Consider the following 117600-nt stretch of genomic DNA (forward strand, 5'->3'; position numbering starts at 1 on the left):
ACCAAAAATAAAATTGAAACCTGAAAATGCCGAAGTTTCATATTAGTTTTTCACTTTTTTGATGAGAAACCTTACTTGTGTGGCACAACGACACAAGGATAAACCATTGCTAAAGTTTCTTATTTGCGAAACCAGATAAGTTCACAAATAAGAAACTTCAGCAATGGTTCTTATCAATATTAGTTTTTTGATGAGAAACCTGAAAGTCCCTGTCGCACTCGTGGCAGAGGACCAAGTTATCAGCGGAGCAGCTGAAGGCGACGGCCTCGAAGGCGCAGTTGACAAGGGTTCATACGCACTTGAGAGAGAGGGAGGGATGGATGCAGTAGCAGTTTTTGTAATTAAATGTAACTCTAGTGATAGGTTGTGAAGAGGTGACCTTAATTATCATGGGCACATTTGTGTATCCTGAATTATAATAAGGCACTTCAAAATGACTTCTTTTATCATTGGCCCATTTTTAAATATTATGATAAAAATACAAATCCAAGTTTTTACCTTATTTAATTAGATTAACATTTTTTTTAAATTTAATATTGATAAACATTGTACTCATATACTATTTTAATCAAGAATAGTGAAAATAGCACCCCCACATAGCACCTCATTGTTGGAGATGAACTTTGAGTCCTATATGAATAATGCAACAAGGGGGTGCCAAAATGAGAATAGCACTTCCAAATAGAACTTATTGTTGGAGTTGCCCTAATATAAAGTCTCTCATTGCAAACTTTGATTTTGTTTCCTTCAAACATGTATTTAGAGAAGCCAATAGTGTGGATGATAACTTAGCTAACTTAAGTCATGAGTTCTTGGACATTAGGACATGGTTTGGTATGATCCCCTCGAGGGCTTCCTCTGCCCACAACCTTGATCGGCTTCAAATCGGTTGTAGCAGAGGCTCTTCTTTGTAATTCATTTTCTCAAGAAAAAAAAAAAATGTAGGCCTGGGGACGGGCTGACCCCAGCATGTGTTTTACAGTGCTCGGGATTGAGCCCGAAATTCTCGAATCGGGCTCAAAATACCTTTTTCATATTCAAGGACCAAGAAGGCCCGAACTGTTAATAAACAGGCAGGTCCTTCGGGCTTTTCGGTAGCTAGAGAGAGAAACCAAAGACGAGAAGCTCTGGCGGAAAATCCAAGAAGAGGCCGATCAAGGTGGTTTAGATATCAAACCCGATGAATGTTACAACGCCTTTGAATTCGGGGCTTTGGTTTAGAAACTCACCGGCCAAGATGCCGATGACCTGCTAGATTGGAACGACTTCATCACATCAAGTCACCAACTATCGGCTGCTTTTGAAATCATCCAAAACCCATACAAAAACTTTAATCTTTCGCTAATCCAACCCAGAAGCCATTGAATCTATGAGAAGTGGTTTCAATTAATCATATAATTATGGCGGCCATGAGTTGTAGAATAGGGAAAGGAAGAAGCAGAAGAAAGAGCAGAAGAAGAAAAAGAAAAAGAAAAAGAAGAAGAAGATGACAAAGATAAGTTGTTTCAATTAGCTATATAATTATGGGGAAGAAGAAGCAATATCAATTAACCATATAGTTATGGCGGCCGTGAGTTGCAGAAGAGATAAAGGAAGAAGAAGAAGAAGAAGAAGAAGAAGAAGAAGAAAGAGAAAACGAAGAAAGAGGAAGGAAAAGAGAAGAAAGAGAAATAAAAAAGAGAGTGAGAAAGAGGTTTCTTTTAGGTCTAGGGTTGAATGTTGACTATACTAAACCGGAAAAATAAAAAAATGAAAAAGAAAATATTGAATAGGCCTTTTTGGGCTTTCAGGCTTTTAGATATCAAGGCCCGCACCTGCTCGTTAAAACTAAGACGGTCAGGGCCTTATTTGTTTGTTTTTTTTTTTCCTCAAAGCCCGACTCGGACCTAACGGTCCAGATCGGTCCAATCCGGGTTTTCGGGCTAAATTGCCCAGGCCTAAAAAAATGTATCTGTGACTAGGGCTGCACACAGGTTGGGTTGGATCGATTTTGACTCCAAACTGTCTTTTTGCCCAAGTGAGTGGTTTAAGCATTTTTGACAACTGGTCTTAAAACAAATATAAGTTTAATCCGATCCAATTCAATCCAATTAAAGATTCAATTTTATTTTTTTTTAATCGGGAAGTTAGGTTAGTAACTCTCACACCCATGCAGTGGTATCCCAGCACCTGCACCGTCATTGCGGTGAAAGCCAGACTAATCTACAGCATCGCAGACGCACGAACCTAAAGGGTACCTCAAATCTGTTGGCCACTGGATGGAACTGGGATTCGAACGCTAGACCTGGGGGTTCCAGACTAGGCCGTTCAACCAGCACACCACACCACGTCGTTAGTAAAGGTTAGTAAGATCAGTACTAGCTTAATATGGTAGTATTAAAGGTTAGAAAATGAGAGATTGAGAGATTTGATGTGAGAGGATCAAAAGAATTGTAGCGATTATATACGAGGAATTTAATTTATATGGTAGTATATCATTTGAGAATAAAGTTATAACTGAAAATTTAGAACTTACTTAGAATAGACTGGACAAATGAATATATATTTATTATGTATCTAAACCTAAAATTTTTTCCTATTATATTTCCAACATACCGATCGATTCGGGTTCTACGGTTTAAGCACAAGAGAAACCTAGCTAACTAAGTTCATAAATGATTTGATTCGGTATTGAACCGACTTTTAATTTTTAAAGTTCAAAAATCTTAACCAAACTATTTTTGTCAGTTGATTTGTACAGTGTTTTGCACCTCTATCAGTGACAAAGGGTAGCTTTCATGAGTTAGGGTGGACAACAAATTTGTATCCGCGAAAAAGGCTACTTTTCATTTGGAATTTGCTTAGTGGGTAATTGGGCATGATTGGGGAAAGATCAGTCTTGTCTATCAATATTGCCAGTTTTTCACATTTCTAGCACAACATGAAAATGACAAATTTATCGGTCACCAGAGTAACAAATAAAATCCCAGATATGTGACTTTGAACTTCTTAACACATTTAAATTGATTCGAATTGATACAACTTTAATACACTACGTTTCTGAGCTCACGCTCTCTCTATACTTGAAGCACTGACTACAACCTTGAGCAGATGCTACTAATTGCAAATTTGCAAACGAGTTCTGCAGAAAGGTAACAGGCACATCTCTTCACTAAAAACTGAGGATGATTACAGTCAACGGTACATTTCACATAATACATGTCAGCTATATATATCAGCCCTTCTTCCTTTTGTTTTTACTTTTACCCCCTAACCCATGATGCTCTTATAAGTATAGTCCCCGAAAGTACAGTTCTCATCCCACACAAATAAAAAGAATTGACTTACATATTAGGAAGGTGATCTTCCACCTCCCTTGTGAAAGCATAGCCGCCTCTTTTGATACTAAAAAAGAACAAAAGAAACCAACCAAACAAGAAAGAAGAGCAAAATGAACACTCAGCAGTCATCGGCATTCACTGCAGACAGTGGCTGTGGCTGCTGGGTCTCAGATTGTGCCAGTGGCCGAGGTTCAATCACAGCCTCAACCTCGACCTCAGTCTCAGTCTCAACTTCGGCCTCGGCTTGAGCTTGCTGCTCGATAAACCGATTCATTCTCTCAAGCAACTGTGCAGCCTTTCTCTTGCCTCTGTCTGTGCCATTTTGTGCCAAATCCAATAATGAACCCATCACTCCTAGTTCCTGAGCATCCACTAAATGTTGTGGGTCCCCAGAACAAAGGTGCACCAAAACTGCAGCTGCATTTTCTCGGTTTCGGGGAGATCCAGTCCCAATGACTTCAACCAAAACCGGCACTGCCTCGGCAGCTCCAATCGCTGCTTTCCCTTCAGGATGGCTAGCTAATATTGCTAGAATGGCCAGTGCTTCATCCACCATTCCCCCTCCAGTTTCGGTTAGCAGCTCCATTAGTGTTGAAACAACACCAGCCCTTACTGCTTTCCCCTTGTTCCCCTGATAAATGCACAAGTTAAATAGTGCTGTTGCAGCATCCTTTTTCCCCCTTTGAGTACCTTCACTCAGCAGTGTAACAAGTGGCGGAATGGCTCCTGAAGCACCAATTCTAACCTTGTTTTCATCCACAACAGAAAGGCTGAACAGGGTTGCCGCTGCATTTTCCCGTGCTTCCATGCCACCGTGCTTGAGCACATGAACAATACCAGGAACTGCTCCACAGGAAATGATGCTTCCTTTGTTATCCTCACATATTGAAAGGTTGAGAAGCGCTGTCACAGCATGCTCTTGGGTGCGGGAATCAGGGGTTGAAAGCAGCCCTACAAGTCGGGGGATTGCACCAGCTTCAGCAATAGCCACACGATTATCTGCATTACGCTTGGCAAGAAGGCGGATTTCACCAGCAGCAGACCTTTGGTCTTCAGGGTTTGCTGATGTTAGTTTGTGAAGAAGATTTTCAATCTTAGTACGTTCCGCGGGCGAGCAAGCAGATGCAGTTTTATTGGGTCGATTAAGCCTTTTTGGCACTTCAATACCATTTGCCTCACACCACTGGGCTATAAGGCTACGTAAAACATAGTTCGGTGTGAGACTGGTGCTAGAGAGGGTTTGTTGTGTTTTCGGACATGTACCATGCCCTTGTTCCAGCCACTTCTCAATACAGGAACGTTCATATGTCTGCATCGGTGGAAAACAAGATCATTTAGAATTGATAGTAATGTTTGTGGGCATGAAGTCTAAATGAAGTTCAAAAAAATAACCCTATACAAGTACGAATAACAAATCTGTGTAACATGTTTTCAGACTTCCAACCAAAAGTTTGGGTATTCATCTCCAAACATAGCTAAAGTATATACAATCACCAAGCTGATCCCAGATGAATGTTGGAAATTGTGGGATAATTGATTGGTTCTAAGAATGAAAAATGCAGTATAGTCAAACAATTGAATTTCAATGTGTCAACAATTTTCTACAAGAAAAATGAATGAATATGCCCAAAACATCTAATCTCATTCAATAATGGTGTAATTGAGTTCTTGTTATAAGAGAGCAATAAATACCTGCCCCGTTGAAACAATGACTGGATCCTTCATCAATTCCAATGATATTGGACATCGAAAATCATCAGGTATAACTGGGGCCTTGCGATTCCTGTCAGTGGATGCTTGTCCGCTGGAAGTTGCAACGACACTCTTTTCTGTAGCAGGAGCATCCATGTTGGGATTTTCTGTTTGTACAAAATCCTTAATCTTTTTCAATAGCATTGACATTTTCTCAATGCTTGCTCCAGGATCACCACCACTAGAGGCAACCATCTCATGCAATGCTAGTGACTCTTGTGTAAGTTCACCTATCCCTGCCAATTGTAACTTTTCAACCAGTCGTCTAAAGACTGCTGGATCTGTTGCTGCATCATTTCTATTGTAAAGGTATGAGAGATCCTCATATAGCTCAACATCGGGTAAATCAACTCTTCCTTTGGCCCTTCTAAACTGAGCAAGCACAAGCTCAACCTGCAATACAGAGAGTTCAAGAATGTATTAATAACTCAAACAATGTAGCAAATCAAGTTGAGTTCTACTCTGGGGCCTGCTCCAATTTGGAAAATTCTACAATGTGTTAACGTATGACATGCATACAATTGCCTTAAAAGTGGTAAAATGAGTCCTCAAAATAGTAATATTAGTCCTCAAAGTGGTAACATGAGTCCTTAAAGTGGTGAATTTTCTTAGTTACTACATGAGTTCTCAAGTGGTAAACTGAGTCCTTAAAGTAGTAATGAGTCCTCAAAGTGGTAAAAATAGTTTATGTATGAGAGATGTTAACATACTATAGCCTTACCCCTCAAATTTTTATCGAACCACAAAGTTGACTGACAGAGATTAGTAAGAAATCTATATTAAAAATAAATATTTCAACCTTTTCAAAATCAAATTTTTGTCAGGTAACTACAAAGGTGACTAACAGAGATTAGAAAGAAATCATGTCGAGGTCAGATTGAGAAAATTAGACAACTATTCCATTTGGGTGCTTGATTATCACTTACTGCCTCCCAACACATGACAGGATTGTTCAATAATGAATATATACCTGTTCCTTCACTTCATCTGATATATCAAGCTCTTCATAGGAAATTCCACTTAAAGTTTGTTCCAATCGAGCTGTCACCTCAAGGAACTTATTCATAGTTTGCTCTCTTTCCAGGACCTGCAAGTAGGGAGAAATAGGATGGTGAGAGAGATACAATCAAGGCAAGATTAAAAGTTTGATCCATCCTTATTGCTAAAAAAATCTGAAAAAGGAAACTTGGCCATAAAGGAAAAACTATCACCAATCAAATGCAGGGAACATCCTATAAGGCCCAGGCAAAGGAAAAAGAAAAAAAAAAAAGTACGGCAAGGAATAAGACCGTAGGACATACAACATCCTTATAGAAATTGAGAAGATTGAAAGATCCTACATATAAATGCATAAATGTATCCATCAGCAATTGTAATGCAAACAAATTTCCTATGGAAATAATATTCACTATGAGCATCTAAAAAGTTCTTATAAAATTTAAATTTGAATCTCAACCACAAACAACTTAACAAATGTGTGAGAAAGAGATTGAACATGACATTCAAAACCCTCTGGATGAGATGGCATCTCGAATGTTATCATAAACTATCTCTAGAGTCAACTATTATCCATGCAGTATATGGCAGTATTCATGTCAATAACTCGATTAGATACTCAGAGCTCCGGAAAAACTATGCAGCTATTTTCGACAAGTTAGAGAGCATTTCCCTTGGGTACTATGTTGAATTCATCATTATCGAAGAACATGAAAAGAAGAAGTAGCAATATTTTTTCCCTTTATTTTCAGTGCAGCTTTTCCATGAAACTTTGCAGCAGAATCACCATTTATACAGAAACCTTAATACAATAACAGCCAAATCAAGATCTAAAGAGTGCACAATAAATCATACATTTGCTAGACATATGATCAGGAAATACATCTAGATGTTGCTAAAAGTTTATGGTTATGAGGAACAACAAAATATAATTTGTTCATCTCTCCTCTCTCTCGAACATAACTTGTGTTCTCCAAAAGTGTTGAAAGTTGCAACATCAAACTTTCAAAGTGCCACCAATACTAAAAGCCAAGGACAACCAAGATAAGAAGTGTTGCAAGTTGTAACATCACACTACGAAAGTGCCACCAAAACTAAAAGCAAAGAACAACCAAAATAAAGCGTTGTGAGTTGTAACATCTGCCTTCCACCATGTAATTTAAGTGATACCCAGCAACCAAGGATATTCCACTATTATATCAATTCTCACTCTGCACTCTCATTTCTAGAAATTCCATTTGGAGCTAACAATTTCACTGGCAACCTCTTAATACCAAAGCAACTTACCCATCACAATAGGTGAAGGTGTGAAGACAAACAAAAAGCATAGACCTTAACCGGAAACAGAGCTAACCTCTAGTATCACATCATCATTCAATCAATAATTTGAATGAACTGAAAATTTCATAGATGAAAAAGGGGCATTCTGAAAACCAAATAAAATGATTTAAATTTTAAATCATGACGTTCTCCTTCTTTGCTACTAATCAGAAGATTTAACTGCACCCCCAAAATAAAAGACTAAGAACTTTCTGTTAAATTCAAAAAGGTGAAGCATGCACTAAAATTAGTCTTTACTGTATTTATCCAACAATTTCACTGAAGGATTCCTCATCAGAATCCAAAAGTTCATCGAGAAATTCCCAAATATTTTTTTTTATGTCAATCTTCAAAGACTATAGATACACTAATCATCTAAAACAAGCAAAGAAAGCTCTCAATTTCCGTTCAAATTTTCCATTTTCTCAGCAATCAAACAGATTTTAGAAATTAAAGAAAAAGAAAAAAAATTAAAAGCTATAAACAGCAAAAACACTCCCAAAAATGTGAGGACGAAAAACGGAGAATCGAATGATACGCACACACCAGGTAAATCTTGCTGCTTTCGCTGCCGAATCTGAGCAACTCCTTAGCCGATTCCAGCGCTTCCCTGAACGAAACCAAAGCCTTCACAGTGTCCTCAGGCAGCACCGCCTCTTTCAAATCCCTAATCTCCTCGAACATTGGAGTCAATAGCTTCAACCTCCTCGCCAAATTGCAGTACTGCTTCTTCACCGCGCATCTGTAGTCGGAGATCAAAGCTATTTCGTTGACTATCTCAATCAGGTTCTGCACCAGAGCACCTTTGTCTTCTTCCATGGCTGTGTTTCCGGTCCGATCTCGAGAAACGACACCGTATTGAAGGTCTGATTTGAGTGATTGGGGGAGGACTTGGGTTTTGAAAGAGGGCGGAAATGAGAGCAGGTATTATTGGTCGTCTCAGACAAGAGGAGAGTTTTGTTTTAGAGAGAGGAGTGTGGGACGCGCGGAGCGGTCCCTTGTTTTTATATGGGGCGGCTCTGAGTGGCTGGGTCTGTCGACTAAGGGGTGGAATTTAACCATGGTTAGGAATTTTAACTCTGGGTGGACTTGTGGTTGACTTGAGTGGCTTCGACTCGGCTCGGCGTGTTTGGTTTGGTAGGCGATCGGGTTTTTCGGTTTAACTACCGCCGGTAAATTGCGCCAATTCTGGCTCTGGGCAGGTAAATTTCACCCGGAATTTTGGAGTTTTGTCAGAAAGTGAATAAAATAAGTCTTTGGGGAAAGGTAAAAGGAAGGGGATTTTTACAGCCGAAAAAGGAAATGATGAAAGTGAAATTACGGGTGAGGTTGAGAAAAAAGGACGTCAAATAGAGAATCAAATGAGGCAAAATTAGGAAAGATATCTGGCATTAATGTGATCACACTGAGATTTCTGTATAAAGAGCTGCTTTGAAGGATAAAGACAGTAAATTCACAGCACACACCCACTAACTAAGATAACGTATATAGTTAGACTTGTGGTGTAATTTTCCTCTTTAGTAATTACCGCTAAAATTAATTACACAATTGTCAATATTATTACTTGACAATTTTTTCATTTTTTTTTATATTTTAATTTATGTCAATGCTTCCTCCACTTTCATCTTTAATTTCATTCGACACTTAACATATGAATGTATCGTAATATCGTATACTCTTTTGCATTCACCTAAACCTAACATGTGAATAAGAAGATGAAAATTTACATATGAGGCTTTTTCTAAGTTTTACCATTGAAAGTGCTAGTAAAGTATATCTATTAGACTATTATGTAGATTAAAATTTAATTTGGCAAAAAAGCAACATGTTTATTTATTCATACTTGCAGGTCATGTGTATGTCACTGAAGTTATTCACCACGCATCAGCTTCCTTCTCTTCTCTCACTCTTCCTTTATTTATAAAGAGCTTGAAATTGGGGATTGATGATGACATTTTAGACGTCATCTCTACTTACCGATTTGTGTCCTCTATTTATTTCTTTTCTTTTTAGGCAGAAACCTTTTTCTTACTTGACCGGTTGTACTTCAGATGAACTATCCGAATTTAACATGATGATCTTCTGGAAGCCATTAAGCAAGCTTGCACCAATATTTGTAGGCAACATGATGCCGGCAAGTCAAGCTAAAGATAAGAGGGGGCAACATGAAATGATGAGAAAGGGAATATAATGCTTAAACGATGCATGAGAAGCTATGCATTCCAATTGTGTCACACAAAACATTGTGTTTCAATAAAAGGTGGGACTACCGGATATCGAAATCAGTCGTTTTGTTTCTTTTTCATGATTAGATAATCTAATCTCTTACCATACGCGTAGACAACACAACCACTTCTCAAATCCCAATTGTTCTATTATGTGGGCATCACTATGAACTGTCCAATGCAATACAATATTCGAATTGTGATGGATACACTTGCTTTGAATTTTACTTTCTTTTATTTAGGTCAAGATTTTTGTCCTCCGACTATAAATAGAAGAGATGGAATTAGAATTGCAATTCTCACAACGCTTACATTTGCTTGCCAACATCCTCTCTTTCTTTCTTTTTCAAAAAAGAACGACAGATGCTTTATGCAAAATGCTAAAAAGAAAAGAAAAAACATACACACATAGAGTTTTAAGATTTGTTTGGAGTGATTTTAAAAGTGATAAGACTAAAAACTTGATGAGCAAGTAATTTCCACTTGATGAGGGTGAGTGTTTTTGGAGAAGATGAGATTTGTTTGTTTTAACTAGTTAGTTTTCATTGTTGGTTAGTTATATCTCTTCGATACTTTCTCAATGTGTTTAGTGTGTTTAGTACGTGCGAAAACCCTAGGAGAGAAAAAACTCTCTCATATTCTACATCCTTCAAGTTAAACAAACACAAAAAATCACTAATACTCATAGAGTTATGACTCGTTCGACATTTAACTCATTGACTTTTCAAAAATATCACTTAACTCACTCACATTTACCATTATCATACACTTACTTATTACCGTTAAATCATTCGTGAGAAGCCGTTAAAGTTGATAGTATATTTGTCTAAACACTAAAGTATACATTTCTCACATGAAAAACAATTTTTTCTAAATAAAAAAATGACAATTACTTTTTTTGTTTTCAAATTCAATTTTTTAATTCTTGGTTTTGTTAGAAATTATCAGATCAACTATTAAAAAATTGAAAAAAAAACAAATAACTTTATTCAAAAAAATTATTTTTGAATTTTAATATTTTTTTTTCAAATATTTATATGTAATTTGACGAAAATAACCCTCTCCGTATAAATTTTTAATATCACAATAGACGAGAGTAAGTTATGTGAAAGACAGATATTAAAGTGACTGAGTTAAGTGATATTTTTGAAAAGTCAGTAAGTTAAATGTCGAACGGGTCATAACTTAGTGACCATTGGTGATTTTTTTTCTAAACCAAAACTCTAACCCAAGCTCCATCTTTTTGAGTTTCTTCCCATGATGACCATCGATTCCATCATTGCTAGCGTCACCACTTCCTTCGCTTTCGCTAAGGATGGTGGTGCAGTGGATTTGACTAGGATTGGAGGTAGGCTGGCTCAAAAATCTCAATCCTATTTGTTGGGCAAGTCTTTAACCTATAAGAAGTTTGTTGCGACTGATCTACGCTTTGACTTTCAATGAATCATTGAATCTAGGTGGTTGACAAACCATGTCAAATCCAAAAGAAGTTAAGTAATCTATTTCTCATCTCTTTCAACATGGCCCTTTTTTGTTTGGAGGACTACAACAAGATTGATCTCATGACTTACCCGGCTAATGATGGCTTTGCTTGCCCTAAGTACAAGGGCAAGTCTAAGATTTAATTTTGTTTAGTTTTTCTTTGCCTTCAGACAATGATGTATGTCATTAAATTACTTAATTCTACAGTTTACAATTGCACCACAGGAGCGCCTAGGCGTTTGTAAACCATCTAGTTCTAAAAAAAAAAAAATTGTGTTTAGCACTTACTATTGTCGGTATACAACTATTGTCGGTATACATGCTTTAGTTAGTTTGGTCTACTATTATTTTTAGGGTTAAATATTGTTTGCTCCCTGAACTTTGGCTAGAAAAAAAAAAAAAAAAAAAAAAAAAACTTTAGTCCCTCGCCTTTTAATTTGACACGTTTACTCCTTGTTCTTTCAATTTTACACCCAATAGATTTATTTCGTTACTTTCCAACCCAATGCTCCGTTAACTCCACATTTTTAAGGATAAAATTACTATAATAGCCCTAACTTTCTCTTCTTTAAATTTTTTTAATTATTTTTATTCTTCTCTTTTTTTCTTCTATTCGGCACCATCTACCATATCGAACCCCAGACTCAACATTACTAATCCTTCTTCTAGACATGGGATTCACATCACTGAATCACTCTCAGTCGCCGACTCCTTAAGGTAATCCCGACAACAATCAAACTCATTCCCAACATCCCCATTCATATTTTCATTCTCAACTACCAAATCCTCCCACCACAGCTCCTCCTCTTAACCAGTTTTGGCTCCCTAACTTCTAGGAATCTTGACAGCCATCTCGGAACATGTAACCCAACACCCCTCCTGGAATCCAATTCCCGATATTCCTCAAAACCAATTCCTCCTTAGCTCCCATTTTCTCGTGCCACATAATCGACCACATAAATAGAGTCTCATCAATATACTCCACAAACTTGGCAAAATCCTTTAACACAATCGAGCCCAAAATGCAGCTCTTGTGAAGCTCCGCTGCGCTGTTGAATCCGGCCACCGACGACAAGTCGTGGATTGCATTGTGAAGTCAAAGAGGTTTGAGTCGGTGCGGTTAGCCTTGGCGGTGTATGAGGCAGAGGACTTGCCTATAGCCATAAGGTAGTTGACCGCAATGTGGGTTAGGGTTTTGAGGGTGAAGATCTAGGCGACGACTGTTTTGGCTATGTTGGTGGAGAACTCCGATGGGGTTGAGTTTTCTAGTGTGGGAATAATTACTAGTTTTGGGGTTTTGCACTTTTTGGGTTTTGATTTTGGGGGCACGGTGGTGGTGGAAGAGAGTGTTTGGAGAAGATGGTTGAGGTTTTGGTTTAAGGTTCTTGTGATGAAGAGCGAGGCAATCTGGTCTGATGTCGAAGAGAAGGCCGCATATGAGGAGATAAACAGGACGAGGATAGAGAGGTGGAAGAAGAAAAGCTAAACAGAAAAAATAAAAAATAAAAAGAGAACTGTTTAAGGAAAACTGAATTTAGAGAGAATTGAGCAGTACTTTCATTGATAATAGGGGCCTCTTTATAAAGAGGATTACAAGACATAGAATCAGAGTTGTACAAGGAAAGATAATCGTACAATTAATCGGATATCTATGAATATCTCTAATTCAAAATCCTATTACAACTAGGTCAAGTAACCTAGAGTTTAGGTCATACACATATTCTGGATTTACTTGAACACTCCCCCTTATGTTGCCCAAACTTGGTGCTCATCTCGTTGCCTCATTAAAAACCTTGCCGAGTAATAAAAACCCAATGAGACAAAAATAACCTTGGTCGAAGGGGAAAAAGAGCACAACACACCCTTCATATTTCGAGACCATACATGTAGACACCTTCCCCTGTTGTCTGCATCTCCCCTGATGACAACGGTCATGAGAGTTCTGATAACTTCCGTAAACGATGCTACCAACATGTTTCTCGAAAGTGGAATTTAGGCAATGACTTAGTGAGCAAGTCTGCCACAATGTCCTTAAATCGAACCTAGTTCACTATGATCTTGAGGAGAGCTTGTTGTTGTTGATTATGCTTGGTGTTGTCACTTTTGATGTGGCCTTGTTTCATTTGTTCAAAACAAGCAGCATTATCCTAAATGCTCGTAGGCTCATCTGTGGTAGACTTCAAACCACAATTGTTCGAACATGCGGAATTATGGATCCAATCCATATACATTCACAAATTGCTTCGTGAAGAGCAATAGTCTCTGCATTGTTCGAAGAAGTAGCGACTAGGGTCTGTTCTAGAGACCTCCTAGATATCACGGTCTTTACCCATGGTGAACACATAACTAGTTTGAGAATAACCTTTGTGTGGTCAGAGAGATACCCCAATATCAGCAAAATCTTCCAAAAGACATGTCTTTTTGGGATGGGGATAGAGAACGCAAGCCAGCGTTGGCGACGTTTCTGGTGTGTGATGGGTCCGAATCCATCGTCTCTCTGTAGAGATAGAACAAGCCCATATCAATCGTACATCTCAAGTACCGAAAGATACATTTTACACCAATTCAATGGCGTCGCATTGGAGCAAACATATATCTAGCTAACAAGTTCACAGCAAATGAGATGTCCGGTCTTGCGCATTGAGCTAAGTACAATAATGCGCCTATTGTACTTAAGCATGACACTTTTTCCTTTAAGACGTCTTCGTCATCATCCTTTGGACGAAGAATATCCTTTTCAGGATCAAGACTACAGACGATCATGGGGGTGCTTGAAGGCTTGACCTTGTCAAAATGCCTAAGTATCTATCAACATGATGCTCAAGTTCCAAACCAAGACATAATTGTATTCTCACAAGATCTTTCACTTCAAACTCGGATTTCAAGTGTTCAATGGTTTCCCTTAACTCTTTAAGGGCTTCCAATAAAGATCATGTCCAACATGAACCGCGATAGAATCCAAAACTTGTTATGGAAACGCGCGGGCATATCCCTTCCCAATCAAGTAGTCACTTTAGTGAGCGTTTCAACCTCATTGCAAATGCGCTCCGTGGTCTAGAGCCACTTAACTTAGGTAAATGAAGTTCACCATAAACCTTCATGTATATTTCTTATCTAGATCCTCATAGAGATACGTAGTGACCACATTTGTAAGCTGCATGTTCAGTTATTCGGAAACTACCAAACTGACAAGGTAGTTGAGTGCAATGACATCCATTACGAGAGAATATGTCTCATTGTAGTCGATTCCAGGCGTTTTGTGAGAAGCATTTTCTCATCACGCTTTCTAACGAAGTCCTATTAGTCAATAGGTTTTATGTTAGGAGGTGTTGGCATCATTGTCTCAAAAACCTTCCTCTTCGTTAGAGAATCTAACTTAACCTGGATTGCATCTTTCTATCTAGGCCAAATTTCTTTGCATATTCATTCATCAACGGAGCGTGGTTCGATATCATCAAACTCAACAAACTCATGCGCAATGAAATGCTTGATTACATCATCAATTATGATGGAGTTTCTATCTCACGTCTTATGCACACTAATGTAATTTTCATAGAGCTCTATATTATCAGGAATAAGTTCTGATGTTGAGGCGTCCCCCAACGATAACCATAATCCGAAAGATACTCATGAGACAGATTTTGAATGTCGATGATCCAAGGATTGAGTTATGCCAAAATATCCTTCGAACTCATGGGCTTCCCACTCATCCTAACTGGGGCCATGGCCTGTAACGCCAGAGTGCCACTCTCTTTGGTGTTGGCGCCATCCCTACCTCCGTTGGCGTTACATCCTCTTGTAGGGACGTTCATCTTTATAGGCATATTTGTGTGATCTCGTCACTTTAACGGGAATCGAGATGAGACATAGTGGGGACAAGCAACGACAATTCTTGTCGTTCCTGCTGAACATCTGTGTTCTTATCTCCCCCTAACAATGGAAAGACTATCTCATCAAAGTGACAACCCTCAAATCTAGCGGTAAGGAGATTGCCTTGCAAGAGCATTAAGTGGCGGACGATTGTTGGAATCTCAAATCCAACGTAGTTGCCCATTCGTCTGTAAGGACCCATCATAGAGCTCTGTGGCGGCGCAATTGGCACATAAATGACACACTTAAATATGTATAAGTACGATACTTGTACCTAGTCACTAGCTATAACGCAAAGGTAGATTGAGTGGCGGTGGGTCGAAGACGAATTAGCATAGCTGCATGCGATATTACATTACCCCAAGCGGATATAAGGAGATTGGTGCGCATTACAAATGTCCGAGCTACCATCGTAGTCGTTTCTGCGAGACAATTGGGTGTGTTCATGGGAATATGATGTCCAACATCAGTCCCAATGCAATAACCATCGAAAGTCTTCGATGTATACTTTCTAGTATTGTCAAATCCAATTGACTGAATAGGATGATCCGAGGAGTGAGCCCGTTGTCATATGATATGTGCTAGGAGTATAGTATAAGCAGCATTGCAAGTGGACAATGGCATAACACGTGACCAGCGGGTTTGCTTGTCAACCAACATCATGAGATATTTAAACGTCCGCAAGTTAGTTGAACTAGTCCACATAATCCCCACGGACTTTATGTAAGAACAGAATGAGTATTTTCATATCTTTTTCATAGAACGGTCTCAATCCTAACTTCCTTAAGGAACAGGCTTTGTAAAACAAGCGAGAGGCTTTAGAAGTAATCAATGAGGATTTTGGTTGGGTTTGAGCCTTTGAAACGCTATTCGAAATGACTGCAGCATCATCTAGGGCACCATCACCATGATGGACACCATCCATGGTGTCATGGATAGGGACTGTTCCAGCCCTAGGTTGGTGGTAGACGGCGGCGACGCCAGAGGCAGCGACGGCGGTCACACTTAGTCCAGAAATCAACTTTTGATTCATGCTTCGTTGCGCTCGAGAGAAAGGATGTCCATGTGAATTATTTAGTAGATGGATCATCATATCATGACTATGATGACCTATCCTGTCGTGACAAAGCCAATATGTGTCTAAATCCAAGAGATTTTCTCTCATAACTTTATTGGATTTAATAGCTCGAATGGTGACATAGAGTCCACTAGAGAGACACATAAACTTCTCTAAGATGCGCATTTGTTCGCAATCGTTAGAAGTATTGCAAAGGAACTCATTTATGTCCTCTACATGCGATTTCGCATGGACTCCATTGGTTATTCATAGGGTACGATTTGCCCTAGGAGTGTAGAGAGTTTTTGTAACAGTAATCAAGGTGCCATTTGGCAGGGGGAACTTGGGCTATTCCATGTCCTTGAATTAATACTGATGACCCAGCCATCGTAGTCACAAAGTAATATGCTCAGAATCAAAATGGAGTCATAATGAAAAGAACTCGAAATTTTATTCATAAGGCAATGGAGTACATCATTGTCTCTTAACCATTAGGAGAATCTAATTCAAATGCTAGCTAATGCAAAATAGCAAAACAAAGGTAGTCGTTTGACTTCTTTTGGTAATTCCAAAATAAATATGACCAGGTGAGTAGAGAGATGTTGGTGGAGCAAAGCTCGCTTAAGTACCACTTATCTCAAAACTTTCCTAAACATCATACTCATTTTGGATGAGCCTATGTGAAGAAAAACTAAACCAATGACATTCACTACAAAGTATATTGCAATTGCCTATTACAACATCTCTTGGAAAAATAAAGACTTAAATAGAATTGGCGATCTATTAGTCCCAGTCAGATATGTAGTCTTCAACCCTTCACTCTAGATCATCTTCTTGATCTTCTTGTTCCACATAGTGAGCTTCTCTTCCTTCACAATATGCTTTGTAGGCGGTGACAATTTCTTCACGAGCTCTACAAATGTGTGCCCAATGACCGGATACTCCACATCCAGAACATACATCTCTTTTCTTAGACTCCATTGATTGAGGCATTTTGAAAGTGTCATTTAGATGGCTTGTAGTGTTGGTGGCACCACCAACACGGCCAAAGGCGTTGCCTCCCTCTCTCTTTCCACGTTGACATTTTCGGTTCCGTGTTCGCCTATGTTGGCTATTACCTTCCCAAGTAGAGCGATTATATGGACCAGAACATCTAGAACTATCCCTAAGATTAGGGTTTCGCTCTTGGCACCATTTCTTAGGGGCACGACTATAAGTGGATTCCGGAATATGCTCTGTTTCCACGGATCTCTAATTATAGTTCTTCACAATGATGTTGTCATGCTTTTCAGCGACATTCATAGCTCCAATGAGCTCATGAAACCTTGTGATCCGTTTTACCGTAACATCGATTTGATAGTTCTTAGCAATCATCAATGCAGAGACGGGGAAGGTAGAGAGAGTCTTCTCAATCAACATCGCATCTATGATCTCTTTACCACAGAATTCCATTAAGGATTTAATGCTAAGTGCTTCCGAGTTGGAGTCAAGAACTGACTTGAAATCATAGAAGTGGAGGCCATGCCATCTCACTTCTAGGTCAGGAAGCAAGGAGTCATGGACGTTGTTAAATCTTTCTTCGAGTGATACCTACAGCCTTCTGGGGTCTTCTTCATTCATACACTCGTACTGGAGCAAATCATCCATATGATGAGTCACTAGGATGAAAGCTTTCGCCTTATTTGCCTCTAAGGCTGCTCTATTTGCTTCCAAAGTTTGAGCTTGCTCGACAGTTAGTACGTTCTGGCTAGGCTCGAGAATCGTATCCAAGATTCTATCGGCCTTGAGATGCTGGCGGACCTCACGAACCCACTTGTGATATCCAGAGCCAGTTGGTCCCAATGGGGCAAAGTCCAATTTGTTCAGGTTACTCATCCTAAAAGAGAACAAGAAAAAAAGTTACCACGAAAACAAATAAAATTTCTGAGCTTAATCGCTTCTAAGAAATTCAATTCCAAGAGGTATTGGATTAGATCGAAACAATGACGTAAGTGGTCGATCATAAATTCTTTACAAACTCTAAGTTTGAAGATCTCAACAAACTCCAAGCTTGGAGTGAGCATGAACCCCCACAGTTCGACTTAATTAGGTCTCCCCTATGATGAAGAAAGGGGGTAGAAGAAGCGAGTTTGCAAGTCCCCGAGAAAAATGAGAGAAATTGAATAAAAACTCATAAAATGGGAACTTTTAGTAAAAAATACCTTAAAATAGTTCGCCGGAAAATTTGGCCAGAAAAAGTCGCCGACGATGACCTGTCGCCGGTGATGACGTGGCACCAAAGCTGACGTGGCGTACTGACTGGTTGTTGATGTGTCGCCTAGGTTGTGAGCCCCTGAAAATTTTAGTTAATTTCCAAAAGTAATTTCTTGCCAATAAGAATTTTTCCGCAAGGTGATTTAAGTGAAGGAATTGATTTTGGAAATTGTTTTAGTGTCGAGACCACCTATTGGGCCTTGTGGTTTAAGTTTGGGTCAAGATTCTTTCATTTGGGCCTAGAAGGTTACTACAGTTCATTGAAGCAAAAGATCGTTGAAGAAAATTTGAAAGGAAGGCGAATTGAGTTGTAGTGAAGTTTTGGATTTTTAGTTTTTACGAAATCGAGTTTCAGGTTTAAGACGAGGTCGAGAAATCAATAAAGAAGTTGTTGTCTAAAAACGAGTAAGGAAACGCGCCGAAGACCCAAAAGAAATTAACCAGGAGTATTGCGTAATTTGCCGCAAGGGCAAAACGGTCCTTGCGCACCCAAACTATAAATAGAAGGTTAACACTTGGAAAACCCTAGAACCCTCCTTAGACTCTGTCTTCCTCTCTCGGCCACGCCTCTCTCTTTCTCCCCCCGACCTATCTCTCTCTTCTCCTTCCCTCTGCCACCACCGGAGGCCCCAGCTCCGGCCACCATCTCACCACACCGCCTTCATCAATCGACGCAGCACCAAAACCCGACCAAAGCCCAAGCCTTACCTTCGACATGCACTGCCTGCAGCCACCATACGCGGCCACTACAGTTGCGACACCACTGCCCTTCCTCCTCCGTCTATTTCTGACCATCACCTCACCACAATGACGCCACTGCCTGACTCAGCAAGCAACGAGGAGCAAAACCCAGAGAGTCCTCTTCACTGATCTACGCCGCACGACGCCACACGAGCATCGTGGGAGCTCGAGGCACTGCATGCCTCCGTTCTTCAATCTCCAGTCTGAAACAAGCCAAACCACCACCATAAATGGTATCAGCACCTATCCTTAACCCAAATCCCAACCTCCAACTTCGGCCAGAACCATTGCACGCGCCGCTGTCGGCGCGTGAGCCCACCTAGCGTCACCGTGAGCTCCACCAGCTTATTCTCTTCGTTTGGTAAGCTAGATTCTATCCCTTCTTCTTAGTGAGGCTTCTACTTTGATAAGGATTGAGCCTAACTCAATTGCTTAATTTGAAATCTGTGAGGATTATGGAATATGTGTTACGGAGATTTTGGAGGAAATGAGGTCTACAAAATTGTAAGCTTTTGGAGAAGAAGGAGTTGCTGGGTCAATTTCGATTTGAATCGGATAAGGTAAGGATTATGTGCAGATTCTTTGAAGTAAGAAATTGGCTGAAGGTTGATTCTTATCCTATTTTTCGTAATAGGGAATCTGAAGGATTAATGGTGGTAGAATGCAACTTCGATGATTCGGCTACTAATTTGGAAAAGAAGAATGGTACGTAAGGGTCTGGGCATTTTAATTCTCTACTGCAATGGCTTGTTTGTACCGATTGAAGTGTGGTCTTGTGGGAATTACTTGAAGAGAAGTTTGGTATTTGTTGCTCGAGTTATAGGTGGTGTTGTTGAGACAAGTCTGGTTTGGTCAAAGGTGTAGAGAATTGGTCTTGTGAATTTTATTGATAAGTTTGTTTCCAATATTGAAATATGACATAGGAATGAAAGCGGTGAGTTGGTCAAATGCAAGAGAAAAGTGGTAAATAAGAATGTATCAGTTTTGACAAGTAAAACTATAAAATAGAGTGGTGATTGACAATGTTGTGAATGAGTTGGTGCGAATGAGATTATGTATGTGTGAATGGTTACGTTGACGTAGAAGGAAATTGATAAATGAGTTAATGTCATTAATAAGGCTAAAGGATAATGAAAGTGATGGATCTTATTTACTCAATTAAGGTTCATCATGAAACAAGGTTCTAAGGCTAGAAAATCAAAGTATTCTAATGTTACCATATCTCGGATTACTATGGGTATGTTACCATTCGGGAATGGTAATTGTTATTTATCTATTTGCTTAAGGTTCAAAAATTAAGTGAAAACGGGGTTAAATCGGTTAACCCGAATTACATTATAGAAAGAAGCATAATCACCATATCCTAAATGGTTCAAAAGCCATATCATTTAAAACCTTTAAAGGTTTTATTTATTAAAGGATAATTGGTTGGACTTCAAGGAAACTAAATCAAAGCTCTGGTTGTTTGGTTAATACGCTATGATGATGTGGAGTTACTTATTAGTTTGAATTTATTTCTAAGGACTCGAGCGTGTGAACATGGAATTGGACGAAGTATCCAAAGTCGGAAACGAAGTTAAGTTTGGTCGAGCACTCCAATTCCAGGTAGGGTGAGCTGTCCCTTCCTTATTAGAGGCTTTTCTATATGTGGAATGCTCTAGTATAATAATATGTTGCCTGTAAGTACGTTTTTGGCTGTTCATTAGTCGATGTCTCGTGATATCTGTGTTTCCATAACTGATAATTGCTCATTATGAAAACCAAGGCTAGACTTGCATGTTGAGATACTGTACCCTTTGTATGTGTGTACTTGTGACCTGAAAGTGAATAGGACCTAGACGCGTAGATTCCTAGGGATCCCACGATGTCGATAATTGTGAACCTCCGGAAGGGGCCGTGCTCCTATGTTTGTCGAGGAAGAGTGAGTACAAATAGTGAACCAGTCATAGGAGACTCAAGCCCAGGAAATTGACACTTTCGCTACTTGTAGTCACAAGAACTACAGAGTAGTTAGTTGGTTCTCGAAGGATGAAGAACCAGGTCGGTCACCGATTTATTTTAGTTTAGCCGGCAGGTAAGTATCTCGGAAGAAAACAAATGTTTGTGGTTGCCTCTTTTAAAAGTATTTTCTATAAATGTGCACAATATTATGTAGTAAATATTTTCAAGTATATTATTTTTCAAACCTAGCATGGTTGGGTCAGCCCCTACTGGGCATGCAAGGATGAAAGCTCACCCCTACAATAGTGTGCAGGTTCCGAGCATGTGGTCGGGAAGCGTACGTGGGAGGCACATGGTTCGGCTTGGCGCACTTTTCTTTGACTGTGTTTAAAAGAAGGTTTTGGTCCCTTGTTGGGTTTTGAAATCACTTGTTTGGTTACTTTTTTTTATTTTTTATTTCCTACTCTTTTACAAAAATTCTGGGAGACCCGTAACCCTGGGGCGCGTCTCCCATACTTGTAGTTACTTAGTGATTTGTTTTATTTTTTTTTCCAAATTGGGCTCCGATTGCAAGCCCAAAACTCTTAGCCCATTTCAAATTCCGTTTTTGAAAATATGTTGTTAGGTTGCTAGAATGATTTGTCCATGAAAGTGTTTTGGAACCAACAGTCCAAACCCAAAAGGCCTAGCGATTTCGGGTTGATGAGTTATCGGGATGTCATTGGTGACATGTCGGTTTCTCATTGGCTCGGGGTCGCGGCGCTGTGGGACGCCTCTCTCGGGTCACCACATAGGTGGGCCTGGCGGTCAGTGGGCCGTGGCTGGAGCTGCAGCTGGGCTGCCTCCTCCTTTCTTTTTTTTCCCTCTTCTGCCAGTTTTTCTGTCGGATGTTCAATCGGCCGGTTTTCTTGGTTTTTCTTCCGGTTCTTTAATTCTGGGATTGAAGCGCTGCTGTTGGCAAGTTTTGGTAGCAATCGAAGGTCCTAAACGTGGTGAACCGGTAGAGTATTTGCTGCGGGTGGTTTGGAAATTCTGGTGGCCAGTTCGGTTGGTTTCCGGCCAGTTCTGGTGGTTCTGCCGCTGGTTCTGGATTCCTGGGGTCGAGGGCTTCAAGTTGTGTGGCGAAGGCAGAAAAGGTTTCAAGGTGTTGTATTCGGATTTAGAGTTTGACTATTTGTTTCAGGGTTAGGGTTTCGTGCTGATAACGTGTTTAAGGAAAACTGGATTAGGAGAGAATTGAGTCGTACTTTCATTGATAATTGTGGTCTTTTTATATAGAGGATTACAAGACATAAAATCAGAGTTGTACAAGTAAAGATAATCGTACAATTAATCGGATATCTATGAATATCTGTGAGAATATCTCTAATTTAATACCCTATTACAACTAAGTCAAGTAACCTAGAGTTTGGGCCAGACACATATTCTGGATTTACTTGAACAAGAACAAAATAAATAATAAATAAAAAGAGTAAATGAGGGTATAATAAACATTTAAGCATGGGAGAGATTGTCACGACAGTGACTTAACAGAGCATTTGGATGGAAAGTAACGGAATGTACCTGTTGGGTGTAAAACTAAAAGAATAAGGAGTAAACGTGTGAAATTAAAAAATGAGAGACTGAACTATTTTTTGTGTGAAAATTTAGGGAATAAACAGTATTTAATCATATTTTTTATTACATTGAAATGATTGAATCTATGATTTACTCTAGTTCTAACTTGATCGTTAGTCGACTTTGATTATCTTGATGTTCATGGCCTTGTTTTATAACATTCTTTATTGAAATAAAAGAAAATAAAAGAAAAAAAAACTTTGACGAGATAAATATAAAATATATACGATGAACAAAAGAATGCACCAAGTTATAAGCGGAAGACATCGTATAAATCCCATTAGTGATTCGTACAAGCAATCAAAACAATGTCAACTAGCACGAACTAAGAAATGTTGATCAAGATTAAAATATAAATATAATTATTCTACTTGGTTGTCGCAGAGATATTTTTGGAACATGCTTGTAGGTGAAAGAACAGCAAAGAATTAAGATAAGCTTTTAGAACAACATGTTGCACCTATTAAAATGAGCAAATTATAAATTACTCCATGCATGTGACAATTGATAGAAACTCCTCCCCATTTTTTTCTTCTTTATTGTTTGAATGTTTGTTCGTTTCTGTTTGATTCTCCCTTTCTCAGCCCTCCGCTGCGGACCTTCAAGCCTCTTTAGCAAGGAGTCCTTTATATTGGGTACAAAAATACATCAAAATCATGACCATTTCTTAGTGAAGTTGGTTCTTCGTGACAAAAAGATAGTAACTAAGCAACTTTAATAACTAAACCACTTCATATTTTAAGACCTGTTGTCCTGTATGAAGTCGCCAAATGGTGGTCCTTGATTCAATACATTCAATAATCTTTAATAATACATTAGCAGTGGTAGCATTCAGAGAATTTAAAAAAAATTGACTTGACGAAGTCTTTCTTTTCTTGCATGAAGCAAGATAACTGGACGAAATCTACACTTTCTTATTTTCTTTGGTCTCTCACGCTTTAACAATATTTAAAATTTAACAATAAAAATCTAAAAGATGTTACTTACTCTCTTAAATTTTCATTCTACTAAGTACACTTTATATTCTAAATATTCATTTAGGCCTCATATTCCATACTTTTGAGCGATTTGATATACAAAACTCATCGTCCTCATATTCCATACTTTCCAGAAATTTGAGTATACAACCGAAAAACATTTTTAAAAAATGAAAACTATTAGAAAAAAGCACCTTCATTTTTATTTTAGAGTCAATTATCTCAAATGATGAAAAAAGATAGCGAATTGAGTTAAAATTACAGTAGATCCAGTTATAAGTTATAACAAAAACAAATTTGTTTTATTTGATAAAAAAGATCAAAAGAGCTTTAAATCCAAATTTCATGCAAAAACAAACTGTTATGTATATGGAACGACACTGCAAATAAAGAAAGTCCACATGGTGCGCTGGGGTTGAGCACAAGACACAAAGACATAATCCCACAGCAAACCAACCTAACTGAGATTGCTGTCACACGACAAATCAAGCCCATACACGTACAACCCTCACGGGATTTCCCAAGCCGTCCGATCCCTATCCCTCACCAGTCTGGCATCACATACAGGTGTCACGATGGGACTGGTTGAATTCCTGGCTGGCGCGCCAAATAAAGAACATTTCCTCTCGGCTCTAAGAGCCGCCGCCATGAACCGCTGCCACAGGCGTTTCGATCAAGTCGGGCGAGCAAACGAAAAAAGTCGTGAAAGACCCTAATTGGGGCCCCACCGATGGCGAAAACCGCGGCACATGGTCGAAGTGTAGGCAATGATGGCGCGTACTGTCCACCGTGGTGATCCGTCCTCGGAGCGGAGAGCGAATCATGACCGCCGGGTTTGGGAATCTCACGATTCGGGTGTATCTACGAGAATATCGTAAAATATCCACCGTCCCCTAGCTGTGGGACCCGCGGGGTGATGCAGGGTGCATGTGACCAGCCGGAACGACAGCTCAGACGGGTTTGGTGTTTAGCGCAACGGTGAACGGTCCTGGAGTCTCTCTTTTTTTTTCCTTAAACTGTGAGAAACGTATTGCGTCACACGTGGGTGAGGATAGGAACTGATCTCTCACCTTTTGTAATTTTTTTAGTGCACGAAGCTGTGATGCACGAGGTCACCAACAACGGAAATTAAAAGGAAAAAAAAACAGAGGGAAAGAAACAAATTGTGATACACGTGAATACTATTTGATCGTTTTATTGCCTTTCCTAAAGGTTTTTTGGTTGAAATGTTGGGATCATGTTCGAATTTAGGTTTGAAAGTTGCTCTCAGTTAACCTTTAGTTGCATGATCTATTATAGAAGGTGGAAGTTTCTCAAGTGCCTCAAAGGAAATTTGGCAACACGATAATAGTTGGGTTGGCCCAAGAACATAATCGCATAAGTCCAATCCAGCAAGTCAAAACCCTAATTATGAACATGAAAACTACCACCATCAATTTCTTTCTGAAATGATTTTCCCATTGCAACTTTGAGCTTCCGGTTTGAAATATGAATCTTTGAAGCTGATGGGAGGAAGTAGTTGCAAAGGTGTATCGGCGCGTGGCGATTGGGAACTAAAATGGTGAAATGAAGAAGGGGTGGAATTTTTACAAAATTTAATATCTTTATATAAGATGGCATGCATGTCACAGTGTGTTTAATCCTTTGACTGAGGTTCGGGTTATAAAAAGGATAATATGTTCCTCTCAATGTGCTCCTAGTTAATTGGCACCCCCATATCTTGATTGGGTGAAGATTAACATGAACGGTGTGTGGCAAAAGTATTTATTGGAGAGCTGGTTTCAAGGCTCTGACACTTGTGCTTTTACTCTGAACCTTGACATTCCGACTTCAATTGATGTGGAGTTCATGGTGGTTATTGAAGCCATTGAGCTAGCATGAGTTAGGCAGTGGAAGCATATATGGCTTGAGGTGGATTTAATTCTTGTACTTCATATTGTCTGATTTTCATATTGTTCCATGAAGATTACGTGTGGCGTGAAGTACTTGTTTGTATTGCGTCTCTTAGACGTAGTTTTAGTTTTCTCATATCTTTAGTGAGGTTATCAAATTGCTGATACTCTTGCTAATGCGGAATTGTCATTGTCTAGTTTTGAAGTGGTGGAATGGTCCTCCTTATTTTAATTCTTGATTGATCATTGTCGGCGTGATAAGCTTGGTCTTCCTACCTTTTGTTTTCTTCTTGTTTCATTATTGTCGTATTAGTTAAAATGATCGATTATCCATTTATCCTTATGTTTTGTTTCTGAGAAATTTGGTTATTGTACGTTTCCCTTTTTGGGCTGTAAATTTTATTTATTTCAATAAACCTAGGTAAGAGAGCTTTGCTTTCTTACCCTCAGTTTTAACCAAAAAAAGAAAAAAAGAAAAAAGAAAAAAAAGAAAAAAAAAGAAAAAAAAGAAAAAGAAAAAAGAAGAAAAGAAAATGACTTTGAGTTTGATGTTCTACCAAAATTCTATAAGCAAAGCAAACTAAGAAGTTTTATATGTGTTTAGCTCTAGTTTATGACAATAGATAGTAAAGTGTAGGGTAGGCCTAGCCTCGGGTCAGTCCCATCCTGGCAACAGTGGGAATTGAGAATGAAATCAATAAGTTTAGTTTAGTTCAGTTCAGGTTGAGCTATTTTAGGATATGAAAGCGACACAAAATTGACTGTTATGTTTTAGTTCGAGTCTCGGTGCTTTCACTGGAACTGATATTTGATTCTGGAATGGATTTGTCATAGATCAATCGAATCATCAATACAAACACCCAAGTCGAAAATATAAATCCTAGATCTACATAAATCAATGACTAAGATTCTAAGATGATTGAGAGAGATGAATTGCACAAGATGATTCAAAGAGATGATTGAGAGAGATGAATTGCGCAAGATGAGATGATTCAGAGAGATGGATTGCAGAAGAAGAATTTGAAGAAGAGATATAGTATTTGGTTTCGGCTTCTAAACAAGAAATGAAGAACAAAAGAAGAATAGAAGAAGTAAAAGAAGAGAAGAAGAAAGAGAGAAGAGTTACAGAAGCATTGCGCCTGAAATAGAGAAATGATTGTGTGAAATGCCAGCCTTTTGTTTTTGTTATGGGAAATCATAGTGTGGGCAAGCCTATTCTAATAGGATAGACTTATCTAGTTAGAAGTTGAAACCAACTTAGATAAAAATACGATTATATGTTACCACCAACACTTGGTTCTGCTAATCCTAAATTTTCTAAATGTAACTGGCAAATATCTATGTACTTCCAATAAACTTTTTACACCTAGCAAATTTATAAAATTTCTAACTATACTCATCAAGTTTTCCTGCAGTAGTCTTTCTTTAATTAAACCTTCATACACCTAACGAAAACCATTCACCCTGACGAAGAATACCAAACTTTGTCAATATCCACCTTCTTGATCTGATTTCCATGTTGATTGCTTCTCTTCAACTATCAAATTTGTGCTTTCTTCTATTTGAGTTGAAGCATGATTGTCTATTTGATGGTCGTCCAGTATGGTTTGGTTTGTTGCCGTGAGTAGAAAAGAATACTTCAATTCAGAGTTAATTCGATGATTAATATTTATCGCACAGTGGGGGTAAATATACAAGTACAAAGGAGTAGTCTAACCCTAATAGAAAACATTATTTCCATAATTACAGGATTTTCTATAATCACAAGATATCCTAATTAAATAAGAATCCTAATTACATACTGATTTACAGCGATTATACACTCCTCCTAAAGTTGGTGGATAGATGTCTATCATACCCAACTTGTCAATCGAGTTGTCGAATATTTTCCTGGACACTCCTTTAGTGAGAACATCAGCTAATTGCTCCTCTGAGTTTACAAATGGAAAGCGAATAACCTTTCTGTCAAGATTTTCTTTAATAAAATGACGGTCAACCTCCACATGCTTTGTTCTATCATGCTGAATTGGATTATGTGCAATCTCAATGGCAACTGTATTATCACAATGCAGATCCATAGGCCTTTTAAGCTTGTAACCCAGGTCTTTCATGACATTACGGATCCATAACATTTCACAAACTTCATGTGCCATACCTCAAAACTCAACTTCTACACTTGATCTGGCAACGACTTTTTGCTTTTTGCTACGCCAAGTGACAAGGTTCCCTCCAACAAAAGTAAAGTACCCAGATGTAGAACGTCTGTCAGTTTTATCACCAGCTTAATCTGCATCCGTATATCCAACAAGTTCCAATTCATCTTTTTTTCTCAAACAGTAACCCTTTACCTGGCGCCATCGTCAAGTACCTCAAAATACGAAAGACTGCATCCATATGCTCTTCACTAGGACAATGCATAAACTGGCTAACAACACTCACAGCATAAACAATATCTGGTCTAGTATGTGAAAGATAAATAAACCTTCCTACAAGATGTTGATACCTCCTTTTATCAGTTGGAACTTGATCAGGATAAATAGCAAGTCTGTGATTCATCTCAATGGGTGTCTCCATTGGTCTGCAGTCCAGCATCCCTGTTTCAGCAAGTAAATCAAGGACATACTTCCTTTGTGAAAGCAAAATCCCCTTCTTAGACCTTGCAACTTCAATACCCATAAAATACTTCAGTTGTCCCAAATCCTTCATTTCAAACTCCTTTGACATATACTTTTGCAATTCATTCATCTCTTTCAGATCATCCCCTGTAACAATCATGTCATCAACATACACAATAAGAGCTGTAATCTTACCATTCTTGCGTTTGATAAACAAGGTATGGTCATAATTGCTCTGTCTGTACCCAAAGGATTTTATGGACTTTGAAAATCTTCCAAACCAAGCTTTTGGAGATTGCTTCAGGTCATACAAAGATTTCTTCAATTCACACACTTTGCTAACATCACTCGGGTGATTCTTAACACCTGGAGGCATATCCATGTATACTTCTCCCTCCAAATTCCCATTAAGAAATGCATTCTTCACATCAAACTGGTGCAACGGCCAATCTTTGTTTGTTGCAAGTGAGATTAGAATCCGGACAGTATTGATCTTTGCTACAGGTGCAAAAGTCTCCTCATAATCAATCCCATAGCGTTGTGTATATCCCTTGGCAACCAACCTCGCCTTGTATCTATCAATAGTTCCATCGGCATTAAGCTTCACAGTAAACACCCAACGACATCCTACAGTTTTCTTCCCAGCCGACAGAGGTACTAACTCCCATGTTGCATTCTTTTGAAGAGCTTCTAATTCTTCATTCATCGCCTTTGTCCATTTTAAATCCGTCAATGCATCCTGCACGTTACTAGGAATAGGTACAGTAGATAATTGATCAATAACAAGTGCATATGACCCAGACAACCTATGGGTAGACATGTAATTAGCTACATGATATTTAGCTTTGGCTTTGATGTCTGGCTCATATTGTTTCTTAGGAATACCCTTGGTAACCCTTTGTGATTTCCTAGAATCAATATTATCTACCCCAGATAATTCATTCAAAATTAAAGGTACTTGAGGAGGAACATTCGCAGCGGATTCTTCAGTTGATGATGTAGAGAGGGGGAAAAACTCTGACAGATGAGAACTTTGAATTATATTCTCTTCATTTGGTGTATCACAATTGGGCTGTTCAATGGGTAATTCGTCAACTTGTGACGTTTCATATATTCCAGGACGCATTGAAGCGTCGTTGTCACTTTGGGGATGCATGCTGACGTCGTTGTCACTTTGGGGATGCAAGCTGACGTCTTGGTGTGATGCGTCTGTCTTGTTCGACAGATCATGACGTCGGCTCGGTTCAAGGGATGGTCCTACACCGCATCTGTCCTGGTAAGTTGGGGATCCCACTAGTCCACCTCCAATAGATTCAATGTCCTCAGATTCTTTTTCTTTTTCATTTTCTACTGTCCCAATTTCAGTTTCGTTGTCAACTGGTACTGGAGAATTCCCAACTCCAAATTTCGATTCCAATGCTTCAAATTCTTCAAATTCAAATAAATCTCGAGGATTTCCTTCACAACCTCTCTCCCCCTTAAGGGAAGACTACGTAACTCCCCCTGAATAATAAGGCTCGGATTCACGAAAATCAACATCAAGAGAGACATGTATAGTGCTAGTAATAGGATCATAACATCGATAACCCTTCTGGAATTCAACATAACCAACAAATATACACTTATGGGCACGGAGATCAAGCTTGCTGCGTTGAGGCTTGGGAATATGAACATAAGTTGTGCACCCAAACACCCGAGGCTCCAAATTAGGCACAAAAGGGATGGTCAAAAGTGTATGAAGCTTCTAATGATGATTATGAAACTCAATCACCGGTGAAGGAGTACGGTTGATAAGATAGGCTGCTGATTTCACTGCTTCTCCCCAATAGGACCGAAGTACATTCATGCCAAACAAGGAAGCACGAACAACTTCCATCAACTGCCTGTTCTTCCGTTCTGCTAAACCATTTTGTTGAGGAGTATAAGAATTGGAGGTTTGATGACGAATTCCATGTGACTGGCAAAACTCAATCATAGGGCCATTCACAAACTCTCCACCATTGTCAGACTGAAACACTCTGATGGATTGTTGAAACTGAGTTGCCACCATTTTGTGAAATTCGGTAAACATTCCAAATACTCACTCTTATTCTTCAGTAATGACACCCACGTCATGTGAGTGCAATCATCAGTAAACGTTACAAAATACCGAGCTCCAGAAAGAGAAGAAATTTTCGCAGGACCCCAGACATCAGAGTGAATCTTCATAAAAGGAAAATGACTTTTATTAAGACTTGGTGAATATGAAATACGGTGACTCTTGGTTAGTTCACAAATGTCACAATGGAAATCCAAATCAATGACAACTAAAAACAAATGAGGTTGCAGCTTCTTAAGATAACTAGAAGATAGATGACCTAAACGACAATACCATAACCATACAGCTTCCTTCGCATTCTCTACCCCGTTGATCTGATTAGCTTGTCCCAAAAGATGTTTCTGTTTCTTTCCAGTCTCTATCAGATCCAGGTAGTATAATTTCCCCCTTCTAACACCATAACTAAGAATCTGCCGAGTCAGAATGTCCTCAAACACACAGAAAGACGGATAGAAGGTCACAAAACATGCAAAAGCTAAAATAATTTGACCAACAGACAGGAGATTATAAGCTAGTGATGGAACAACTAAGACAGATTCAAGGGTTAAGGTATCAGATAAAGCAATAGAACTTTCTCCGATGACTGGAGTTGGAGTACCATCAACAGTAGAGACAACATTTTGAGGGGAACGTCTAAGGTTTTTCACAAGACTATGGTCATTGGTCATATGGTCAGATGCATCTATATCAATTATCCATGTACTATTAAAAGCAGTGTTCTAAAAAACGGCCGCCCAGGCGCTGGGAGGCAAGAGACCGAGGCGAGTAAGGGGTAATCGGCGGCCTTAGGCGGAGAGAATTTAGGTTGCCTGGGCACCCATCTGGGCGGTCTGGGCGGTTCAGGCATCTAGGCGGTTTTCCCTAAACACCGAAAGCATTCGATCCCAAATTAGACCGCAGCTTTCGCTCTGCTTCACTCCTCCACCGCAGCTTTTCTCCAAGCTTCCACCGCAGCTCCCCCGAGCCACCGAAGCTCCATTGCGCCCTTCCTCAGACTTCCTTTAATCTGGCCACCGTGCCTCTGCTCCACGTCTCCACTGCAGCTTCCCCACAAGCCACCCCCAGCTTCCCCCAAAATGAAGATCTTGAAATCTAAGAAATATGAGAGAGACTGTGGAGGGTGGTGGCTATTGGTTTTGCACAAGAGAGGAAGAAAAGATCATAATGAACACTGCTATTTGTTGAGAGAGAGAGAGAGAGAGAGAGAGAGAGAGAGAGAGAGAGAGAGAGAGAGAGAGAGAAGAGAGAGACATGGCTGCTGTTTGTCGAGAGAGAGACGATGGAAGGGCAAGTGGTTGCATACTTCTAACTCTCTAAGCATAATTGAATATGTTAGGCGTGTAGTTCCAAATATATATATATATATATATAATTATATATATATATATATATATATATATGTTAGGCGTGTCATACACTCATACCCAAGGCTTCCATGTTTCCTATATTAATTATATAAATATTCAATGAGCTGTTGGAGAATGGAGATTGAGAGGGAGAGGGGAGGAGAGCGGGAGGAAGTGAGGAACATAGATAACTTTATTGTTTTTGTCTTTCACATTTCCTCTTCTTTTTTTTTGTCTTCCACTCTTCCCAATGTTTCCCTTTTAATTCATTGGTTATAAAAAAAAAAAATCCTATATAACTATATTTTATTTTTTATAAGTTATAAGAAGTCTTCATATATTCATTTAAAGGGCTATATATACTCTTATATACATTTTATATAATATAAAAATAAATAAAAATTAAAAATACAAAACCGCCTAGGCGCCGCCTAGGCACCCGCCTAGCCGCCTGGGCGCTCCTCCCCAACCCACCGCCCGACTAGCGCCTAGCGATTTTTCAAACCTTGATTAAAAGTAACCTTACCCTTCATATTTGACTGTGCTACATTAGCATAGGCATTGTCTAGGTAAACTTCCTCTGTAGAAGCAACAGCAGCCTTGCCCAGATTCTTTCGCGGTTTCTTGGCGAAGTCCCACCAATCTGGGTAACCAATCACTTCATAGCACCGCTCCTTGCTATGACCTAATTCCCCACATATAATGCACTTTTTGTTTGCATATGGATCTAGTTTACCTAGAGGATGGTGTGGAGAAGGTCCTGAGAAGTCTAGAGGAGGACCCTGTTTGCGTTGAGCCATAATAGAAAATTCGGTAGTTACCGAATGCCCCATAGCCTGTTTCTCTGATTGCACCATTGAGGAATTCAGGATTTTCGCAGGATTGGATTTTCTAGGGTTTCAAGATGGATATGAATGTTTTGGAAAACAAAGGAGTAGTCTAACTCTAATAGGAAACAATCTTTCCATAATTACAAGATTTTATATAATCACAAGATATCCTAATTAAATAAGAATCCTAATTACATACAGATTTACAGTGATTCTACACCGTGGACATCCAGGTGAGAAGTATAACAAAATCTTCTTGCGAAATCTGCTTGCGATTGTTGTATGATTGTGTTTGAGTTCAATTGAGATGTATTAATTCCATTCTTATGGCAGTCACGTTCTTTCTTATTAGTAGAGAGAATAATAATGATGTTGACTTCATATATTTCCTTCAAGTTTGTTGGTTAATATTAATCGAATCAAAACTCTCATCCAATTGTACAACCATACCATCAATGCAGTGTTCTCGCATAAATATACCAGATCAGCGTTAAAAATGTCAATACAGAATACCAAATCATCTCAAAAGAATGAAGGATTTGCTGGTGTGTTATTCTTCATATCCTAATTGGGATTTGTTGGGTTTAATTAAAAATAAGGGCATTATTGAAAATTGCTGGGTGTAGTTAAAGATTCTTAGATTTCTCCGGATCTAAAATATCCGTTGGGTGTATTTAGACATTTACAGGTTACATTTAGAGAAACCTATTCGAATATTTTATATTTAAAATCCGAGACTTGAATCAAAAAACAAAAAAGAGAACATGAATTCTATCTGAACTGTGAAATTTAAAGAAAAAACAGAACCAAACCGCCAATTTCAGTCCAATTCAGGTTGGTTCTTCGGGTTTTTGGGTCTAAACGCACACGTGTGACTGTGTGAGGTGAGGTTCTTTCCTTTGTTGAGTGAAACGAAAACAGTTAAAAAGTGAAATAAAATTTACCTCATAGGCTCAGTTTACAGTATACACAAGGTTTAAATGTTTATCGTTCTTTCTTTTCGATTTTCCTGTAGAAGCTTAGAAACTTTGAAGGAAAATCCCAAAAGCAATGCTTGAAACACAGAAGTAGAGCAATCCCTTAAGTCGGTCCAAGCTAATTGGCCGTTGCATAGTGTCGTGTATCTTCGTCTTCCTCACTCACTTGGCTCTCTCTGTGATCCCTCGCTTCTTCTCTGCCTTCTCCTTTCTAACCCAACTAGCTCTCTCGGTTCTGCTGCTTCTGGTGCTCGTCGGTCTTGGCGGAAGGTGTAGAAGAACGCTTCTTAGAACAAAAGCTTCGGTTCCGGCTTTCGTCTTCTTCAACATTCTCTTCATCTGGGGATATTTGTTGGAGAGGAAAGATCCCACATTGGAAAAGTGACAAATAAAATAAAACTTATAAGTGGGTGGATCTCACCCAATTGTACCGAGGCATTTTATGATTAAAACCCAACACCTATCGGGTGGTAAGTTGGGATAATATCGGTACAATGGTGGGCTACGGGCCACGCTTGTCGCTGTTTAACATGGTATCAGAGCGGGTCTCTCTCCAATTGCTTCGTCATCATGGACCTGGATATGGGTTCATTCATTAATTGATTCACCAATCTCCTCTCCAATCATGGACCTAGTTTGGGTTCATTAAATTGGCCATCAGAAGTTTCCGATTGGATTATTGCCAAGTGTCCGATGTGGGTCTTGGATTGTTATGTGATTGGTCAAGTCTCTAATGTGGGACTTGTGACCCGATTTCCAATGTGGAATCGGGTTTGTCAATTAATTCCACGTGCATACCTAGAGCTAGGTTGCACGTGAGGGGACATGTTGGAGAGGAAAGATCCCACATTGGAAAAGTGATAAATAAAATAAAACTTATAAGTGGGTGGATCTCACCCAATTGTACCGAGGCCTTTTGTGATTAAAACCCAACACCTATCGGGTGGTTAAGTTGGGATAATATCAGTACAATGGTGGACTACGGGCCACGCTTGTCGCTGTTTAACAATATTACTTCTCTGTTATTCGACCATGTAAGCTCAATTGACATCAACAATTTATTGCGTATTTGGGTATGTGGAATTGATTTGACAATTGTTTATGTGGTTGTTGTAGCCGTGCCGGTACCAAATGATGCCGTTTTCAACTGGGGAGTTGTGTTCCTCTTTATTGGTCTCCATAGGTTGGTGATTTTAAGCTCCACTGTGCTAATTTGATGCATGAATACATAAATTGACAGCTAGTAATACTGTAATAGTAATAAGTGTTTTGTTAGTGGCAGTATCATAACAAGTGACCCTGCAGGCATTGTTAGAAATAGGTCTTCAGAGTTCAGACCAACCTTTGGAGAGCCCAGTTTCTCTTTCTCAAGTTGATAATCATCGTGAGGTTGATTATATATTAATTTTCAACATTGGTACCATGTCTTCTGACTATATACTAATTTTGGGGTAATTTTTTCTCTGCACTTAGCTAATCCATTGTTTGCAGTGAAATGTATTTAGTTGATGACTTTCTTATTTGTGCAGGATTTGGAGCTTTTAGCAAGTGGTTTAGGCCATGAATCAACTCAAGTAATACTTTTCACTCTCTTCATTCTTTCTATCATTTATTAAATGAGAAATGTTTACTCACTGGATTGTGTAACAGGTTATGTTGTCATATCAAACTGAGCTTTTGATAATTTGAGATTGAAAAAGAAAAGAGAACGTCTGATAAATTGATGATTGTTTGAATGTGAAATTCAGATTGACAGTTGATGATAGATTATGCCGGTTACATGTTCCTTCAGAGAATGCAACTTATCTGTAATCATACCTATTGTGATCCGGATGGTGGTCATTCTCAGGATTAATCTGGTTTGTTAATGAGGTATAAGATATTGCAAAACCTGCAAGGCATACATAAAGGGTCTTGATCATCATTGTCCTGCTTCTGGGAATTGTATAAGTAATGAGAATTGTTGTGCTTTAGTATTCTTCATATTAGTTAGATGGAATATGAGAAATTTGAAAGTTCACGCTACTTGGTGAAAATATATCACTTATAATTTCCTTAATGTGGTGGTTAATGACGTTGTTACCATTGCTCTGCAGGCCAAAATAATCATTCCCTCTTCTTATTTCTCCTGTTTGGATTTATCAGTACCGAGGCTTTTTATCTAGTGTGCTCATCACTAGGGGTGGGCGCGGTGCGGTTCGGTTCGGTTCGGTTTGAGGCTCAAACCGCAACTAAACCGCTTTTTTCGGTTGGCCTATATATCAAACCGCAACCGCATTACAAAAGGGTTGAACCGATTATTTCGGTTACACCATTTTTCGGTGCGGTGCGGGTCGGTTTTGGTTTGGAGCGATTTATTAATTTCAACTTGAAAGAGAGGGCCAAAATCAGGCTTATTTTTACCTAACAATTTCAATAAGGCATAAATAAATTTTGAATGCATTTAGAATCCACACAAATCGGCAAATATCACCCAAATATCAAGCAACTTGCAGAAAGACCATAGCAACTTATTACACACACACAGATATATATATATATATATATATGTATATCAATTATCAAGCAAACATAACAACTTATTACAAACTGAAAACCTAATCAAAACCGGATTTCTTATATATTGAAAACCAACATTTCCATCATTAGAGAAATAATAAATAAATAAAATGTAATTAAAATAAATTCGGTGTGGGTCAGTTTAAATCGGGCGGTTTATGACCTGAAACCGCAACCTAACCGCTTTTATACGGTTCGGTGCGGTGTGATCATAAAACGACACCGTTTTAGTTCGGTGCGGTTACCGAACTGTTTTTTCGGTGCTGTTCGGGTCGGTAACCGCATTTTCGGTACAAAATGCCCACCCCTACTCATCACTCTGTAAGTTGTCACTCTTCGTGACTTGTTTTTATTGCAAGTCACAGAAAATCTTTTGATTTCCTGTTCAATGTCTATTGAAAACTATTGTTGGTTACATGTATTATTATTAAGGGAGTGAAATCCATACTCTCTATTTTACAATCCACACTTCATGTTTCTTTTTTTGGTAACTTAAATTTTGTCTTTTTATGAGAATTTTGACCAAAGAATGAAAGAGGGAGTATGGATTTCACTCCTCTATTATTATTATTTTTTAAATTCGTGTACAATTTTCTCCGTTGCGGCCAAATCTAGGATCTTAGATAGACCTAGCTCAGAGGTTGGTTATTGCACTTTGCAACTTAGCCAACTAATTTATATCAACACTGTGTCAAGTTACTCAAAGAAGTTATCTATGCCTCAGCAACTTACACAATACTTTTTTTTTGTTCCCAACCGATTGTGTAGCTTGCTCTTTCTGAAAGTTTAGCTGTTAGCACAATTTTGTTCACCATTCTCCAACTGCTATGGCAGGTTTGTATCACTAATGCTCTGTATGTGATCTGCTCATTTCTGAATGATCTATTGGTAATTAGGTTGCTTCATATGGGTTCTAATAATGTCTATTGGTTTGTGAGTGGTTGGTGTTTGTGATATGACACATATACTGTGTATGCACCAACATCAGAGCTGATGAGTGGGTAAGTTCTCCATGAATCAATCATAAACAGATAATAATAGAAAAGAGATTGGGTTGATATAGTTGCGTTGTGTGTTAGAGAAAATTGGTCAACTATGTCCCCTTTTATTTAATAACGGACTTTGTGATCTTATGATTCAAGGGCCTAGAAGTATAGAAGAAAAAATATGTGTTAATGATGAGTCATCCCTTATTTTGGATTGAAGTAATGTTAATATCTTCTATTGTTTCGTTTCAAGGTAAACTGGAAAAGCATCCAGAGTTCCAACTTGTTATTCCACCTCAACCAGGTAAATTTATTGCAGCCGGCCACCAAATTCTGTTACAAATTAGTTATCGCTATCTGTACGCTCGGTACAATTTCTGAATATTTTTTTTTAACCCATCCAGGACAAAGCCTCACAAATATTAGGTTCAGGAATCCATATGATAAAGGCATTGTAGATAACATGAAGGAGTTTCTAGCATTAAGAGCATAAAAGTTGTCAATATATGCCTGTTACTGCAGAGTCCTTGAATTGTTGTCATTATTCCATCCATAAAGAAAACACTCTCCTTATTTCTTCTTCTATATTCCAGCATTTGGAGCAACATGACAAGCCTTTGGGAGGTATGGATTGATATAAAAGCATTTTATCTCTGATTTGATTTAGAAGTTAGACAGATTAAAATGTTTGATAAATATTGACGTTTCTACCAAAAAAAAAGAAAAAAAAGTTTGATAGAACATTGACATGCCTGCTGTGTAATATACATCTCTTATCTTAATGTACAGTATGGAGGCTATCTTAACATACATTATTAGGATGTGTTTTTGTGTACAAGCTATATACATATATAAGTTTGTCGACACATTCTCTTGTAGATTTCTGTGTGCATAAATCTCTCAGGTGTACTTCACTTGGATACATATCCATGACAAAATGAAAAGGTTTTCCAAAAGTTTAGTTATCTCAGAGACTTATGGCAAGTGTTTCCTTCTTTCTCCACTTTTACATCCTGCTGGTTAGTATTAAACAGTTCAAAAGTAGTGTGATTTATAAAAATGGGAGTGCAAATTTCAGTCCTTTCTTGTTTTTGGTTTTTTGGTAATAGTTTATGGTAAGTGTTGAAACCCAGCCTGTACAGGTTATCCAAAATTAAGGTCAAGATGGCAGAATTTTATAAACAGCAATCATTGCTTCAAACCCAATATTTTTTGGCCATGGGACCTGCGAGTGAATATATTAGTAGTTTGATGCTTCATTTTCTTTTTGGTAGACAATATGCACGTAGTTCTGGAATTGAGCAATGCAGGTGTAATCAATCTATAGTCTGAAATGTGTAAATTACAAGGGGGAAGTAAGCGATACAGTCAGTCTTGCCATTAGAGATCTAAAGGCAATTACCAGAACTCCTAGTAATTACGACGTAGCAATGTAACAGCCTGAAATTTTAAGAATTCTTATGGAAAGGTCATAAAGTCTCAAATAGCTAGCAAATTAAACCCAGCAAGGCAAATTCAAGCGAAGCTCTTAGAGCAAGTCCACCGGTGTAGTTTTGACCGGGCACCAGCAAGGATTGATGATGTGTTGACTGGGCAAGGGGAAAATCATCCCTCCATCGGTGTAGTTTTGCCCAGCCAAGGTTTGGCTTTCCTTGACCGAGGCCAACAAAAAAGGCAAAAGCCCTGACTAAGATTATGACCAGTCGAAGGAGACGCTAGCTTGACACAAAGCCGGACGTGGCCGACGTCAGCGATAGACAAGCAGAGAGAGATGCGGAGGAGAGGACGCGTGGAGGTGACGCACGAATGAACCTGGCCGGAGGACGATTTGCTCCGCCTGGGGTTGCTTCGATCTCGGCCTGGGGGCAGCGTCTAGGCGGGCTGACGCCACAGAGCGGCCGGACGAGGTGAGGCGACCTCGGGGGAGCAGGGTTTGTGCACGGAGGACGCCGGAGGAGGGAGAAAAAGGCGGATCGGGTCGGACGAAACCCGCTAGGTCTGGGGGCGCGAGAGATAGAGAGAACCGGGGGGGGGGGGGGGGGGGGGGGGAGGAATGGAAAAAAAAAAAAAAAAAAAATTTCGTCCTTTGAAACAAAACAGATTTTTTTTTCTATTTATAGAAAATTTTCAGATTTTAAAAATTCATAATAAATTCAAATGAACTCCGAATATTGCGTTCCATATATGCACGAGATTGTATCGACGAGCTCTACAACTTTCATGAAGGAAGTTTTCCCAAATTCCAAACATATAAAAAGTCAATTTTCACGACCCCCTAAATAACGTTTGTTTCGAAAATAGAAATCGATTAGAAACCGAATTTCTCGTACAACAACTAAATAATGTTGTATTGTACTTATTCCTAGCTTTTCATTTATGTAAGAAAAAATCGATGAACAGTGAAAAAAGAACAGTCTTGACTGGTCAAGAAAAAAAACGGGTGGAAATCCCATGTCCAATAGTAGTGAACAGTAACTTGACTGGTCGAATTCTTGACTTTTCGACCTTGACATTTCTTGAAAATGGGTGAACTTGCTCTTAGTCAAAAAGATTGAATAATGATGGAAATAGACATCAGGTAATGTTTAGAATTAGTGGTCAATGTTTGGAAATAGTCCAAGCTTTACCTAACATGTGCCAGTATTTTGATCATGAAGAGTAACCATTCATTAATTAAAGGAAAGGTTACAACCATCGGAATCGGTTTTCACCAATTCCATAAGCCATTGCGGCCCATGTTCAATACAAAACATATTCTCATTTTCATACAAGATGAATTTTGCTAAACCATGAGCAACATTGTTGCATTCCCGGGTTTTGAAGGTGACATTACTTGAACTGCAGATTTTCAACAAAGACTTTACTTCCTCAACTAAGAAGCCTTCTTAAGCTAAACAAGGATCAGAGGCATTGACAAGACGCACAGCCTCTGAGCTATCCATTTCAATCACCACTGGGAGGGTTCTCAGATCAATAGCAAAACATAGACCTACTTTAAGTGCCAAAAGTTCAGTTATCAGTGGGGAGAATGTGCCAATAGTTTGTTGAGTAGAAGCTCCCATAAGTTCACCATTCTCATTTTGAATCACAGCTCCAAGGCCTCTTCTTCCACTCCGTGGTTCTGCAGCACCATCAGTATTTAATTTGTACACACCTGCAGGGGGAGGTTGCCATTTACAATCTCTATTGACTTTTTGCAGACCCTTGAGGGTGTTTGCCTCCTTAAATTCACCCAAAAGAGAAGTAGCTTTAGAAATAATGCAGCTTGGGCTCTGAAAGTTATACTTCCCATGAAGGTGGTCATTTCTTAACGTCCAGAGATACCAAGTTACATAGGCAAACAGTTCCAAATCATCCTTAGTAGCTTTACCAACCATTGCTTCACACCAACTAGCAAAGACATAGTATATCAAACAGCATATCAAACAGCTAGTATATTATTGCTTGGCTGACACAGCATATCAAACAGCTAGCTATTTGGCTTCATGTCTTACGTAAGATGCTCTTAATTTACGAGCTCTTAATTTAGAGCAATTCTAACAGATTCTCTATAATTTTTATATTACAGTAGGGAAGCAAAAGTCAAAATTTTAAGCAATTTTTCATCTTTAACTCCAATTAATTTCCTATTTTACAACAATCTCTAAAATTTTCATAATTATTCCTTAAAATTGTAGAGATTGCTGGACATTTAGGAAATTTTTTTATCTTTCCTCACTATCCCTAAAATGGGGATAGTTATAGAAAATCTGTTGGAGCAAAAAAAGATCATTTTTCCCCGAAATAGAGAAAAATCAAAATATGAGAAAACTATTGGAGTTGCTCGAAGCTAAAGTGCTTATAATTTCTCTACAATTAAAGTTCATCACTCCAAACTTTGCCTGCATATGTTGCCATAAAATAAAAAAGGTAGTTCTAGTTGGATCTCCGAATTTGATATTTGGACCTCCATCTTTTTTTAATTATCATTAGATTTTGTTAACTTATATGAAAAGACAAATTAGGATAAAGAGAAAAAAAAAAAATCTTCTTACATCCCCTATTAATATAACATTCAATTTTTTCCCGAAATTCCTTATATTACCTACATAACTTTATAATTTACCTAAAACAATTAAGTAAAGATAATTAATTTCTATACAGGGCTCTATCATTTAATACAAAAGTAAATTAAAAACAATATGAATTTGAAATTTCCTTAAACTAAATTTATTGAATATCTTGGTGTAGTTATTACTAATTAAGATCCAAGCTTTTAATTAGATTTAATCGAATATACATTTTCTGAGAACCAAAGTCTTTTCTAGAACCATCCATATTGCAAAACAAATAGTTTTTTTTTTCTATGATCTGGATTAATAGAAAAATCTTTGTAATTGTCTATTTGTTCAGATCCTCCAATAATCACTTTCTTGTTTCATTACTGAAAGTACACCAAAAATATAGGCGGCTTACTCACACAATTCTTCATGATTGAATTGATAGAGATAAGGAAAAAAAAAACAACAAATTGTTGAAGATACATATCTACTTAGTTATTTAAGTATTAAAAAAAGTGAATTAGAGGTTTAATAAGTAGGAGATGTCCAAATATCAAATTTAAAAGTCCAACTAGAACCTCAAAAAAAAAAAAAAAAAAAACCTGCATATGTGAACTCCAAAAGTCTCCTCTCCAAATATTATACCAAACGTCCATCAAATTAACTTTCATGTTGGTCTCCAACTCTCACTCTCTCTCCACAACCTCATTTTTCTTTTTGGTGAATCAGTTCCCATCAACTCCCTTCTTGTGGTCGGTGTTTTCAGTGTTGTTCCTCTGATTTCTTCCTAATCTCCTTCTTCTTGTTGGTTTCTGGCCAGTTATTGAGACGTACTGTTTCGTTGTGGTACTGTTCAATGGCTTTGAGCATCCCTAGTGCTTCCGCTCGTCAGTGGAAGTATGATGTGTTTTTAAGTTTCAGGGGTGAAACTCGCCATGGTTTTGTATCCCATTTATATGATGAATTGGAAAGCACAGGAAGGATTAAGACATTCATGAATGAGGAAAAGCTGGAAGTAGGGAAGGCTATTTCTCCAAATCTGCTAATGGCAATCGAAGAATCAAGGTTGGCTATAGTTGTTCTGTCGCCAAACTATGCTTCTTCTCCTTGGTGTTTGGATGAACTTGCAAAGGTTCTTCAATCCATGGAAGGGAGGGACAGAATCCTGCCAATTTTCTATCATGTGGATCCTTCTCATGTACGACATCAACTGGGGAGTTTTGCAGAAGCCTTTACTAAGCATGAAGAAAATTCTAGGCACAGCAAAGAGAAGTTGGACCAGTGGAGACTTGCTTTAAAAAATGTGGCCGATCTCTCTGGATGGGATACGAAAAATTGTCGGTAAGGATCTTATCCTTGTACTTTTGGATTTACCATTTTCCTGATATTAGTTTGACCCTGCGGTTTTATGTAGGTCTGAAAGAGAACTTGCTAAACGCATTGTGAAATTTGTCCACAATAAGGTACTTCAAGTTCCACCACGGCCTATTCCAATTGAGTTCAAAGCGCAGCCCACTGATGATTTTGAATCAACTAGACGGGCCTGGAATGACCTCATTAAGGCACGTACGGAAAGATGATGAAATCACTGCCATCGGGGTATATGGCATGGGAGGAGTTGGCAAGACAACTCTGGTGAAACATGTCAGCGCACAAGCTCGAGAACTTGGGCTTGTTAATTATGTGATTAGGGCTGTTGTAGGCCAGATCCCTGAATTGAGAAATATTCAAGGCACATTGGCTGATCAGCTGGGATTAAAATTCAAGAAGGAGGAGACAGAAATTCGAAGAGCCGCTAGATTGCTGGAGGGGATAATGAGAGGAAATAAGATCCTCATAGTCTTGGACAACGTTTGGCAGAGAATAAATTTGTCAAGAATAGGAATCCCCTCCTACAACGAGCTTCATGGATGCAATTCCAAACTCATACTAACCTCAACGAGAATGAATATTTGCTATTCCATGGAGTGCCAAGCAAGAATTCATCTCGATACCTTATCAGAAGAAGATTCTTGGAACCTTTTTGTGGAGAAATAGGGAAAGTCTTTTCATACATCTATCCGGCTGTATGGTACAGCAAGGATGTTAGCTAGAGAATGTGGTGGTCTCCCACTTGTACTGATAACAGTTGCTCAGGCACTTGGAGATAAACACATAGACGACTGGAAAGAAGCAGCTCGACGAGTACGCACATCCCAACTAACCAGTCCTGAGGATGGGGGAGATCCATTCTGATGCATAAAGTTGAGCTATGATTACTTGAGGTCTGATGATGAACATTCTCTTGGTTTGCTGCCTATTCCCAGAAGACTAAGACATCCCAATCGAAGACTTGCTCAAGTATGCAATCGGGAAAGGATTGCTTCAAGATGTCAAAACAATCCAAGAAGCCGGAGCTACAGCAAATTCGGTGATCAAGTCCCTCAGAACTTCCGGCTTACTTTTGGACGGTACAAAGGAAGGATGTGTAAGGATGTATGATGTAGTGCGGGATGTAGCCGTGTTGATTTTGTTGTCTGAAGATGGTCATAGATCTTTGGTAAAATCGGGTTGTGCATTACGGCATTGGCCAAGGATTGGTCTGCAGAGAAGCTACTCTGCAATCTCACTAATGATGAATGATATTGACAGGCTTCTTGAAGATTTGGTATGCTCAGAACTCCAGATTTTGTTACTACAAAAAAATGCTGGTATATATGAGATCCCAGAAACCTTTTTTCAAAGTTCGAATGCGCTAAGGGTCTTAGATATTAGCTTTACTAATATTTCGTCACCACCCAGGTCAATTAATATCCTAACCAATCTCCAAGCTTTGTTTTTAGATTATTGCAATAAGTTAATTGACATATCCATATTTAGAAACTTGAAGAAACTCAAGATTCTTAGTATGAGGGGGTTTCCTCTTCAGGAGTTACCAAAAGAGATAGGATACATGACCAATCTAAGGATGCTGGACTTAAGTGGGAGTTACACTCTTGGTATATTTCCATATAATGTCATGTCAAGATTGTGTAACTTAGAAGAACTGTACATGCAATGTAATTCTGGGGGCTAGGGAAGCAAAATTCATGGAGGAGGATGTAGAAACAATACACAGTTCACTCAAGCAAATCTATCACACACACACACAAAGTCGAGAATACTGGAGCAACAAGGGAACATATCATTAATCACACTCTTACACCCATTTCAGCCAAAAGTACAAGAGGCACACCCATATATAATAGCTGTGCAGCAACAATTAATAGTTTAAGGCAAAAGCTGCTCAAAAACCAAAGAGCCAGCAAGTTAGAGTAATTTACGCCAAAAAAAAAGGACAGCAGCCTAGAATAGTTCACCTAGAGCCACTCCAAACAACAGTACCACACTAAAGCACATTACTAGGTAACTATTACAATAGAATAGGCAATTATTTAAATGAGGCTTGGTTTACTTTTCCAACAGCCTCCCTTAAACCAAGCCGAGATCTTCATACTTCATCATCCCCATTAGCTCCTTCAGCTTCAAGAAAGCAACTGTTTTTAGAGGCTTTGTAAATATATCAGCTACCTGATCTCCAGATGGACAATAGTGAACTGCAACCTCTTTCATGTTCACCAAATCTCGAATGTAATGATGCTTGGCATGAATATGCTTTGTCCTCTCATGAAAAACTGGATTCTTTGACAATGAGATTGCTGAGTTATTATCACAGAAGATTGTTGTAGGATTTTTCTGTTCTTGGTGCAAGTTTCCAAGAATTCGACGCAGCCAAATTGCATGAGTAGCACACCTATTTGCTGCAACATACTCTGCTTCAGCAGATGAAAGTGCTACCACTTGCTGCTTCTTTGAAGACCAACATATAACACCAGAACCAATATCAAAAACATAGCCTGAAGTGCTCTTTGCCTTTTCATCTCCTGCCCAATCACTATCTGTGTATCCAACAAGTTCATTCAGACAGTGAGCTGCATACAAAATACCATCACTTTGAGTTCCTTTGACATATCTCAATATTCTTTTTGCTACCTGCATATGTGACTGACGAGGAGACTCCATAAATCTGCTTATCAGTCCAACTCCAAATGTGATGTCAGGTCTGGTAGCCGTCAAGTAGCGCAAACTCCCAACAAGTTGCTTGTATCGTGTGGGATTAACAAACTCTCCACTTCCATCTTTCTTCAATTTCAATCTCTGTTCAACTGGAGTTAAGATTGGGTTGCAAAACTCCATCTTAAAACGTTTAAGAATGTCCCTAGCATACTTCCTTTGTGAGATAAAAATCCCCTTCTCACTTTGCACCACTTCAATACTAAGAAAATAAGTCATCAACCCCATATCAGTCATCTCAAAGTGAGATGCCAAAGCCTCCCTGATTTCTTCAACTATCTTTGGATTATTACCTGTGATAATAAGGTCGTCCACATACAAGCACACAATAACAACATCTCCCTGCAAATTAGCTTTAACATATAAAGTATGCTCATATGGACACCTTTCAAAATCATTCTCCACAAAGTAGGAATCAATTCAGGTGTACCATGCCCTCGGAGCTTGTTTAAGGCCATATAAAGCCTTTTTCAACTTATACACTTTCTCCGATTGGCCTTCCTTCACATAACCAAGTGGCTGCTCAAGATAGACTTCCTCCTCAAGAGTTCCATTCAAGAACTCAGATTTAACATCCATTTGAAATATCTTCCAACAATTATGAGTAGCAAGGGAAATTACCATTCTAACAGTATCAAGCCTAACAACAGGAGCAAAAACTTCAAGATAATCAATACCTGGTCTTTGCTTGTAGCTTTTGGCTACTAACCTCTCTTTGAAGCGATCCACATCTCCATTCTGCTTGTACTTGGTCTTATACACCCATTTGACCCCAATGGCTGTCTTTCCTTCCGGAAGTGAAGTGAGCTCCCATGTGTCATTCTTTTCAATAGCATGAATTTCATCATCCATTGCCTTGACCCATTGTTGTTGATGACAAGCCTCATTGAAAGTAAGAGGATCACAATCAGCATACAACGCAAAGTTGACAATGTCTTCATCTGATATACTTCTCCTTGTAGTGTTCAACTTATAGTCTTTCAAGTATGGTGGCAAAGGATGCTCACGTTGAGGCCTTGTTGATGCAACTTCTAGTGGAGACTCTGCTTCTGGAACTTGGTTAGATGGAGATTGAGTTTCTGGATTGTTAACCTGCTGATCATCATCACTTAAATCATCTTCCAATGGAATGAGTGTGGCTGGTCTCTTTTCTTTTGAACACCAATCCCAAGCACTTTGCTCATCAAAAGTGACATCTCGACTCATTATTACTTTCTTTGTCTTCGGATTATAAAGCTTGTACCCCTTTGTCACCGTGCTATAGCCAATAAAAATGCACTTATCAGCTTTGTCATCAAGCTTCTTCCTTATGTGATCTGGAACATGAGCAAAAGCGATACATCCGAACACCCTCATATGTTGAATGTTGGGCTTGTCACCACTCCACACTTCATACGAAGTATTTCCATCAATGCTTCTACTAGGAGACCTGTTCAAAATGTATACTGCACAAGAAACAGCTTCTGCCCAAAAATACTTGGGCAAATTTTTAAATTTCAGCATGCATCTCACCATATCCATAATGGTTATGTTTTTCCTCTCTGCTACGCCGTTTTTTTGAGGCGTGTACCCGACTGTCAGCTGGTGTTTAATACCATTTTTCTTCAAGAAGTCATCACAAACAATATATTCTTGGCCTCGATCAGTTCTCAACACCTTTATTTTTCCTCAGCTTTGCTTTTCAATATAAGCCTTGAAGACTTTGAATGCATCACATGCTTCAGACTTATTCTTCAAAATATACACCCATGTCTTCCTACTAAAATCGTCAATAAAAGTGATGAAATATTTCCCACCACCATATGAAGGAACTTCAACAGAGCACAAGTCAGAATGTATAATCTCAAGGAGCATTTGAGCTCTCAGAGTCTTCCCTTTCGGAAAAGTATCTCTGTGATTTTTTCCAAGAACACAAGTCTCACAAACTTGGTCTGGAACGTGAATAGGAGGCAATCCACAGACTAACTTCTTCCTTGCAAGAGCATTTAAGCTATTGAAATTTAAATGCCCAAAACGCATATGCCACAACCAATTATCACCATTTGCCATAGAACTAAAGCAAGGTAACTTATCATACTGCATATATAATGGAAACAAGCGATTAGGAGCCATGGTTACCTCTGCTATTAATTTTCGTCGAGGATCTCTGATGGTGAAAACTCCTTTGAAAATTCTCATGTCATACCCCTTCTCTGATAATTGCCCCACACTAAGCAAGTTGTGACTAAGGCCAGGCACATAGTATACATCTCATGATATGGTGTTGTACATCCCATTCTTCAGCTGGATAGAAATCTTGCCCTTTCCTTTAACTGGCATCCTTGCAGCATTCCCAAATGTAATCTCTGACTGTATTGACTCATTTAGCTCAACGAACAACTCCTTGTGACCGGACATATGATTGCTACAGCCTGTGTCCAGGTACCATGTGATCTGTTCACCATTACTCATAGCACTGAAAGCCATCAACAAAGTCTCTTCACTGTCATTGTTGTCCTCTGCAAACTTGGCATGAAACTGCTTGTTCTCCGACCTTCTCAAGCTACATTCATTTTTGTAATGACCATATCCATAACAATTAAAGCACTGGACATTTGCTCTATCTCTTCCTTGACTCCAATGAAAGCCCCTTCCTCTTCCTCTTCTTGTTCCAAATCTGCCTTGTGAACCTCTCTTGTAACTTGAGTTTTGGTTCTTCTGAGTTGAGCTTGACTCACCACGAGACGACCAATTTTTCTCCTTTTTGAAGCTTAACTGAGTCTGCAATGCTTCTTCAATCACCATTTCCGACTTCTCATTCAGCCTTTGTTCATAGGCCTGCAAGGAACTCATTAAGTTATCCACCATCATAGCATTAAGGTCTTGAGACTCCTCAATGGCTGTGACCTTTCCGTCAAACCGCTCCGTCAAGGTTCGAAGGATTTTCTCCACAATCTGGAGTTCTTTGATAACCTCCCCATTGGCCTTCATTTGATTGACAATGGCCAATGTCCTTGCAAAGTAATCGGAGATACTTTCTTTTTTCTCCATCTGAAGAAGCTCGAACTGTCGTCGTAGAGTCTGCAATCTCACCTTCTTCACTTTATCTCTTCCCACAAAGGTATTGATCAGACAATCCCAGGCCTCCTTCGATGTGGTAACATGTGCAATCTTCTCATAGATTTCAGAATCAATTGCTCCATAAATATACATCAGGGCTCTGTTATCTTTCTTCCTGTTTCGAATCAGTTCCTCCCTCTGATTTTGTGTGAGATTTGCTTGGTCTCCTGGATCTGTAAATCCATTGATCACCACCTCTGTATACTCCATTATTTTGAAGAAGAGCTCCATCTGCGATCTCCAGTGCTAGAAGTTCCCTTTCCCATCAAATTTACCAACTGGACATTGAGGAAAATCATTCCCTCGGTTCGCCATCGATCACAACACCTGCTCTGCTATACTAGCTCTCTCTGTACCTGTTCTACTGTTCCAGCTTTGATACCAGATGTAGAAACAATACACAGTTCACTCAAGCAAATCTATCACACACACACACACAAAGTCGAGAATACTGGAGCAACAAGGGAACATATCATTAATCACACTCTTACACCCATTTCAGCCAAAAGTACAAGAGGCACACCCATATATAATAGCTGTGCAGCAACAATTAATAGTTTAAGGCAAAAGCTGCTCAAAAACCAAAGAACCAGCAAGCTAGAGTAATTTACGCCAAAAAAAAAGGACAGCAGCCTAGAATAGTTCACCTAGAGCCACTCCAAACAACAGTACCACACTAAAGCACATTACTAGGTAACTATTACAATAGAATAGGCAATTATTTAAATGAGGCTTGGTTTACTTTTCCAACAGAGGAGAAGAAACTAATGTTGATCCTGATGAGTTGATTGGCTTTATACATTTAAACATTGTGAAGCTTCACATATCTGATGCAGAATGCTTGCCTAAAACTGTTATACACAGTTTGAGTCGGGTAAACTTCGACATATGTATCAGCACTGAATCACCATCTAGAGACTACTCTTCAACACCATATTTTTCAGATGATCATTCAAGAACCCTGACTCTTGGCACAACAATCAAGAGCTTACCAGATTGGTTTATCAACACGGTGACAGAGAAGGCAGGCAAACTACAGTACCTAAAGTGCGAGGGCCTAAAGAACATTCTTGTGGAATATGACAGAGGAAGGTTACATGGATTGAAGTATCTAGCTATAATTGGGCCCCATGAGAACTTGGAGGTGTTGATGGAAACAATAACATGGGATCGGAATAAACCTGTGTTCGAGAACTTGGAAGAGTTGCATCTCCTTGGCGTGAGTTGCCTGAAGGAATTATGTCGTGGTGAATTACCCCTCGGGTCTCTATTCAATCTCAAGTCATTAAAGGTGGAATATTGTCACGACTTGGTGAGTGCACTGTTGCCATCAAATTTGTTGAAGAGTATACAAAATCTGGAAAAACTTCACTTTGAAGATGTGAATGGAATGGAGTATGTGTTTGGATCTGAAGGGTTGGAGCCAGAAGATATTATCTTGACAAAATTGAGAGAGATGATATTGTGGGATCTAGAGAAACTGATAAGTGATAACCATATGGAATGGTCCAGCTCCAAATGCAGTTTTCTGTAACCTTAAAAGTATGGCAGTGTCCGGGTGCAAGAAATTGAAAAGTCTTTTCACATACGATGTAGCTGAATGTCTTTTTCATTTGGAAGACCTTTCAGTGACTCAATGTCCTAGCTTGGACAGGGTTATTGAACCAAACAAGGAAGCAGTGAACAAGAAGATAGTGTTTCCAGAACTGAAGATCTTGGCTTTGTCATATCTTCCACATCTCACAAGGTTCTGCAGTACTGAAAGTGCTACTATTGAGTGCCCTTTATTGGAGCACTTGCATGTGCAGGACTGCCCGCATTTTGCAACCTCTATTTCTGACTTCCACAGCTGGAAGCAATTACAAGTCATTGATCTACGACATTTGAGGTATAGTAAATTTCATTAGTCCTACATAAACTGTCTTGCCTATTTTATTTGTTCATTTTCTTTTGTTCCATTATTAAACCTGAAAAGCTCCAATGTTGCTATACGTATGCTTTCAAGGACACACACGGTAATCTGTATGCAAACTTTTGATGGATCCATAAAATTTGAATTATGTGCATGATCATTCATTTCTTTTTTGGTTTTGGGAATCTACTTTATATAAAAAGATAAGAGAAATCCGGAAGTGGAATCTGATTGAATTTGTCTTTCGTTACTTTAGTTCAGTTACATGTATGAAAAGGTCTACTTAAATCAGAAAGGGATGCTTGGTGAATTCTGGCACACTATATATTTATTGTTTCTAATATTAGTTGATTAATGTATTTTATGTAACACTTTACTTAGCTTTGGAGTTGCCTTGTATTTCTAACTGTCTCCTTCCCTTCCCTCTCTCTATTTGGTAACTTACAAATCAGAATGAGCAAAGACATGGTCAACATCAATTCAGCTGGCCAGCACACCGTGGACATCCTTGAGAGCCTAACCCAGAATATCAAAACGCGGGCTGAGGTTATTAGAGAAATTCAGCGTCCATATGATGAGTTACAGACCAAGTTCTTCAAGGAGAGAGCAGCACTTGAAGCCAAGTATCAGAAATTGTATCAACCTCTTTCTGACCTCTATTCAGAAAGAGATACATGATTTTAAATGGTGTTGTTGAAGCTGATGGAGTTACTACTGAAGCAGCAGCAAATCAAGAGGACAAAGCTGCAAAAAAGAGAGGAGTGTGTGATTTCTCCCTCAATGCACTAAAGAATGATGACATGCTGGCCAATGAGATCACTAAGCATGATGAAGGTGCTTTTAAATATCTCAGACATAAAGTGGTGTAGGATACATAATCCCAAGGGGTTCAGACTTGAGTTCTACTTCGACAGCAAATCCATTTTTGAAGAACTCTATCTTGGTGAAAATATATCACATGATTGATGAAGATGAACCACAGAAAGCGGTAGGTACGGAGATTAAATGGTATCTGAAAGAATGTCTGACACAGAGGATCCTTAAGGAGAAGTCTAAGAAGCGATCGAAGATATCTAAGCCACTCACTAGAACTGAAACTTGTGAAAGTTTTTCAACTTCTTTTTTTCCACCTCAAGTCCCCAAGGATGATGCAGATATTGATGAAGGTGTTGCTGAGGAACTCAAGAACCTGAAGAAACAAGAATATGATATTGGGTCAACCATTCGATATAGGATTACCCCACATGCTGTTTCATGGTTTATGGGTGAGGCTTCTTAGGAAGGTGATTGGGGGATAAAGATGAAGTCATTCATTGAAGATGAGAATGGGAAAGATGAAGATCGATGACGATGACGAAAAAACCAAAAAAAAAAAGATGCCTGTGGGCAGAAGAAGAGTGGAAGAGTATTAAAACAGGACAAGCGGCCTCCAGAATGCAAATAGCAGTAGAACAATACAATTGATGCAGGAAGATGTATCGAGCAGCTGATAGTTCTTAATGGAACTTTCAGTCTGTTATGATACAAAAGCGTCTTTGAGCAGTTTTTCTTGGTATGTTTCATTGCTTCAATATACTTGTTTAGCTTGTGTTGCATGTAGTCATAGTTTGAGTCTTCCTCTTTATTTGTTTTTCTGCTGGTTTAGAAGGGCATTTGATCAAGATGTTTGACAGGTGTTTGTTATTTTTTGAGGCATACTAGATTGTTGAGTTATATACAACGTGCTTATTTGTTTGTATATTAACGATATGTGTAATTTGTGGTAAGAAAGGAAATATTTGATTGAACACTACAGAATTTCTTTATTTCAAATCAACTATTAGATGGGGAACCATATTTTACTATTGGCAGAGTTGAAATAGAAAGAGATGTTCAATAATGGTCCAAAAGAATACTCTATTGGATTTGAATGTTTACTCAAATTTGTATTTCTATATAACTAATTTTGTGTTTGCATGTGTCTGGTTTTTGGTTTGTTTATGTTAGCTTGTAACAAATTTTGCCTCCACTGTAGGAAACTGCATATACGAACTTCCAAAATGTAAAATGTTTCTCTTCTATTACTATGGAAAAAAATTTGTGAGCTTTTGATTTTTCCTAGGCCTCTTTCACTGTATGGTCTTCCATCATTCTAATGACATTAATCCTCATACCGCTATGTAAAATATCTGTAATTTGATGAGTACTGAAGTATGTTCTTTCCAGCTGTCGACATAATTGTTTAAGCTTTTGTGTTTGCCCAAGTTTCTTCTTTAATTTCTCTGGTCAAAGGTGTTAGACATGCTTTTGTATACAAATGATTTTTCCAATGGATGTACTTCACTGATATTTGTTGGGATTGATAGCAGATTATGCAGCAATATAGAAATATAAGAACAACAAAGAGACACCAGAATTTAACGTGGAAACCCTTCAATGTGAAGGGAAAAAACCACGGGACAATCTCCGAAGAACTTCCACTATGAAAATGGGATCACAATCACCAATCTCTCTGGAACCCTAGAGGAAGAATCTCTCAACAGAAACACTCTTGGATACACACACTATGCAGATCGTGAAAGAAGGGGGTAAGGATCACGGGAATCTCTCTTGGTCTTCAATTTTTTATTTTGAGACTTTGAGAGAGACTTAAGAAGATTCTCATCTGCCAGAGTTGCTTCACCCTCATCAAACCAAGAAGACACCGGAATTATCTCAGCCTGAGCATATGTATGATGACCAAGGGGTTCTTCATTTTCCAAAAACCATATGTACACCTTAGGAAAAAAAACAGCAAACTCAAAAGGCAACAAAACATAAGCAAGATTAAGCCGATTGAATCAAAGATCAAGACGCACAACGGGCGTTCGATTGCGGGTAGGGTAAGGATCACGGGAATCTCTCTTGGTCTTCAATTTTTTATTTTGAGACTTTGAGAGAGACTTAATTAAGAAGATTCTCATCTGCCAGAGTTGCTTCACCCTCATCAAACCAAGAAGACACCGGACTTATCTCAGCCTGAGCATATGTATGATGACCAAGGGGTTCTTCATTTTCCAAATCACCCCAACAGAACTTAGCTTGATGAGCAATAGATTCTACCAAAGTAGAATTTGTATTATTATTGCCAACCAAATTGTCATTGCGCTCTCCTACTTCCTCTTGCTCATCTGCAACAATGCTCTTTCCTTGCTGCATTTGAGAAAGAATCTCAAAGCTATTACCAGTGGAAATATTGACATTAACATTACCTGGAGTCCTGGAGAGGTTGTTGGAACTGAACTTGCAACTGGGCTGGAGATAATTTGTCCTATCTCCTGTACTATTGGAACAATGGCTTGCTCAACAATAGATGGAATAGTAGTTGGAGCAGTAACCTTCTCAACAATTGGAGTTTGTTCAACAATATCCATAACCCTATTCAATTCCAAATCAACAACCACTGCTGTAGCAAGGGGAGGAGATGCTCGTGCCAATGAAGGACCCTCTCTAGCATCTACATTCACACTTGGCATAGGAGCAACAGCCATCTTCTTTCCCTTATCCACTTGGTCAGTATTCTTTGCAACAAATACTTGTTTTGTCTTCCGTCGACGACGCTTACACGATTGACCTTGACCCATCTCAATCACAGTTTGACCAGAAGCTGCATGATTTCGTAGAAGCTTACAAGTTGTAACGTTGTAGCGTACAAGATGCATGTTTGGTAGTCACCTCTTCGTATGTTATCAATCACCTTTCACAACAAAATTTCAGTTCGCAGGTGTACATATGGTTTTTGGCTTCTATGTGTTTGGGCGCATACTCTTCATAGTCAGTTTTGACATGATCTATCAAAAGAAAGATATCGAAACTTTATGCAAGTATGAACTTAAAAATAATTCCAATGACATTATTGTGGGAGATACTTGGTTTCGACTTGGAATCATTGTCATTTCATAACTGTTTATGGACCATGAACTGCGTCATCAATAGATTTCTTAGGGCGATATCATTTCCTCCGAGAAGCAATAGTGAACTTAAATTCTTCTCAAGAAAAAAAAAGAAAAGTGAAGTTAAATTGAGGGTGAGAGGTTGTTTCTGTTGTTGAAGCTGAGTTCCAGACAGAAACTTGCGTAACAAGTGAAGCGAAAAACAGTTAAAAGTGAAATAAAATTTACCTCACCAGGCCCAGTTTACAGTTACACAAGGTTTAAATGTTCATCGTTCTTTCTTTTCTACAGGAATAGAAGCTTAGAAACTATGAATGAAAATCCCAAAAGCGATGCTTGAAACACAGAACCGGAGCAATCCCCTAAGTCGGTCCAAGCTAATTGGCCGTTGCATAGTCTCCTGTATCTTCGTCTTTCTCACTCACTTGGCTCTCTCTGTGATCCCTCGCTTCTTCTCCGCTTTCTCCTTTCTAACCCAACTCGCTCTCTCGGCTCTGCTGCTTCTGCTGCTCCTGGGTTTTGGCGGATGGTGTAGAAGAACGCTTCTTAGAGCAAAAGCTTCGGCTCCGGCTTTCGTCTTCTTCAATATTCTCTTCATCTGGGGGTTTTATTTCTCTGTTATCCGACCAGGTACACTGAATTGACTTCAACTATTTTGGGTTTGTGGAATTGATTTGAAGTTTTGAACAATTTATCTGCAGCTGTGCCGCAACTACACGATGTCGTTTTCAACTGTGGAGTTGTGTTCCTGTTTATTGGTCTCTATAGGTTGGTAATTTTAGGCTCCTATTTTCTTATTTACTCAAAACCATATTGAATTGACAGATACTAATAGTAATAATGCTGTTGTCAATGACAGTATTATAACAAGTGATCCTGGCATTGTTACAAATGGGTCTGCCTCTCCAGACCAGCCTATGGAGAGCTCACTTTCTCAAGTTGATAAGGTTGGAAATTTTCATCTTGGGTATATCTCTTTTGACTGAAGATGTAATTCTCTTTCTGCAAAACTATTTTCTTTGAACGGAGAGAGGAGTCTTCGTTATCAATTGTATTCATATTGGAAATGCAATTAGCTGATGACCTTCTTACTTGTGCAGGAGATGGAGCTCTTAGCAAGTGGTTTAGGCCATGAATCAACTCATGTAATACTACTCTCTTTATTCTTTGAATATTACATATTTTTCCATTGGACTATGTAACATGCCTGCTATGTTGTCATACTATCAATTTTTGAACCTTCGATGAGTTGAGACTGAAAAAAAGAACCTTTGATAAGTGATTATTGTTTGAAAAAAGAGAACCTTTGATGAGTTGCATTTTGCTTTAGAGAATGTAACTAATCAGTAATCATACATGTTGTAATCTGGGTGCTGGTCATTCTTAGGATTCAGGTTTGTTGATGAGGGTTAGATATTGCAAAACCTGCAAGGCATACATAAAGGGTCTTGACCATCATTGTCCTGCTTTTGGAAATTGTATAGGTAATGACAAGTTTTTTGTTTATTAGTATTCTCCATAGTAGTTATATTGGATTATTAGGAATTTGAAAGTTCACGCTACTTACTGAAAAGATCATATCATATGTAATTTCCTTAAGCTGGTGGTTACTGATGTTGTTACGATTGCTGTGCAGGCCAAAATAATCATCCCCTTTTCTTAATTCTTCTGTTTGGATTTATCAGTACTGAAGCTTCTTATCTAGTGTGCTCATCAGTCTGTAAGCTACTCTCGTGACTGGTTTTGATCCCACGTCACAGAAAAACTTTTGAATTCCTGTTTAATGTCTTTTAAAAACTATTGTTGGTTACATTTTAAACTCATTTTTGAATTCCTATAATATTTTCTCAGTTGCGGCCAAATCCAGGATCTTGGATAGACCCTCCGAGGTAGGTTATTGCACTGTGCAACTCAGCCAACTAATGTATATCAGCACTATGTCAAGTTACTCAAAGAATGAGTTATCTATGCCTCAGCAACTTACACATACGTTTTTTTTTTGTTACCAATTGTGTAGCTTACTCTTTCTGAAAGTTTAGCTGTTAGCACAATTCTGTTCACCATTCTCCAACTGCTATGGCAGGTTTGTATCACTGATGCTTTATCATGGTCTGCTCCCTTCTGAAATATCTATTGGTAATTTAGGTTGCTTCATATGAATTCTAATAATCTACGTTGGTTTGTGAGTAGGTGGTCTTTTTGATATGGCACATATATTGTTTATGCGTGAACATCAGAACTGATGAGTGGGTAAGTCCTTAATGAATCAATGATAAACAGATAATAAGAGAAGAGATTTGGTTGATATGGTTTTGGTTGTGGTTATATGTGATAGTTGTCGACTATGCCCCTTTACTATAACAGCTGACTTTGTGATCAATTTACGATTCAATGGCGTAGAAGTATAAAAGAAAAATATGTTATATTGATGACTACTCTCTCGTTTCAGTGTGAAATATTCTTAATATCTTCTATTGTTTCCTTTTCAAGATAAAATGGAAGAAGTATCCAGAGTTCCAACTTGTTATTCCACCTGAACCAGGTAAATATATTTTGCAGCATCAATTCTGGATCTACATGTTTCTCGCAATCTGTATGCTCAGTACAGTATCTGATTTCTTTTCACTATCCAGGACAAAGCTTCAGAAATATTAGGTTCTGGAATCCATATGACAAAGGCATGGTACAGAATGTGAAGGAGTTTCTAGCCATCCAGCATTAAAGAACATAAAAGTTGTCAATGCTTGTTACTGCAGAATCCTTGAATAGTCGTCATTGTTCCATCCATGAAGAAAGCAGTCTCCCTTTATCATATATATTCCATCTTCTATATATATTCCAGCATTTGGAGCAACATGACAAGCCTTTGGGAGGTATGGATTAGTACAAAAGCATTGAGACAAATTAAAATGTTCGACAAATTTAAAAGCATTCTACCCGGCCCGTACAGATTCACAACAGGTCCTCCAAAATTAAGGTCAAGATGCCAGAATTACAGCAATGATTGCTTCAAGTTCAAGCTTTACCTTAATTAATGGATTTATTGGGGGGCTGGAGTCTATGTGACCTGCAACTAAAAAAATCAATAAATTGTTATTATACTGTATTTTGTTGTCGTCGTCGTCGTCGTTGTTAAAGACAATAGTTCTGGAATTGGATATGTGAACAATGATTAAGTGTAATAAAAGTAATCAATCTATACCAGATCCCTCTGAAATGAGTAGATTATAAGGGGAAAGTAAGCGACACAGTTTAAGGTCTTGCCATTAGAGATCTAAATGCAATTACCAGAACTATAGTTTACGTCGCAGCAATGCAACAGCCTGTAATTATAAATTATTCTTATGGTAAGTCATAAAGTCTCAAATAGCTAGCAAATTAACCAAAGCTCCTAGTTAAACAGACTGAATACAGATGGAAATTGACACCAGGTAATGTTTCGTATAGGTAATGTTGAGATAACCAAAGCCAATGCGTAGTTCTGGTCACCAGAGCATTATAATTTTCCATGAATGGTCAATGTTTAGAATTAGTCCACGCTTTAACTTGTACCAGCAAATCAAACAGCTAAGCTATAGTTGACTTCATGTTCCGTGTTGCCGATTAAAGTTCATCGCTGCTCCAAAGTCCAAACTTTGCCTGCATGTGTTACAGAAAAGAAAAAAACTTTGCCTGCATATGTGAACTCCGAAAGTCTCCTCTCCAAAAATTTTATACCAGACGTGCTTCGAAGTTACTTTCACGTTGTTCTCCAACTCTCACTCGAGACCAAAACCTCATTTATCTTTTTGGTAAATCAGTTCGTCTCAACTCCCTTCTTGTGGGTTGGTGTTTTTCAGTGTTTGTTTCTCTGTTTTCTGCTTAATCTCCTTGTTTTTGGTTTCTGGCCAGTTATTGAGACTACGTACGTACGGTTTACTTTTGGCGATTTTCAATGGCTTTGAGCATCCCAAGTGCTTCTGCTCGTCAGTGGAAGTATGATGTGTTTTTGAGTTTCAGGGGTGAAACTCGCCATGGTTTTGTATCCCATTTATATGATGAATTGGAAAGCACAGGAATGATTAGCACATTCATGGATGAGGAAAAGCTGGAAGTAGGGAAGGCTATTTCTCCAAATCTTGTAATGGCAATTGAAGAATCAAGGTTTGCTATAGTTGTTCTGTCGCCAAACTATGCTTCTTCTCCTTGGTGTTTGGATGAACTTGCAAAGGTTCTTCAATCCATGGAAGGGAGGGACAGAATCCTGCCAATTTTCTATCATGTGGATCCTTCTCATGTACGACATCAACTGGGGAGTTTTGCAGAAGCCTTTACTAAGCATGAAGAAAATTCTAGGCACAGCAAAGAGAAGTTGGACCAGTGGAGACTTGCTTTAAAAAATGTGGCCGATCTCTCTGGATGGGATGCAAAGAATTTGCGGTAAGAATCATATCCTTGTACTTTTGGAATTACTGTTTTCTTGAAATTTGTTTAACCCTTCGATTCCATGTTAGGTCTGAAAGAGAACTTGTTAAACGCATTGTGAAATTTGTCTGCAATAAGGCACTTCAAGTATCACCACGGCCTATTCCAATTGAGTTCAAAGCGCAGCCTACCGAATATATTGAATCAACAACACGGGCCAGGGATAAGCTTACTCAGCTGCTGAAAGATAATGAAATTACTGTCATCGGGGTTTTTGGCAAGGGAGGTGTTGGCAAGAGAACTATGGTGAAACATGTCGGCGCGCAAGCCCGAGAACTTAGGCTTGTTCATTATGTGATTAGGGCTGTTGTAGCCCAGAGCCCTGATTTGAGAAATATTCAAAGCACATTGGCCAATCAGCTGGGCTTAAAATTCGAGGAGGAGGAGACAGAAATTGGAAGAGCCGCTAGATTGAAGGAGAGGATAATGGGAGGAAATAAAATCCTCATAGTCTTAGTCGACATTTGGCGGAGAATAGATTTGTCAAGCATAGGAATTCCCAATTACAACGAGCTTCAAAGACACAATTCCAAACTCATACTAACCTCAAGGAGCAGAAGTGTTTGCTATTCCATGCAGTGCCAAGCAAGCATTCCTCTCCCTATCTTATCAGAAGAAGATTCTTGGAACCTTTTTGTGGAGAAATCGGGAAAGTCTTTTCATGAATCTACCGAGCTGTATGATGTAGCAAGGACCGTAGCTAGAGAATGTGGTGGTCTCCCACTTGCACTGATAACAGTTGCTGGGGTACTTGGAGATAAAGACATAGAAGACTGGAAAGAAGCAGCTCAACGACTAGACAGGTCGCAAACAGTCAATCTTGAGGATGAGGGAGATGTATACAAATGCATAAAGTTCAGCTATGATTACTTGAGATCTGATGATGCCAAATCATTCTTCTTGCTATGCTGTCTATTCCCAGAAGACTATGATATCCCATTCGAAGACTTGCTCAAGTATGCAATTGGGAAAGGGTTGCTTCAAGATGCCAACACAATCCAAGAAGCCAGAGCAACAGCAAATTTGGTGATCAAGTCCCTGAAAGCTTTCAGCCTACTTTTGGAAGGTACAAAGGAGGGATGTGTAAGGATGCATGATGTAGTGCGGGATGTAGCCCTGTCGATTTCGTTTTCTGAAGATGGTCATAAATTTTTGGTAAAAGCTGGTTGTGAATTACAGCATTGGCCAAGGATTAAAGCGCATGGAGGCTATTCTGCAATCTCACTAATGAGGAACAAAATTTGCAAGCTTCCCAAAGAGTTGGTAAGCTCAAAACTCCAGATTTTATTACTACAAAATAACGCTGCTATATGTGCGATCCCAAACAACTTTTTTCAAAGTATGAATGGACTGATGGTCGTAGATCTTAGCTTCACCAGTATCTCATGTCTACCCCGATCCTTCACTCACCTAACCAATCTCCGAGGTTTGTATTTGGATTATTGCAATAAGATGATTGACATATCCATATTCTTAAACTTGAAGAAACTTGAGATTCTTAGTATGAAAGAATTTCCTCTTGAGGAGTTGCCATTAGAAATAGGAGAGTTGACCAATCTAAGGATGCTCGACTTAAGCGGGAGTTACAATATTGGTAGCATTCCATGTAATATAATGTCAAGATTGTATAAATTGGAAGAACTGTACATGCAAGGTAATTTTGGGGATTGGGGAGGAGGACGATACAAAACTAATGCTGGTTTTGATGAGTTGATTGGCTTGCAATTTTTAAACATTGTGAAGCTTCGCATATCTGATGCACAATGCTTGCCTAAAAATGTTGTATTCAATTTCAATTGGTTAATTTTCGATATATGTATCAGCAGAGAATCACCATCTAGAGACTACTCTTCAAAACCTTATTGCTCACATGATCTTTCAAGAACCTTGACTCTTAGCACAACAATCAACACCTTACCAGATTGGTTTATCAAAGTGGTAGCAGAGAAAGCAGAGAAACTACAGTACCTAAAGTGCAAAGGCCTAAAGAACATTCTTGTGGAACATGACAGAGGGAGGTTACATGGACTGAAGTATCTAGCTGTAATTGGGCCCCATGAGTACTTGGCAGTGTTGATGGAAACAATAACACGGGTGACAAATGTATCTGTGTTCAAGAACTTGGAAGAGCTGCATCTCCTTGGTGTGAGTTGTCTGAAGGAGTTATGTGTGGGTGAATTACCACTTGGGTCTCTATTCAATCTCAAGTCATTAAAGGTGGAATATTGCCATGACTTGGTGAATGCACTTTTGTCATCAAATTTGTTGCAAAGACTACAAAATCTGGAAAAACTTCATTGTGAAGACATGAATGTTATGGAGTATGTGTTTGGATTTGAAGGGCTGGAGCCAGAAGACATTATCTTGCCAAAATTGAGGGAGATGATATTGTGGGATCTAGAAAAACTAATTAGCATATGGAGTGGTCCTGCTCCAAATGCAGTCTTCCATAATCTTAAAAGTTTGGCAGTCTCAGGTTGCAAAAAACTTGAAAGTCTCTTTACATATGAGGTAGCTAAATGTCTTTTGCAATTGGAAGACCTTTCGGTAACTCAATGTCCTAGCTTGGACATGGTTATTAAATCAAGCAAGGAAGTAGTGGACAAGAAGATCATTTTCCCAGAATTGAGGAACTTAGCTTTGTCGTATCTTCCACGGATCACTAGGTTCTGCAGTAGTGGAATTGCTACCATGGAGTGCCCTTCATTGGAACATTTACATGTGCAGGACTGCCCCCATTTTACAACCTCTACTTCTGACTTCCACTGCTTGAAGCAATTTCAAGTCAATGATCTACGACATTTGAGGTATAATAAACTTCATTAGTCCTACATAAATTGCTTTGCCTTTTCTTTACTTTTTTCCGATTCAGGTTTCATAAAATTCCGAGCATACCATAATTATGTTTCCTAGGACATGCATACTCGATCGGTTTGCAAGTTATAATTCTGATTGCATTCAAACCTTTGATGCATCCCTAAATTTGTTTAATATTTATGATTAATTTGCTCTATCAATCTTTGAATACTGAGCATTAGTATCTTTGAATACATGTATACATAAGCATACTCAAATTTCAAAAATAGGGATTCTTGTGAATCCTGATACACTACATATTCAATCATGTTTATCTTAGCTTAGTAATGTACTATGATGTTCTTGTTCTTTAATTAATAATCATTTTTTACTTTTTGCTTTGTTGTTCCCCCTCGTTTTGTTGTGTTTTTTTGGCGTGGGAATGGTCTTGTGTTTCAAGCTTGCTGGACTTTGTATGTAGTTCTTGGTTTCCTGGCAAGCGTTTTGCTTCCACGCTCTTTTCATTAATATATTTTGATGTTGCATTTTGCTTTAGCTTTAGCTTTAGAATTCTGACATTGCTTTTGCTTCTACCTTATCTCTTTTTTCCTTCCCCTCTCTAAACGAATCAGAATGAGCAAAGACATGGATAACATCAATTTAGCTGGCCAGCATACCAAGAACATCCTTGAGAGCCTACCTCAGAACGTCAGAAAGCGGGTTGAGGTCATTAGAGAAATTGAGAACCAACATCATGAATTAGAGGCAGAGTTTTTCAAGGAGAGCGCTTTGCTTGAAGCTAAGTATCATAAATTATATCAACCTCTCTACAGCAAGCGATACTTGATTGTGAATGGTGTTGTTGAAGCTGAAGGAGTTGCCACTGAAGCAGTAGCAGATCAAGAGGACAAAACTGCAAAAGAGAGAGGAGTGCCTGATTTCTGGCTCAATGCATTGAAGAACAATGAATTGCTAGCCAAGGAGATTACTGAGCATGATGAAGGAGCTCTTAAATATCTGAGAGATATCAAGTGGTTTAAGATACATAATTCCAAGGGGTTCAAACTTCAGTTCTACTTTGACACCAATCCATTTTTCAAAAACTCTGTTTTGACAAAGACATATCACATGATTGATGAAGATAAACCAAATAACGTAGCAGGGACGGAGATTGAATGGTATCCAGCAAAATGCCCGACACAGAAGATTCTTAAGAAGAAGCGTAAGAAGGGATCGAAGAATTCTAAGCCCCTGACTAAAACTGAAAATTGTAAAAGTTTCTTCAATTTGTTTAGTCCACCTCAAGTCTCCAAGGACGATGAAGTTATTGATGAATTTGCTGCCGAGGAACTCAAAAACCAGAAGAAACATGACTATGATGTCGGGTCAACCATTTGTTATAAGATCATCCCACATGCAGTTTCTTGGTTTACTGGAGAAGCTTTTTAGGAAGATGATTTGGGAAACTTGTAAGTTCGCAGCAACATGTCATTATTCATGAAATATTTTTTTTATTTTTTATTTCGAACAACCATTTCAGAAGCTTCACACTCGTCATTTGATGATCTTCCATGTATTCAAGTAGCCCAAAGAACACAAGCAAACTCAAAACCACACGGCATAAAAATACCGCGACTTTTACTCCTTCTCTCTCTCGCTCTGCTAGGGTTAGGGTTTCGAGTATTCCAAGCTGTGCAGTGCCCTAGGTTCATGGCTGCAGCGATCGCTTCCATGACTGCTAGACTGGCGACCAAGTTGTCGCTCAAGGAAGGAGAAGAACCGGTTGACTTGGGGAATCTCAGGGTTTCGGGGAAGGAGTTTTTGGCTCGAAATTTCTATTTGGTTGGGAGGCTTAATACCTGCAGGGGGTTGATGCTGGATTCATTCTGGAGTGCTGTGAGGTCGATGTGGAGGTTGTCTGGTATTGTGGAAGTCCAACCACGGGGAGAACGTTTTCTGTTTACGTTCACCCATGAAAGGGATGTTGCTCGAGTGAAGAAAGGTGGTCCGTGGGGTTTTCAACGCGCTATGATTCTTCTGAACGATTATGATGGCTTCTCGGAGATCTCTGTCGTGAAGTTGGTTTTTGTTTGGATCTGGGTGACGTTGGAAGGCATTCCTCCGGGCATTTTGACGGAACCTACTGTCCGGTTGGTTGGTGGGACGATTGGTAAGGTGTTGGAAGTGGATCGTAAGGCGTTGCGTCGGGGATATGCTCCAGTCCAGCTTATTCTCTCTCTCCATGACCCGGTGCGTTTTGACTGTCGAGTTAGGGTTTCTCCTGTGGATGTTCTAACCCTAAGGTTCAGGTATGAAAGCTTTTAGGGCGCTGTCACTCCTGCACCATGTTGAATCATGGTGGCCAGCGTTGCCCTAGGGTGGAGGATTCGGAGACTGATTCTGTGGTGGAGGCGGACTCGCAGTCGGCAATGGGACCGATCGTTCCTGCCCTAGTCTTTAGGGAAAACGTTCAACCCTCTATTTCTTCTCCGCTGCTAGCTTCCTTCAAGGTCCCAAAGCTGAAGAGGAAAGCTGTGCAGATCCGTGAATTGCCAGCGTTTGAGTCTCCCGAGACTGAAGATACTTCGACTCAAACTCCGGTGGTGGGGATGCGTCGTCCCAGAGAAGAGGACGACCTTGAAGATGGTAAGCGTGCCAAACATTTTTGGATTTGGTTCTAGGCACTCTCCAGCCGGAAAACCTCGATCTCCAGATTTCTGATGCCGGGTTGCTGGGAGGGAAGTGGTCTCCAACTTCGAAGGTGTACAAGAAGAAGGGTCGGCCTCATGGCTCCGGAAACAAGGCCAAAGCAACACCGGCGGTGTCCTCCGGTGACTGTTCTGAGTCTATGGCGTCGGGTTCTCCTGACGGTGGAGCTACTGGTGTGAAGGGGAAGCATGTTGGGCTGGGGAAGCCCGTCTCCCAGTCTGGGTAGGAGACAATTCCCTACGTCAGCTAGGGTGGTGACGTGTCTTGCTTGATGGCGGCGATGTACACTAGAAGGGTCTCAGGCGTCAATGCGGTCAAGGAAGTGTCTCATGCTAGAAGACATAGGTTATCGTAGTGTCGTAGTTTTCATTTGCTTTGGCTAGTAGTTTTCTTTTGGAACTTTAGTTTTGTTAGATTTCCTTTTGGTTTTAGTACTCTATTGAGCTTACATTGTAATATGAAGGGTGCTTGTACCTTTCATGCTTGACCGAGTGAGGTCGTTATGGTTTCGATCAATGGATTAGTCTTCCGTTACCCTAAAAAAAAAAAAGTAGCCCAAAGAACACTTTTGCATTATAATAGTTGGATTGGCCCAATAACGTATTCGCACAAGCCCAATCCAGCAAGTCAAAACACTATTATGAAGATGAAAACAACAACCATCACCATCACCATCACATGCACACACCATTAATTCCTCTCTCGTCAAGATGTAATTTTCCCATCGCAACTTTGAGGTTTGGATTTGAACTATGAGAGGAAGTAGATGTACAAAGAACAAGAAGTTGCAATGGTATATTGGTGTGTGGCGAGCCGAATAGGAACTAAAATGGTGAAATGAGGAAGGGGTGGAAATTCTAGATAATTTGATATTTTAATGTAAAGATAGAATGTCATAATGTGTTTAATTATTTCACTGAGCTTCGGGTTTTGAAGAATTTTTAGCTAATATCGGTCTCGATGTGCTTTTAGATTACTAAAATTAACTAACACTTAGTATCTTAGGTTCGATGAAGATTAACATGGATGGTGCGTGGTAAAATGTTTTAGGAAGAACAAATTTCGGTAAAGTTTTTGAGGTTTTCAAGACTCTTTCTTTGTTTTTTCTTCGAACCTTGACATTCCTAGTTCCATAGATATGGAGGTCATGGCGGTTATTCAAACATTTGAGCTAGCATGGATTAGGCAGTGGAAGCATATATATATATATATATATATATATATATATATATATAGAGAGAGAGAGAGAGAGAGAGAGAGAGAGAGAGAGAGAGAGAGAGAGAGAGAGAGAGAGAGAGAGAGAGAGAGAGAGAGAGAGAGAGAGAGAGAGAGAGAGAGAGAGAGAGAGAGAGAGAGAGAGAGAGAGAGAGAGAGAGAGAGGGAGAGAGAGGTTCTGAAGAGGACGTCCGCAACCCAGAAAAAGTGCCGACGTCCGACATTTCTCCACGATCAAGTTCCGACGGAGGCGGGCCTCTTGCCGGACGGAGGCCAACGGCATCCCAGACCAGTTTGCAGTGAAGATAAAGGCCAAAAAGATCGAGATCGGACGTCTAGGCATGGTGGTCGACTACAAAGTGGTAGTTCGATCAAAGTTGACATAAAAGTGGTAGCTAGCGAGTCCACCGAACTGCAAACTAGTCCGGGATGTCCAGAGGATTTGTCCGGCGACCACAGCTTAGCCATCGCCGCCTTCTAGACGCCGGAATAGGGACATCCACACTTTTTCTGGGTTGCGGACGTCCTCTTCAGAACCTCCCTCTATATATATAGTGAGGGATCCATTTTTTTGATCTTTTTTAGGGATAGGGCATTTGAATAACTTTTTGATCATATTTTCGCATATCAACCATTCAGTTTTTAGGTCCTAATGTGTAGATTATTTCTACAAATTTTCAGCCAAATTGATTATATATAAGGCATTGGTGATTTAAGATTATAAGTATGAACGGTTCAAGTTTGACAGATTTGGTTCGTCCATTGATCATCTAGTTTGATACCTTTACGATCACTGATTTGGTTGAAAATTTGCAGAAATGATCTCCACATTATGACCTAAAAACTGAACAGTTGAGATGACGAAATGTGATCAAAAAGTTAGTTTAATGCCCTATCCCTAGAAAAGACAAAAAAAAGGATCTCTTAGTGGAATGGCCCTATATATATATATATATATACAGATTTGCTCACCAAATGGACAGTTTTAAGGGACTGTGATTGACAAATGCATCTCAACCACATGTATTAAATATAAAAGTAGAAATTATAACAACTTAAAACTGTGCATTTATTTTCAACCGTCAGACACACACACATATGACTTGAGGTGGATTCAACTCCTGGGCTTTATTGTCTCTATGATCCTCATATAGTTCCATGAAGGATACGTGTGGCATGAAGTAATTATTTGTATAGCATCTCTTAGATGAAGTTTCTATTTTTTCATATCTTTAGAAAGGGTAATCAAGTTGTCAAGTTGCTGATACTTTTGGGCTTTATTTTCTTTGTGATTCTCATCTAGTTCCATGAAGGATACGTGTGGCATGAAGTAGTTGTTTGTATAGCATCTCTTAGATGAATCCAAATAGCATCAAACCTATCGCATGATCTGGATCCCAGGTCTATATTCGAAAAGGTCCTAGAACATCAATTAGGATCCAAAGATTATGTAGGTAGATCTGATCAGATTTGAGACGTGCGGACACTGCATGCATGTCAAAGCCTCCATACCAACCATGTTGCCTAAAGCACCAATAATATCCAAATCCCAATGCCTAAGAACACCAAATCTGAGAGTCTGAAAACAAACATGCTGGCAACTGCACCTCTACACCGATTAGATGCGATCTTGGTGGTGCGAAGACCTACGGTGGTCTTGAAACCAGCACAGACCACACATGTCGTGATACCCATCAACACTTTAAGCAGATTTGATCAAATTTGAGACGTGCATGCCCTATGTGAGCGGAGTCTCCATACCAACCATGTTATCCAAAACACCCATATCAACGAAATCCAAATGCCTAAGACTGCAAATCTGAGAGTCCAAAAACAAACATGCTGGCAACTGCACCGCTACACCAATTAGATGTGATTTTGGTGGTGCGACAACCCACTGTGGTCTTGAAACAAACACACACCACGCATGTCTTAATACCCACCGACACTGATCGACACTGGAATTGATCTATGTGTAGTGAGAGACGGAGAAAAAATCTCCTAATAGATTGACCTTGCGACATGGTTGGAACCACAAACCATGACAGTTTGGAGAGAGCAGACGGCTCATCCTGTCTTTTCACTACTAGTTAGTATTGTCTATTGAGTAAATTTTTTAATTTTTTTAATTTTTTAATTTTTAATTTTTATTAAAAAAAACCCAAACATATCGTTAAGCTCTAGGGAGAGGCAGAGCTTCAAAAGGACGTGTGGTTGGTTACGGTGGCGCTGCTGCCGGTGGTGGGACAGCATGGAAAGCACAGACGTGGTGGTGGCGTAGTCTTGGCTCCTGCAACCTAAAGCTTGGGTTTGGACCTGCTGGTTCTTGGGTCTGGGCTTTGGCTCTGGGCCCATTATATTTTGCTCTTTTAAATTATTGTTTTTTACTCTTATTTAACTGTGGTGTTATGCCATAAATAAGTTCCTACTGCATTTTAGTAGGGCAACGTGGGCTTGGTCCTGGCTTGCACACTTTGTGTGCCTTGTCTGGCCTAAAGAGGAGGCAAGATGTTTATTTAATTAAATGGACGCAACCTCCTAGTGGCAGAATGAAGCGAAGTGTCGTTGAATTTATTTTCGTACGGCAACATAGTGGGAAAGTTGTGCTATTTGCAATGATGCTTCTTTGAGAGTTATCTTTCAGATTTGTCACCGCTCTGTTCAAGCAAGTAGAGTAGCCAGTCGTGCACTCTTTATTAATTGGTGCATGTTAGAATACATAGATTTAGTGGAAACTCCCAGTATTATTTCAGGATGCCCTCTTGATGGCTGATGTTTATATAATTTGAGGTTCAGGCTCTATATATGTCCCCCCCTTATATTTTACAGTTTCATTAATCAAGACTTGAGGACAGCCGCACCAGCCCCTTTTCAAAGGTTTTTTTTTTTTTAATTTTTTTTTTTTATCATTTACTCTAATTTTAGGGACTTCTTTCCCCCTTACACCACCCACTTACTTTTTTTCCACCACTTATTCCCTAATATCCAATTAATTTTTTTTTAAAGACTATTTTGCCCTCACCCCTTTGTTACAGAGAGAGAGAGAGAGAGAGAGAGAGAGAGAGAGAAGCCATAGTAGACTTCGCTGGAGTTCGGTCACCGACCGCCGCCTATTGGACTTCTCTATAAGCCTAGCCGGAGGTCCCCAAAGAGGTCGTCAGAGATCTCATAGGTCACCAGAGAGGTTTATTCCCCCAATAAACCTTTATTGCCCCCAATAGACCTTTATTTGGGGGCAATAAAAATTTATGAAACCTCGCCGGGGGTCCCCAAAGAGGTCGTCGGAGATCTTATAGGGGGCCGGAGTGATTAATTGTCCCTTCAATAAACCTTTATTGTCCCCAATAGCCCTTTATTATCCCCCAATAAACATTTCGATCGCCGGAATGAGAACTACTCTCCCTAAAATCTGACAAATAAAACTTTGATTAAGGAAAAAATACAAAGAGATTACATCAATTCAAAACATTTATTAGGAGGACAATAAAAATAAAAAAAACAAAGAGGAGATGAGGCCAATTTGACCGGCTTCTACTCCTTCTCCGGTGAGGTCGAACCAACCGGTGGCAAGAGAGCTTCCTTGAGCGCTCGGACGGCGGCATTGAGGCTGATACGAGCTGCGAACTTGGAGCCGCTGGGGATTCTGACATTGATGTTGACTCGGGTCAATCGGCCTCGTCCACCGTGGGCCAGACAAGAACTTCTCTCGATCAGACTCAACTCGGGGATCCCAGCTCTGAATCCCCTGAAATCGGAACCAAATTTATCAGAGGTTGACGAAAGCCGCTAGCCGATCGATGCTGTTGTAAGAGTAGAGATCGACAACGGAAGCAGCCCAGTGTGCTCGTTTCCGATGAAGTCGAGGATTCAGAGGAAAGTCAAGTTGGAGATGCACTGAGGAATCTCGCCAGAAATGACTGATCTACTGTGGGGCCGAGCAAGGCGCTATTCTAGTGAGGCCAGATATGTCTAACACCGGAATCAGATTTTGGTGGGGAGAAAGTGAAAGAGGTCGAGGTGAGAGGGAGAGAGACGAGTGAGAGTGGCATAAATGTAGTTTATTAATTAAATTGAGGCTAAAATTGTCATTTTATATTGAATTAGGTTAGTGATTTGTATCGGAGTAAGTGAGATGATTTTAGCTCATTTTAGTGCTTTGGCTCAAAAACCCAAAAACATTTAGGGAGAGGATCCTCTCCTAAGCTAAATTCTCTCCTAACCTTCCTAAGCTTTTCATCCTAAACCGCCACGTGTCCAAAATAGATCCAACGGCTCCTATCTTGTATTGTCGTTTTTCTATCTTTTGCAGCTTAATCTGACGGTTGAAATTTCTCATTCTCTCTGCCTGCTCTCTCTCTCTCTCTCTCTCTCTCTCTCTCTCTCTCTCTCTCTCTCTCTCTCTCTCTCTCTCTCTCTCTCTCTCTCTCCCTCCCTCCTTCACCTTAATCAACTGCAGTCCTCCACAAGCCTTTGTGTTTCTTTAACCTCTCAGATTGAATCGAAAACGCAACAGGGTGGAGGATCCGAAACGGAGGTGACAGGGAGGACCAACAGAACATCAACAAATTTGGGAGATTGAATAACTGGTTTCACGAGGTAGAGGACGAGATCAAAGTTGCAAAGGAATAAAATGATAACTTGGAGGATGCAGGGAATGAATTGATTCTCACAGATGAGGAAGTGGTATTGTTCTAGATTGGCAAAGTCTTTGCCCATGTTCCGAAAGAAGAAGTGGAGAACAAGATAGAAGAAAAGAAAGAGGTAACTAGCAAAAGTTTAAAGAAACTCCATGAAGAGAAGAAGTCTGTTCTTGCACAGATGACCGAATTGAAGCAAATTTTATATGGAAAGTTCAAGGACTTCATCAATCTGGAGAGGATTGAAAGGGACTTATGATTGATTTGTTGTGCTGATGTTTCTTTGCTACTCTTTTGTTTACATGATTTTTGTTTCGCTCAGATTGAAGCAAACAACCCACATATTCCATGATTCCATGAAATGCTTCCACAACAAAAACCAATCGAAACATAGAATCGTCTATAATTGTTTCCTTTTTGTGGGCAGAGCAATCATGAAATTTCTCTCACATAAGATGTAGACCAAACAACGTAGGTTTTGCTTTGGTCTGGGTTTTACTTCACTTTGGCCTCTTGTTTGAAGAAGAGAGTTTGAAGAGAGGAAGAGAGAGTCCTTGTTTAGAAGAACATGAGAGAGAGAAAAATAAAATACAAAAAGACAATCCAAGTTTCATTGTAGACCATTAGATTTCAATATTGCCACATGTCTTTATCTCGTTAAAAGCTTAGGAAGGTTAGGAGAGAATTTAGCTTAGGAGAGGATCTTCTCCCGAATGTTTTATCGTTATGTTCTTTTCAATTTTCCTGCAGAAGCTTAGAACCTTTGAATGAAAATCCCAAAACCGATGCTTGAAACTAGGGCTGTCACTCGGTCGGTTCGAATCGGTTATAGGTATTACCAACTTCAAAACCAAAGATTTTAGTTTCAAAATTGAGCTACCAATTACCAACCAAAATTTTCGGTTTTGAATCATAACTACCAAATTCGGTATTTCGGTTTTCAGTATTACCAACTTTAGAACAATTAATTCTTTGTAATTAAAATTAGAAAGAACAAAACTAGGTTTTTCAATTTTATAGTCGTAAACTTTGTACTCATCTCCTAATTATGGCTTTCTTTTGTATATATGACATCAAGTTTGAGTCATTTTCAATAAAACTAGGTTATTTAACCATCTTTGACTAGATTACTTAAAATACATATATTATTAATATAGTATATGTAGTAATGTTCATACTATTATGAAAATTTTTATGTTTATTTATTAATATACATGTATGTGTATTGAACACCATAGTATATAAAGCTAACATTTAGATAATCGGTAGATTCGGTAAAAAACCAAACCAACTTTTTCAGTAATTTTCGATTTTAGTTTTATCTGTCTTGGTTACCAAAAAGTCGGTTTACCAAACTTAAAACATCGGTTGGTATTCGGTAAGTTTGGTAATTACCAAACCAAGTGGCAGCCCTACTTGAAACACAGAACCAGAGCAATCCGTAATTGGCCGTTGCATAGTCTTCTGTATCTTCGTCTTTCTCAATCACTTGGCTCTCTCAGTGATCCCTTGCTTCTTCTCCGCCTTCTCCTTTCTGAAACAACTCGCTCTCTCGGCTCTGCTGCTTCTGGTGCTCGTGGGTTTTGGCGGATGGCGCAGAAGAACGCTTCTCAGAGCAAAAGCTTCCGCTCCGGCTTTCCTTTTCTTCAATATTCTCTTCATATGGGGGTTTTATTTCTTTGTAACCCGACCAGATAAGCTCAATTAACTTCAACTATTGAATGCGTATTTGGGTTTGCGGAATTGGTTTGAAGTTTTGAACAATTTATCTGCAGCTGTGCCGCAACTAGACGATGCCGTTCTCAACTGTGGAGTCGTGTTATTCTTTATTGGTCTCTATAGGTTGGTAATTTTAAGCTCCACTGTGCTAATTTGATCCAAGAATATATAAATTGACAGCTAATAGGAGTTAGTGTTTTGTTAATGGCAGTATCATAACAAGTGACCCTGGCATTGTTACAAATGGGTCTGCCTCTTTAGACCACCCTATAGGGAGCTCAGCTTCTCAAGTTGATAATCACGATGAGGTTGAAAATTTTCAACTTGGTTAATTATCATCTCTTCTGACTAAAGATATAATTCTAGGGAAAATTCTTTTTGCGGAACTATTTTGTTTGACAGAAAAGAGGAGCCTTAGTTAATCAATTGTATTCTTAGTGGAAATGCGGTTGGTTGATGACCTTCTTACTTGTGCAGGAGTTGGAGCTCTTTGCAAGTGGTTTAGGCAATGAATCAACTCAAGTAAAACTTTCATTCTATTCATTCTTTCAATACCGTAGAATCTCTCACCGGACTATGTAAATGCTATGTTATCACACTATCAATTTTGTGTTGTAGAAAATTGGATAATTGTATTATATTCATCTCACCATGAGGTTTATATAGGGTTACATCATGTATACAAAAGGCAATACATAATAGCTATACTAATCAATCGCACATTACAAGTATGTCAATCGCATACATTACGAGTCTGTCAATCGCATACATTACGAATCTGTCAATCACATACATTAAGCAATACCTATTGCATGAATAGTCATTATCATTTACAACACTCCCCCTTGGATTTTCCATGTCAATAGTGTTACCTCTGCTATGCGCTTCAATGTTGTCTCGTCAAAAACCTTGCCAAGTAATAAAAACCCTGTGGGAAAAAACAACCTTGATCGAGGGAGAAAAAGAGCACAACACGAGTGAATGTGGAGTAGTCGACATCCTTCCACACTTCCCCTTGTGCCGCTCAAACTTGGTGATGACGTTTTGATCGTTACCTCAATAAAAACCTTGTCAGGTAACAAAAACTCTGTGGGACAAAAATAACCCTGGTTGAAGGGCAAAAAGAGCACAACACGTCCTTCACTCTTTGAGATCGAACATGTAGACATCATACCTCCCCCTGATGTCAAGGTCTCCCCCTGATTTCTACAATTATGGGATTTCAGATAAATTTTTTAATCCGATGATCTTCACATGTTTCTCGAAGGTGGATTTAGGTAACGACTTGGTAAACAAGTCCGCTACATTATCCTCTGAACGGATTTGATTCACTTTAATATTTAGAAGTGTTTGTTGTTGCTGATTGTAAAAGAACTTAGGCGATATATGCTTGGTGTTGTCACCCTTGATGAAACCTAACTTCATTTGCTCAATACAAGCTGCATTATCTTCATGAATGCATGTAGGTTCACTGTGGTAGACTTCAAACCACAAGTTCCTCGAATGTGTCTAACTACAGACCTTAGCCATATGCATTCTCGCACGACTTCATGTAGAGCGATAATCTCTGCATGATTTAAGGAAGTAGCAACAAGGGTCTGCTTTGTAGACCTCTAATATATCGCAGTGCTTCCTATGGTAAAGACATAACCAGTTTGGCAGCGACGTTTGTGAGGGTCAGAAAGATACCCTGCATCAGCAAAACCCATCAAGACATCGTTGTCATTTTGATGGAAGGGAGGAGGAGCACGGAAGGTGGCGTTTTGCCTTGTGGAGTCCGATCCCACACTTCCGTTATTTCTTTTCTCTCTGTAGGGATAGAACAAGCCCATATCAATCATACCTCTCAAGTATCGAAAGATTGTCTTTATGCCAATCCAATGGAGGCGTGTTGGCGCAGAACTGTGTCGAGCTAACAAGTTCACTGCGAATGAGATGTCTGGTCTTGTGCATTGAGATAAGTACAATAATGCGCCTATTGCACTTAGATAGGGCACTTCAGCTTCTAATAAGTCTTCGTCCTCATCCCTTGGACGAAACAGATCTTTTTTAGGCTCAAGACTACGACCGATCATAGGAGTACTTACAGGCTTTGCTTTATCTTCATTAAAGCACCTTAATAATTTTTGAGTATATGCTGACTGATGGATCATAATCTCATCACTACGATGCTCGAGTTCTAGTCCGAGGCAAAACCGTATTTTCCCAAGATCTTTTATCTCAAATTCGGATTTCAAGTACTTAGCAGTTTCCTTTAACTCATCTAGAGTTCCAATTAGGTTCATATCATCGACATAAACTGCTACAATTGCAAATCTGGAACTTGTCCTCTTTATAAACATGCATGGGCATATTTCATTGTTGACATATCCCTTCCCAATCAAGTAGTCCCTTAGACGGTTATACCACATCCATCCGGATTGTTTCAATCCATATAGTGAGCGTCTCAATCTTATTGAAAACGCGCTCCGTGGTTTAGAGTCACTTGACTTGGGTAATTGAAGTCTATGTTCCTATATATCTCTAAATCTAGATCTCCATAGAAATATGCTGTAGCCACATCCATAAGCTGCATGTCAAGTTTTTCAGGAACTACCAAACTCACAAGGTAGCGGAACGTTATAACGTCCATTACGGGAGAATATGTCTCCTCGTAGTCGATTCTAGGACGTTGTGAGAAACCTTGTGCCACGAGGCGGGCTTTATATCTAACCACCTCATTTTTCTCATTACGCTTTCTAACAAAGACCCATTAATGGCCAACAAACTTTATACTTGGGGAGCAATAGATGTCTATTGGGGGCAATATATGGCTGACAGACGTCTATTAGGGGGCAATAGACATCTATTAGGGGGGAATAGACTATTGGGACAATAGACGTCTATTGCTCCCTAATAGACGTCTATTATATTGGGGAGCAATAGAGGTCTATTACCCCTCTATTGGGGGCAATAGACGTCTATTGAGAGCAATAAACATTTCCGGTGAGGTTTTCAGAAAAGTCTGAGGGTCGGCGGCCGGTGACAGGATTCTGGCGAAGGTGGACGGAATCCTGCGAAAGTTGGCCGGAATCTGGCGGCCGGTGACCGGGCTCCGGCGAAGTCTTATGGTTTCTCTATCTTTCATTCTCTCTCTCTAAGTAACAAAAGTGAGGGTAAAATGGTATTAAAAAAAAAAATCTTAATGGGGTATTAGGGAAGACATTCTTAGAGTGTTTTGGGTAAAAGGGAATTAAAAAAACTTAATAGGGTAAGTGGGAAAAAAATCTCTAAAAATGGGGTAAATGGATAAAAACCCATTATAAAACTTTGATTAAATGATTCAACTAGTTAGGCACTGATTTGATGGAGGCTTGGAGCTGAACCTTTGATTGATATACTTAATAGGCTTAAACTAGTTTGTTATTATTGATATGCTGCCCAGAATATAATCAATTTTTTTTATTCCTGGCAGTTTGCAATGATTTTGTGTTTTAGCAATTTTACATTCTATGTAATTGGTAGGATGCTATTGATAGAAAAGCTAGAATTCATATGGAAATATAGAAAGAATAAGACTTTGATGGAAAACTTTGTACATTCATTCGCAACTGAAGTGTTCATCTTTACAATGGTATTGATACCTTGGTTTGAAGCTAGGCTATATAGGTGTATGGTAATTGAAACTCTAGTACAAATCCAGAGAGATCATGAGGCATTATGTAGTGAAGGTTTATTTTTGTATGGCTTGTATCACAATCACGCTTGTGAGCTGGGTGCAGCAAAGTTGCAATCTTGACATGTGACTTGGTTAAGACTGATTCCTTTGTCTAGTTATCCTCTACAATGCTTGTTTGTTTGGCTGCTTGTCTGATAGGATTGCAGGAGTGTTTAGTTCAGACATATATCAGTTTCCAGTCTTGTGATCAGTTTTCAATCCTAAATGAGGATCGATATCACATTCCAATCCTACAGTCTTAATAGTTATTTGTAATGCAGGTAATAATGAGTTCTACTAGTGGATAACAAAGAAAGATCATGAGTGAATGACAATAAATAATGTTGTTTTGGTTACTCTTAATGTGGTATATATAAGAGTAATAATTACATGAATATATATATCTCATTTATACGTAAGGCTTACGCCTTACGCCTCAAGGCAAACGCCTTCTTGAGGCTCTCCCGAAAACGCCTCGGCTTACGCCTCAACGTTTTAAAACATATTGCTACCAACTAAACAGGAGTTTCAGGGCCTTGCCATTAGATATCTTTAGTGCAATTAGCAGAACTATAATTTAAGACCAAGCAGCAGCCTGAATTAGACATTCTTATGAAGAATGATACGAAGTCTCAAATAGCAAATCCAAGCCAGCAGGCAGATTCAACCAATGCTCGTAATTAAAGAAACTGGATATGATTTTATTTAAAATAGAAAAGGGTGCCAATTTCACCTCTCTTACTTAATTAGTGCTAATTTCAAAATACAAAGTAATATATTTCCAAGTGGTCAATGATTTACTATTAGCTGATAGAAAGCGGAGATGGGTGGCCAAGCAAAAGTCTTCAAAAGTCTCCACTCCACCATCTACTTTCAAATTGTGGTCTTCTGCAATCTCGTTTCAGTGATCTGTTCCTAAAATCTCCTTCAAAACAGTTTGCTTAATTTGCTTCTTTTGGTTGCGTCCACCTTGTTGTCTTCTTCCGGTGGCTCTAAATGGCTTTGAGCAGTCCAAGATCCTCTGCATCTATTCCTTCATCACCTGCTGATCCTCAGTTCAAGCATGATGTGTTTCTCAGTTTCAGGGGAGAGGATACTCGGAAGGGGATTACATCCCAATTATATGAGGAACTGCAACACAGGAGAGGAATAAAAACATTCAAGGATGATAAAGAGCTCGAAGTAGGGGTGGCTATTTCTCCTAGTCTCCTAATGGCAATAGAAGAATCCAGGTTTGCTATCGTTATTCTGTCGCCAAACTATGCTTCTTCTCCTTGGTGTCTGGATGAACTTACAAGGATTTGTCAATGCATGGAAGGCAAGGACACAATTCTGCCACTATTTTATCATGTGGATCCATCTGATGTACGACACCAAAAGAACAGTTTTGAAGTGGCTTTCACTAAGCATGAAGAAAATTTTAGGCAACCGAAGGACAAGGTGAAGCAGTGGAGAGTTGCTTTACAGAAAGTGGCCAATGTATCCGGGTGGGATTTAAAGAATTACGGGTGAGCATGTTGAGACTATCTTATCTTGAAATTTCTAGATTCACTGCTTCTATAATAATTATTTGACCCTTCTTTTTCGTAGGTCTGATGGAGAACTTGTCAAAGATATTGTGGAATTTGTGTGCAGTAAAGTACAATCAATAGAATTTGAGTCTACACTGTACACAGCAGGTTTTGAACCATTTGAATCAACAATACAAGCCATGGAAGAGGTCACGAAGGCACTGAAAAATGATGACATCACTACCATTGGGGTTGAGGGCATGGGAGGGGTTGGCAAGACAAGCATGGTGAAATATGTTGCTGCACAAGCTCTAAAAAATGGGCATTTTAATCATGTGATTTTGGCTGTCATATCCCAAAGTCCCGACTTGTTAAGAATTCAAGGCATATTCGCAGACCTTCTGCACTTGAGATTGCATGAGGAGACATTGATTGGAAGAGCTGTTAAATTGAGAGCTAGGATGATGAGAGCAAACAAGATCCTCATAATCTTAGATGACATGTGGGACGAAATTGATTTGTCAAGCATAGGAGTTCCAAACTACAGCGAGCTTCAAAGATGCCATTCCAAAGTCATGCTGACCACAAGAAGAAGAAATGTATGTCACGTCATGAGAATGCAAGCACAAATTACTCTAGATATCCTTTCCGAAGAAGATTCTTGGACTTTGTTTGTAAAAAATGCAGCATCTTCTTTTCAGAAATCAAATGCAGCATCATCTTTTCAGGAATCAACCATTTTCTATGATATAGCGAGAAAGGTAGCTAGGGAATGTGCTGGTCTACCAATTGCATTGATAGCAGTTTCAAAAGCCCTTGGAGATAAAGACATAGAAGAATGGAAAGAAGCAGCTCAACGCCTAGAGAGGTCCCAAACAGCCAATCTCGATGACAAGGGAGATGTATTCAAATGCATAAAGTTCAGCTATGATTACTTGAGATCTAATGATGCCAAGTCATGTTTCTTGCTTTGCTGCCTATTCCCAGAAGATGAAGATATCCAAATAACAGACTTGATGAAATATGGGCTCGGGAAAGGATTGTTTACAGATGCCAACACACTAGAAGAAGCTCGAGGTATAGCACATTCAGTGGTCAAGTACCTTAAAGCTTCTTGCTTACTTTTGGATAGTACTGAGGATGGGTGCGTAAGGATGCATGATGTCATCCGGGATACAGCCATGTCAATTGCATTGTCTGAAGATGGCCATGGTTTTTTGGTAAAAGCTGGCTGTAAACTAAAGAATTGGCCAAGGGGTATGCATGAAGGCTACTCTGCAATCTCACTAATGGGAAACAAGATTCGCAAGCTTCCCGAGAATTTGGTATGTTCAAAACTCCAGATTTTATTACTACAGACTAATTATGATATACAAGAGATTCCAGAAAGCTTTTTCCAAAGTCCTAGTTCATTGATGGTCTTGGATTTTAGCAAAACTAGTATTTCATTACTACCCCAATCATTGAGTCTCCTAACCAACCTCCAAGCTTTGTATTTGGATTCTTGCAAGAAAATAATTGACATATCAATACTTGGAAACCTGAAGAAGCTTGAGATTCTTAGTATGAGAAAATTTCCTCTTATGGAATTGCCAGAAGAAATAGGGAATTTGGCTAATCTTAGGATGTTGGACGTCACTGGTGGATGTGTTGATACGATTCCATCTGAGGTGTTATCAAAGTTGTATAGATTAGAAGAACTATACATGCAATGTGATTTTGGGCATTGGTGGAGTGAAGTTGAGGGACCAGAAGAAAATAATATTTGCTTTGTTCAGTTAACCAGCTTGGAATATTTAATTATCTTGAAGGTTAACATATCTTCTGCAGATTTCTTGCCTAAAGACATTGAACTTTATCCAAATTGGGTAAACTTTAATATAGGTATCTGCAGAAAATCATTGGCCATACAATACCATTGGGTTAATTTGTTTTTAGATGATGATTCAAGAACCTTGACTCTTGACACAACAATCACTACGTTACCAGATTGGTTTATCAAGGTCGTAACAGCGAAAACAGAGAAACTACAGTACGTAGAGTGCAGGGGCTTATGTAACATTCTTGTGGAACATGAGCATGGCAAATTAGATTGTCTGAAGTATCTCACTCTATTTGGGCCCCATAGGAGGTTGAAAAAGTTGATGAATACAACAACATTAGTTCTTCCAAATAAATCAGTGTTCAAGAATTTGGAAGTCTTGGATATTCAAGTGGACTACCTGAAGGAATTATGTGTTGGTGAATTACCAACGGGGTCTCTACTCAATCTTAAGGTACTGAAAGTGGAGAAATGTTATAGTATGGTGAATGCAGTTGTCTCATCAAATTTGTTGAAGAGACTACAAAATCTGGAAACACTAAACTGCGGTTTCATGATTCAACTGGCATATGATTTTAAAGAAACATTTATAGCTCATGAGTAGATATCTTCATTAATATCTCAAGACACTCCAAAACCAATAGTGTTACCTATTGACTCCAAAACCAATAGGTAACACTATTGACTCCAAAACATTTTTAAGAGGATCAGGATTCTTTTTGAGATTTTGCAGGCTTCAATTTGAAGCATTTATAGCTCTGAAACTTTTCAGAAGCTAAAGGAGGACCATGTATGAGGTATAAAGTATAAATCACAATGCAGATGCTTCATATGTTAATTTTCATGTTCTGTTGGGGACTTGCATAATTATAGTTCTGTTCTTGTGATCATAGAGTGCTATCATTGTCAGATTTCATTGTTAGTTTTCTATGATTCATTTACAGTAATTATTTTTGTGAAAGTCTTGAAATTAGGTTCTGCATTATTGTGTAATAACAAGTGATCACTAAGGAGTTCTTGTAAATCTTGTTTTGTTGGTTAATGAAGCTAGTATGAAAGTCCAAGTGGGAGAATGTAAAACCTAATTGGACTATCATACAATATGGAACTTCATTAATCACAATATAAGATCATCTTAGGAACAAGGATTAAGGATTACACAATGTGATGCAATCCGGATAACTTGCAAATAAGGAAGTGTGATTATACTCTTTGCAGGTTGAGGAAACCTAATCCTATGTGGACTATAATTAGTTTACTAAGACATGAACTAAAGTATGCTTTGCAGAGGAGTTGAATCCATGATTCACAAGGAAATCTTTATGGGAAGGTTTAGGAATCATCAACTCATATATAAAGCAAGGTCCCTGTTCTCACAATTAATCAAGCAATATTGTCTACCCCATTATAGACTGCTAAGGCATTGGAGAGAACAGAAGACTTGTGCTTTCGGCATTGCAATGGCTTCTACATCATCAGGTTAGTAATCTTTCATCGACTTATTGGTTTGTGTTTCTTGAATGTATATGATGGATGTTTGTTCATGTTAATCTAACAATTGGTATCAGAGCCTATCATATGCTTTTTGAAACTGAACCTAAATTTAGGATTTATTTATTGGTGTTGAAAAACCTAAAGAAACAAAAAAAAAAAGGGAGAAGGGGTTATGGTCCGTGATTTTTTTTTAATTAAAAGCCCATCTGGTTGTTATGTGTTAAACGGACAAAACTTTCTATCTCCTCTCTCCCTTCTCTTCTTCACGTCAAAACACAAAAGGGGAACTTTTCTGGGTTCCTTAATTTCTGGAGATAAATTTCGAATTACTCCAAATTTTCAATACATATGATGCTTGATGAAATCCTTTGGATGTATGTATGTTGAATTGCACTGATATGCAGGAACAATTTGCTTAAGGTACACAACTCTTGAACTCTTCATCTCTGCTATGAAAATTTTCGATTCTGGGATATTGACTGCTTTTGTGATATATGGATAGTGAAAAGCATGTTATATCGTATTGTTCTTGCTTGATTAGATTACATAATTGAATTGTTTGATTGCTTATATGGTATTACGTTATCATTAGCTGTCAGGATTGCAAATTAGTTTCAATCCTAAAGAACAAGTTTTTTTTTTTAGGAGCTGTAAAGAAAAGACTAAAGCAAGCACTCATATACAGATTGGTTAATCCAACTAAAGCTATCTTAAAGTTCTCATCATGTTTGTTCACACAAACAAAATTTCTTCAAATTTTTTTTTTTTCCGCTGCAGAACTTTGATAAAAACAAAAGCTTTTTGTCTGTATGAACAAACATTAAAGAGCCTCAATCTCGTTTTAGGAATTTCAGTAATATCTCTCACCATAGTGGTTATGTTGTTGGAATTCTTAACTCAAGGATTTAAGATTGAGATTGCAATTCTATTCTGAGCTACTGAATGTTCTTCCACAGAAGGTTTAAAATTTCATTAGTAAGGCGTAGAATTGGCACATTACAGAGATATTAAAACACATAAAGTGGGGTGTTTTCTTTTAGCCACAGCAAAGAAACATTCATAGAAATTAGTGTTTTAAGAATTCTGGTTGTGTGGTAAAGAAACTAAAGGCTTGTTGTATCTTCTTGCTCAAATGTGTTGTGCAATAAGCAAACTGCAGAATGGGGTTAAAATTTAAAGAATGAACTCAAATGCTTGATAAAGAATGCTTCATGCATATTTTCTACAGAATGTATGAATTTTACTGAGTGCTTATTAAGGTTATTTCTTTCTTTTTCAGTTATGAGTCAGATGACAAAAATTGAAACTCTTACTGGTAGCAACTTTAAGAAGTGGAAAGCAGATGTAGAAATAGCTCTAGGACTTATGGACATTGACTTGCCACTTAGAGTTCCCGAACCACCAAAAATTACTGATACTAGCACCAGACTTGAAAAGGATAAAGCTGAAAAATGGGAGAGCAACAATAGAATGTGCATCAAGATTATGCAGAGGGCAATGACTGATACGGTAAGGGGAGGGATTCCTGCTTGTGAGAGAGCCGCAGATTTTTTAGCAGCCATAGAAGAAAAATTTAAGGAAAGTGATAAAGCTGAAATAACAAATCTCATGAATACCCTTTCAACTATGAAGTATGATGGTAATGGAAGTGTTAGGGAGCACTGTTTGAAGTTGATTGATATTGCAAGTAAGCTGAAAACTCTAGAAGTTCCTGTAGCAGATCCATGGCTAGTTTATTTAGCTCTTTCTTCTCTACCTCCTCAGTTTAGTCAACTTGTCACAACCTACAACACTCAGAGAGATAAGTGGACGATTAATGAACTCATATCCATTTGTGTGCAAGAAGAGGATAGGATTAAGAAGGAAAAAGGCAAAGTTGTTTCCACAGTAAACTTGGTGACAAAAGGGCAGTCAAAGAACTATGGGGTTAAGAAGCCTACATTCAAAAATTTCTCTAAGGGTTCATCTTCTGCTGGAGGATCTCACTTTTCTAAAGATAACAAAACTTCCAACTCAAATGTTTTCAAATGCTTTTTCTGTGACAAAGTCGGGCATCTAAAGAGGAACTGTCACAAATACAGAAATTGGTTGACAAAAAAGGGTATGTTTTCTGTTTTTGTTTGCTTTGAGTCTAACTTAGTACATGTTCCTTCTAATTCTTGGTGCCTAGATAGTGGTTCCCCTATTCACATAGCTAATACCTTGCAGGGATTCATAAAAAGGAGAACACCAAATAAAGAAGAACAAAACTTGTTCGTAGGGAATGGAATGAAGGTTGCAGTAGAGGCCATAGGAGTTGTTAGGCTTTTGTTAGGATCTGGTTTTTTGTTAGAATTGGATAATGTTTTCTATGTACCTTCCATGAGAAGGAATTTAATTTCTTGTTCTCAACTTGTTGACAATGATTTCAGTTTTTTCATTAATAAAATTGAGTGGAAATTATTTTATGATAATTCTGCTATTGGCAATGCTTTTCGATTTAATGGCTTGTGGCAATTGGAATGTTCATATCCAAATGAGTCTTTTCTTGTTGAATCTGTTGGTGTCAAAAGAAATTTAATCAATGAAAAATCTTCTACTCTTTGGCATAAAAGATTAGGACATATTTCTAAAGAAAGAATGCAGAAATTAATCAAAGAAAACATTCTGCCTGTTTTGGATTTTTCTGATTATGATGTATGTGTTGATTGCATTAAAGGAAAGCTGACAAACTTTAGAAAGAAAGGGTCAACTAGGAGTCTGCAACCTTTAGAGCTAATTCATACTGATATTTGTGGTCCATTCTCAACCCAAACCATTTGTAGGAACCACTATTTTATAACCTTCATTGATGACTATTCTAGGTTTTGTTATTTGTACCTTATTTCAGAAAAATCACAAGCACTTGAAAAATTTAAGATTTTTAAAATGGAAGTTGAAAATCAGTTGGAAAGAACAATTAAGGTAGTGAGATCTGACAGGGGAGGTGAATACTATGGGAAATATGATGAAACTGGGCAACATAAAGGACCTTTTGCATTGTTCTTAGAGGAATGTGGAATTGTAGCTCAATACACAACACCGGGGACACCTGAGCAGAATGGGGTAGCTGAGAGGAAGAATAGGACATTGTTGAATATGGTTAGAAGCATGATGTGCACTACTGGACTTCCTAAATTTTTGTGGGGTGAGGCACTGAAGACGGCAAATTATATATGCAATAGGGTGCCTAGTAAAGCAGTAGATAAAACTCCCTTTGAACTTTGGATTGGTAGAAAACCTAGTTTGGCACACCTACACGTTTGGGGAAGCAAGGCTGAGGCTAGACCATATAATCCGCAGGAGAAAAAGCTAGATTCCAAGACTGTCAGTGGTTTCTTCATAGGTTTTCCAGAAAAATCTAAGGGTTTTAGGTTCTATTGTCCCAAATATCATCTGAGGATCATTGAAACAAGGAATGCTAAATTTATTGAAGAAACTCAGTTGCAAGAAAAGGAGGATTTAAGCGATTTTCTCATAGAACAAGAAGAAGCAGTAGCTAAAAGTTTATCTCAGCAACATCAAAATTCAGAAACCTTCTCACCTATGTCAGTTGTTCATCCTTCTATTAGTTCACTTCCTGATGAAGAAAATCTGGAAAACCATGTTCCTGAGCCGATCATTCCCATTGAAAATCATCACAATCATGATCCGCAGATGCTAGATCAACTTGTAGTGCAGGAACCTCCACCTCAACCACAACCACAGCCTATTCAACCATTAAGACAATCGCAGAGAGTAAGGAGGTCAGCAATTCCTGATGATTACATAGTTTACTTACAAGAAACAGATTTTGATTTAGGGGAAGAGAGCGATCCTGTCACCTACAAACAAGCTGTAGATAGTATTCAATCTAAACAATGGAAGAAAGCTATGGAGTCTGAGTTGCAATCTATGAGTGACAATGCAGTTTGGGAATTATCAGAGTTGCCTCCTAATGTCAAACCTATAGGCTGCAAGTGGGTGTTCAAAACAAAGAAAAATTCAGATGGGAGTGTAGAACGACATAAAGCTAGACTAGTGGCAAAGGGTTTTACACAGAGAGAAGGGGTAGATTACAATGAGACTTTTTCCCCTGTTTCAACAAAGGATTCTTTTCGTATTATTATGGCTTTGGTTGCGCACTATAACATGGAACTACACCAAATGGACGTAAAAACTGCTTTTTTGAATGGAGATTTGCATGAGGATATTTATATGACACAACCTGAGGGGTTTATTGCTTCTGGGAATGAAAGGTTAGTCTGCAAACTTAAAAAATCTATCTACGGATTAAAACAAGCTTCGAGACAGTGGTATTTAAAATTTGATTCTGTGATGGTAAAGTTTGGTTTTGAAGAAAATCCTCTTGATGAATGTGTATACTTGAAAACTAGTGGGAGCAGATTTATTTTTCTGATTTTGTATGTAGATGATATTCTTCTTGCCAGCAGTGACTTAAATTTCCTTAATGAAACTAAGTCTTTTCTGTCTAGAAACTTCGATATGAAAGATTTAGGAGATTCATCTTATGTTCTGGGTATAGAGATTGTCAGGGATAGAACTCGAGGTCTTCTGGGATTATCTCAAAGGAATTATATAGAAAAGGTGTTGAAGAGGTTTAAGATGGAAAAATGTGCTCCTAGTGATGCTCCTATGACAAAAGGAGATATGTTGCATAAAGATCAATGCCCTAGAAACAGCTTAGAGCAAGAAGCAATGAAGGATAAGCCTTATGCCTCATTGGTAGGCAGCCTCATGTATGCGCAGGTCTGCACTAGACCTGACATAGCCTACTCAGTTGGAATACTTGGAAGATTTCAAACTAATCCTGGACATGCACATTGGGTTGCTGGGAAAAAGGTCTTGAGATATTTGCAGAAAACCAAGGATTATATGCTAGTGTATAAGAAGATAGATGGTCAAGAACTTGCTGTGTTTGGTTTCTCTGATGCAGATTTTGTGGGAAAGCAGAAGGTTCAACAACAAAGAAAATCAACTTCTGGTTTTATTTTTATGTTGGCTGGTGGCGCTATTTCTTGGAAGAGTGTGAAACAGACTAGTATCACTACATCTACCATGTATGCTGAATTTGTTGCTTTATATGAGGCAACTATTCATGGAGTGTGGCTTAGAAATTTTATTAGAGGCATGAAAGTTATAGATACCATACACAGACCCTTGCCAATATATTGTGATAACAGTGCTGCAGTGTTCTTTTCGAAGAACAATAAGAGATCTTCAAAATCTAAATTTGTGGATCCAAAATATCTGTTGGTAAGAGAGAAAGTAAAGCTTGATGAAATTTGTGTAGAGCATGTGTCTTCTGAGGATATGTTGGCTGATCCATTCACTAAACCATTATCTGTTGCAGTTTTTAAAGAACATGTTAAGAATATGGGTTTAGTTGAGTCTTTAGATGTTGTTTGAATCAGTGGGAGCTTATAATTTGTTTTAGAAGCTCAGGTTTGATGTAATTTTCATTAAAGAACATCTTTGTATTTTCTGATTCATTTGGATGATGAACTATCAGTTATATTTTTATTATGGCAGCTTGAATTTGGTGTTTGTATTACTGCAGTAAATTAAGAAATATATGTATATATGTGCCTGTATTTGGAAATTTGATTTTATGCAGGATAAGAAGACTAAGAGCAGCTGCTTATGATCCATACTAAGCTGTCATTTTGGTTTTGGACAGTGAGCAGAGGATCAGGATTCTTTTTGAGATTTTGCAGGCTTCAATTTGAAGCATTTATAGCTCTGAAACTTTTCAGAAGCTAAAGGAGGACCATGTATGAGGTATAAAGTATAAATCACAATGCAGATGCTTCATATGTTAATTTTCATGTTCTGTTGGGGACTTGCATAATTATAGTTCTGTTCTTGTGATCATAGAGTGCTATCATTGTCAGATTTCATTGTTAGTTTTCTATGATTCATTTACAGTAATTATTTTTGTGAAAGTCTTGAAATTAGGTTCTGCATTATTGTGTAATAACAAGTGATCACTAAGGAGTTCTTGTAAATCTTGTTTTGTTGGTTAATGAAGCTAGTATGAAAGTCCAAGTGGGAGAATGTAAAACCTAATTGGACTATCATACAATATGGAACTTCATTAATCACAATATAAGATCATCTTAGGAACAAGGATTAAGGATTACACAATGTGATGCAATCCGGATAACTTGCAAATAAGGAAGTGTGATTATACTCTTTGCAGGTTGAGGAAACCTAATCCTATGTGGACTATAATTAGTTTACTAAGACATGAACTAAAGTATGCTTTGCAGAGGAGTTGAATCCATGATTCACAAGGAAATCTTTATGGGAAGGTTTAGGAATCATCAACTCATATATAAAGCAAGGTCCCTGTTCTCACAATTAATCAAGCAATATTGTCTACCCCATTATAGACTGCTAAGGCATTGGAGAGAACAGAAGACTTGTGCTTTCGGCATTGCAATGGCTTCTACATCATCAGGTTAGTAATCTTTCATCGACTTATTGGTTTGTGTTTCTTGAATGTATATGATGGATGTTTGTTCATGTTAATCTAACATGTTGGACGTCACTGGTGGATGTGTTGATACGATTCCATCTGAGGTGTTATCAAAGTTGTATAGATTAGAAGAACTATACATGCAATGTGATTTTGGGCATTGGTGGAGTGAAGTTGAGGGACCAGAAGAAAATAATATTTGCTTTGTTCAGTTAACCAGCTTGGAATATTTAATTATCTTGAAGGTTAACATATCTTCTGCAGATTTCTTGCCTAAAGACATTGAACTTTATCCAAATTGGGTAAACTTTAATATAGGTATCTGCAGAAAATCATTGGCCATACAATACCATTGGGTTAATTTGTTTTTAGATGATGATTCAAGAACCTTGACTCTTGACACAACAATCACTACGTTACCAGATTGGTTTATCAAGGTCGTAACAGCGAAAACAGAGAAACTACAGTACGTAGAGTGCAGGGGCTTATGTAACATTCTTGTGGAACATGAGCATGGCAAATTAGATTGTCTGAAGTATCTCACTCTATTTGGGCCCCATAGGAGGTTGAAAAAGTTGATGAATACAACAACATTAGTTCTTCCAAATAAATCAGTGTTCAAGAATTTGGAAGTCTTGGATATTCAAGTGGACTACCTGAAGGAATTATGTGTTGGTGAATTACCAACGGGGTCTCTACTCAATCTTAAGGTACTGAAAGTGGAGAAATGTTATAGTATGGTGAATGCAGTTGTCTCATCAAATTTGTTGAAGAGACTACAAAATCTGGAAACACTAAACTGCGGTTTCCTGATTCAACTGGCATATGTATTTGATACTGAAGGGCTCGAGCCAGAGCAACTTGTGCTGACAAATTTGAGAGAATTGATATTGCGTGATCTCTGGAAATTAAGAAAAATATGGCAAGGTCCGGCTCCTCATTCAGTCTTCTGTAATCTTAATATTTTGGCATTTCGTTACTGCCATAAGCTGAAAAGTCTTTTGCCGCACCATGTAGCTCAATGTCTTTTGCAATTAAAACACCTTTGGGTAGAGGAGTGCTGTGGCCTGGACAGAGTTATTGAACCAAGTGAGCAAACTGAGAGTCAAATGGTTGTATTTCCAAGATTAAAGGACATAGTTTTGAGAAGGCTTCCACAGCTCACAAGGTTCTACAGAAGTGCTACTATCGATCATGTTGAATGCCCTTCGTTGGAGCACTTGTATGTGGACAAATGCCCCCAGTTCTCCACCCCTGCTGCTTCTGACTTCCACAGCAGGAACCAAGTCCAAGTCAACGATAAAGAACAGTTGTATCTCTAATGAGAAGGTATGTATGTCATCAGCTTTATTAATATTCTTTTTCTTGTCTATTCTGATTTCTCTTTTCTTTTTGTTCTCTTTTCCATTTATTTCCTTAATTCCTTAAAGCTCTTATTTGCTTCAAAGATAGACTGGGCTAGTCTTATGAGCTCACAGTTAGAGCACTGCTTAAAGCTGTTTTAACGTTGGATTGTTGAGAAAAACTTTTGCTTCTGGAGAAAGATATAGTAGATGCAGGAGGATTTTTTTTTTTGACTGTATAAATCTATAGAGTACTAGTTCTCATTAATATATCGGATTAATCTTGTCAGCTTTTAATGCAAATAGTTATGTGCATTGCTGCATCCGACCAAGGAAGTTTTAACAAGTGTGTTTCTGTTTCATTTTAAATTTTTTCTTTTCTGGTTAGCCGTTGTTAGCTCACTCTTATTCTTTATTCTTTTGATAATCAACTGGTAGTTAATATGGACTGTGGAGCTTGCAGAAGGATAAAATTAGCACACATATTTCAACCAGACATTCGAAAGCTTAATGAATTTGATTTTCATTACTCTATCAATACAAAGTAGTATTCAACAATGCATATTTAGAACAAAAGTATGAAAACAGAGGTCGCGGTAAAATTCAAACTTGTTACAATAGCTTGATCTATTTCTTATTGTGTTGCACTTTGTTTGAATTTCTATGGCTGATTTGTTTCCAATTAATTAGAGATGTTGTTAACATTTTCAAGACACTTACGAAATTGCTGAATGTTTACTTCTCTGTTACTTTCAAATTGACTATCAGAATGATGGACACGTATGGCTTCTGAATAAAAGTTGATGCACCGCCGCAGAGAAGAAACTTTACATGTTCAGCGGTCCAGAAAGGTGGTTCCTCAATTGGGTAATGTTGAATGTTCACTTTTTTTTTACTTCTTTTGGGCTAATTTTTTAGTGTTGAAATCAACAATATGGATGCTAGTATCATGTTTCCGAAGTACTCAGCATTTCTACTTGCAAGTATTTGGGTGTTGCATTTGAATCATCCAATCTTGATAGTGGAAATCTCATATATGTATGTGTTGAAACCCAAAAAAAAATTATTAATTATATTGGTCCAGTTTTAAAGCCCAGCTTACTTAGCTTAGGAGTACTTGGTGAGTAGACTCCTTGTCATATGAAGACTCTACATTGACAAAGCAAAAGAGGGGGCAAAACAAAAATGGTGATCAGCTACCATACAATTCAAAATGTTGTTATCCAACCAAACTTCAATTATCAATCTTGAAAGAAAGATAATGGTAGGATGGAAACGTGAAACATGCATGCAGTGTACCATTTGAAATTCAAATTGAAATTGACTGGACAATATGTACACATGCTTTGGAGATTAACGGATCAACATGGTTTACAAACACTCAAATTCAAAGATGAGTTCAAACCTGATTTGATCAACATCGACTTTGATGTATAAATTAAACAGGCGACGAGGCAAAAAAGGCTACAAAGAGGAGAGCAGAAAGAAAAGAAATACACAGAGAGTAAAAGCAAAGAATATGTAGCAGAAAATAATAGTCGTAAAAGAAGAGAGGTGCAACGTCCGGGTAGCAAGAAGGCCAAGTTTCATTGAAGAAAGAGGAAACAAAGAGTTGCAGGTATACGGTTGCATCTGTGTTAATTTTCTAACATTAATTTTCTAGATGATGTTCTTGACAGAGAAATAAGTACGCCTCTTCTGCACTTCATATTTCTCCAACTAATCCAAATGCCGCGTGTCTTGTGCTGCCCCAAATCACAAAGCTCTAATAGGCCGTTCATGAACGACCACAACTGTTGGAGTCCTTATAAGCCCTTCAAAATGACAACAATACTATTGCTGCTGCCTTTAAATGCTCTCAGGCTTAAAATATTGGAACAAAAAAAAAAAGTTGTTCACAACGGCGTTTTAATGTTTAAAGCTTCTCTGAGATGGTGCGCTGTTGTTAATATGGATGCTCCAAAAACTCTACTAGGCCGTTCATGAACGACCACAACTATTATAGTTTTTTAAAAGGTCCTGAATGCCCCAGAATTCATTGCATTAAAATAAAATGGTTGTTCATAAACAGCCAAGTTTTAATGTTTAAAGCCTCTTAAAAATGGTGTTTTTGTTGTTTTTTGGTGCCACGATGTATAATGCGTTGGAATAAGAATAGATGTTCTTGAACAACTACTGGGTTTCAAGATTTTTGGTGCCCATATGCACGTGATTTCCTCCTTGAAAAAAAAAAGGGATGATGCCCAAACAAAAGCCTTTGAAGCAAACCATAATTGCTTGATATTGATTAATGTTAACAAAAGACAAGAGCTCAGCAGGTGGTGAATTTGATCAGTCAAATGAATTCAAGCACTGACGCAATGAAGGCCAATGAGAATTGTCAGAAAAGTTAATTAATTAATGGATCGATCATAATTTTTCATTGATTTAACTTGAAGAGTAGCATGTGGAAAAGTCCGAAGACTTCAAATTCAATTTATTGGGCTTCCTACAAAAGAAACATAAGCAAGCCCAGTCTACAGAAGTTCACTTCAAATCTTGAGCTCTGAATTGAAAACCCGACTCGTTAAAATGACAAATAATGACTCGACGTAAAGCTTAACTCTTCGCAATGGGTATCCAAATTACTTATTTACTTGAGCCCATTTACTTTGAAGCTCGAGCCCAATTAATTTGTTCGTCGACAATAGCATAGGCGGCATAAAGCCCATTTTCAAATCTTGGGCCCACTACAAAGCTTGGTACATTGGGTCCCCAGATCAAGTTAAAGGACACTCTATCAAATTGGGTGTCCAAAAGAAATACATTTGACGGATTCAAAATAATATATATATATATATATACACATCCGTCGAACACAAAAGTTGGTACAAAACCAAAAATACCAATTCTCTAAACTGCAATGGTTTGATCCCTTTCAAGGGTATGTAGGCAATCTAGCAACCCACTAGATGCAACTACAAATCCAAACAGAATCTCTGACTCCACTAGTCATATTCAGCCAGTCTTAAATTGAATCACTGACTCCAGTCAAATTCTCCCAACACCAGAAATACAAATTCTTGTAAACTACAACGGTTTGATCCATTTTCAAGGGTATGTAGGCAATCTAGCGACTCACTAGATGCAACCGCAAGTCCAAATAGAATCTTTGACTCCACCAGTCAAATTCATCCAAACCGAATCTCTGACTCCATTAGTCAAATTCATCCAATCTGAATCCCTGACCTTACCAGTCAAATTCATCCAAACACCATAAAGGTCAAATCATTCCCAAAATGACCTCAGACACAAATCGAATCCCTGGTTCACGCACACTAAATTCGTCCAAACACTATTCTCATTCCAAAAAGCAATACCTTCTAATGGGTCATTCACTCATTGGAATTCTTAAACTATGAGTGGCTTGATCCCTCTCCAAGGGTACGTAGACAACCCATTCAAATATCTGAGTATAGTTGCAAAAACAAACAAACACACATCCACAATTGGTTTCTTCATAAATGGAATCAAAGGGTGTTTCCCTGTAAAAAGGGAATATAATTAAGAGACACATTTTGTCTTGAATGGGTAGAACCTGAAATAATTAAAATTCTATATTCACTGAATGAATACGAGTGAAATTATGTTGGGTGACATTTACGCTCATTGTGTGCAATTTTTACTCAATAGTATGCGTAGGTTTATAATAGTTTATATTATATGACAACAATATTGTAGGGATTGAAGTAACGGTAATGTTGTTGAAAGGTTTGACTTGATGTATAAACTTTTGAAAGCGTACAAATTGTTGTCAAGATAGGGAAGTATTAAGCCCAAAATTATCGTACCACATGGATTAATGGCTAACCCACAATCATTGGGTAGTCGGGACTAAAGTCACTAAGCATGCAAAAGAAGAACTAAATAAACAAAAATTCTACTCTAAGGCACCAAGCCTTAGCAATGCTAGGCTTTGGTTTTCACTAAAGCCTAATCAAAACTAAGAGTCTAGTGGTAGATATGCATAAATGAGTGGAAGAGTTCAATGTTTGGGAGTTGATTATAACTTAACAAAAAGTAATGAAATGTAAAGCAGCAAAAATAAATATGAAATGTAAACAATAAAAAATGAGAATGTCGGGTGCTAGGGAGGTTCCTTCACCCAAATCTCATGTGTCAAAAGCTAATCTAATGTAGATGCAAATTTTCTATTTTGGCGGTAGTCGTATCCAAGGAGATTCAAAGCTCAAGGATCGAAATTCTCTTTCATTGTATTCCTACTCTGGTTCAAGGGTCGTAGGCCTTGGCATGAATTAGAGCGGGTTCAAGGCTCACTAATTCATATCAAGAGGCCTAAAGATTGAGGAATTAGACTGCTAAGCGATTAACCCGCTCAATCACGCAATGGATGTAAATCACCATGCTTATAACCCCTGAATATGAAATTGAAGGTTTCTAGCTTAGGAATTAGAAGGGGTAAAGCCTCTAACTCCGTCCTAGACATGCTCAAAATACACATCCTAGAGTTGACTAGGCTCATAGACATGCATTTTATCGCTATACATCCGTCCGGATTGTTTCAATCTATATAGTGAGCGTCTCAATCTTATTGAAAACTCACTCCGTGGTTTATAGCCACTTGACTTGGGTAATTGAAGTCCATCTGAAACCTTCGTGTGTGTGTTTGTGTATATATATGTATATATATATATATATATATATATATTTATATATAAATATATATCTGAATCTAGATCCCCATAGAGATATGTTATAACCACATCCATAACCTGCATGTCAAGTTTTTCAGAAACTACTAAACTGACAAGGTAGCGGAACGTTATAACGTCCATTACGGGACAATATGTTTCCTCGTAGTCAATTCTAGGGCATTGTGAGAAACCTTGCGCCACAAGGCGGGCTTTGTATCTAACAACCTCATTTTTCTCATTACGCTTTCTAATAAAGACCCATTTATGGCTAACAGGCTTTATACTTGGGGATGTCAGCGTTATAGGCCAAAATACCTGTCTCTTTGTTAGTGAATCCAATTCAACCAAGATCGCATCTTTCAATTTAGGCTAGTCTGCTCTTCGTTGACATTCTTCAACGGAGCGAGGTTTGATATCATCGTGTTCTATGATTCCTTGAGCAATAGAATATGCAAACACATCACCAAGGATAATAGAATCTCGATTCAACGTCTCATGTACACTAGTGTAATTCATGGAGATCTCCCTATTCCCTGGAATTGGTTCTAACATTGGAGCGTCCCACAATGATGTCTCTTGGACATAACCATAATCCAAAATATCTTCATGAGATGGGTTATTTATGTCGATGATTAATGGATCTTTCTATTCCAAACTCGCTTAATTTCTCAAGCGAGAATCCATCAAACCTTTGGGCCTCCCACGTTTCCTTGCTGGGAGCCCGGCATGAGCCACATTGCCATCACTATTAGTGGTGGCGGCGCCATGCCCAATACCCCTAGGGGTGGCACCATGTCCATGATTTTTAGGGACATAAATCCTTGCAGGCACGTTTGCAGCAGGTATATGTGATCTTGTCACTTTAGCGATATCAGAAAACGCATCAGGCATAGAGTCTGCTATGTTTTGAAGATCGAGAATTCTCCGCACTTCAATTTCGGACTGTGCGGTTCGGGGATCAAGATGAGACAAAGTGGGGACAGACCACGACAATTCCTGTCATTCCTGTTGAACATTATTGTTCCTACCTCCCCTAACGACGGGAAGACTGTCTTATCAAAGTGACAATTCTTAAATCTAGCAGTAAATAGATCGCCTATCAAGGGTTCTAAGTAGTGGATAATGATTGGAGAGTCATATCCAACATAAATGCCTAATCGTCTTTGAGGACCCATTTTGGTGCGCTGTGGCGGCGTAATTGGTACATAAACTGTACACCCAAATATGCATAAGTGTGAGACATCAGGCTCATATCCAGTAACCATCTGGGATGCAGAAAAGGATTGAGTGGCAGTAGGCCTAAGATAAATGAGCACAGCTGCATGCAATATTGCATAGCCACAAGCAGAAATAGGGAGATTGGTGCACATAACCAATGCTCTAGCGACCGTTTTGAAGTATTTTAATGGCAGGTTCTGCGAGACCATTTTGGGTGTGAACATGAGGAACAGGGTGTTCAACCTCAATCCCAATGGACATGTAATAGTCATCAAACATTTTTGATGTAAACTCTCCAGTATTGTCAAGACGAATTGACTTAATGAGATGATCAGGGTGGTGAGCCCTTAATTTAATGATTTGTGCTTGGAGTTTAGTAAATGCAGCATTTCTTGTGGGCAATAGCATAACATGTGACCATCGTGTCGATGCATCAACCAACACCATAAAATATCTAAATGGTCTGCAAGTTGGTTGAATAGGTCCATAAATATCACCTTGGATTTTTTGCAAGAATGTTATGTTTTCTTTAGTGTCCTTTGCATAGGATGGTCTCGATCCTAATTTTGCTAAAGAGCAGACTTTGCAAAACGAATGATGAGCTTTGTAAGCAACCAAGGAAGAATTTGGTTGTACCACGAAGTCACAATTGACTGTAGAAGTAGAGAAAGGAACCAAGGAGGCATTAGTGGTGTCAATACCACTTTTGGGCTGTAGGGGGTAGGCAGCGCTAGCCCTTCCTTGGATCAAATTTCAGTTTTGACTTCTTTTTGTTTTAAAAAATGGATATCCGTGTGAAGTCTTTAATATACGGATCATCATATCACGACCTGGGTGTCCCAAACAGTCATGCCAAAGCCTATATGTGTCAGAATCCCATAAGTCATCTCTCATGACATGGTTGGATTCAATAATTTGAATAATGGTTGCATACAACTCACTAGAGCGACACATAAGTTTCTCTAATACTCGTTTATGTTCGTAGTCATTAGAGGTGATACAAAAGAACTCTTGTCCATTCTCACAATGTGTTTCCACATGAAAACCACTGGCTCTTATATCTTTAAAACTCAATAGGGTTCCTCCAGCTCTAGGAGCATATAGAGCTTTTGTGACATTAATATTTGTGCCATTTGGCAACATAAATTGAGCTGGTCCTCGACCATGAATCAATTGTGATGGTCCAGCCATCGTAGTCACAGAAGATCGACTTGGCGTCATCCATAGAAATAGTTGCCTATGTCGCAATATAGTATGTGTGTTGCCACTATCAACAAGGCATTCCAACTCTCCAGGAAACATACTGAAAATAAATAAAGTTTGGAATTAAAACATGTCCATGACATCGAATAATAATATGAAACTTTATTAATAAAGATAGCCAATGATTACATCAAAGGTCCCAAAAAGTTTAATCCAAAATAAAATCAAACTAAGACACATTGTAGTCACTCTATCCGTTTGGTAACTCCAATCAAATATGATCAGGAAAGTAGAGAGAAATGTTGGTGGAGCGAGACTCTCTTAAGTACCATTAATCTCAATGACTTTCCTAGACATCATATTTCATTGGGTGCACCACATAAGAAAGAGTTTAATACAATTGTCATTTATTGACTAAGGCATATTGCCATTACAAAAATTCTTGGAAAATAAAAGGACTAATCTAATCAAAGTCTGCGGCATCCTTGTGCACTTCATCGTCAGTTTTGAAGTCCTCTATGGTGAGATGGACGTCTCCACCATTTTCTTCTTCTTCTTCTGCAAGGTACACTTCTTGCTCCCTCAGGTTCCGGTATGCCCTGTATCTTAAAGCTAGTTGCTCGCTTACCTTGCATTGCTTGAACCAATACTCACTTGATCCACATCGATGACACACGTCATTGTGGTTGCCTCCCTTTAATTGAGGTGCATGTTGTGGGCGTTCCCTCAGAGGATTGGTGCCACCACCACGAGCCATGGCGCCTCCACCACAACCAGGAATACCACGACCACCTCTCCCATGTGTGGCATTGCCACCACGTGTATCAGTACCAAACTTGCGGTTTCCTTCCTTGTTATGGCTGTTTTATGGACCCATGCGTCCCTCATATCCCTTATTCTTAGGGTTCCGCTCCTTGCGCCATCTTTTGGGTGTATTATAATTCGCCTCATGAACGCTTTTAGTTCCAATGGGTCTTGAATTATAATTCCTCATGAGTATGTTATCATGTTTCTTAGCTACAGATATGAGATTGATAAGCTGATGAAATCTCGTGATCCGTCCAGCATTGACTTCAATGCGGTATTGCTTTGATACCGCAATGGCTGAAAAGGGGAAGGTGGAGAAAGTTTTCTCAATTAGCTCTTACTCTGTGACATGTTGTCTATAAAACCTCAACATGGACTGTAGGCGAAGAGCTTCTGAATTATATTCAGCAACAGACTTGAAATCAGCAAAGCGCAGATTGTTCCATTGAACCTTCAAGTCAGGGAGGAGGGAATCTTGGACATTGCCAAAGCACTCTTCTAGCGCTACCCATAGCTCTCTTGCATCCTTGATTGACATATACTCCAATCTGAGTTCCTTGTCCATATGGCGTCGCATCAAGATAACTGCTTAAGCATGCTTTGTAGGTGTTCGCACGAACACACGATCAGGGTTAGGTGCCTGGATTATGGATAATATTCCTTTTGAAGTGAGGTGGTTCTCAACATCGATTACCTAACTGTGGTAATCTGAGCCTGTTGAGTCAATCATAGGAAAGTTGAGTCTAGGTTCATTCGACATCCTGAAAATAAGAAGAGAATATATACCAGTTTCGGAGCTAAACTTCCCCGAAAACTAAAAATAATATTAAGATTTCTAGAAATCAATTTCCAAGAATCTCTTTTGGATTAGACCAAACAATGATGTTTTAATATGGTCACAATTTAATGCTTACTGACACTCTTAGTCCAAGCATTATGAACACTCTTAGTTCATACGAACGCTCTACTCTTAGTTCATTAAGCGTGAATCCCCTCAATTCCGCTTTGTTAAATACTCAAAACTATTTGGTAACATATATTCCAATATTCTGTAGAAAATAAAAGGGATTTAAATGACAAGAAAGCAGGAACTTTAATTTTTAAAACTTACTTGTTGAAATCCGGAGCAGATTCGCTTCTGAACAGCTCCCACTTTGAATAGTGTACAGATCTCAAAATAAATTCAATAGGGCTGAAATTTGGAGGTTAGATAGAAGAGACAGAGACGAACAACTTTGATGAAGGAAATATTTTGATCTATGGTCCCGATCAAGACGTTTTGGGGCGTACAAACAGGCTGATCTGCATAGGAACTAGCGTGCTGCAGGGGCAGCAGATGTGCGACGATGTTGCAGGGGCAGTAAGAGGCACACGGGTGCTCAAGGGCTGCAGGAGCAGCGTACGGTATGGCTAGCAAGGGATAGGAGCTTGCGGCAGTTTTTGGTGAAAGAAATTTCGGGTGTTAGGGTTTTTTTTTTTTTGGATAGGGCTTGGGTTATAGTATCATGCTAATAACGTATTGTAAAGAATTGGAAAATGTTGTAATTGTTTTCATCTCACCATGAGGTTTATACAGGGTTACATCATGTATACAAAAGGCAATACATAATAGCCATACTAATCAATCGCACATTACAAGTATGTCAATCACATATCACGAGTCTGTCAATCACATACATCAAGTATGTCAATCGCATACATCAAATATGTCAATCGCATACATCAAGTCTGTCAATCGCATACATCAATTAATACCTATTGCATGAATATTCATTATCATTTACAACAAAAATGAATTAGTTACATAATAATTGACTTGAGAATTAACTTATTTATAGTATTTAGATACAATTACATGCATAAAAATGCGTGTAATCAGGTTTTCTGGAATGATTTCCTTGAAGTAATTCAAGAAGCTCATTCCAGTGGAGTGTTCCATTTACATTAGTAGGATACTGTTCTTGCCCAAAAGTTTCTCCCTCTAGTTTAATATGTATTTTCATTATTTTGTAATATACTTCATCTTCCATTGAACAGTTGTGAGATGGTTCATGCTGCTGGCTTAAGGTGATGTAGTCCTAGTTTTTATTCAAAGACTTGACACATGTCCTAGAAGGTATTTACTTCTTAGCCAAGACCAGTGGTAGAGCACCTTCCCTCAAATCCATCGCAAGAATTTGATTCTTGCTCTCCCCTGTTAATCCCCATACAAAAGCACAATAATAGTAAACACTAGAATTACAGATGGTTTGAACGGTTGAGTCTTCTACTTCCTTTTTTATACACCTACATCAATCTTGCTAATGCAAGTCAAATGACGTCTTTTTATACACCTTCTCCACCCTTGATGGGGCTTGAATACATAACCTCTCAAGTAGGAAGTCATTTTCTTACCACCCCACTATACACATGCACTCTAGGTGACCTGTTAGCAAAATAAACATCCTCTGGATTAATTGAGAAATCATGAACTTCTCAAAATTTAGACCAACCTTCATGGCATGGCAATGCTCCTCGGCCATGGTTTCAATAATGCTTTGGTTCATGCTAGTAATTACCCTCTTCTCTTGATTGGCGGAGAATGGTACGTTATTGCTTGTCATTGAAATCAATTTTGAATCTCTAGGGTCCCATGCTTGCATTTTGCATTTTGGGTGTTGTCCAAGTTCTATAAAATTGGACTTCGTCTTTTACACTCCCATCATCACCAAATTGGACTTCGTCTTTTACACTCCCATCATCACCAAATCGCTCTTGCACATCTAAACACTATGCCAAAAAAGCTATCAGACGACACGCATCAGACGACAGAAGGTTAATTTTCTGTCGTCTGATTTTTTCAGACGACAGATAAATTAAATGTGTTGTCTGAATACACAGAGAAACTATACTTTGAATTTTTTGAAAATATGGTCAGATTCAGACAACAGTTATATGTTGTTTTAATAGATGGAGATTTTCTATATTGAACCCTAGCAAAAATTTTAGAATTCCCTCCGAGAAGTTTAAGTTTTTCCCTCTCAAGTGTTTAAACCCTCAGCTAACTAGTCAATGGGGTGATATTCAGACAACACAATTTTGTTGTCTGAATAAGGAGAGTTTGACTTTAATTGTTTCAAGTCTTGCTTTTTGGATATAACACAAAACCCCTCTTCGTGCTATTAACTCTGTCTAAAACTCAACCCCTCGAAAAGACTGTCTAGAACTCTATTCACTCTCTCAGCAACCAAAGTCTCAACTGAGATTGCGATCTCAATCTCAGCCATCTCAATCTTTCAAACTTAAAAATACTTACCCAAACCTAGTCTCTCCTTCAACCCCGAGAATCCTTTCCATTCGCGTCCGGCTTAATAGAGTTTTTCAACAACCACTCAAGAGATTAGAGGAAGCTTGACTATTCTGTTTTCGATCGGGTTAGTGGCCAGCCGGTAAGCATTTTGCTTCATTAGTTTAGGGCTTCAATTGGGTCCAATCTTCGATTTTAGGGTTTCGATTGGATTCAGTCTTCAATTTTAGGGTTTTGATTGGGTTCAATCTTCTATTTGAGGGTTTTTCTGGAACTTGATTTGGGTTTTCCTAAAATTTTCCTTGTAAATTCGTTTTAGTTGTTAGGTCTTTCTTCAATTTGTGTTGGGGATATTGAAATAGATTAAGGTGTTCTGGTTCTGTCTTGTTAGTAAAATTTGTTGTTTTTGAATTTATGGATTTGTTGCCCTGATTTATGAATTTAGGGATTCAGACTTGTGCTGTTGCTTCTTATAGCATTGCTGTTGGAGGTGAGAAAAGCTTGAAGCTTTATTGTGAATTTTGCTGTGTAAGGTTTTAGTTTTCGTAGTATTTTGTACTGATATGTGACATTATAAGAGAGTTTGGGTCTTACTTGTTGCTTTGTTGGTCTCTTAGCTTTGGTTCCTCTCAGAAAGGTACGTTATTAAATTGTTTGTTACTTTATGGCTTAATTGGTGATTGATAAGCTTATTTTTGTGATTCTATAACTATTGGGGCTTAATTGGTTATGGGTGTAATTCTAGGTTATTCAATGGGATTTCTTGTTTGGGCATATTAGCTTTAGATTGGTATATTGACTATATTCTACAAGCTGTTGGTGCAACTGTATATCATTTGCAAACAGATTAATAAAAGAGGCGATACAGTGGATGAGAAGATCAAGAAGCTTGATTTTGAACTTAATAGATACAAAGAGCATATCAAGAAGACAAGGCCTGACGCTGCACATGAAGCTAATAAGGCGAGAGCGATGAGGGTTCTCAAGCAAAAATGAATGTCAGTGCTCCCTCCTAGTTTAATTCATATTCTTTTACATAAACTGATGTCAATTGTGATTTCATCGATGCGACGACAACATGTGGGATAATTTCAAAATCGATAACTGAATTTGGATATTTTGGATAGTCGATTGTGCCTTTTCTCATACATGGGTTGATAATGGCTTGAATCTAGGGTCTGCTGTAACTTGGCCACCATGTTGAAACTATATCTTGCTTTAGTTTTTCCTTCTCCAGTGTGTTATACACATGACAGCCTAGTAGTATTCTGTTCTCTATTTTTAAAACTTATTTCAACTGCATTGTTATACAAATAAATTTTTCATAAATCCTCAAAGCCAAACTGTTCCTGCCTAAATGTTACACTTTAAGTTGTGTCAAATTTAGTCTTTTTCTGAATTTCTCTTGCTTGAGAACCCCTTAAGTCACACACCCGGGTTTGGGGTGTGACACAGAGTTCGTTTGTCAAGCTGAAATCTTACTGAGTTTCCCTTGATACGATGTTCCTTTGGAATCTTAATTCCTTCTGATGGTAAATATATGAATGCATGTTTAGCAACTTGTTCAAGGCAACAAGTATCCTTGTCTTGGATGTTTTAATCTTGACACAAACCTAGCCTTTGACTATCATTGTTGGAATTATTTGAAGTGTGTACAGCAAATACGTTTCTTTCCTTTTCAAAATCTCTTCTTATCAGTTTAATTGCAGCAATGAATCTTTAGATTTTGATATATCATCTAAGTGTCCTATTGAATATCTGATCTATTTCTACCTTGTTTCAAAATAGTATGGCTGCACTTGAGTCTATTTCTTATCCCATTCTTGCTGTCCATTCGTATTCATAGCTCATTCATACAAAGTTCTTCATATTAGTGCCTTTATCCATTTGTATTCATACACTTGTGGTCTGTGATATTGAAAACAAATAGCTGCTTTTTGTTATGTTTTCTACAAGTGAAAACAAAGCTTCTTAATTGTGAACTTTACCTGATACAATAATTCAATGCTTTGCATATTCTTACTGTTCTGTTTTTCATAAGGGAATGGATATATGACATAACAAGGTTTCTTGCTTTCAAATATTTTACTTATTTGTTTTATTCACGGTGCCAAACTACCCTATTCGAATTAATTTCAAACTAGCCTTCTTTGGTATTTCTTTTTCCTGACTTATTGACCTTCAAATGATCTGAATTTTTGATATGTTTTACGTCTCTTAGTTAATAAACGATCTGGAAATTTTCATCGGATTTCGACATAAAGTGAACGTTATGTGAATTTTTCAAATTTGGTCTGTAATTGAGAAAGTTCCAGAATTTTAAATGTTCCTCTGATTTTCTGTTGAGATATGAACTTCTATTTGAATTATTTAACTTCTGGTTTTTCTGTATATTGAACTAGACATCCCAATGTTTGTTTCAAAACTGATTCCTTATCATTTGGACTTGCAATGAATTTTTGTTGAATTGTTCAAAGTAGACCTACTGGAAGAAGGATCTTTTGATTCCTTAGTTGATGGTAGTGTAGCTGTTTTTCATACAGCATCCCCATTTTATCACAATCCCAGTGATTCACATGTACATCCCCTCTCACTTTAATTGCTTTAAGTTGTTATGCACTACTTAGTGTGTATGTATAACAAAATGCAACTCTTCTGTAAAAATCTTCATAATGCCTATTGTTTGGAGTTGTAAATGAGTTTGGTGTATTCCACTAGCAGCATTGGGACGTCCTCTTCATAATGCTATTGTTTGGATGGTTGGTAGTTGGTACAGCTCTATTTACAGGTATTATTTTTTACTTTGACAATAGAATCTGATTTGGATTTTGATTGTTGTCATGATATACTGGTTTAATGCCTATGGGAAACTTCCTAGCTCCTTGTTGGAAAGAGAAGGCGGTAGAGATTTAACTCATGAACATATGTTTTGTTGGTAATTAATGAATTGCTTGATTCATTTCAGCTTGATAAGAGCAAATAAAGAAGGAAACTGATATACAAGGAACAATGCAATATCAGCTTAATAAGCATCAGGACACGAGGAGCCATTAGAGCAAAAAAAGAAAACCACCATAATACATTTATATGCTATTAACTTCTGAACAGTCATATGAGTCATACTTACATTTATTATGTTTCATGTCTAACTTTTGAATCATTTACTTTATACAGTGCAAGTGTGTTTGGTATCTCAGCGGAGTCAATGAAGTTGTCTTCTGTTTGATAAGGACCAACTAAAGTTTCAGATGGAGAAGGCCGAGAAGGATAGATGTAAAGTTCGGGCCGAATGGGAAAAGTATGTTTCTCCAGCTTCAAGATAACTAGTGTAGAGATGTGCTTTTGGACATGCATCATCCACAACCCAGATTAGTATTATTGCTCTAGATAATAGGTTTCTGCCTTAGGATTAGTATAGTTATGGATGTATGTACTTTGGCTGCAATGACAGATTGAATATTGGCATTTTTGTGCTTGGATTCCAAATTTGATGAATATATGGTATTTTTTAGTTTTCAGATTACATGTTTGTCACACAACAAGAATACAAATATGTGTCGTCTGAAATACAAGGCAACCACAAAATCAAAGCCAAATATATTGTTGGACCAACTTAACCACCACAGATATCAGGAAAAATATGTTGTTGGGAATCAAATCAGACAACAGAAATCTGTCTTGCAAATATGCTTCACACAACAGAATTTACATAAAACTGTGGATGTTTTGATTCTCATACAACACAAAACTGTTGTGTTACTGCTCTTAAAGATACATATCACATTGGTCCTGAAATGCAAAACTCATCAGACGACACACGACTTTTATTTGTTTCTGTCGTCTGAAAAATCAGACGACAGAAGTGTTCTGTCGTCTGATACCCCCAAGACACGACACCGTACTAGACGACAGAATTCGATTCATTCAGACGACATAACAGTTCTGTCGTCTGATAAACTTTTTGGCATAGTGAAAGGAAGTTTGCTCGGCCCAATGCCTTAAGAAGAGAAGGCATTCACCAACATGTCTAATTTCCCTTCCATAGCTACCATCTGATTTTGGATTCTTTCCTAGTATCTAATTCATACACCTCATGGCCCTTTACTCCTCGCCTTTCCTTTGAAGTGAATTGGCGATTGTTGTCTCTTAGGTTCTCAAACAAATCATAAGCTTGTTGCCCGGTTTTATCCATGAAAGCACTAGCTCATGCAGAATCTACAATACTCCTATTGATGGTGGATCTGGCATGTCAATATGTCAATAAAGTCATCAAACGACAGTCCTTGACTGTGACTGTCATCTGATTCGTTAAATTTCTATTGTCTAGTAACCTAAAATATGTTAGGCATTCAGATGACGGAGTGATTACCCGTCGTCTCTATCAACTCAGACAAGAGAGGGTTCCCAATAATATGTTGTCTGATTATGTCCAAATATTCGTCTTTATGATTATTTTACTTGAGTTAGAAGGGTGATTTTGTGGAGTCAAATGTTGTTGTTTTAATTTATTCTTGAGTAGAAAAAATTATAAGCATGTGTTGATTGAGTGATTTCATTCGAATTTACTCATACAAGCTTAAAAAGCTTATCGGGTTTGTTGTTGCAACCTGGTGCACTATTCGATGGTGTAAGGCTTATTCCTACTGGTCAGGGCAACCAGGGTTGAGACTGCGGCTTGTTGTTGCAGCAATGTTAGGTTTATGCCCTATTTTTGCTTATACTGCTGTTTGTAGTATGCTCTTTATGAGCGTTTACATATTACTTTGATGTTTTCAAATTACTGTGTAAACTCTTTGTAATGTAATATGTGACTGTAGAGAATGAGTCAGTATTAACATTTGTGGGTTCAATGTGTTTTGTTGCTTAGATTAAATGAAAAAATTTCTAAGTATTTTGGGCGAGTTGTTGAGTTATCGCGTTTTGCATTTGAATTTGTTTATTCAAAATTTGGAGCACGACAGTTTAGTATCAGAGTGTAAGGTACATGCTTGGTGATAATCAATACTACTCGAGTGATGGCCCGTCTGCAGCCCTATCAGATACTCTTCAGTATTGATATAGTCATTGAGTAGGTGGGAGTGTTAGATGTTGTTTGAATGTTAAGTTGTCAGAGCATAGGCCGGCTCTATAGGTGAAGTGTAGGAGCTTGGTGTAGCTTCTTTTGAGTTATAATCTTTTGAGGAATGAGTTTCCAGTTTGAACTCTTGTTAGACTTAGGGGATTTTATTTACGGAAGTGTATCCTCTTTGTGTTAGTGTGTTGGTTAATGCGGTCATATTATTTGACCTATACTGGTGTTTAAATTTTATACAAGTATTAACCAAGTTATGCTTCATAGGTAACAGACCATCTGAGACGTAGAGTTAGAGGCCAAGATAGACCGGAGGAAGGGGTAGAGCCAGAGGTAGAGGCATGATCCTTCATATGGAGGAGATTTACGAGGAGGAAATGGAGGCATCACATGTTGAGTAGCCTCCACCACCTGTTGTTGAGGTGGTAGATGCCACTCGCTGTCTAGGTCGACTAGAGAGGTCACTAGACTAGGAGCAGTCGTATTCCAGGAAAGTACATATCACATGTTGGCCAATCAGTGTATCAAGAACACAGAGACTTATTTTGATATGATCATCTATATTGGGATTGAGAAGAGGAAGATAGCTACATTTCTTCTTCAGGATGAGGCACGAGTGTAGTGGAACGACACACAGAGGACTGGAGATGTGTCCACCTTGACTTGGGAGGGTTTTGTGGAACTCTTCTAGGACAAGTACTTTCCTGCTTCAGTGAGAATTAATCACGGCAGTACCTAATCTCTCAAATACCATCAATTGAGTCCAAAATTTAAATTTGGTTCGAAACATGACGTCATGTGCTGAGTTGGAGCCAACATAGGGATCCACTTTTCAGACTTCAAACCCCCCAAGAAGGGCAAAATTGACATTTCTAATTTAATCTAATTTCTAATTTTTTATTTTATTTGTTCTCTACATTCTCTCTCTCTCTCTCCCTCTCTCTCCCTCTCTCTCTCTCTCTCTCTCTCTCTCTCTCTCTCATTCTAGATGAAAGCCTCCACCGCTGAGAAGCTCCAGCACGCCATCCTCTTCCTCAAGTCCCAGCTCCGCTTTGAGGTCCTCTCCCGCCACTCCGACCTCCTCTCCTAGCTCTCCTCCATCTGACACGCTGACCATGTCCTTTCCACCGTCCGATCAATCAATGGCTTCACTCTCCTAGCTCTCCTTTGCTCCATCAACACCCTCACTCTCCCAGCTCTCCTCCACTCCATCAATGCCCTCACTCTCCCAGCGCTCCACAGCTCCATCAATGCCCTCACTCTCCAGCTCTCCAACCCCCACGCCACCTCTGAGCTCCTCCACCATATCCTCCGCGCCCTCCGCCTCTCCAAGAAGCTCTGCGACCTCATCGTCGACCCTGAAAAGATCGAGCAACAACTTAAATCAATAATCATAACCAGCCCTTCAATTCATAATTCAAGATTCATAGTATGCTTTGAATTCACAAGCCCAACCAGGCATCTAGTCACGCTCCAAAACGTCAGATACAATCCCAAAACCTCCTGAACAGCTGTTGAAAAAATCCCAAAAAACCACCATACATAGTGAGCTCCATCGATACTGAAAGCAACCAAAAACCAATTTGTTCATAACTCAAGAAAAATTGAAAACCATGTATATTATAGTGTAGAGCGTGAAGAAGAGATCGATTTTTGTACCTTATGATTGCCGATGATTGCCGGAGTCACTGGAAAACACATCAAAACTTCACCGCAGAACACTAGTCTTTGCCTCCTTTGAATTACCGTTTGGTTCAACCATAGAGAATACGATGCCGGATTTGGTGTCGTTGATTAGTTTCTCGAGTAGCTTATAGGTTTGGGAAAAGACCCGTTTGATGTGGAGATCCTTAATCAAAGAGTTGAGGAGGTCGTTGCTGTAGGAAGAATCGATGGGTCTGGGTCTGGGTCTTTTCCTGTCTGACTCGGAGCTAGTGAGGAAGCTGTTGATGACCCAACCTGAGCGGGTGCAGTAGAGCTGGACCTGAGATTGGCTGCAGGTGTGGATGCCCAAAGGTCGCTTGGAAGCTCGATTTGCTTCCATGGCCACTTTAGAGAGAGAGATAGAGTATAGAGAAAAATTTTTAAAAAGAGAGAAAAAATTAGAAAAATGTCTATTTTGCCTTCCTTGTGGGGTTTAAAGTTTGAAAAGTGGGCTCTTATGTCAGCTCCAACTTAGCACATGACGTCATATTTCGATCCAAATTCAAATTTTGGACTCAGGTGTTGCTATTTCAGAGATTACGTACCACCGTGATTAATTCTCAGAAAGAGAGACTAAACTGATTTTAACCCAAAAATTAAGGGGAGTAAATTGAATTTAATCCTTTGAATTATATAAACTTGATCGTTTACGGTTAATGGGTAAGTTAAAAATGAAGTTTTGTTATAAAAATGATTATTCTCAAGTTTTGTGATTTGTGAATTATAGTTGGTATTAGTGGCATTCCTGAGAAGATGATTACATATGTGTCTATATATATATATATATATATATATATTTATCCAGAGCGAGGCCTTGCTCTGAAATTAAAGTGCGAGGTTAGAGTTTAGGGTCACTTTTTGATCTCATATCTACATCTTGACCGTTCATTTTTAGGGTACTAATGTATAGATTATCTCTGCAAATTTTCAGCCAAATTGATGATCTTTAAGGTATCTAACTCGCTTAAACCAATGGATGAACTGAATCTATACAACCTGAACCGTACCAGCTTTAAGGCAGATAACAGTGCCTTAACAACCATCAATTTGGCTGAAATTTTGCATAGATGATCTATACATTAGTACCTAAAAATTGAACGGTCGAGATGTGGATATGCGACCAAAAAGTGACCCTAAACTCTAAAAGAGCACTTTAATTTTAGAGCGAGGCCTTGCTCTGGATATGATCTTATATATATATATATATATATATATATATATATATATCTTGGTGGTGTGGTGTTGTGGTGAGTACAATATTTGTGGTTTTATTCATGATATTGTTTTGAGACTTTACTCTTTGCGTGAAAGCAATATATTCTGAGATTGTGATTTACAGTATTAAAAGGGTATTTTGAGTTGTGGTATAACATTTTTGGGTGATGTAGGACCTTTTTAAATGTTTTTTGGTCTGTGGAGACCTGGTGTCACAGTAGTGATTGAGGCAAGTATATCGAGAACCACGCCTTTGCATGACCGGGTGAGTGGTTACGATAAGTTAGAGCTCTAGTTTGTCTATCATAGTATCTCATGGGGATAACATCGATGTTACTTGCGACTCATGAATACATGTTTTTAAAAGAAAGTCTCAAGTGTAATTTTTTTTCTTATATTATCCATGAGAGACTTGGTTTTCATATTTAAATTGTGAGTTATAATTAATATGATGTTGTCACTGTTGTGACGTGTTTTATCCTTAAGGAGTAAGGATGTCGAGTTTTGAAAAGATTTATTTTGTGATTATTTTGCTTGAGTTGGAGGGCGATTTTGTGGAGTTAAAGTTTGTTGCTTTAATTTATTCTTGAGTGGAGAAAATTTTAAGCATGTGTTGATTGAGTTATTTCATTTGAGTTTACTCATACAAGCTTAAAAAGCTTACAGAGTTTGTTGTTGCAACCCGGTGCACTATTCGATGGTGCAGGTCGGTCAAAGCAATTTGAGACGGCAACTTGTTGTTACAGCAGTGTTAGGTTTAGGACTTATTTTTGCTTATTACTGGTCTTTCTAGTATGCTTTTTATGAGCGTTTACATATTACTTTGATGTTTTCAAATTATTATGTAAACTCTTTGTAATATAATATGTGACTCTAGAGAACGAGTCGGTATTGACATTTGTGGGCTCGGTGTGTTTTATTGCTTAGATTAAATGAAAAAAATTTCTAAAGTATTTTGGGCGAGTTGTTGAGTTATCAAGTTTCATATTTTAATTTCTTTATTCGAAATTTGGGGTGTGACAAAAAAGCAACTACCTGGAAAAACTATGCGGTACAATTTATCAAATAGATTTTATCATCTTTGTTCTAAGAAGTTGATTATTTTCAATTTTTTTTTGCATATTTCGTATTTAATTTACTGCTTTCAGGGTATTCTAGAGCAAAAGACCGACAATGAGATACATAAAGGAAATAGCGGAAGATAAGAATTTTGTAAAAGTAAAATTGAGATGGAATTGGTCTACTCATTTCATTTCATAGTCCCTTTATATAGGGATAGAATTACAACGGAAATATCGATTACATTAATGATACTAAATACTGATTGAGATGTGATTATAATTCATTGATTTCCTCCTCGTTAGTTGCTTTGACGAAGGCATATAATGTGTTTTTCCTTTAACACTCCCCCTTGTGCCAAGTCAAAGATCAAATGGTGCATGAGTTGTTGCCTCACTAAAAACCTTGCCAAGTAAAAACAAAAACCCTGTGGGACAAAAACTACACCTTGGTCGAAGGAAAAGAGCACTACGCACCTTCTACATTTGAGGATGACATGTGTGTGTTAGACTCCCCCTGATGTCTACACCTCCTCCTGATACTTGCATTAATCAAGGGAGCTTGGAAAGACTTCGCATTTCTATGTTTTTCACATGTTTCTCAAATGTGGCCTTGGGCAATGATTTGGCAAACAAATCTGTCACATTCTCCTTAGACCTTACTTGATTCACTTGAATCTTGAGGAGAGCATGTTGTTGCTGATTGTAGAACAACTTTGGCGATATGTGTTTTGTGTTATCACCCTTAATATAACCTAGCTTCATCTGTTCGATGCAAGCTGCATTGTCTTCATAAATGCAAGTAGGCTCTTCAGTGGTAGAACTCAAACAACTTGTCCCTCGAATGTGTGAAATGATAGTTCTTGACCATTGACACTCACGAACCGCCTCATGTAGAGCAATAATCTCTGAGTGGTTCGAGGAGGTAGCCACAAGGGTTTGCTTGGTTGATCTCCAAAATATCGCCTTGTTCCCAATAGTAAATACATAACTAGTTTAGGAATAACCAATTTGGGAACGACCTTTATGTGGGTCAGAGAGGTACCCAGCATTAGCAAAACCAACCAAAACGTCATTTGGCTTTTCGGTGTAGTGAGTGGCGCTTTCACCATCAACATTTCCTTTAGAGATTGCAGTTCCATCTGCAGTCCTTCTTGTCTCTCTGTAGAGAAAGAACAGTCCCAAGTCAATGGTTCCTTTTTAGGTATCGGAAATTGTTCTTGATACCATTTCAGTGATGCTGCGTTGGCGCTGAGCTAAATCTAGCTAACAAGTTCACTGAGAATGCAATGTCTGGTCGAGTACATTGGGCTATACAATATGCTCATATTGCACTTAGATAGAGAATTTCAGCTCCCAACACCTCTTCATCATCTTCCTTTGGACGAAATGGATCTTTCTTTGCATCCAAGTTTCGACCGATCATGGGAGTGCTAACAGGATGCGCTTTGTCCATGTTAAATTGCCTGACTTTTGGACATACGCAGACTGGTGGAATAGTATTCCACAAACTCGGTGTTCTAGTTCAAGGCCTAGACAGAATCGAGTTTTCCCAAGATCCTTCATCTTAATTTAGATTTCAAATAGCTCGCGGTTTCTCTTTTTTCATCAAGAGTACCTATTATGTTCATATCATCGACATATACTGCTACAATTGCAAATCCAGAACTTGTTTTCTTTATGAATACGCAGGGGCATAATTCATCATTCTTATATCCCTTCCCAATCAAGTAGTCACTTAGACAGGTATACCAAATCCGCGGATTGTTTCAATCCGTAAAGTAAGCGTTTCAACCTAATTGCAAACACACTCCATGGTTTAGAATCACTTGACTTGGGTAATGTAAGACCATCAGGTATATATATATCTCTGAATCTAGATCCTCATAGAGATATGCAGTAACCACATCCATGAGCTGCATTTCCAGTCCTTCAGAAACTACTAAGCTAACTAAGTAGCAGAACGTTATAACGTCCATTACGGGAGAGTATGTCTCCTCATAGTCAATTCCAAGGCGTTGTGAGTGTTGATGTTTAAAGTTCAGCGGTAGCTAAACCTCTACTAACGCTGGTTTGATTGAGTGGACCGCAGCCAATGATACTCAGGGTTCTTGCTACCTATCAAGTAAAATACAGAGGGCGTCAAAGGGAGACAGCGCATGGCGATCTTCTCTTCTCTGATGCCTAAGTTAGTCAATGTATTTATGTTGACAAAGTAACAATATGTAAGTATTGAATGCGTGATCAATGAGGAGAGAGGAGAGAACCTTTTATAGGTAAGGAGGGAACTGATCTTCTCCATGTTTTCGATGTGGGACTGATGTGCTTCAGTCCCCAGCTTCTGAAGCTACTGATGCCAAATTGGCATGGCGCGTTGAGTCACGTCAGCAGCGATCCGGATGCTAGCCGGGGCTCGGGCGATAGCCTGTTTGGCTGTGTTTCTGTAGGTCACTCCTTTGCCTGGAGTTGGTACTGCTAGTGGTAGCATGAGCGTGGCTCATTATAGCTAATTATGCTTGTGAATGCCTATGTAAGTACAAGTCCCCAATCAAGGAGGGTAATCTTGATTGGGGAGTTGCCTAGCTGTTCGAAGCATTGCTTCCTCTAGTCTTGCAAAGCATAATTAGCGTCAGTGCATTGTCAACCATGGACTTACTGAGAAAACGCTTTATACCCTTCCGGGTGGGCCCCTGCTAGGACCCCTAGGGAGTCCCCCACTCCCCGGCTAAGATAGACCTCCGTTTGGACGGTGTATTGTTTATTGAGGGGAGCTGAGTTGAGCAGAGGGTGTTGGGTAGCGAAACCAATCTTTGATACCCAATTGGCGGGGGTTAACATGCCTGATCAGGGCCGTCTAAGACTGTTGACCTGTCCCTCTACTTGTCCCAGAGGATCATGTTTTGACTGTAACGCCGCGTGGCTGTCGTTGTCAAAGTGAGGCGTTGCCTTAGGGATTGCCATTGACAGATGTCCCTCCACTGATATCCAGTGATCGGAGTTGTCGCTAGAGGATGCCTGTCGGCTTGACCAGTGCATGGAGTAATGGTTAGCGGTGTTGGCCTCCTTTGCGAGGTATAGGGAGGAGTTTTGCTAGTGGAGTTGTGCATAGCAGAGACCATCTCGCCTGCGAGAGAAAGGGAGAAGTTCCGCTAGGGGAGTTGCGCTTAGCGGACACTATCTCGCCTGCGAGAGAAAGGGAGAAGTTCCGCTGGCGGAGTTGCGCTAATCGGAGACTATCTCGCTTGCAAGGTAGAAAGGGAGAAGTTCTGCTGGTGGGGTTGTGCCTAGTGGAGACTATCTCACTTGCAAGATGGAAAGGGAGAAGTGCCGCTAGAGGAGTTGCGCCTAGCAGAGACTATCTCGCTTGCAAGGTAGAAAGGGAGAACTGCCGCTGGCGGAGATGCGCCTAGCTGAGACTATCTCGCTTGCAAGGTAGAAAGGGAGAAGTTCGGCTGGAGGAGTTGCCCCTAGAGGAGACTATCTCGCCAAGTGTTCCGATGGTTGATTTTCTTTTTTCGATAGTTATCTTGGACAGGCGCTTCTTCTGATGGTGCCTGACATGTGGCGTACATGTATTGGATTAGCGTGCGCGATAACGTCTCTTCAGTACACCCGTCACCTTGTCATTAATGTGAGTAATTATTGATTTTGTAACCTAGGCGTCACCTCGGTTAATCCGGAGAGTAAGTGCGCTTGTGGGGTACTTGTACGGTTGTGGTACGATGTCCTTTTTCAGCGGACAGCCGAGATTAACTTGATGTGGACATAAAATGGGGGGAAATCTGTAGGTTTGACACTTTGTAACTTTTGCTTGTTATCGTCGTCTTCAAGCTTGGCCCTCTGTTCTGAGAAGTAGACTGCCAGTATTTCGTGAAGTTGTTGATCGTTGAAGCACGAAGGTTATCTGAAGTAGAGACACACCTTTGATTTCGCCACAGCCTTCATCTCTCAGGTTGGTACCCCGAATCTTACCCCTGTTCCATTTAATTTGTGTTTGGTTTCGTCGATTTTTTGGGTTTTCGATTTGGGGTGCTCTGTTCTTTTTGACATGGTATGAGGGTGTGAAGTGGGTTGTGGGGGTGATTTTTGGTGTTTGATAGCGAGATGGGGTTTTAGGGATTTTCTAGATGGTCGAATCTGGGATGACTGTATGAATGTGTTGTGTTCTTGTTTTGGTAGTTTCTGGGAAATTGTTCTTAATGTTCTTGGGTAAAACTGACATAGGGATAGCCTAGATCTTGTATGCACTGACTGGCTTTGGGTTTTAGGGTTTGGGATGGCTAGTGTCGTAGAGATTTCTAGCAGTGAGGATTCCGGGTCTAACGTGTTGCTCAATGTGGCGAATAGGGTGTTTATTGCCTCGTTGCGTCCATCTATCCCTGCAGGAATCTCACTGCCGAACCGCTAGACATCGTGCCGCTATAGGCCATACCCCGGGAAGTTGGCATGGGTCGCGCTGGTCTCCTTGAGAGTTCTAGGGTGAGAGAGGATGTCGCCACTCATGATAGGTGGGAGGAGAGGTTGGCGAGCAACAGTGTTGCGAGCGGCTCCGGTGGTGGGAAGAAGGAGACTGGTGGGGAAGAAGTTGAGTCTGCGTGGGTTATCAGTGACAGCACAGCAGTCGATGCGGCTGGAGGACCGATAACGGTGGCCGCCGTTGATAGTGTGAAGCGGGTGTTCCGCCTGCCGGGTGTGGTGTAGCTGCGACCACCGCTGAAGGACTAAAGAGCGTCAATCCTACCAGCAGGGCACGCCACCGTGCATGAGGCGATCTTCTGCCAGGGAGTTACATTCCCGCTATTGCCCAACCTCCAAATCCTGGTTTGCGAGTTTGGCATCGCCTTTGGGAAAATTTGCCCTAACATGTGGCGGTTACTAATGGTGCTCAATTCGCTATGGCGCCTGAGTGGTTGCGAGGGTCCAATTGTGGCCAAGGTGCTGCACTTCTACAAGTTGGTGTACGTGAAGCGCCAAGGATACAGCGGGCAAGTGAATTTGAGCCGCCGCCAGGGAGCGCCGAAGCTGATCGAAAATTTAAAGGATTCTATGTCACCCTGGCAGGGGACCTATTGTGTTGCCACCGTCGGATGGGAATACTAGGCCGGGTCCAACGATGGAGAGCCGACCTTCAGGATTAAGTCGGAATTCCAACCTATCTGAGGTTGTCAGTCTGCCGCCTGCGAGAGTTGATTTTTGTTTGCGTAATTGTTATACTGACCAGTTAGTTTTTTTTTTTTTCGGTAGCGGGGCTGCGCTATAGCTTAACGCACGACTAAGAGTGCCGCTTGGCAAGGATCTGCGGTTGCTGGCAGAACCGCAATTTCCTAGATCTTTGCTTACTTACCGGGTGGGAGCTGTTGGTCGATCAACAGTTGACACGAGCCCTTGGTAAGTAACTTTCACTGACAAGTGTTTGTCTGGTTATCGTAGGGCTAACTCGCTGTTTTTTTTTTTTTTTTAAGATTCTCCGACGGGCAACAAAGCTAGTCCTGAGGCTTTTAAGAAAGCCATGGACCGTGCTAAGATCAATAATTTTCTGCAGAGCATGTATGCCTCCGGGCTGGCTGCCCAGCATACAGTTGTGGACCAGGAGACATTAGCGGTGAGCCAGTCCGAGACGCAGGTGGTGTTACTGATGCCGCTCCACTCCCACCTTGGTGTTGATGGTTGGTACGCTTGAATTAAGCACACAAAATTACCCTGCAAAAGACAATTGTTAGTATAGGATAAGCGGGGATCGTTCAGTCCGGGGATTGAGGGTACTTTCACAAATTGCACTAATTGAACAAAACTATCAAAAACTAAAGAAAGAAAAGGGAAATAAAGTTGACACAAAAACTAAATGAAAGGGGGTTTAGGTTTTGAAAATGCAAGCAATAATAAAGGAAAGAAAATGTTGCAATTTTTAGGGATTCTAAATCAGATGTATGGACGTTGAGAACTTCGTAATCCACCTCTAGTTATGATCAGAGAAAGACAATTTAACCTAATCTTCAATTACAAAGGCATGTGAATTAAACCAATCAAGAACTTTAGGATCGCCGCTAAAGCCTTATTTTTCCCAAAATTACTTAGAGCCGTGAACGCACTGCATCCTAAGCTTGCTTATATGCAATCAAGGTGTAGAACGCTACCCTATCAAATTAACTCATTAAGCACACATAAACACATTAAGCTCTTTGGAAAGTTGATTTTAGAGTACAAAACCAGTGAGGAACGCCATCCTAGCATGTATTCTATTTGTTTGATTTCACCTAACATGTAGGCTTTACTACTTTAGTGTTTTAAGACCGTGAACGCACTGCACCTTAAAACTAGCTCCTAATTACATGCTCATATTTTAGGTGATCAATCTAAGACATAAACATATAAAAGATTTTATAAAACAAAATCAAACAAAGCATTCACAAAACCTTGTAATCAAAAAAGAGATTCAAAAGCTAAAAATCCATCACATAACTAGGATTTCATACTAGTTCTCAACAAGAAAATTACTCACTCATAGTTTGGAAATCCAAAAACAAATACATATTGAATTCGAAAAGTACAAAAGGAATAAACCGTAGAGGGTAGTAGATATGACGATCTCACTTTGATTATTCTTCAAGAAAGCTTGAGGCGTCTTCAAAGTAGGAGTACGACAAGATGATGGAAGATGAATTGATGGAAGATGGAGGCTACGGCTTCTCCTTGGAGTAGGGATCTCATGAGCTATGATGAGGGGAGAGTATGGAGGTGTGGTTTCTGATTTAGGGCAGTGGATGGTGTGTATATGTGATGGAAGAGATGTGTGAGAGAATGAGAAGAGAGGAAGTGATATCTAAGGAAAATGGAGAGGAAATGGTGAGACAAAGAGATGAAATGGATCAAGGAATGTGTTTGTTGTTTTGTGTCTTGTTTTTGCCTCTATTTATAGGCTTCCAAGCAACACTATTTGGCCTTTAAACAAATCATAATGGTTTAGGTTTGAGCACTTAAACACTTAATGGATTTGTTAGGTGAGAGCACTTAAACACTTAATGGATTTGTTAGGTGAGAGCACTTTCTGCTCCTTTATTCCTTTAATTTTTATCTCCACTAAGAACTTAGATTTAGCCTTCGACTTGTTCATATGAAATTATCCACCATGAGTGTAGATTACTGTGGTAAAATTTAAGAATTTATTTCCATGTGGTTGGGCCGGAAATGCTGCTGGACTTCTTACAGGTCCAGTTTTCCAGTTTTGCTTCTGTAGAAAATTAGACTGATTGTTTGAAGGCCTTCCACTCAAAACTAGCTCTGGAACTCTTCATAAGAAATGATCCTTGGCTTTCTAGATTGAATCTGGAAAGTTTCAAATCATTTGGAGTTCGGATGGTTAGTCTGCCACCCCTCATTTCTTGTCCAGCTCGCTTTCTCCTAGCCGAAATAGGAAAATATGCTAAAGTTGACTTTTCATTTCCATGCTTCCATCATTTTCTTTTCTTGAAACTCGCATAATCTTCCATAGTAGGCTTTATTTAGCCTCTAAATAATATATTTCAAACTTGTAGACAATATATAGCTTGAGCCACTGACATTGGCTCAATTTCTCCAAGACACGCTTTGTCAGGCCAAAATGCTCATTTTGGGTCCAAACATGTCATTTCATCATCATCTACTCCAATGTACCTAAAAAAATAGAAATTGAGTTAAAAATCGATTCGTTAAGGAATTAACTAAGCAAAATGTGAGGAATTAACTATTAAAATACCACATTAAAATGCTCCTATCAATGGTTCTCCCGTTGTTCAGGCGGAGACTGGCGTGGGTCGTGGGTTTGCCGGCCGGAGTAGGGTCCATGCCACAACCGTGCAGCCAAAAGAGAGAGTGCCCGCTAACCGGTGAGGGTCACAGAAGGAGAAAGTGGTGCTGCCGGCGGAGTCAGTGACCATTGCGGGGCTTAAGCCGCTGAAGGGGTCGAGGCCTGCGCTGGCTGGATCCACAAGAGTTGTGCTTCAGAGGAAGCGTCGCCAGAATGACTCCGATGGCGGGGAGGAAGAAGACGACGTGGAGACCATCGGGTCCCTCTAACAGAAGAGGGCACGACAAGCTCCATCTAAGGCGCCCGTGGTTGCCAACCCGGAGGTGCAAGCAAGCGGGTTGGACTCGTTTGCCGCATACACGGAGTTCATGACCGATCATGAGAGGGAATTTCTTTATCACCTCTGCGAGCGGCTCGGGTTTGGCGGTTTGGAGGGGATTGTGCGCTCCACCGCCGTTAACCAATCGTCCTTCAGTTCAGCCTTTGGGCACCTCTCGGTTGGGCTGCACGAACTGTTCCAAGAGGCGTCTGAACAACCTCGGTTTGAGCGGGAGATTAGGGAGGAGGTGAAGGGCCTCCAGAGGGAGTTGGGGGAGGCTAAAGACAGACTGGCGGATGCAGAGCGGCGGCTGACCAGAGCAGACTGTGATGCTGTGGATGCTCGTGGCAAGTTGGCCGTTGCCATTGAGCGGGACCTGGAACAGAATGAACTAGTCTCCCAGCTAGAGCAAGATATAGCCTTGCTGAAGGATGGCGTGTCGGCCAAGGATAAGAAAGTTGAGATCCTTCAGCGAGAGACTGCCACCAAGTCTGCTGAGGTGAAGAAGCTGGAGAATGCGGTCGCTCGTCTGGGAGCTGAGGGGGATCGCGCGGCGGCCGCAGCTGTGGAGGCGTTCAAGCAGTCGGTTGAATATAAGAAGGCTGTGACTGAGGCAGCGAAGACTGGTGCCATGACCAATGTAGAACTGCTGAACCAAAAGGGCACCATCGATTGGGTCAAGGCATCCCAGCCTGCCGGGCCGTCAAGTAAGAATGCACCGCCCGTGAGGGATGTGGTTTCCGCTGAGACTGAAGGTGCCCGCTCATGTAGTGGTGAGAGTGGTATGCTTCCGGCGGAAGATTCTCAGCGGACCCCTCCTCCTACTCAGTCCAAGGTCTCCCGTGTTGGCTTTTTGGCTGCCCACACCCGAGAGGATGGTACCGTTATAACGCCGAGTCTTGTCGCCCGTGGGTCCGATCAGACAAGCCGTCAGTCCGAGCAACAACCGCCGCCGGAGGGCGAGACTGCCGCTGATGCCCCTCAGGCATGAAGATAACTTCCCCACCTAAAGTATTGCCGCTGAGGCCTTTGTCTTTTGCTTCCGTTTTTTTTTTTTTTACGCCGCTACGGTTTGTTGTAAGTGAACAATATTTTTGGGCGGGGAGTTCCTACCCTTAATACAAAATTGGTATTTTGCTAAGTGTGGATGTGTTTGCTGTTTGCGATGTTTGCATTTTTACGAACCGCTAGAGCTTTGACTGTTGTTTTGTGACTCACTGAAACATTAAAGGGATTAAAATTGTTCCAAGTACACGACGTAGCGGACGTAGTCCGCCGAATATTGTTGGCGTTGCCAGTTGATTCTTGTGTTTGCACTTGGCGACAATGGTTTGAATAATTCCTCATTTCATTGACAGCTGTTATGTCAGCGTTTACAAAAACCCGTTGGGTAGCTTCCCTTAGCTAAATATTGAGTCAAAAATTTAG

The 117600-nt window shown here is 39.1% G+C and overlaps 6 protein-coding genes, 1 long non-coding RNA gene and 1 pseudogene across 13 annotated transcripts; 6 read left to right on the forward strand and 2 right to left on the reverse strand.

The window, feature by feature from the left end:
- Positions 1-2972: 2972 nt before the first annotated feature.
- On the reverse strand, positions 2973-8410 carry LOC112202700 (U-box domain-containing protein 13). 2 transcript variants are annotated; one of them, XM_024343708.2, is made up of 4 exons: positions 7935-8410; positions 6043-6159; positions 5013-5465; positions 2973-4629 (listed from the first exon to the last, which is right to left on the reverse strand). In XM_024343708.2, exons 1-4 carry the CDS (start codon positions 8205-8207, stop codon positions 3439-3441), a joined length of 2034 nt encoding a protein of 677 aa, XP_024199476.1. In that variant the 5' UTR covers positions 8208-8410; the 3' UTR covers positions 2973-3438. The 2 variants fall into 2 exon arrangements, with proteins under 2 accessions (XP_024199476.1, XP_024199477.1); XM_024343709.1 differs by having other exon boundaries at positions 7931-8067.
- A 33340-nt stretch (positions 8411-41750) lies between these two features.
- LOC112163939 (disease resistance protein RPV1) lies at positions 41751-42931 on the forward strand. The gene is made up of 2 exons (XM_024300197.1): positions 41751-42235; positions 42358-42931. Exons 1-2 carry the CDS (start codon positions 41751-41753, stop codon positions 42929-42931), a joined length of 1059 nt encoding a protein of 352 aa, XP_024155965.1.
- Positions 42932-47236: 4305 nt separating this feature from the next.
- LOC112163940 (copia protein) lies at positions 47237-48316 on the reverse strand. The gene has a single exon (XM_024300198.2). It carries the CDS (start codon positions 48314-48316, stop codon positions 47237-47239), a length of 1080 nt encoding a protein of 359 aa, XP_024155966.2.
- A 954-nt stretch (positions 48317-49270) lies between these two features.
- On the forward strand, positions 49271-51285 carry LOC112163941 (annotated as a pseudogene).
- Positions 51286-54171: 2886 nt separating this feature from the next.
- Positions 54172-57112, forward strand: LOC112164793 (palmitoyltransferase ZDHHC12). Of its 2 annotated transcripts, XM_040506378.1 has the most exons (12): positions 54172-54538; positions 54610-54676; positions 54768-54855; positions 55009-55053; positions 55296-55392; positions 55545-55628; positions 55760-55797; positions 55926-55991; positions 56099-56158; positions 56399-56450; positions 56542-56586; positions 56665-57112. In XM_040506378.1, the coding sequence occupies exons 1-12, from the start codon at positions 54223-54225 to the stop codon at positions 56790-56792; spliced, it is 1086 nt and encodes a 361-aa protein (XP_040362312.1). In that variant the 5' UTR covers positions 54172-54222; the 3' UTR covers positions 56793-57112. The 2 variants fall into 2 exon arrangements, with proteins under 2 accessions (XP_040362312.1, XP_024156872.1); XM_024301104.2 differs by having other exon boundaries at positions 54176-54538; positions 56542-57112.
- Positions 57113-57562: 450 nt separating this feature from the next.
- On the forward strand, positions 57563-62707 carry LOC112164792 (probable disease resistance protein At4g27220). Its single transcript, XM_024301103.2, has 4 exons — positions 57563-57699; positions 57800-58327; positions 58402-61179; positions 61801-62707. The coding sequence occupies exons 2-4, from the start codon at positions 57843-57845 to the stop codon at positions 62615-62617; spliced, it is 4080 nt and encodes a 1359-aa protein (XP_024156871.1). The 5' UTR covers positions 57563-57699; positions 57800-57842; the 3' UTR covers positions 62618-62707.
- Positions 62708-75987: 13280 nt separating this feature from the next.
- On the forward strand, positions 75988-79082 carry LOC112201943 (disease resistance protein RPV1). The gene is made up of 2 exons (XM_040505950.1): positions 75988-76653; positions 76736-79082. The coding sequence occupies exons 1-2, from the start codon at positions 76142-76144 to the stop codon at positions 79080-79082; spliced, it is 2859 nt and encodes a 952-aa protein (XP_040361884.1). The 5' UTR covers positions 75988-76141.
- Positions 79083-98881: 19799 nt separating this feature from the next.
- Positions 98882-102545, forward strand: LOC112202598. Of its 5 annotated transcripts, none has more exons than XR_005799945.1 (3): positions 98882-101600; positions 101744-101810; positions 102197-102545. It is a non-coding gene; the product is annotated as an uncharacterized LOC112202598 (long non-coding RNA). The 5 variants fall into 5 exon arrangements; XR_005799944.1 differs by having other exon boundaries at positions 98882-100020; positions 101988-102545; XR_005799943.1 differs by having other exon boundaries at positions 98882-100020.
- The last annotated feature ends 15055 nt before the right edge of the window (positions 102546-117600 follow it).

This window comes from Rosa chinensis, chromosome 5 (assembly GCF_002994745.2).
Source record: "Rosa chinensis cultivar Old Blush chromosome 5, RchiOBHm-V2, whole genome shotgun sequence".
NCBI lineage: Eukaryota > Viridiplantae > Streptophyta > Magnoliopsida > Rosales > Rosaceae > Rosa > Rosa chinensis.

Bases quoted from the DNA above. Each gene is read 5' to 3' on its own strand.
- LOC112163940 (XM_024300198.2), bottom strand. From the start codon at position 48,316: ATGGAGCTCTTCTTCAAAATAATGGAGTATACAGAGGTGGTGATCAAT.
- LOC112164792 (XM_024301103.2), top strand. From the start codon at position 57,843: ATGGCTTTGAGCATCCCAAGTGCTTCTGCTCGTCAGTGGAAGTATGAT. The intron at 58,328-58,401 runs GTAAGAATCATA...ATTCCATGTTAG, and splicing joins TGGGATGCAAAGAATTTGCG to GTCTGAAAGAGAACTTGTTA. The intron at 61,180-61,800 runs GTATAATAAACT...TAAACGAATCAG, and splicing joins AATGATCTACGACATTTGAG to AATGAGCAAAGACATGGATA.
- LOC112201943 (XM_040505950.1), top strand. From the start codon at position 76,142: ATGGCTTTGAGCAGTCCAAGATCCTCTGCATCTATTCCTTCATCACCT. The intron at 76,654-76,735 runs GTGAGCATGTTG...TCTTTTTCGTAG, and splicing joins TGGGATTTAAAGAATTACGG to GTCTGATGGAGAACTTGTCA.
- LOC112163939 (XM_024300197.1), top strand. From the start codon at position 41,751: ATGGCTTTGAGCATCCCTAGTGCTTCCGCTCGTCAGTGGAAGTATGAT. The intron at 42,236-42,357 runs GTAAGGATCTTA...GTCCACAATAAG, and splicing joins TGGGATACGAAAAATTGTCG to GTACTTCAAGTTCCACCACG.
- LOC112164793 (XM_040506378.1), top strand. From the start codon at position 54,223: ATGAAAATCCCAAAAGCGATGCTTGAAACACAGAACCGGAGCAATCCC. The intron at 54,856-55,008 runs GTTGGAAATTTT...TTACTTGTGCAG, and splicing joins CACTTTCTCAAGTTGATAAG to GAGATGGAGCTCTTAGCAAG. The intron at 55,393-55,544 runs GTAATGACAAGT...ATTGCTGTGCAG, and splicing joins TGCTTTTGGAAATTGTATAG to GCCAAAATAATCATCCCCTT.
- LOC112202700 (XM_024343708.2), bottom strand. From the start codon at position 8,207: ATGGAAGAAGACAAAGGTGCTCTGGTGCAGAACCTGATTGAGATAGTC. The intron at 5,466-6,042 runs GTATATATTCAT...TCTGTATTGCAG, and splicing joins CAGATGAAGTGAAGGAACAG to GTTGAGCTTGTGCTTGCTCA. The intron at 4,630-5,012 runs GTATTTATTGCT...CCACCGATGCAG, and splicing joins TCATTGTTTCAACGGGGCAG to ACATATGAACGTTCCTGTAT.